The 144,179-nt window shown below is 32.9% G+C and overlaps 10 protein-coding genes and 3 long non-coding RNA genes across 33 annotated transcripts in view; 9 read left to right on the top strand and 4 right to left on the bottom strand.

Annotated features, from left to right (window-relative positions):
• The window catches only part of LOC145949546 (putative protein phosphatase 2C 12), a 3,814-nt gene extending 672 nt beyond the window's left edge, over window positions 1-3,142 (top strand). Inside the window, exons 2-5 of the mRNA XM_083059656.1 lie at window positions 150-408; window positions 732-828; window positions 1,321-1,492; window positions 2,786-3,142. Coding sequence (XP_082915782.1) covers window positions 802-828; window positions 1,321-1,492; window positions 2,786-2,814 — 228 coding nt within the window. The 5' untranslated portion in view covers window positions 150-408; window positions 732-801 and the 3' untranslated portion in view covers window positions 2,815-3,142. The remainder of the gene's footprint in view (window positions 1-149; window positions 409-731; window positions 829-1,320; window positions 1,493-2,785) is intronic.
• Window positions 3,143-16,899: 13,757 nt separating this feature from the next.
• Window positions 16,900-23,993, top strand: LOC109809370 (long chain acyl-CoA synthetase 1). 2 transcript variants are annotated; one of them, XM_020372655.3, is made up of 20 exons: window positions 16,900-17,039; window positions 17,761-17,924; window positions 18,086-18,149; window positions 18,229-18,318; window positions 18,412-18,468; window positions 18,562-18,610; window positions 18,871-18,947; window positions 19,073-19,112; window positions 19,208-19,302; window positions 19,655-19,822; window positions 19,914-20,024; window positions 20,905-20,992; window positions 21,583-21,649; window positions 21,920-21,995; window positions 22,166-22,283; window positions 22,575-22,820; window positions 22,911-23,050; window positions 23,158-23,340; window positions 23,562-23,681; window positions 23,787-23,993. In XM_020372655.3, the coding sequence occupies exons 2-20, from the start codon at window positions 17,779-17,781 to the stop codon at window positions 23,838-23,840; spliced, it is 1,989 nt and encodes a 662-aa protein (XP_020228244.1). In that variant the 5' UTR covers window positions 16,900-17,039; window positions 17,761-17,778; the 3' UTR covers window positions 23,841-23,993. The 2 variants fall into 2 exon arrangements, with proteins under 2 accessions (XP_020228244.1, XP_020228245.1); XM_020372656.3 differs by having other exon boundaries at window positions 16,952-17,039; window positions 17,608-17,924.
• Window positions 23,994-26,679: 2,686 nt separating this feature from the next.
• Window positions 26,680-30,271, bottom strand: LOC109809369 (putative pre-mRNA-splicing factor ATP-dependent RNA helicase DEAH2). Of its 4 annotated transcripts, XM_020372654.3 has the most exons (7): window positions 29,946-30,264; window positions 29,656-29,858; window positions 28,474-29,558; window positions 27,935-28,060; window positions 27,590-27,828; window positions 27,360-27,478; window positions 26,680-27,018 (listed from the first exon to the last, which is right to left on the bottom strand). In XM_020372654.3, the coding sequence occupies exons 1-7, from the start codon at window positions 30,213-30,215 to the stop codon at window positions 26,892-26,894; spliced, it is 2,169 nt and encodes a 722-aa protein (XP_020228243.2). In that variant the 5' UTR covers window positions 30,216-30,264; the 3' UTR covers window positions 26,680-26,891. The 4 variants fall into 4 exon arrangements, 3 of the variants coding, with proteins under 3 accessions (XP_020228243.2, XP_082915780.1, XP_082915781.1); XR_002240670.3 differs by lacking the exons at window positions 26,680-27,018; window positions 27,360-27,478 and having other exon boundaries at window positions 27,689-27,828; window positions 27,935-28,166; window positions 29,946-30,271; XM_083059654.1 differs by lacking the exons at window positions 26,680-27,018; window positions 27,360-27,478; window positions 27,590-27,828; window positions 27,935-28,060 and adding an exon at window positions 28,062-28,176 and having other exon boundaries at window positions 29,946-30,271.
• Window positions 30,272-55,337: 25,066 nt separating this feature from the next.
• Window positions 55,338-57,703, bottom strand: LOC109808308 (putative glycerol-3-phosphate acyltransferase 3). Its single transcript, XM_020371246.3, has 2 exons — window positions 56,805-57,703; window positions 55,338-56,584 (listed from the first exon to the last, which is right to left on the bottom strand). The coding sequence occupies exons 1-2, from the start codon at window positions 57,522-57,524 to the stop codon at window positions 55,688-55,690; spliced, it is 1,617 nt and encodes a 538-aa protein (XP_020226835.1). The 5' UTR covers window positions 57,525-57,703; the 3' UTR covers window positions 55,338-55,687.
• LOC145949545 (uncharacterized) lies at window positions 57,395-58,223 on the top strand. The gene is made up of 2 exons (XR_014427835.1): window positions 57,395-57,530; window positions 57,748-58,223. It is a non-coding gene; the product is annotated as an uncharacterized LOC145949545 (long non-coding RNA).
• An 11,387-nt stretch (window positions 58,224-69,610) lies between these two features.
• On the bottom strand, window positions 69,611-76,469 carry LOC109809975 (uncharacterized). The gene is made up of 4 exons (XM_020373405.3): window positions 76,350-76,469; window positions 75,594-76,155; window positions 69,932-70,075; window positions 69,611-69,801 (listed from the first exon to the last, which is right to left on the bottom strand). Exons 2-4 carry the CDS (start codon window positions 76,153-76,155, stop codon window positions 69,785-69,787), a joined length of 723 nt encoding a protein of 240 aa, XP_020228994.1. The 5' UTR covers window positions 76,350-76,469; the 3' UTR covers window positions 69,611-69,784.
• Window positions 76,470-80,365: 3,896 nt separating this feature from the next.
• Window positions 80,366-81,407, top strand: LOC109807126 (uncharacterized). The gene has a single exon (XM_020369652.2). It carries the CDS (start codon window positions 80,491-80,493, stop codon window positions 81,157-81,159), a length of 669 nt encoding a protein of 222 aa, XP_020225241.2. The 5' UTR covers window positions 80,366-80,490; the 3' UTR covers window positions 81,160-81,407.
• Window positions 81,408-86,079: 4,672 nt separating this feature from the next.
• On the top strand, window positions 86,080-88,599 carry LOC109807160 (uncharacterized). Its single transcript, XM_083061205.1, has one exon. The coding sequence runs from the start codon at window positions 87,542-87,544 to the stop codon at window positions 88,154-88,156; it is 615 nt and encodes a 204-aa protein (XP_082917331.1). The 5' UTR covers window positions 86,080-87,541; the 3' UTR covers window positions 88,157-88,599.
• A 1,324-nt stretch (window positions 88,600-89,923) lies between these two features.
• LOC109808304 (uncharacterized) lies at window positions 89,924-91,711 on the top strand. 16 transcript variants are annotated; one of them, XR_014427831.1, is made up of 5 exons: window positions 89,935-90,183; window positions 90,586-90,781; window positions 90,887-90,973; window positions 91,056-91,131; window positions 91,211-91,452. XR_014427831.1 is itself a non-coding variant. In XM_020371238.3 (4 exons), exons 1-4 carry the CDS (start codon window positions 90,170-90,172, stop codon window positions 91,527-91,529), a joined length of 312 nt encoding a protein of 103 aa, XP_020226827.1. In that variant the 5' UTR covers window positions 89,924-90,169; the 3' UTR covers window positions 91,530-91,711. The 16 variants fall into 16 exon arrangements, 4 of the variants coding, with proteins under 4 accessions (XP_020226827.1, XP_082915779.1, XP_029129235.2 ...); XR_014427830.1 differs by lacking the exon at window positions 91,211-91,452 and adding an exon at window positions 91,504-91,711 and having other exon boundaries at window positions 89,936-90,183; XR_014427829.1 differs by having other exon boundaries at window positions 89,939-90,183; window positions 91,053-91,131.
• Window positions 91,712-93,924: 2,213 nt separating this feature from the next.
• LOC109808303 (WRKY transcription factor 23) lies at window positions 93,925-95,977 on the bottom strand. The gene is made up of 3 exons (XM_083059652.1): window positions 95,380-95,977; window positions 94,705-94,848; window positions 93,925-94,571 (listed from the first exon to the last, which is right to left on the bottom strand). Exons 1-3 carry the CDS (start codon window positions 95,805-95,807, stop codon window positions 94,169-94,171), a joined length of 975 nt encoding a protein of 324 aa, XP_082915778.1. The 5' UTR covers window positions 95,808-95,977; the 3' UTR covers window positions 93,925-94,168.
• A 10,239-nt stretch (window positions 95,978-106,216) lies between these two features.
• LOC145950170 (uncharacterized) lies at window positions 106,217-108,238 on the top strand. Its single transcript, XR_014428274.1, has 3 exons — window positions 106,217-106,428; window positions 106,520-106,618; window positions 107,793-108,238. It is a non-coding gene; the product is annotated as an uncharacterized LOC145950170 (long non-coding RNA).
• Window positions 108,239-109,660: 1,422 nt separating this feature from the next.
• On the top strand, window positions 109,661-117,538 carry LOC109807608 (uncharacterized). 2 transcript variants are annotated; one of them, XR_014427827.1, is made up of 4 exons: window positions 109,661-110,004; window positions 111,573-111,710; window positions 112,892-116,261; window positions 117,345-117,538. It is a non-coding gene; the product is annotated as an uncharacterized LOC109807608 (long non-coding RNA). The 2 variants fall into 2 exon arrangements; XR_002240479.3 differs by lacking the exon at window positions 112,892-116,261 and having other exon boundaries at window positions 109,667-110,004.
• An 11,939-nt stretch (window positions 117,539-129,477) lies between these two features.
• LOC109807607 (heme binding protein) lies at window positions 129,478-139,348 on the top strand. The gene is made up of 8 exons (XM_020370163.3): window positions 129,478-129,960; window positions 130,037-130,104; window positions 130,546-130,612; window positions 130,740-130,894; window positions 131,007-131,083; window positions 136,329-136,397; window positions 137,970-138,070; window positions 138,849-139,348. The coding sequence occupies exons 1-8, from the start codon at window positions 129,706-129,708 to the stop codon at window positions 139,152-139,154; spliced, it is 1,098 nt and encodes a 365-aa protein (XP_020225752.2). The 5' UTR covers window positions 129,478-129,705; the 3' UTR covers window positions 139,155-139,348.
• Window positions 139,349-144,179: the final 4,831 nt, after the last annotated feature.

Below are 144,179 nucleotides of genomic sequence, written 5' to 3'. Positions count from 1 at the left end.
TAATTTGCATGAAAATGCTGGATTACTTGCAGAGAATATGGAAAGCACTCAAAGTAGTGTTTGATTTTGATTTATTTGCTTATTAATTAATGTGTTTTTTTTTTCCTTTTTCATTAATTAATGCATGTTTGTTTTGCTTCCTTGTTTAGGATTGGATTTAATTGCACGTAATGGAGGTTTAAAGCCGCGCAGAACTCGGTGTTGTTGGTGTTTTGGTGGTAGTGGTAGTGGTATTTGGAATTTGAGGATTGAGTGGGGGCTTGGAAAATGGCTGCCAAGAGTGAACACCACCAAACTGTTCCCCTTTTGTACTGTTATGTACTCAAAATTGGACCAGGATGTAAAAAGACAACTATCTGGATACTCAATTAACAGATATGTAGTCCATATCTTTTCTTAAAGAAACTGGTAATCTAAATCTAAATGTCTGTACAAAACTTCTAATACTAAATAAATATACATATTCTGCATGTTATAAATAAATTATGCTTATGACATTTTTCAAAATAACCCGATTCTGTTAACAGGGTTCATGCTAGTATGTTTTCCTTCTAAATCTACTAATAGAGTTTGTTTGGATACTGGTTTTTAAAGGATTTTGAGAACTTTTCTACTTGAAAATGCTCTTTATTTTTAGTAGAAAAACTCTCAAAAGTTCTTCTAAGCTTGTATCTCAACACACTCATAGTCTTATTGATTGCGTTGTACAATAAAGCACTTATTATTTTCAGGTAGCAAAGGTCCAAAGCCTGACCTTTTACTGGTTTATGGACCTGTGAGGAGCCATCTTGGTTTTCCTGCATGGAGAGTTCCTTACACAGAGATCATGTAAGTTCTTTCTACGAAAGTACTATTATTTATGATTAGATTAGCGCAGTAATCAAATGTTTGTTTATTGACATGAAGTGAAGCTATGCTTGTTTATAGAAGCTAAAAGCAGTAGCTTTGTTAATGGTCTTCCTGTTCTGTATTAGGTTTTCAACTTGGAAGAGCCTTGTTGGAAGAGCCTGTTACTTAGAATCCAATGTGTTGGTTTTATATTTGATGTTCTTAACTTCATGGCTGAGTTAGACTGGAAAAAGTTTATCAAGTTATATATTACTGACTTTATTGCTCTGTTCATGTGAACAAACTAATATATTGTCAAGGTGTTTTTGCCACAATTTTGGTTTTATTATGGTTTTGTTCTTATGCACCCATTTTAATTGGAGCAGAGGAAGGACTATAGCCATTTATGCACTGAATGCTTATTGCTCAATGCACTATTTTTCATTTCTTTTTTTTTTCCTGGTTGCAATTTCTGATTCAGAAGTTTTACAGCTATTTGATGGACACAATAGATCTGCTACTGCTATTTATGCCAAGGAGAATCTTCTAAATAATGTTTTAAGTGCAATTCCTTCAAATCTGAACAGAGATGAGTGGATAGCAGCATTGCCCAGGGCTTTGGTTGCTGGCTTTGTAAAAACTGATAAAGATTTTCAAGAGAAAGGTACTGATAGTTCATTCCTTGCAAAGTTTGATATGTTCTCTGTTAATTATTTGTTTATGAGAGAATTCATGTACATCACTTAAATCTTCATGTTAATATCACCAAAACTATTTGGACATTTTTCTAAGTTTTGTTGTCATCTATCACTCAAAGACTTCTCAAATCTGGGTATAATTTTAAGATTTCTAACCTTTATTAAAAGGTTTCCTATTGGGTTTGTCTGAAAAACAAAGTTATCATAATCTTGCCTCGTGTCATATTTATTCTGATTTTTAAAGATCTTGATTGTAAATGTTCATTGATGAGAAAATACATAGTGGGAAGGCCATTTTTATAATCATCACGTGTGCAACGCTCTTTGAGAGTGCATATAGGCATTGGTTAACTTAGTTGTGTGTGTTTTGCCTGTTGTAATCTCTGGACATGAATCTTCTTCCAGGCATCAACTCCAACTACCTTTAACAGTTTGACATTGCTTTAGCTTGAGTATCCAAATTTGTTAAGATAATCAAATTACCATACAGAAGTTAATTCTTTCTTAAAATATCCCTTGTGAATTGTGATAGGTTTGCTAAGCAATTTGTGCAGTTTCATACTTCATTGATTAACGCTAGTTAAGTTTGTAGGTTCATTTCTAAAAAATATTTATGTCAATACGTGATTTGCCCTTTTTGGAATTTTAATGAATTTTGCTTGGTTTCAGCCTGAGATTCTAGAAATGAGCATACCGGATTCATTTGGGGGGTGGGGGTTTATTGGCTATGCCAGTGAAAATTATTAGTACTAATTTTTCTCAAGCTTGACCAATAAGATTGTCTAATGTGTAATGCATGGTGACTCTTATTTTTTTTTTTCATCCATTGACATGATCCATGCAATGTCAAAGGTGAACTAAAGACTATTATTTGTTTATTTATATGGGCCATATATTTGGCTTAAGATTTATATTACAAATTGCATCGCATAATACAGCTGGCTACCTCTTGATTTATATCACTTAAATTCTGTTGAAATCGAAAATTTTGAAAGTTGAGAAGGATCCATATGCACTATATGAATTTTGAACAGGACTTTGAAATCCCAATTTTATTAGCATTATTACATGTCAGTGGAGGTTTTTGCTTAATATCCAAACTCCAAATTAAGCTAAGTAACAAGTTTTTGATTAAATATTGCTTCTCTTTTGCTCAAATTCCAGAAGCAAAGTCATTGGACTTCATAACAATATTTCAAGTAATTGTGCTTTCCTTTTGGTTATATTTTTTTTATTTTCTGTCATGATTTCATCCATAGGAGTTGGAAAGGTTATCACACAAATTTGATGAGAATGTTCTGGATGCAACGAAGAAGTTTGAAAAGCTAATCACGGATAAGAAGGAAATTGAAGGATTACCTGCTACTGCTCTTAGGTTGGCTACACAAAGTGCACTTGTGCTTATGCTTATATTTTGATATTGTTGCTTAGGTATAAAATAGGATCATGTATTTGAAGATAAATTTATAGAAACTGATCCAATGAACTGAGACAAACCCAAATTGCCTAAAAGGTGCCAGAGAGTTCATTCCAAAGGAAATAGAACTGAGCAATTAAAAAAAGCAATTTTGTGGAGGTTTAAAACCGTCAAAAATGTTAAATTAAGAAAAATTTATATGAATTTTGTGGCGGTTTTAAACTGTCAGAAACTGTAAAATAGTACCGTTAAAATGCATTTTATGGCGGTTTTCTATTGCATTTTGTGGCGATTTCGGACCGCTACAAAGTAATTGACTTTTCTAATATACGCCACAAACCGTTTGTGGCGACTGTGGATCCGGCGATTATTAATGACGCTGGTAATGCCATTTGTGGCGGTTTTTAACCGCCATAAACTGTCAAAATAACCGCCACAAATCACACATTTTTTTTGTAGTAACTACATGATGAAGCTGGTTTATAACATTCAAATTTAATTTATTCGGATATAAGGTGAAAAAAATATATTTTAGAAAATAAAGTACAATAATAATTATTAACTAAAAATTAATTATTAAAATTATAAATAATTTTAAATTTTATTTTATAAAAATTTGATTTAATCACACATCTTAATCGTTGATATTATAAACTATTGTGTGAGAACAATTTATCCTTTAAAATACTTTATTACTTTAGAATAGTGAAATCCAATTTATTCATATTTGAATCTTTCTTTTTTCTTATATTGCTTGTTAGTTCTTCTTTGTATCTATGTATGCATTTTTGGAAACCCAAGAGCTCCATAGATATCGTCATTTTCCAAATCAGCAAGTGATGGTGAACATTAAATTCACAAAATATCATAGACAGTAGCCACTAGCCAGGTTGTGCAACAATAACATTATCAGTTGATACATAGACCAGTTTGAAATAATAAAACAATATAGTAACTGTCAGCCATCAATCTCCATCATTTCATTTCATTTCCTTATTGTTCGATGGCAGAAAATTTAAGATTCATCGCGCATCCACCTATAATGCATGTAAGGCATTTATGCTAAGATCGAATTCGAAACTACCACGTTTTATTTATTTATTTGAAAAGAAATTAAAACTACTGTTTAATTTAATGAAAAACGAAGACTTCTTTTTAAAATCTTATCTATGTATTAGCTGCTGATTGTTGACAAACAATTTTTTTAAGGATAAAATATTATTCATGTTCTTAAAAGTGTATGTGACTCACACTTTTGTTCATGAAAGAATAATTTTTTTTATAAAAAAAAGTCCTTAAAATTTAAAACATTACTCATTTTAATCCAAAAAATTCACAAAAAAAATGTAACTTAAATAATACTAAATTATTACTTTTAGAGTGTTAATTAAATAGAATAATTAAAACTTAAAAAAAAATAAAATTTCTTTACTTTTAGGAATTAAATTGACAGCAACATATATTTTCAGGACTCAAAAAGTATTTTATTCATTTTTTTTTAAATAGGAGAGACACATTAATTATTATAAGTACAATCAATAAATTCAAACAAGTTATAGATCAATATGCACTAATTAGAAGGAAAAAAAAATATTTATCTTGATCTTAAACCATTCTTGAATACTGATAAAAAAAAATGTCTTGTTTAAAAATAAAATTTATATAAACTATTTAGTTTATATTAAAAATATAAAATTGATCTAATACTTTTTAAAATGATTAAAAAAATAGCATATTTAATCTTTCTTAACCTATGTACACATGTGTGAGCTAGTATGACAATATGAGATAGACATTTCCTTAAATTAAAAAAATACGTCTTGTTGGAGTGTAGATACTCTCCAATAGTAAAACTTTTGAGCAAGAGAAATACGCAAAGATGTTGAAAGGTTAATTTTTTCAACAGTTATCCTTACTTTTACTTTCTGTATATCTCTCTCCTACCCAAATTTTTTAGCACAAGAGATGATACTCACTCGTCCTGTTCAGGCACCAAAAATCTAAAAACTAAACCAAGTTCAGACTTTAGAGATCCATGCACCATGCATGCATGCATGCTTGAACTTATATTTGGTGTGATTTACATACTTAATTTTTATATTATTTTTTTTATCTATTTCTTTCGTCCCTTTTTATTTTTTCACCATTTCCATTTTACTAAACAAAACATTAGAAGAAAAAAAAACAGAAATATTGACAATATATTCTTTCTAACACATTTTTATTAATTAAAATCAATAAGAAAATTACAAAATCATAAGAATAACTTATTAAATAAAAAGTGAGATTCAAAAAATCTCATACTTTTCAATAAATTTCACCTGATAAATATTGTATTAAAAACTGTATCGTTAATTTTTCTGTAGTTTTTTTTAGTTTTTTTTTTTTGCAACGTAGATAATTGTTGTCAATATAATTATTCTATGAAAAATATTAACCAGATACTTTCAATTATACTCCATTAAACATATCATTGTTATTGATTAAAATATACTAAAAACTAAAAAGTTATAAACAAAACTTAATCTTACTACTTTATTTTATCTCAAAATTTTAGTCTTTTGAGATCAATGTACATGAATTAGCAAATATTTAATAGGTTTAAATATATACTACATGATCTCAAACTTTTTAATTACATGATTTTGGTAGAATATGAAACTATATTTATATATAGTCTTTACTATTCTATATAATTCTTTTTTAACTACTTATTTGTTCATTAGAAAATTAAGTGAATATCTTAGATGGTAGTACAGTAGCAATAAATATGAGTTAAGTTGAACTATATAACAACCCACTATAATTCCTACATTATACGACACAATAACCATCTTAAAATCATATATTGAAATAAGTACGACATGCATACATTAGTCATGCATATGTTAATATAAATATATACAACTAAGTTATTAGCCGAACAACGATAACTATCTATACAAAAATTCACCTCCAATAGGTAGTCAACAAAACATTCAGCTCCAAACGCCACTATGTGGCCTCCATTACGGCACTCCAGTCTTATTCCTATCCTGCTCTCATACCACGTATGATCATCGTAGTCCAAACCACATGAAAACATGCAAGGATAAGTTGAGAAAAAGAAACAACATATATATATATATATATATACAACATTGAAACATCACATTATCATCTCATCTTTGACAACACAGTAACAAAGCATCATAGTATACAACACAATTTAACATAATCCAATTCTGATTCATCACAACACACAATTCAACACAATATATAAACAATACAATCAATTCAACACAACAACTATATGCGTTGTCACACATTTTAACTTGCAGATCTCTTACAACACAGGATGAACCGTTTAAGTGGCTTGATCCTATCGAACCAACAACACAGAGTGATCTTTTACGCTTACTAAATCAATAGCAAATTGGATATAAATCCACAACACAATAACTCTATTTCTCAGATGTTGCCACTTAAACAATGAAATATAGTATTAATGCCATGATAAAATAGTTTGATACAGGTCTACCACAACATTAACTAGCTTAATTAAGCCTTCTATGGGATTAGCCCATCGGCTATCCTCCAAATACTACAACATTTTGATACTCGATTAGGAACTAAGTTCATGACTTCATACTCTACTTGATTAGTCACTTGTAATTAGTATAGCTCGACCTAACCCTTATACTTGGTCGCTTCATACACGTGTGCCTCGACCTTGCTCACATACGATATCAACAAAGTCTTAGAGGAGAAACAACACAATACCCACTTCAAGGGTTAACTTCCCAAGAAGGGTTTTTTTTTTTAACAAATTGGACTCTTGGAGCATCATAACACAATATCCACACAATGGGATTTGTAACTTTAAAAAATATCCCCTCTAGTCTTAAGTGGTCAACACAAATCAACATCACATATCAACAACACAACAACTCAGTATAATTTTTAATACAATAACTTAATCAACACACAAAATTTTAACTCATATCCCCCATCATCACAACTCATATACAACACTATGATCAATATGCCTCTCAAAAACACATCAATATTGTTCATATAAAATCCTAACACAGCTACACAACTTCACATCATGTCAACTTACACAACATAAGCATCATATATCTTTAAAACACTTACATCTAAAGAAAACAACAACATAAATCAACGTAAACAACTAAAACAACTTTCAACTTAACCAAATCACTTATTATGAAATGACAACCTTCACATAAAATAGCGTATAGAGAGTTTTACTACTCCTATCATGCTCATATCTCATATGAAAGACAAGAAGATTTTTCACAACTTTCATGAAGAACTCAGGTTCTAATTCTCTCATCTATCATATTAAAAATTGTAAAAATCGCAACAGTTTACCTAATTGCTAACAGCTTAGCCTTTACTCACTAAAAAGGTCATAACTGGAGTTCTAAACCAACTTTTTTAGGTGAATCCAATGTTATTGGAAAACTAATATCTAAGACTGTTAAGTCTCAATTTTACCTCTTTTTGGATGAGACTTATTAAACAAATTCCACTCATCCTCTGAACCATTGCAATATAATTGTTCTCTTTTTGATTCATTTTGTGTGCAGATATAACTAACCCAAATTCAGCTAACAATACCTTAATACACCTCATTTTTTGTGCAGGTATTGAGCTAGTGAATTGAGGATGGAAGACCTTAGGATTGGAAATCTAAGGAGCTAAGGAGCAGAGCAGAGTGGTTGCGCCGGGCGCAATATGAACCGCGCCGGGCTTGAGAAGAGCAAAACATTCAATCTCTACAAGTTACACATGCGTCAGGCGCGAAACTACCCGCGCCAGGCGCGAAACTACCCGCGCCAGGCGTGATCGAGACATAGAGGCTTGAAACTCTCTGAAAGACATTACGCCGGACGTAAAATGGAATTGCGCCGGGCTTACAATGAGGCAGAAAGTGTTCAAAAGACTACGCGCCGGACGTGAAGACTTACACGCCGGGCGCGAAACCCTAATCTGATCTCCCAGGCTCGTATTTGAAGCCATTTTCGAGGGAGAAACCCTCATTCACACATTGGGCGCCTCCAGGAGCTGCGGAAGGGATTCCCAGGGCTTGGGATCGTTCGTGTGCGGATCTTTCCTTCGGTTCTTCACTTCTCCTTTCATCTCTATTTTGTATTTACCCTCATTGTTGAGTGGTTCCACCCATTTTTGTGGGGTTAGATGTAACCAACGTACTCTATTGTAATCCTTACGTTTTTAATGATATATATATGTATTGTTTCATTCTTTGTTGTGTACGTTTCTACGCTTAATGCTTGCTTTGGATTGATCACCCTTTGCATGATTTAAGGTTCCATTGAGTATTGGGAAATACCCTTGAAACTAGTTCTGGAACATATGCCTAGTGGAGATTGTATCTAGGGATAGAGCTTGACCCATTAGTAGTCTTAAACCCTAGTCCGTAATGCGGGTGTAGATATTGGGTACTCAAGGGATTGATATTCAATGTCCGCACCTAGACTCTTTCTCTAAGGGATTAGGTTTGAGTAAACTTATGGATTGACTAAGCAATGTATGTAACAAGAGATTAAAGATACATTAGTGTTACGTTTGGTGAAATCTGACCCCCACAACCTCACAATACCACAATATCATTTCTAACCTTTTCCACTCTCAAACAAATATTTTTATAGCTTTCATTCCAGTAGTCATGATATTTAATTCACATTCACATGATAAACTACAAATTGGAATTATTCTTTAGTCACGAATAGTCAATAAATGCTTATTTTACCTTCTAATCCCTATGGATACGATATTTTTACTACTTGAACGGTCGGTATACTTGCCGTGTTTGAGACTGTTGATAGAATTAAACGAATTTACAAATATTAACAAAAGTGTTTCAACGGAAATCTCAACAAGTTTTTGGCGCCGTTGCCGGGGATTAGCAAGGCAATTTAGTATTTATAGCTATTTGTGATTTAATCCTTTATTGTTTTGTTATTTTTTTATGTTAGCAATGAATTGTTGGAGCTAACCTGTGTACTCTAGTCTTCAGCTTTCTCTTGTATGCAAGGTACTGTTCAAATTAGACTGACCAATCCTTCTGAGCCGTTGTTGAGCAATCATGTGGTTGCACACGGGGCAAAGGGGAACAAGAGCAACAGGAGGAGAAGGAGAATCAGAGCACTTCAAGTTGGTCACTGTCAGGCTCGGGACAGTAAACAAGCGCTTCTTGGGAGGCAACCCAAAGATCTGAACTCTAGTGCATATGTTTTTCAATTGCTTTAGTGTTTTAACTTTTATTGTGATTGTGTTATAATTGTATGCTATACTTGTTTTTGGGACTTGTTTTGTGATTTTTTATGTTCTGTGATATGTATGTTGTATTGTATTATATGTGTTTTGTGTTAGGTATTAATTGTGTAACTCTTGCTTGAGTGGGTTAATATAGATTAGAATATGTTAAGAGTATGAGGAGTGAAAAATCTAGGTGAAAGCTTCACAGAGTTAACCACGCCGGGCGCGATCTAGCCACGCCCAGCGCACCTAGAGTAAATGGGCCTCTGCCAAGACCCACGCCGGGTGCAATTTCTATTACACTCGGCCCAGCCTTCATTTGAGCCCCTGGAACGACCAAGCCCGGCGCATTTATTGGCGCGCCAGTCGCATTAACTACTGGAAGGTCTGAGCCTTAAATACGCCGGGCACGAATCTTCCCAAGCCGGGCGCATTGAATGCTTGCACGTTTGTAACCCTAACTACGCCCGGCGAGAAACGGCAGCGCCCGGCGCCACACCAGATGAGGGCAACTCTTGAGATTCTATTGATATCGCACCAGGCGCGGGAGAATTGCACGCCCGGCGTGACCCCTCAGATGCCCCATAACTCTTCGCGCCCACTCTTCCTCTCTTCACTCTCTCAACTTCCCACTCACTCTTTACGCTCCCATTCTCTCTCAATTCTCTCTTTCCCACTCTCTGCATCTTTCTCTCATTCTCCATCTCAAGGGCACGCATCTTCCTCTCCTCTCCTTCAACAACTCAAGTAGGCCTTCTCGTTTCCCTTTCTTTTTCCTTATTTTTTCAGTTATTTTTTATTTTTGGGTTCCTTGAGGGTTTCTTGTCACCCACATTGGGGTTTAGGGCTAATATGTCTTCACAAAAGGCAACCCCTGGGTGTAGTCACGCCAGGCGCGAAGAATCACGCTTGGCACAAACGTGACTTGAATTTTTTTGGTTGAATCTAAGCCCGGCGCGCCTTCTATCAAAGCCTCGAAACGACCCGTTCCAATTCCAGAACGGCCCGTTTCGGACTTTGGAACGGCTGTTCCAATTCCAGAACGGCCCGTTTCGAATTTAAGAACGACCCGTTCTGACTTTGGAACATCCCGTTTTGGGCCAATTTTCGAAAATGCTTACTTGCGCCCGACGCAATTCATTTTTACGCCCGGCTTAGTTGGTTCCAGAGAGTCCCCTTTACTCTCTGCGCCGGGCGCAATTATGTTTTGCACCCGGTGCATTTGTTTCCAGAGAGAGCTATATGCTCTCTGCGCCCGACGAAAGGCTTCAAGCCCGGCGCGAATCACCTCTGAACCCTTCTTTTTGTTGTGTTTTATTTTCTTTTTTAGGTTCCTGTTCAATCTAAGGCTAGTTTTCATTTTGAATTCCCTAAATTGGTCATCCTGGACTATCTTCTTGTGCTCATCTATCTGCCTGGTATTTCTTTGGTTAATTTTTGCAGATGGCCTCCTCCAGTAAGTGCCCCCGTGCCAGCAAATCGGGTCAGCCTCCGCGTAAGCCGAGTCGGCCCTATTCCAACCTCTTTCTGACCGAGCGCAATGAGAAGCATTTCGAGTCTATCAGTGGCCGAAAGTTCATTCTAGAGAGGCGGGTTGAGTTGGAGCCAAACGAGGCTCCAGAGTTTCAGGCTGAGTTGCGCAGACACCGGTGGGATACGCTTGGTTCCTACCCCCTCCCGGCCAACATCGTTGTGGTGAAGGAATTTTACACCAATGCCCTGAGACAGGAGGGCCTTGCACCATTCACAAGCTATGTTAGGGGTGTGCATGTCCCTTATGATGCCCGGACGATCAATCAGTTTCTGGGGACTGCACTGAGGGCCGATGAGGCGTCTGAGTATGACAACTACAATACTGAGACGATGGACCCTGCTTTAGTAGAGGCGGCTATCTGCGTACCTGGACGTGGGTTCCACAGGAATCGATCTCAGCTGCCTCTCCACGTGAAGCGTCGGGATCTTCTTCCAGTAGTCAGGATCTGGTCCGCCTTGGTGCATGCTAACATTCTCACGTGGTCCCATGTTTCTGACCTGCACTGGTCCAGGTCCATGCTTATGTACTGCACCATGACACAGAGGACCGTGGACTTGGGAGGCATCATTTGTATGGAGATATCTGGCTGTGCCAACTCGGCTCCTGGCTCCGCCCTTGGACATCCATCACTCATCATTCAGTTATGCCAGCTCGCAGGCGTGGATGTCCACTCCCCACCTTTTGAGGGTCCTGGCAGGGCCATTGACAGCAGATACATTTCTGCCTATTGCTAGGATCGCGCACCACCGGCAGCACCAGAGCCTATTCATGCCGCTACGCCTCAGGAGGACATACCCATGGAGGATGCTGCTGCTCCAGGCCCTCCACTCACTCTCCATCAGCGTTTTGACGCACTGGAGGGCCGCATGGAGACCTATATGCAGAGGCAGGAGGACCGGATGGAGTCTCTCCACCGCGGCCAGATGTTCATATTGGATACCTTCAGGAGTTTCTCCCTGCACGCCGCTCCTGCCTACCAGTTCCCCGCCACTGCTGACTATCATGCTTACACTAGGTGGCCTGGGGACCAGGCTCCTCATTTTGGGGGGGTGGAGCTGCTGATGCTGATGCTGATGCTGATGCTGATGCTGATGCTGGAGTTGGAGCTGGACATGATGATGATCAGGCCCCGTGATAGATGCATATGGAGCTTGCCTTAGGCCATTTTTATGTTTTTGTTGTAGTTTATTTTTAGTTTGTTTAATTGTTCTTATGTTTGAACTCTGTTACTATATATCTAGTTCTTTTTGGTGATTACTGTTGGTTCAATTTTTTGTGAATATTCTGCTTTAGCACGATTTTTAATCGCGTTGATATTTGCTTTGCTTGTGGTCGATTCTGGATTGTAGTTTGCTTGATGTTTATGGTGTGTGTACCTTAGACATTTTCAAGTCACGTTAGATCTTTAGTTCATGACTAGTTGCATACGGGTTTCAATGTTGATCATAGAACTGAGCTAAGTTTGATAGTTTGTGGATGCATAGCCGGGTGAGGTTTGAGCCTAAACACTGATGAGTGAACTACACTTAAGTTGCATGATAGACTTTGCTTGAGTTTCCCTGGTGGTTTGCTTATGTTGTGTACTTATGTGATCAAGGCATTCATATTTTCCCTTATTTTGTTAACCTTCTAAGTCAAAAAGCCATTTTCACTTTTCACTTGACTCATACCTTCCTAAGCCTAAACACCACACCTTCCACTTGTCCTAAACCATGAAAAATTAACCATAACCTTTGCTTTGGTTAAGAGAGCAAATTGATGACATCAAACAAGTTTGGGGGAGTTGAAGAATGGGAAATTTTGGGAAAAAGAAAGTATGTGGTCAGCCATTACAAAATAAATTCAAAAAACAAAAAAAAAAACAAAAAACAAAAAAAACAAAAAAAAACAAAAAAAAACAAAAAAAACAAAAAAAAACAAAAACAAAAACAAAAACAAAAACATTAAGATGCAAAAGTGTAAATATGCATCTCATAAAGGCTAATGGCTTGGATCCGGTTAAGGGCATGTGTTGAACTATTGTATTGGGGTATGGAGAGGGATATCATTGTAGAAATCTCAATTGCTCTTTTAAGCCATAGCACCTTTAATCCTTGAAAAAACCATGAAATTGCTACTGCTTAACCCAGATTTGCCCTAATAAAGACCTTGTGATGAGTGCTTGCATTTGTTTTACCACTGGTTTCATTTGGAAACGAAGAGCAAAGTTGAATTATGTGGCGTGAGTAGTAGACTAGAGAGAAACACTCACCCTGATACACTAGTGTGCATAGAGAGAAACACTTTCCTAGTGAGGATGTATACACAGATAGTCATTACTCTTCTCAGCTCTTTGATCTCTTTTGAAACCTTTGTTTGCACCTTGTCATGTTCCATTGCAATAATTGTGACTGAAAGTTCATCTTAGGTTCATGCTTGCGAAAGGAAAATATAAGTGAACTATGATATAGAATTGAACACACATGCATTGCTTGTTATCTGCTAGATTTATTACCTGTTGCTTGAAGACAAGCAAGGTTCTAAGTTTGGGGGAGTTGTTAAGTCTCAATTTTACCTCTTTTTGGATGAGACTTATTAAACAAATTCCACTCATCCTCTGAACCATTGCAATATAATTGTTCTCTTTTTGGTTCATTTTGTGTGCAGATATAACTAACCCAAATTCAGCTAACAATACCTTAATACACCTCATTTTTTGTGCAGGTATTGAGCTAGTGAATTGAGGATGGAAGACCTTAGGATTGGAAATCTAAGGAGCTAAGGAGCAGAGCAGAGTGGCTGCGCCGGGCGCAATATGAACCGCGCCGGGCTTGAGAAGAGCAGAACATTCAATCTCTACAAGTTACACATGCGCCAGGCGCGAAACTACCCGCGCCAGGCGTGATCGAGACATAGAGGCTTGAAACTCTCTGGAAGACATTACGCCGGGCGTAAAATGGAATTGCGTCGGGCTTACAATGAGGCAGAAAGTGTTCAAAAGAATACGCATCGGGCGTGAAGACTTACACGCCGGGCGCGAAACCCTAATCTGATCTCCCAGGCTCGTATTTGAAGCCATTTTCGAGGGAGAAACCCTCATTCACACATTGGGCGCCTTCAGGAGCTGCGGAAGGGATTCCCAGGGCTTGGGATCGTTCGTGTGCGGATCTTTCCTTCGGTTCTTCACTTCTCCTTTCATCTCTATTTTGTATTTACCCTCATTATTGAGTGGTTCCACCCATTTTTGTGGGGTTAGATGTAACCAATGTACTCTATTGTGATCCTTACGTTTTTAATGATATATATATATGTATTGTTTCATTCTTTGTTGTGTACGTTTCTACGCTTAATGCTTGCTTTGGATTGATCACCCTTTGCATGATTTAAGGTTCCATTGAGTATTGGGAAATACCCTTGAAACTAGTTCTGGAACATATGCCTAGTGGAGATTGTATCTAGGGATAGAGCTTGACCCATTAGTAGTCTTAAACCCTAGTCCGTAATGCGGGTGTAGATATTGGGTACTCAAGGGATTGATATTCAATGTCCGCACCTAGATTCTTTCTCTAAGGGATTAGGTTTGAGTAAACTTATGGGTTGACTAAGCAATGTATGTAACAAGAGATTAAGGATACATTAGTGTTACGTTTGGTGAAATCTGTCCCCCACAACCTCACAATACCACAATATCATTTCTAACCTTTTCCACTCTCAAACAAATATTTTTATAGCTTTCATTCCAGTAGTCATGATCTTTAATTCACATTCACATGACAAACTACAAATTGGAATTATTCTTTAGTCACGAATAGTCAATAAATGCTTATTTTACCTTCTAATCCCTGTGGATACGATATTTTTACTACTTGAACGGCCGGTATACTTGCCGTGTTTGAGACCGTTGATAGAATTAAACGAATTTACAAATATTAACAAAAGTGTTTCAACGGAAATCTCAACAAAGACTACAACTTTTATGAAGACAACAAAGGCTAATTCGGAAAACACCAAATTGCTCAGCATTTTCCAAAGCACTCAACGCTTTGCCTCCAATGATCCCTCTTGTCACATGGCCCCCAAAGGGCTTAGTCCTTTCAAACGGCTTAGCCCTTTGGTTCTAGAGATTCCCCCTATCATGCAGCCTTCAAAGGACCCAGTCCTTTCAAACGATTCAACCCTTTGCCTATAAAAGACATCCTTGTTCTTTATCATTTTTGGACTCTACACCTGAAACTCAGAAAAATTCAACATTCAATTGAAGAAATAACACTCATGCACTAAATAGCTCAATTCAAGTACCAGAAACAACATGTAAACATGAGTTTTCCCTAAGATCATCAATTCACCTCACATGCAACAAAACCTCAAAACCCCCAATATTCAACATGCAAGACCTTGAATCCATCCCCACATGACTGCGGATTTCATAGATTTTATCAACAATAAACTTTTAATTCATTAAATAGTTCAAAGATTCAACCAAAAATCTAATGTTCTAACTTCCCTTACCTTAATTCCGAGTTCCTCGAAATTAATGTGTCTTAACTTGTGTTTCCATGACGTGAATTTGACACAACTATACTATGATTATTAAAGTCCTATTTTGGTAAACATACCAATTCAAGAAGATCCTTTAGAGGGTCTTTGCTAGTCTTCAATTCAACAACTACAAATTGAACATTACTAAGTTTTAACTAATTAATCACTAAGTGGACAATAGTGTTTGATCTGAGAATTTCAAGCCAACATGCTATTAACTCTATGTTTGATAGTCATGACGACCTCACCCCCTATTTATCATTTTACTCATAAAATAAAATAAAAATAGTATGTTCACTACTAAAAAAGTGTCATTTTCTTGCAAATTTTCCTACAAAAAAATATTTGCAGAAATTTTTGTGAATTTTCTTTCAATAATAATTTCACAATTTGTTTTTACGAATTTACATATATTTCTTACAATTCTTTTATGAAAATAATCTACAAGAAATTATTGCAAATTTTGTTACAATTTTAATGATCATAGAAATTTTTTTCCATGGTAAAAATTTACAGAAAATATTGTAAGAATTTTATTTTGTTTCTTGGAGATTTTCTTGCAAAAATAAATTCGCAAATAATGTTTACTAAATGATAGAAAAATTTTGCAAGTAATTTTTCTTGTAGATTTTCCTGCCAATTTTTTAATCCACAAGAAAAATCAAAAAAATATTTAAATTTATAAGTTTAATATTTTAAAAAAACAAAGTCTCACATCGATTGAAAATAAAATAATTAAAGAGTATATAAGTTGGAACAACACTTACCTTACAAGTTGATTTCTATGATTTGAGTGTTAGGCTTATAATCTACAATCTAAGAGTTTAAAAGATTATGTATCACATGTTAGAGGCGTGGAAACAAATGTTTCAGATGAATTCATTGTGAGCATTTGAAAGTTGAAGAATTATTGATAGAATTTGCAATAAATTCTTTGATTTTTTTCGTAAAAAATTTTGCAAGAATTTTTTTTGCAAATTTAAAAATTCACAGAAACATATTATTTACGAAAGTATTACCTGCAGATAAAATTTTGCAGAAAATTTTGTAAAAAAAATGTTGTAAAGTTTAATACAAAATTCGCATGAAAAGTCGCATATAATAAGAAAAATTCTAGTAGTGGTTGTTAATGTATTAAGTTTCCAATGTAATATTAATTTTTGATAAAAGAATATAATATTAATATTTGTTTTTCATCTATATCCTTAACAATATTTTTAAAAAGTTATTATTGTATTACGTGGTTTCTAAAAAAAAAAAAAGAAGCAAGATAAAATTCATAAAATGATTATTATCTTTCATCTTTTTATTAAAATTTTTCTATTTGTGTAAAATAATTTAATGTGTACTTTATCATGTGACGTATGATTTTTTATTAGTGAATGACGCAATAATATTTAGAGCGATATCGGATAGAAATTAAAGTAAAAAAAAAAAGGTGGGATAAAATTACAGTACCTAACTTTTAAAAATTACTAAATGAATAGGTGAAAAGAATTAAGTGAAGACGATGGGAGAGGGCACGGTCACGTGGAAACAAATGAATTTACTGTACGAAAGGGCGTGTTGATCTTCAGTCTTCATTATGATTCGTTTCCAACTTTCAACAACCTCATTTACACTCCCAACTTGCAACTCCTCTCTTGCCTATAAAATTATCAACTTGGTTCTTATGCCCACCCTCACTAATCAAACTTTTCCGTATGCCATTTTTCAATCTTTGTTTCTATACCAACAAGTCCACAACAGCAGCCAGGTACCCATTTCACAACTATGTTCGTACACCCTCTCACGCCAACCTTTGAACCTATCACACTGCCATGTTTCTTATGCCCTTACATCCTCCAATTAACATTGCTTTTTTATTTTTATCTTAAACTCGCTATTAAGAACTTTAATATAATTAGTTGTTCAAACAACTCATATTTTGACTTTCCTATCCTTCTTCTCCCTTTTAGATTTTTTTTTTTAATGTTATAGTATGATTATTATGTTCGTCAAAATCACTATAATAACCTTCTCCTTGCGCTCCCGGGGACTGGGAACCATGCTTCCAAAGCGTTTGTCTATTTACATGACATGTAAAACTACAATGTTGCCTTATTCTATGCGAGTGGGCCACGTGTTCATAGCCTCATCCAAACTGCAGCGAATAGTTAATAAAAACTTAATTGAATTCACGTAAAGATTCGTTGAACCAATGAATAAGTGATGGTTTTGGGCCACGTAATGTGACAAGTCGTACTTTATTTGTGTCACTTTTATTTTGAGCAAAATAAAATGATGAAACTAAAGAAAAAACTTTGGTTGGACTTTCATTATAGACACGATAGTTGGATGGTTTAATTACACCACACCAAAGTGAAGTAAGTTGACGGAAATTGTTGGGAGTAATTAGTGCTCGTTTTCCTCGCAACTTGCAAGTACGTTTTTTCTTGGTGGCTGATGCTTGCGTTGAGTCTTGTAACTTTATTCAGGTTTCATAACTAAGGAGAATGAAGTCCTTTTCAGTTAAGGTTGAAGAAGGAAGGGAAGGTAAAAATGGCACCCTTTCTGTTGGCCCTGTATATCGTAACCTCCTTGCCAAAAATGGTTTTCCTCCGATGGATCCTGATTTCAGTACCCCTTGGGATATTTTCAGGTAATTCATTTCAGTTCAGCAGTAGCTTCTAGCTAGCACATTATAATGATATCATCTATGTTCTTTACCCATATAATACAAAGGTGGGGTTTGTTAAAAGTTAATATAGAAAAAGTTGAAAGTTCAGTGGTTGATCAACGAATGATATTTGATGATTGCAGTGTGTCTGTCAAAAATCATCCGAATAACCGGATGCTGGGAAGGCGTCCTATTGTCGATGGAAAGGTATGTTATGAAGGTAATTTATTTTGTTATAGGACATGATATGTGTTTTAAGTAATTAGTTTTTGGTTCATGTTCATAGATTGGACCCTACGTGTGGAAGACATATAAGGAAGTTTATGATGAAGTTCTGCATATGAGTTCTGCTTTACGAGCATCTGGTGCAGAACCTGTAAGGGATTCCCTCATAATTTATATGTAAATTAGTAGTTTTCAAAGGGAATTTTCTTGATGTCTAATTTGGTTACCGGTTATCCTATCACAGGGAACTAAAATTGGAATTTATGGAGCTAATTGCCCTCAATGGATTGTGGCAATGGAGGTTTCACACTTCTATAACCCTTGTGTTCTCAAGTTTTCTCTCTTCTATAATGCTACCATATCATAATTCATTATCATGTTTATGTTTCCGTAGGCTTGTTCTGCTCAAAGCTTTGTTTGTGTGCCTCTCTATGACACCCTTGGTAAGTTTTCTCTTAAATGAAAGTTTTAATTAAATAAATACACGGTATCCCGGCTTCTATCTCTCTCATCTTTATTGTTCTGCGATTAAGAGTCAGCCAAAATAATGATCCTAATTAATGACAATCTTCGGACATTGTTCATTTTACATCTCTAATTAAACAGCTATTGTGCTCATTAGTGTGAAAATATTTAATTAGTTTTCTCTCTGGTCTAAACAAAAAAAGCAACATTAAAAAATTTTCAAGTTTTTTTAATGCAGGGCCTGGTGCCGTAAATTTTATCATAGATCATGCAGAAGTAGATTTTGTTTTCGTCCAAGATAAGAAGGTTAAAGAGGTAAGAAACAAGGATAACATTTTTAGACAATTAATGTTGTGCTCTAGAAAATTTATATATGAGATATTTTCAGAGCCACAGTTTATAGGTTCTTACTGAGTGCATACACCTTTAACCGTTTGCAGGTTTTAAATCCTGATTGTAAATCCTCAAAGCGACTGAAAGGTAAATTTACGTGTCTCAGTTCCAATATCTTTGTGCTAGAGCTAGCAGAAGGATTAAAAGAACTAAAATTAAACTGAATTTGATTATGGTTACAGCCATGGTGTGCTTCACTACATTAACAGAGGAACAGAAAAATGGGGCTGACGCAATTGGAATTAAGCCATATTCGTGGGATGACTTCTTGCACTTGGTTAGTACGTAGTGAATTGGTTATTTAGTTGCTTGCACGTCTTTTATTTTTATGATGAAATTCTGGAATTTGGTTTGTTTTAAAGGTTGGATGCTCCACTTTTCTAAAAAGTTGTCCACAGAAAAAATGGGTTACTTTTTTTTTTTTTTTTTCCTTGTGTTATCCATGTGCACCTCTTTAAATGATTTTGGTCTTTTATGAAATAAACGTAACCCAAGATTGCAGAAACATTCCTAAGAATATAACATTTTATCAGAATTTCCGGGTATTGAGTTTTTGTTATGTCATGTGATTCCTCGTACTTATATTATATGCTGTGGTTAATTGATACCAACAAGTAATTATGTTTCAGGGAAAAGAAAACCCAAAAAGTATTTTTCCACCTCGTGCTAGTGACATGTGCACAATAATGTATACTAGTGGGACAAGTGGAGACCCTAAAGGTGTTGTTTTAACTCATGAGAACGTATCGGCTTTGGTAAGAGGAATGGATCTTTTCATGGAACAATTTGAAGACAAGGTAAATTTCATGCTGGCAAATTATTTATTATAATATAAGTTTTCTCATATCAAAGGACAAAGGTGACATTAACATTAATTTGCAAATATAGATGACTGTGGATGATGTGTATTTGTCATTCCTACCCTTGGCTCATATCCTAGACCGCACTATTGAGGAGTACTTTTTCCGTAAGGGTGCATCTGTTGGCTACTATCATGGGGTAGGTTTGTTCAACAATTTCTTGTTAATTTGGAGTGGTATGTTAATGGAAGTCCCTTAAAACAAGTACAAAACTAGAGATTCCACAATTAGGGATGGGCAAAACGAACTGAACTGAACTTATAAAAACTATATTGAACTTAAAAGTAGTTCATATATGAACTGAACTAAACTAAATATTAGTTCAGATTAACTGAACTGAACTATTCTTTTGTGTCATTAAACTGAACTGAACTATACTATAAAAACTTGAATTGAACTATAATTTAAACTGCACTAAACTGTTATAATATTTTGAATTGAACAATTTTGACTCATTGATCTATCAAAATAGGACACATTTACCAACTTTACTTTATTTTTCATTTTATTTAAAATTTTCAAAGGAAAAAAATATAAAATTAAGTCAAACAAACTCAGTAAATTTTAAGCCTAAAAATAAGTAGTTCAACATAGCTCAATTGATCCGTTAAGTTCGACAAAATTGATACAATTTTTTTTAGATCACTTTTTTTCTAAAGTTTTGGTTATTAGACTATCGAGCTAATCCATTAAGACATAACATGTTAAACACATTTAATTTTTATTCTTTTATAAAAATAGTTTAATTTTTATAATTCAGTTCAGTTTTTATAGTTCAGTACAGTTCAACTTTACAATAGTTCAGTTCAGTTTAGTTTTTTTTAAACAGTTCAATTCAATTTTTTTACAAACAGTTTAATTTTTTATAGTACAGTTCACCACTAGTTCAGTTCAGTTCAGTTTAGTTTTTTTTGCCCACCCCTATCCAGAATACATACCCTTGTTTTGTTTATTATTGGATGCTTCATTCTTCATGAATATTCTATTTGTTTTTTTTTTCCCGAATTATTTGCGTGAAGGATTTGAACGCGTTGAGGGATGACTTAATGGAATTAAAGCCGACACTGTTTGCTGGTGTCCCACGGGTTTTTGAAAAGGTCTACGATGGTAAGTATACTGTATACACCTCATCAAAAAAATTATTGCTAGTTGAATGAAAAATGTTATTATTCTTACCTAACACATTTTTGTAACATGTTTTTTTAGTCGAATAAGTTTATCAAAATTATAAATTTCCGACTCTAAATCTTATTTAATAATTTTCATTCTTAATTTTATAATTTCTAGTAAATTTTAACTAATATTTTCTCAGATTTGTTTTGAAGATCTAACCACCTAATTTATTAAGAATAAGAAAGTTGTTAAATTTAGTAGATAATGTTAAATTTGTTATAAATTCTCTTTTTTTCCTCAAACTATTCTTAACATTAACGAGATATTGAATCAAGAGAAATACATTAATTAAGAATAATTTTTGTCAACATAATAATTAATAAAGAAACGTAGATTGTTTCTAATACAAAAAGATCAAACTAACACTTCAAATTAAGGTCATATATAAAAAGAACAAGGAGGAGTAATAAAAATGTACGTTAGAAATGCAATTGTGTTACTAGAGTGTTGTCAACACTCGTGACTCGTGAGTCTCCTCATGTTTGATTTATTTCAGTATAACTGATTCAAAGAATATGTTTCAGGTATCAAGAAAGCAGTGGACGAACTCAATCCATTTAGGAGAACAGTTTTCGGCATGCTCTACAACTAGTAAGTTGGAATTCTGTAACTTACATTTATCTGTAATATTTTGGAATGAGTAGAAGTATTTTTTCTTTATTAAGATCACGGATTTTGGGCTGAGGTAGTTTTGCTAATGAGTAATGGTATATGTGCAGGCACTATTTTTTTTTTTTTTTTAATCTTTTTCTATATCATTACTAAATATTACAATGGAGATACACAAAATATGATGATGTATAAATTGTTGTATAAGTATCATTTTTTTTCTTTGCTAATTCACAATTTTTTTTAATACAGCAAACTTGGTTGGATGAAAAAAGGATATAAGCATAGAGAAGCATCACGTGTAGCCGATCTATTAGCCTTCAGAAAGGTAGTATGATATATCTCTTACTCAAAACTTGTATTTTTGTTTTCTCTTAAACGTCAATTTCTCAATTTTTTTATTTTATGTATTTTTCTTGAAATTAGACTTGTCTTACATATATGGGTAAAACCTTCTCCAAATTCCAACCTCCTCGTGTCCCTACCTCTCCATTTTAGGTCAAAGCTAGGCTTGGTGGTCGTGTTCGACTTATAATATCTGGAGGGGCAGCTTTGAGCCCTGAGATTGAAGAGTTCTTGCGTGTCACTACATGTGCCTTTGTGTGCCAAGGCTATGGTAAGGACATATCCTATTATACCATAAATATTAACAACACACTTATTAGACAAAATTCATGTGAATTTCAATAAATACAAGTCTCATTTTTAATTTAGCATCTCTTATTTTTAAACTAGTGAAGTTTATACAAATTTCAACCAATAAAGGGAATTTATTGGAAAAGTGAGTTACTAGTCTATTACTACTATTTATAGATAAGACTAAATAATTAGAAAATTTAACACTGTTCTGTTAGTATTGGAACATAACACAACATAATGTTACATGCATTGACACTGGATAATCCAGGTTTGACTGAAACATGTGGATCAACTACTCTTGGCTATCCTGATGAGATGTGCATGCTTGGTACTGTTGGAGCTGTATCTGTATATAATGAAATAATGCTGGAGGAGGTTCCTGAAATGGGCTACAATCCTCTTGAAAGTCCTCCATGTGGTGAAATATGTGTGAGAGGGAAAACTGTTTTCACTGGTTACTACAAAAATCCTGAGTTAACAAAGGAAGCTATTAGAGATGGATGGTTTCACACTGGTAATTAATTGAGTTCTCATTTCCTGCCACAAAATGAATATGGTTTTAGGAATATTTATATGATCTAATGTGATTGTCTGGTATCCTCAGGGGACATAGGAGAAATTCTTCCTAATGGTGTTATTAAGATAATTGACAGGAAGAAGAATCTTGTTAAACTTTCCCAAGGAGAGTATATAGCACTTGAGCATCTAGAAAATGTCTATGGAATCACTCCCATAGTTGAAGATGTAAGTATTTTCTAATGATCAGCACTGTTAATAGGTACACTTTTTAGTACATAGACAATGGAGTTTTGGTAAGTTTGTGATTCATTTTATGTTTGTTCTATTGCAAGATATGGGTTTATGGGAATAGCTTCAAGTCAATGCTGGTTGCAGTGGTAGTTCCTAATGAAGAAATTGCCAATAAGTGGGCATATGCAAATGGTCACATATCTTCTTTCTCCAAACTCTGCTCTCTTGACCAACTCAAGAAATACGTGCTATCTGAGCTCAAGTTGACAGCTGAGAGAAATAAGGTAATATCTACGGATAATGAAATGATAATTGCTTTAGGTATGGTAAAAGAAGCATAAAATTATTTAACTTTTTTTTTTTTGGAAAGATTCATAAACTATGAATGAATCATGGATGGTAACATAACAGCGAACTAAAAGATTTTAGAGTTGCAATCATATAAGATTCTGGTATATGATTCTCTAATTAATTGTCTCTTTCCTCTTCAATTTTTGTCCTTTAGCTAAGGGGCTTTGAACATATAAAGGGAGTGATATTAGACCCGCATCCATTTGACATGGAAAGAGACTTGGTGACAGCAACACTGAAGAAGAAAAGAAACAAACTGCTCAAGTATTTTCAGGTAATCACATGCGCATATCCTCTTACTTTTGTCCTTATTCTTATTGTGGTATATTTAAAAAGTCATGTACACTAGAAGCACTCAAAATTGTTGACATTGTCACAGGTGGAAATTGATGAAGTATACCAAAGTTTGAGTGGGGATAAGCATAAAATTTGAGGTTTCTAGACGCGGATGGATATGGCTATTTAGTAGCATAAAATTTAAGTGTGCAGCAAGTAGCAAGTGCTGAACTATAATATTACCTAATTTTCAAAGGGTGTACGGGAACAACCCATTTCGCGTGGAGAAAGTATATCTGTTATCAATCCACATACGCCCGGGCAACGCTACATGCATGTTTGAATGTTTATATACGTATAACATCATCATAAATACACGTAGTGTCAACCAGAGGATAGAGAGAATGAACCTTCTACCAAAAATCCAAAACTTGAATCAAATCAAATGAACAAATTAGATAATGGATTAGTTGTATAAAACTAAAAAAAATGTTTTCTAGAAAATAATTTTTTAAGAAATAAATAGGAAATAATTCATAAAAAAGTGAAAAACTATTTTTTTTTAAAAAATAATTTACAAACATAAAAAGAGTAGAAAATTGTCTATTTTATTAAAAAATAAACGTTTTTTTAAGAAAAATAATAAAACAAATAGATTCATTAATGAGACCAAATAATAATTTCGGGACTTAGGATAAATAGCCCAAAAGTTTGGTAAAATTAAAATGTTATGTTCTATTATTCGAATTGCTGTCATAATGTAGTGCTTATATTTTCTGAACACACTAGTTTCTGATTTTATATAAGAAATAATTAATTAATTCATTAATAATAATAAAATTAGTTAAATTAATTAATTTTAATATATAATATTAAATTTTAAAATTTTATTTTAAAAATACTCATAGAATTAAATAAAAATAATTTTGGTATAGTTATATTTAATGATATTATTCATCTTTTAAAGACTACTTTCTTAGCAAATGAGAATGCTTTATGTCGTTAATAATCCAATAAATAGATTTACATTTATTTAAAAAAGTAATATTTTATTAATAGACTAAACAATAAATTAAAAATATATAATAAAATTAACAATTAATATACGTGAAATATATTTCATGTAAATTAAGAAAATTAGTTAATATTATTCAGACTTCACTCTTCTAAAGCGAAGAGATGCACTCCAGTGAAAAAATTATAACAATGACAATGTAGATTGGATAGTTTTTACTTCAATTAAAAAAATTATTTAATATCATTTAATTACATTAATAGATTTAAAAATGACCTCCTTTTTCTAAATTATTCTTTCTTAAAATTTGATATTAAAATTATCCTATTTTCCTAAAAATGAGCTAATCATTTTTTCTTAATATGGAAATACACAATTAAACTTTGGGAAACATCCATTCATTTTTACACATTTTAGTGTATGTTTTGCATATAGAGATAAAAAAATGAAAACGAAAAAACTAAAATATAAATATTAATTTTCACCCTTTTTTAGACAAATTAGAAAAAATTTAAATAAAAAAATTCACTTAAGTTGGAGTGAAATGAGAAATTACGCTTGTTTTTAATTTTTTTGAGAACTAAATCTCATGGTATAAAAACTCTTAAAAAAAACTTGTTAAACAGATTAATAAGGTTTTAATTCTAAGGTTGGTGTACTGGCGCATGTTGCATGTTGCGGTTACCGCAGTCGGGGGTCACAAATTTGGATTCAAAATGTTATGTGATTGACGGGAAGATGGAAGGAGATGTCGCGTACCAGAAAGAGGCCAATGTCGCAGGGTAGCATTCATCTCTTTCTTACTTCCTTTTTTATTTCTTTCTCTTTATTTGCATTCTAATCCAAACAAAACATTAATATTTCATGCATTAGTTTACTTTGGCAAAAAAAAAAAGCTTAATTACAGTTTTGATCCCTCAAGTATTATAATTGTGTAATTTTGATCTTTAAGATTTTAATTGAGTAATTTTAGTCCTTAAAAAATTGAAATTGTGTAATTTTAGTCCCTCAAATATCATAATTGTGCAATTTTAATCTCTCCTATTAAAAATTTAATAATTTAAAATTTTTAATATATATATATATAATATTTTAAAATTATATAATTATTTACTTATTTAAGTTAACGCATACCATAATTTTTGTTAATGTAGCAAATAATATATATTTATTATTACTAAATAAATAAAATTTATATATATTAATATTTTAATATTGCTAATAAATTAATATCAATAATATTTTTAGTATATTTATAGAGATAAACTAATAATTTGATAAATATAATTTAGTATATATTAATATACTTTTACAAAAATATAAATATATTAGATAAGATATGTATATTTCTAATTAATATACTTATATTTTTGTAAAAGTATAGTAATATATAATAAGTTATATTTATCAAATTATTAGTTTATCTATAAATATATTAATAATATTATTGATATTAATTTATTAGTAATATTATAAAAATAATAATATATAAATTTTATTTATTTATAATAATAAATATATATCATTTGATACATTAATAAAAATTATAATATATATTAACTTGAATAGATAAATAATTGAATAATTTTAAAATATTATATTTATATATATTTATATATATATATATATATTAAAATTATTAAATTTTTAGTGAGAAACTAAAATCGTATAATTATAATATTTGAAAGACTAAAGTTATTCAATTAAAAATTGAAGGACTAAAATTGCACAATTGCAATTCTTTAAGAACTAAAATTATCCAATTAAAACTTTAAAGATCAAAATTGTATAATTGCAATACTTGAAGGATCAAAACTACAATTAAACAAAAAAAAAATAACAATGCTAGCTTTATTTAAGAGCTTTTAATACAAAGCATATATTTTTATTGAAAAAAATTATCCAAATGTATATCATTAAGAATGGGCAATGATGAGACCTCTAAACCCAGAAGAGAAAAAAACAAAGTAACTGCAGAGAGTCGACGAATATAAAACATGTTACTAATACACTAATAAATAGTACATGAAACACAGCCTATTTCTCAATAAAATTAACAATAGAGGTAACAAAACGGTAACATTCGGGAGCTTTCCCGTGATGAAATTATGATGTCAAACTGCAGGAGAGACTGAACATCCAAAATTCCAATCCAAAGGCAATTAAAAAATGGCGTGGATGAATGGTAGGACTTCATTTACGACTCCTTGCTTCCTCCTTTTCCTTCTCCCGCTTCTTGTAAAGCCTCTCAAGAACACGCTTGGCTTCACATTGTGGAAAATTCGACAAATCATAGTAATGTGGGGCTATATCCACTAACCTGTCCAATATTAATTTATCATAAAGTTAAGTACATCTCAACAACATCAACAAAAGAACCACACGGGTCCCCAAAGATAAATTTGACAGTTCGCCCAGCAACTATTCTCCCATCATTCAAAAGTTATTTATTGATGACAGGAATATCATTTCAATCACAACCAGATGTTTCTGTAATTTATAATAGAAAACTAACTATTTAATTTATTAGCTTCAGCGTTCTTTTTCTCAACGGGTTTCCCATTATATTGTAGATGAAATGCATTAGCGTGTCACCATTTCAAAGATGTCAATCTTTGCTATGAAAGCAATCCAGATGCTACTCAAAAATAAAAATCTTACCATTCCCCACGTATATCTGTCACAGTTCGAATAAAATTCCGACTGGTAAGAACATATTCATTATATATTACCCACTCCGGCTTATGGTCCAGGCAATTTGACGGATGCAAATGCACCACCTACTCAGAAAACAAACAAGAATCATTGATATAAATATTCCTCCAGCTCTTTCAGTATTGCAAAATGAAAAACAGAAAGATAAATGCAAACAGCAACTCTTCTTAAAAAACCTGGTTGTCTTTCACTGTCAAGTAATGTCCTGATCGCTCCAGGTGAGCCACCTGCATGAAATATCCTGCCAGCATTGCCTTTCTTATGTTGACATAGTACTCACGGCTATTGAAGTCAGTGCTGCATAACTTCAGGTTAAACCGAGCCATGATACGCACTAGTTGTTGTCTAACATTATCAGCTGATTTCAACGCCCTATGATTAACGAAGTTATCGTAGCACCAAGAAGAATCCTCATCTAAAAAGCCATTCATATACAGTTAATAAATTTAAACATCAGAAAATATAAATAGCAAGAATTTATTAATAAAATAAAAAAAGAGCCAGCAGAAATAAGTACTTACTATTTTGCTTGTAGGCATGGTATACATTCAAGAGTGTGAGATGATCTCCATCAATGTGTCCAAACCTAGCTTTTGCTTCATCCGCTGCTTTTTGTGCCTCCCTAGGCCGGACAAAGCAATTGGGTACTAAAGAAAGAAATGATTATCACAGAGGAGGCCCACGGAAGGTCAGCAGATGCATAGAGGCGAGACCACACCATTATCTTCATGAGATTGAGAGAATACTGAGAAACTGCAACTATCTGCATCAGCATTTACTTAGAATCCTATGGTGCATGCCAACCGGGGGCATGGAACCCAGAGAAGACAGTTGCTGATGACTACTACCTAACAGGACATGTTCCATTAACCGCATTCATGTGCAACCCAGCAACATGTGTAAGCAGTCAAACATCCCCATCACATGCACAATATTGCCTCTGTGCACATGTACAAATGCAGGGCATCCACTTCAAAATGAAGCCCAGCAAACCTAAATCCCTTAACTTTATGGTTGGACTCTAGACATACACAAACGCAATTATATAAAAGAAGAATACCTGATAGCATGGCAGAAATGGAAAGAATCTCATTTGAACAGTTGAATTCTGGACTGACAACAAGCATCTTTGACATCTGAGGGTCCAGCGGAAATTCACTCATAATCTCACCCAGCTTTGTTAAGTTACCATCATCATCCAGTGCACCCAAGTAATTCAACACTTCCAACGCACGCATTAAGGTCTCAGGGGCAGGAGGGTCCATGAAATCAAAATGGACTAAATCATCTATACCCAGTTTCTTTAAGATAAGAACTGTGTTGGCAAGATTAGATCTCAAAATTTCAGGATAGGTCTGCGGCTGCAGATCATTATTGAAACTTTTTTCAGTATAAAGTCTAAAACATTTCCCTGGTTGTGTTCTTCCAGCACGTCCAGATCTCTGGTGTGCACTAGCCTTTGATATTGGAGACACCAACAATGACTCAACACGGACTCGAGGGTTATAAACCTTCTGCTTAGCAAATCCAGGGTCAATAACATAGACTATACCATCAATTGTCAAGGAAGTTTCTGCTATGTTTGTTGATACCACAATCTTCCTTCCAGGAGGCCCTCCCTCCTTTAGTGGAGGTGGCGCTGGCTCAAAAATCTTCTGCTGCATAGCAGGAGGAAGAGTTGAATACAAAGGCACCACTTTCACAGGGCCCACCTGGTCTCCCATATTTGAGACTTCTTTGTTTATTTTGCGGCACGCATCCTCGATCTCTTCCTCTCCAGTGAGAAAAACAAGTATATCTCCAGAAGGTTCACACATATGTATCTGCACCACTGTCCTAATAGCAGCCTCCAAGTAATCTCTTTCTGGTTCCTGCGTATAGAAAATTTCCACCGGATGTAGTCTTCCAGGAACCTTCATAAGAGGAGCTCCATTAAAATAGCCCTGGAACTTCTCCGCTTCAAGTGTAGCACTCATAACAACCAACTTCAAGTCAGGTCTATTTCTAAGCACTTCCTTAAGAAGACCAAATAGCACATCTGTAGCCAAAGTCCTCTCATGCGCTTCATCAAGAACAATGACTTTATACCGTTCCAAAAGTGGATCCGTCATTGCTTCTCTCAAAAGCATACCATCCGTGAGATACCTGTTGGAGGGGAAGAAAAAAGATTCCATTAGAGACAAAGGAGAGCCAAAACATGACACATAGCAAGCTCTGAATTAATTAGTAAAATGTAACATACTTCAAAACAGTCCTTGCACTACTGCAATCCTCAAATCTGATGCTGTAACCAACCTCTTCTCCAATATTCACGTCCATCTCCTCAGCCACACGCCTAGAAACAGACATTGCAGCCACTCTACGAGGCTGAGTACACGCAACCATCATCTTCCTACGTTTATCAGGGGTTTCAATATCCACAGCTTCCAAAACAAATTGAGGAATCTGTTCCCCAAAATACAATTAGAAATGTACAGGCACAGAGATAAATAATTAATTAACATAGAGTTTGAAATAGAGAAAGAAAGTAACCTGAGTGGTTTTGCCACTACCGGTTTCGCCAACGAGAATGAGAGTTTGGTTATCCTTCAAAACCTGCAAGAACTCCTCCTTCTGGTGCCACACGGGGAGGGTCTTCCTCTTCTCCAAAATCTCGTGGTACCTCTGCGAATAAGGCTTCCCGTTCCACCGGTTAATGAGGTTGTTGGCGACGGCGCAGCCGCCGTTGGTTTTGGCCATCTTAGCGGCAGGGTCGTCCACCACGTCAAACAGGCTCACTTTCCTCTTCCTCTCCGTACCCATCAAAAAAAAAAAAAAAAACCCTAATCTTAATCCCCACACAAACGTTGAGTATGAAAGCTGAATATTCTTTCGTAAATTCCCTGATACTAATAAATTACCAACTCACTGGAAGCTCCTAGAAACGTGTTGAAACTTGAAACTTGAAATTGAAACCAGGGTTAAATTTAATATCACTTAATCACCGATATACGTTGGGTTAAATTTAATATGACTTAATCACAGTAAAAAAATTTTACCCTAATAATCAATTATATTTTTTAATAATGTCATCATGTTATTATTAAAAGTAAAGAGTTAATCATCTATAAACTGTCAATATAAAATTTTTTTATACTGGCAATCAATTATATCTCTTAATTATGTCATGTCATTGTTAAAAGTAAATGTATTTACAGTGATATGGCACAATTAAGAGATATAATTAGTTATTAGTGTAAAAAAAACTTTACACGGACAGTGTATAGGTGATTAACTCAAAAATAAATGTATTTATAATAACATGACATGATTAAAAGATATAATTTGTACTATCCGTGCTGCGTAACCGAGCTCCGAGCTCGGCGTCGCAACGCAAACCGACCTCGAACGCGCACCACGTGACGTCAGCTCGGTATTTATATGAATCATAACTAATCCCCAAAGATCTTGCCCCAGACGAGGTCCATTATCTAATCATATTACACCTCATCTCAGGCCCAAGGCCTAAAACAACCCTAATTCACACCAAGGTACGTGCATTACTTATACGAGACTATTACTCATACAAACACTAACTTTAGCATCGGAGTCTCTTTTGCAGGTACCACCCCCATCTTGGAACACCAGCGTACCCGTGAAGGAGGCTCACCGATCTTACCTGGCGAATCACCTCTACGGTAGATTTCCGGTAAGAACATTTGGCGCCCACCGTGAGGCCGATCGAGACAGCCCTTATCGGCCACCCGTATGGTATTCACCAGAAGCCACAACAGACGTGCAACAGACGACGCTGAACACTCTATCACCATGGACAGCGACACTGCAACCTTGAAAAGACTGATCGACCAAGACGAACAGATGCGACAGCAGCATGACACTGACCTGCGCAACATGCATGCCAAGCACGAAGCCGACTTGGCCGCAGTGCGGACAGCCAACGCAGCAAACCTCGCGGCATTATGCGAGGAAAACAAGCGCATTCGTGCCCAACTCCAGCAACGACACTCTGATCACCCCTCCGGCTTTCAACTCAACCCCAGCGGAGCAATGCGAGGCCAGGTAAACCAGGAAGCAAGATCAACTCCCCTACGGGAAGTGGTCTGCATGATCACGGGAGGTTTCGCAGGAGGAGGCGCCAGCAGCTCGGCCGGGAAAAGGCACCTGCGCAACGCCAACCACGTACACTTCACTACCCCCGCTTTGCACCAGAGCTCGCCGATGATCACTTTCACCGACGACGACTATGTCGGAGTCTACCCCAACCAGGACGACCCCATGGTTATAGCCGTAGCTTTAGCTAATTGGGAGGTCCACAAGACCCTGGTCGACCAAGGCAGCTCGGCCGACATCCTATTTTGGCCAACGTTCCTCAGGTTAGACGTCCCCCACTCTCTCATACAACCTCAAACAGAACCCCTAGTCGGTTTTGCAGGAAGGAGCGTCCACACCCGGGGGTATGTGGACCTACTAACAACTTTCGGGGCACCCCCGGACTCAAGGTGGATCATGGTTCGGTAACTCCTCGTGGAAGCCGACACCTCCTATAACATCATCATGCCAACCTTGAACCAGCTCAGAGCGGTGGTATCCACCCCACACCTCACCATGAAGTTCCCAGGACACGACGAGAAGATCATCTCCGTCAAAGCAAACCAGAAGGTGGCACAGCAATGCTATACCGAAAGCCTGAAAGTTGCCCCACTCGGTGAACAATGCAAGAGCAACCTCGACATCGTGGCTCGCACCGACCACGGAAAAGTCACCGACCTCAACCCAAGATCTGACACTCGCGACGAGCGGCCCAACTCCGTTGACGAGCTCGATGACCTCCAGATCGGGGAACTCCCCGGGCAGACCACGAAGATCAGTAAACAGTTGACCCTAGAGTTGCGACAACAGCTTGAAACAGAAATCCTCAAAAACGCCGACCTCTTCGCCTGGTCCAGCGCTGATATGCCAGGCATAGACGCCAATTTCATCTGCCATAGGCTAGCGATACACAGGGAGGCAAAACCAGTCGCCCAGAGGAAGAGGAAGGTCGGTGGCGAAAGACGGGAAGCCATCATCGCCGAAACACAGAAACTACTCAACGCTGGCTTCATCCGTGAAGTCAGATACACCACATGGCTGGAAAACGTGGTCCTGGTAAAGAAGAACTCGGGGAAGTGGCGTATGTGCGTCGACTATACCGACCTAAACAAAGCATGCCCAAGGACTCATACCCTTTGCCGAGCATTGACAGGTTAGTCGACGGAGCCTATGGACACGCCCTCCTCAGTTTCCTTGACGCCTACTCGGGTTACAACCAGATAATGATGTACCCACCTGATGAGGTACATACGTCCTTCATCACCGACCACGCCAACTACTGCTACCGGGTGATGCCCGTCGGCCTCAAAAACGCAGGGGCAACCTACCAGCGACTAATGGATAAGGTTTTCCATCAACAGATCGGGAGGAACATGGAAGTTTATGTCGACGACATGGTAGTCAAGACCACCTCGGCAATAGACCATGCTACCGACCTCGCCGAAGTGTTCGCCCAGGTCAGGAAGCATAACATGTGCCTCAATCTGGAGAAGTGCGTCTTCGGTGTCCAGGGAGGTAAGTTCCTCGGCTTCATGATTACGAGCAGAGGAATTGAGGCCAACCCCGAGAAGTGCAAAGCCATCATCGAGATGCAAAGCCCACAAACGGTGAAAGAGGTCCAACGCCTAGCTGGACGGTTAGTCTCACTGTCCCGCTTCATCCCCAAACTCGCGGAGAAGGCAAGACCAATCTTCACCCTATTAAAGAAGCCAAAGGGTTTCCTGTGGACAGATCAGTGCGAAGAAGCGTTCCAAAACTTCAAATCTTTCCTCACAACCCCACCGATCTTACAGAGGCCGGATCACAACACCAACCTCCTCTATTTGGCAGTAGCCGAAAACGCCATCAGCGCAGTCATCGTACAAGAGCACCAAAAGGTACAGACACGTATCTACTTCATCAGCTGAGTCCTCCAAGACGCAGAGAGAAGATACCAAATGATTGAAAAGCTGGCATTGGCGCTCGTCACCGCAGCCCGGCGGCTACGACCCTATTTCCAGAGCCACAAAGTGGTAGTCAAAACCAACTATCCCATCAAACAAATCCTGAGAAAGCCCGAGCTCGCCGGACGTATGATCGCCTGGTCAGTTGAACTATCCGAGTTCGGCATCCAATATGAAGGTCGCGGACCCCTGAAGGCCCAATGCTTAGCCGACTTCGTGGCCGAACTCACGCCAACTACTGCCGAGGAACCCCAGGTATGGACCTTGCATGTTGACGGGTCCTCCAACTCTAAAGGCGGTGGTGCAGGTATCATCCTGGAAGGGCCAAACCAAGTCGCCTTGGACCAATCCCTCAAGTTCAGCTTCAAGGTGACCAATAACCAGGCGGAATACGAGGCACTCCTCGCAGGCCTAAGGCTGGCTCGCGACCTCGGAGCTCGGAGAGTGAGCTGCAACAGCGACTCAAAACTCATGGTGGAGCAGCTTAGTGGGACATACCAGGCAAAAGACACTATGCTGCAGCGGTACTTTCACACTACGTCCCACCAGATCTCATCCTTCGACGAATTCACCATAAAACATGTGCCGCGAGAACAAAACGCCCAAGCTGACCTCCTATCGAAGCTCGCCAACACCAAAAGGCCCAGGCAGCACCGGACCATCATCCAGGAAACCTTGCACTCGCCCAGCCTAGACGACAAAATCATCAGTGTCAGTGACAATGAAGACCTGGGATGGATGGCAGGCATCTGGAGTTACTTGAAAGAAGGAGTCCTTCTCGAGGATAAGAACGAAGCTCGAAAGATAAGGATGAGATCGGCCAAGTTCATCATCATTGGGGATGAGTTATTCAAGCGTGGTATTTCCTCTCCACTGCTCAAATGCCTGACGGCGCCCCAGGCAGCCTATGTCATCAGGGAAATTCACCAGGAGATATGCCGCATGCACTCTGGCGCGCGCTCAATGGCAACCAGAGTACTCCGAGCTGGGTACTACTGGCCCACTCTGAAGTCAGATTGCCAAAGCCACATCCAAAAATGCAAAGAATGCCAGCAGTTCGGCAACGCGCATCGACAACCGCCCGAAACTCTCTACCACATGATGTCGGCATGGCCTTTTTCCCAATGGGGAATGGACATCCTCGGGCCATTCCCCCCCGCGAAGGGACAACTAAAGTTCCTCCTGGTAGCAATCGACTACTTCACCAAATGGATCGAAGCATGCCCACTCGCCAAAATCACCACCGAGAATGTGCGGAAGTTCACCTGGAAAAATATCATTTGCAGGTTCGGAATTCCTCACGTCTTCGTCACCGACAATGGTAGGCAGTTCATCGCACAGGAATTCGAGGACTTCCTCCACGAACTCGGAATCAAACACCTTGCGACCTCGGTGGAACACCCACAGACCAACGGCCAAGCCGAAGCTGCCAACAAAGTCATCCTCCGGGAACTCAAAACGCGACTAGGAAACACCAAAGGGCAGTGGCCCGAGGAACTCCCCAGCATCCTCTGGGCGTATCATTGCACCCCTCAGTCAACCACGTAAGAGACGCCCTACAGACTGCCTACGGAGCCGACGCAATGATCCCAGTAGAAGTCAGCGAAACCTCCCACAGACGCCAAATCTTCAACGGCGAACAGAACGCCCAAGAACTGGCGGCCGACCTCGATCTAGTGGACGAGCTTAGAGACGAAGCCCGAATCCACGAAGAGGCTTGCAAGCTCCAAGCATCCCGAAGATATAACACCCGAGTAAAACCTCGATCTTTCCGAGCGGGCGACTTGGTGTGGCGGTTGTTAGGCGAAGCACGGAAGGACATGTTAGATGGGAAGCTCGCACCCACCTGGGGTGGCCCATTCCAAGTTACAGAAGACTTGGAGAACGGAGCCTACCGACTAGAGGAGCTCAGCGGAAAACCTATACCGCGAACTTGGAATGCTACGCATCTCAAGTTTTATTTTAGTTGAAACCTGTACGAATGAGTTGTGCACTTTTTTCCCGCCTCAGTCTTTAGTCCCAAAAAACAGAAAGATGGGTTTTGGCTGAGAGGGTTTTTAACGAGGCACATTTACACAATCAATGAAACAACTCATTCCGTTCTACTTATATCTCTCTAACTTCACATTATTTTATGTTTTACTCAAACTTGGGGTCGAATACGAACCCTAAAACGTCTATCCATGGTCGAGTACGAACCCTAACGAAAAACCCGAGGTCAAATCCGAACCTCGACATGAGTAAGGTCGAGTCCGAACCCTCACAAAGGTTACCTAACGAAAAACCCGAGGTCGAATTCGAACCTCGGTATACCCGAGGTCGAATTCGAACCTCGGTATACCCCAGGTCGAATCCGAACCTCGACATGAGTAAGGCCAAGTTTGAACCTTCACGCAAATTTAAGGTCGAATTCGAACCTCAATTCATCAAGGTCAAGTTTGAACCTTCACAAAAATTTTAAGGTCAAGTTTGAACCTCCACGTAAACTCAATCTACGGTCCAGTCTGAACCATCACGAAAAGCTAAAAGTCGAGTTCGAACCTCGGTTTTATCACGGCAAAATTTAAACCTTCATGTAAAAAAATATATACATATATATATATACAAGCAAAGTTCTCAGGATTCAACACTTGAATCCAAAACAAAAATAAATTACGATTACAAAATCGGCCTGCACAGAGGCATTATCGCTGGAGCTATCCTCAACATCGTCCTCTTTGACCAACTTCCCAAAGCGAATGACCTTCTCCACATGCATACCGGAGAAGTCAAACCCTGGCGCAAGAAGCCTGGCTTGACGAGCAGCCTTGAGGAAGCCCCTCTTATGCTCCACCACGATGGAGCGCTCAACATCCTCAAGTCCCCTCTACAACGCCGCCTTCTCGGCCTCCAGCGACGAAAGGTCTACTCTCTGGGCAGCAATCTCCTGCTCTTTGCTACCAATAATGACCTCATCGCGGAGACGCTCCTCGGTCACAGAAACCAGCTCGCCCTTCAAAAATGCGACTTCATCTTCTAGAGAGCGAACCTGTTCCCGAGAAGACATCACCTCGCCCCGGGTCGAGGTAACTAGCCCCTGTAACTCGCCCACCCGAGCAGCATACTCTTCATTGGAGCGAAGGGCGATCCCCAAGGACTTTTGGGCCCTGGCGAGCCCCCCCCCCCCCCCGCCGTTTGGAGCTCGGCCCCCTGCATCCTCGCTTCACCAAGGGCGGCGGTTAGAACCCCGTTCTCCTTCTTCAGGACCTTATTCTCATCCTTCAGAGGCTGAATAAGGCTCCTCAACTTCGCCATGTCCTCCTGCTGCCTCGACCACCTGTGTTTCCAGTAATCCACAATGGCCGCTCCTCGCTGAAGGAAGATCTGGGCGGCATCAAAACTTCCCATTGGCCCAGCCGACTCGATCATCGCTTGATCAGCCGTGCTCAACGACCCCTTCGGAAAAAACTTCTCCAGAGTCACCGCGGCACTCCACAGGGAGTCGACCTCCTTCGACGCACTCAAATGCTCCAGCCGCATGGGCGCGCCCTCTTGCGCATAGCGATACGCAAGGTACGGCCGCTTCGACTTTGGCACCGGACCAAGGGTAGGGGGTCTGGAGCTCGACCCCTCCCTACGGACCTCGACAAAAGTAGACGCAGATACCCTGGCACCGTTCCCCGCCTGCAAAAAGAAAGGACACTCTCCTAAGAACAAAAGTCACCACAAAGGTAAAACGCCAAATGCCACAGAAGGGCCAACGACTCACCCCACCGGCCGAAGAAGCAGGTACGGCACCTCCCCAGCAAGATCCACTTCCCCAGCAACCTGCTCAACAGCTTGAGCCGGCGCCTTGCTGGGTTGGACGACTGGCTCAGCAGCCAACGCCACCTCCCCAGCAAGATCCACTTCCCCAGTTCCAATAACCTCGGAGGCCACCTCCCCTATCGCGTAAGGGGAAGAGGTCCCCCCGACCTCTCTCCCACCCCTCTTTCGTTTTCGGTTGATCTTCAAGGGGGAAACCTCCTCCTCTGGAGGCTCGGAAACCCCGAGCTCGGTCACGTTGAAGCAGGGCTTCAACTCGAGCCACAGGTCTTTCCCTACAAGGCCTACAAACAGAAGATAAGACACGTCAGCAAAAGAAAGTTTACACAAACCTCAATAAAATACCAAGATACAAAACACTCACCCTCTAGGACCCTCTCCCGGTGTGCCGAGTTCGCAAGCGACAAGATCGACTTGCAGTCCAACAGGCGGGGTAAAGCCGAGAGACTCTCAACGACGACAGCCTCCGAAGCCGTCAACTCCAAAGGGTTCACCCCGTGAAACCTCGATGGTTTAGGGCACCAGTAAAAGGGGAACTTTGGCACTCCACCAAAATAGAAATCCCCATCCTCCAAAGGGTAGACATCCACAAGGACTACCCGGAAAAACTCAGACTTGAAATTCTTATAAGATTGGGAGTAAAGAGTGAATAAACCCCATTCTTTACACCCGTTTAAAGAAAGAATGCCATACGGCGAAACACCCAGCTTCAGCTGGTAGAAATGACGGAAAACGCGAAGGGACAACTCCAGCCCTAAGACCGCGCACAAGACTTGAAAAGCCCTCAAAAAGCCCCAACTATTGGGGTGCAGCTGACAAGGGGCCGCGCTGATATAGTTCAAGAAGTCACACTCAAACTGAGTGAAAGGAAGACAAACGCCCAGGTCCCTAAAGAAACTCTGATAAACATAAAAGTGGGGGGGGATCGATCGACTTCCCCATGAACACACCCTCACCAGCCGGGCAGGGCTCGAGCCGAATCATCCGGGAAATGGTGGGGTCGCAAATCCGGTGCGTCTTCCAAACCGCATCAACCTCCAGGCGTGACCTGAACACACTTTGGACGACCCCCACCTCGCGCTTGTCCCAGTCGTAACCAGGAATACCCGGCTTCAGGTCCTTAGGCAGGGATAACTCTTTCCTCTCGGCGACACCCCTCCCGGTAGCCACCGCCTTGCCGCGCGCCTTGCCCCTGGCAGGCGCAGAAGAACCAACGCCACGACCACCAGCCATCAAGAAAACTCGAAGAAGGGCGGTAAAAATGAAGACGAAAGGAAAACAAGAAAGCACAGAAAACTATCGTATTTAAGAAGCTAAAGAGTAGAAGAGAGTGAAGCGAATGGGAAGAGACGCGGGAGAGAAAAAGAGAAGGGTCGTTTCCCACACTTCAAAACCGCCACGCCTGACAACACAATTAATTGCAAATCCATCATTGCATAACCGTCATTTCTCATAACGCGCCACCTGCACGTTTCCAGGAAATGAACAGTCATGACACATGGCACCACAACAAGCAAACGTACGCGAAAGGTCACCTCCCCCCAGCAAGCTCGGTCTTAACTCCTCGACCTACGGTCTTCGGAGCTCGGGGGGCTAGTGTACTATCTGTACTGCGTAACCGAGCTCCGAGCTCGGTGCCGCAACGCAAACCGACCTCGAACGCGCACCACGTGACGTCAGCTCGGTATTTATATGAATCATAACTGATCCCCGAAGATGTCGCCCCAGACGAGGTCCATTATCTAATCATATTACACCTCATCTCAGGCCCAAGGCCCAAAACAACCCTAATTCACACCAAGGTACGTGCATTACTTATACGAGACTATTACTCATACAAACACTAACTTTAGCATCGGAGTCTCTTTTGCAGGTACCACCCCCATCTTGGAACACCAGCGTACTCGTGAAGGAGACTCACCGATCTTACCTGGCGAATCACCTCTATGGCAGATTTTCGGTAAGAACATAATTGATTGCCAAAAAAAAAACTTTATACTGATAGTATATAGATGATTAACTTATTTAATATTAGAGTTAATTACATATACATTATCAATGTAAAATTTTTTTTACACTGACAATTAATTTATTTTTTAATTATGTCATGTCACTATAAACACATTTATTTTTAACAATGACATGATACAATTAAAATATATAATTAATTATCAGTATAAATCTTTTTTATACTAAACGTGTATAGGTTATTAACTCTTAATATTATTATATTATATAAGTAAAATACAAAGGAGAGGACAGTGGTGTGTGGTCTGGGCGTCTAGCATAACCGACAACCTTTTACGAGTATGGTACAGGGCTTCCTTTTGCTGTAGGGTTGTCGGGTTCGGGTTTGGTTTTATTTGGGCCTCCATTTCGACCCAAATTGGAACTTAAATTTTCGTATTTTGGATCTTATGGACTTATGTTGTTTAACGATTCTATTCATTGCTCAGCCCGTTCCGGAATCGTTATCATTATCATGGTCTAAATTCATAATTACTATCATTGTCCGATTGAAGTTTTTGTTTGAAATAAGAAGAGAAGTTATTCTCTTGTTACTAATAAGAAAATAATTTTCTCTAATTTGGCCTGAAATAACTGGAAAGTTATCTTCTTTTTTATTTTTAGTTTTTAATTTTATAAAAAAATTATTAAATTAAATATTTTTATAAATTTAATTAAGAATTTTATGTTCAGAAAAAAATTAAGTAATTTTTAAAATCAATATCTAAATATTTTATATAATTCATTTATTTATGTTCACTCTCTGTTCTACTCATCCAAACAAATAGAGAGAAATTTTTTTCCTTAATTTCCTTATTATTTATATTCATCCAAATAATACATATTTTCTAATTTATTTATTCTATTTCTATTTTTTATTTCCTTATTTTCTTTTTCAATCCTAATATGTTTGAGTTGGTGTGAGCACTGTAGCCGGCTCCAACGGATATAAAAGTCCTATTTGTGTCAAAGTTTTCAAAAATGAAAATGAATAGGTGAAGTGAGACAGAGTTGTGTGTTGTCAATTGATTTGGAGATGGTATAACATGCACAATTATTTGAAGTGGATGGCTCTCGGTTCTATATGTTGCCCATGTATTGATAATTTTGTATGACATTCCAACTTTGTATTAATGCATTATACTGTGTTGAATTGAATAACAACATTGAAGGTTATGTCAATTTGAAAGCACCCACAAAATGTTTAAAGCAGGGTTTTCAGAAAAAGAAAAAAAAATCTACAAGTTTTATAACTATTTCATCATTATGGGTCCGTTTATTTAAATTTTAAAAAGTGGTGTTTTTAAACAAGTTTTTTTTTTTAATTAAAAAGCTGATAAGAGTTACAATTGTTGAGATAGATACAGGTATTTTTTCGATTTCATTTCTATCATTTGGTGGACATCAAATGCATCTACGAGGGAGGCCACTGGTCTTTTGAAAACAATATGTTGCTACTTGGACGGATTAAAGAAGGGGATGTGCTGAACCAAATACCATTATTTCATGTAGATTTTTGGGTACAGGTACATAAGTTGCCTGCAGAATTTATATATGTCGCTTATAGTTGGGAGACATCTGAGGAAATATCTTGGAGAGTTCTTAGATTATGATGAAAAAAATAACTCTAGCTTCTGGAAAGGCTATACATGTATATGGGTAAGGATCGACGTTAGGAATCCTCTAAAGAGAGGAAAGAAAATAAAGAAACCAAGAGGGGAATGGAAAAGCGTTGACTTCAAGTACGAGCATTTAGGAGTTTTCTATTACGTATGTGGTAGCTTTAATATTCATGCAAAACAAGAGGGCAAGAATTGGGAGACCATGCAAAAATACAAGTCTACCACAGATGCTTCGCCAACACAAGAACCTATAGGGTTATTAGATAGCGTGGTGGAAAAAGGAGGGGTGCCAGAAAATATAAACAGTGCCATGCAGGTGGAAATAGAACGAAGAGATGGAGGAAGTCTTTCTGGGTGTTAAGGAAAGAAGACGTGACAGCCCCATATTAATTAGAGATTTCATGGATAGCGAGAATGGAAGATCTCTTTCACTTAAAGTTGGAGATAAAGGGATGTCAGGGATCATGAGCCAACTTAGTTGAAACTGTCACAGAGTTGGTCACATTCGTGCAGTTGTTGTTCTTCGTGACCTAATTTCAGGCTCATAATCTGGATATACTGTTCTTATGTGAAACCTTGGCAAAATTCAGAAGGATTGAGAGACGTAAGAGTCTTGTTTGGATACCAATATGCATTTACAGTTAATTGTTTAGGTTGAAGTTGTGGGTTGGCGATGATGTGGAATGAATCTTTAAATGTTACAATCACTGTATACGAAACAAACTTTATCAATGCAGAGATTAATCAGGAAATTGTTGGTAAACGGCACATGTTTAACAAGGTAGTATGACTTTCCAAAACGGTTTAGAAGAAAAGAGGCTTGGGATTAACTGTAGACTGTCTACCATGTCAACCTTACAATAGTGTGTGGTAGGTGATTTTTATGATTTGTTAGCAGCGGAGGAAAAAAAAAATGGGCGTAATGTTGTATATGTGCACTAGTAGAAAATAAACCCCTTTTACGTCGGAAATACGAAAATTCGACGTAAAAAAAACGCGGTGGCATTTTTGTAATTTTTACGAACTTTTTTACGTCGCACCTGGTAGGATCTGACGTAAAAAGTCCAATCTACGTCGGAGGTATGTTTGTCCGACGTAGATTTGACATTTTATGTCGGACCCTACCAGGTCCGACGTAAAAAAGACGCAAATTTGAATAAGAGAGTGCGAGACACACCGCGCGCATTCACTTTTCATCACTTTTCGTTTTTTTCTCTATAAACCCTCTCCCTCTCCTTTGTTACTGAATCGTTTTTTTATTTTTTGTAGAGGGATGAACTCTTTGTTACTCATTTGCACATTGTTGCTGCTCCTCAGGTATGAAACAAGGTTTCGTTAGCACTTTTCTACTTAGCATTGTTACTCTGGCTACCAGTTTTATTCGATTTTTTGGTTGTTCTATTTGTATAGGTAGTGAGCGTTTTTTTTTTTGTTGTTCTACGAAGCAGAATGGCTTGTTCTGCAAGCAGAACCGTTCTCCAAGCAGAACGGGCCGTTCTGTCTACGTTCTTATGTTTTTTTTTTGTTTTTTTACTACTTTTTTACGTCAGATTTCGTAATGTCCGACGTAAATTTACGTCGGGTTTGTAGGTCCGACGTAAAATTTACGTCTCCCGCTTCTACGTCAGTACGTTTTCTGTTGTAAAAAGCCTAAAATATCCGACGTAGTACACCTCTTTTGTACTAGTGGTGTGTCATATGTGTACCTATTTTAAAAGAAAGTTTTAGGCCCATGTAAAACTTAAACATTTATATATTTTAGTATTTCTTACACTTCCAAAGAGATAAACAATGGATGTTTGAGATTGGGTCCATGAGAATGGATCTGTGTGTCTGTCATATATATACTAATTAATAATCCCTAACCTCACTTATTAATGGGTTAAAGCAAGCCACTATGGATTGCAATCTAAAGGATATTCCCCTTGAACAGTGCCAATTTACTTGCTCAAGGGGTTGTAATCAAGAAGATCTCATCAATGAATGGTTAGATAAGATTATGGTAACTTAAATTGGAGATGGAAGTGGAAGACAAAATTATTTGAAGCTTCAATATTGGCTTAGAATTCTCCTCCAACAAGAAGAATTGTACTTGAAGCAAAGAGCCAAACAATGTTGGCTAAGAGACAGGGACACCATTACCAAATCTTTCTATGCAATTATTAACACAAAAAAGAAACGCAACCAAATTAAGGTATTTCATGATACGAAAGGTAGTAGAGACACTAATAGAGAAGAAATGAGATCCATTGCATAACAAATGATATGAAGGTGGCTCGGTAGAGACCTTTTTGGCTATTAAGTCTCTATAAAGGATTATAATAGATGAAGATAACCATAAATTGGTGGCACTTTAGGGATGACAAGTAAAGTTGTACCCGTGCATAATGTCTGAATCTGCCTCGACTTTGATAGAAAGTACCTAATTTGATTAGATACAAATACAGATAATACTTGATTAATTAAATTGGATATCGGGATGAGGATAATTATATACATATTCGTTTCGTACTCGTACTTGTTTAAAGTTTATAAATATTTATTTTTTTAGAATTCACTTAAAATTTATATAATTTCTTACTCTATTTTTAATTTAATTAATTTTTGGACGGATATATATATATTCAATACCTAACGAGTATAGGGATGGGAATACAAATTTTATACCATTCGAGTATGAGGACGAAAACGGGGATGAGGACGAGTATAGTGAAACTCGCACCTACTCTACCCCAATGTCATCCCTAGTGGCATCTTTTAGTAACGAGGAATTAAAAACTATTTTATATCAAATGCACAATGATAAAGCATTGGATCTTACTAATAGACTCAACCCGAGTTTTACAAATATTTTTTTGAATGTGTGTAGGGGACATGTGTTTTCTTTTTGCATAAGTTGGTTGGAGAAAGGTGTGTTTCCAACTAAATTGAATGATACCAATATTACACTCATTCCAAAAAAAATAGTTAACCCAAAAAGCATGAAAGATCTACATCCTATTGCATTATGTAATGTTGTTTATAAAGTGCTCTACAAGGTATTAATTGGCAAATAGATTGGAACCTTTGATGCAAAAATGTATATCACTTGAGCAAGTGGCATTTGTGGAAGGGAGGCTTATAACAAACAATGTATTGGTAGCTGCAATGGTTATACACTATTTACATTGTCAAAATATAGGGGCTCGTAGTGAAATGACAATAAAAATTTATGTGAGTAAGCATATGATAGAATGGTGTGGGTCTATATCAAAGATGTTCAAAAGAAGATGGGGTTTTGCAATAAATGGACACAATGGACTCAACTATGCATTGAGTCAGTATAGTATAAGTGATAGTCAACCACGACCAAGTTGGGCCTATTTTACTAGAAGGGGTCTTCATCAAGGGAACCCCCCTTTCTCCCTATCTTTTTGGGCTTGGGATGGAAGGTTTAATTGGGCTTATCAAACGTGCAGAGAAACAAAGGTGATGTGCATGGCATACAAGTGTGTAGGAATGCCTTGAAAGTTAGTCATCTTATATGTTTGCAGATGATTGCCTTTTATTCTTTTGTGCAAAGTGTAAAGAACATACTACAAGTATACGAGCTAGCATCAAGTCAAGGAATAAACTTGACAAAATTAGAAGTAGTTTTTAGCAGGAATACTTCTCAAGGCCTCGAAATGGCTATATCTAAGATGATTGGTGTTCGTGAAGGTATGGGACTTGTTAGATATTTGAGTTTACCATCAATGATTGGCTGGAATAAGAAGGAAATATTCAAATTTTACAAAGATTGTATATGGAGTAAAATTCAATCGTGGGCTTGTTGTTCTTTATCCATGGCTGGGAAGGAGATTATGATAAAATATTTTCTTCAGGCCATAACATCACATGTTATGAGTGTGTTTTTGTCCCCAAGAGATGAGATAAGCACATGATGAATTCATATTGGTGTGGATCTAGTCTTAGACAAGGAAGATGCATTAACTGATTAAGATGGGATAAAATGATCGTCAAGTAGGAGCATGGGGAAATGAGGTTCAGAAATATTCATGCTTTCAACCTTACTGTACGTGGTAAGCAGGTTTAGGAAATAATTAATTACGAAGCTTAAATCCTTGATCAATAGGATTTTTAAATCCAAATACTATCCAAATGGTAACTATGTAGGAGCTTAACTTGGACATAACCCAAGCTACACCTGGCACAACATTTGGAGCACCCAACAGCTCATTAAGGAAGGTATTAGATGGAGGGTGGGTAATGGGAAAAGCATTCAAGTATAGGAGGACTCGTGGCTGAAAAATAATAATGGAAGCTACCTGTTATAAACACAAAGGATGGATGGTATTTAGGATATGAGAGTATGTGATCTTATTGATGTGGAGAATAAGGATTGGAATTCCATTGTTGGACATTTTGATGGGGAGGGTCAATGCATAGTTCGATTGATATACATGGATATGTAAACCAAGTGACTGGAATCGTTTCTGGAAGCTTAATAATTTGACAAAGCTCAACTCATTTATATGGCGCATTTGTTGGAGTGTATTACCTACAAGGTCAAGGTTGCAAAATAGGGGTGTTCATTGTCTAGCTATCTGCCCCCTTTGTGATAACCATATATTGAAAACTCTTGGCATTTATTTGTGGGTTGTTTCCATGCTCAACAATGTTGGATTGAAAGTGAAATGTTTCTATTCCTTGGCCCTTTGTTGGAAGAAGGGGAAAGTCTGCAATAACTGGTTTTCAAAATACTAGATAGCTGGGAGATCATACGGGCTATAGAGTTTGCAATGTTACTGTGGAGTTCTTGGATCAGCAGAAATGGACTAGTTTGGGAAGGAACTGCAGGAATATCACAACAACCATTTTTAGAGAAAAGGAGAAATTCGTAGAATGGATACAGACACAAAAATCAAGAAACCAACTAGCTAGACATAAGCATAGAGTACCTCACCAAATTAGTTGATAGCCATCGTTGACAAGTGGTGTAAAGTGCAATGTAGACGGAGTGATTTTCTCTTACATGAGATCATGTTGGCATGTGCCTTAGTGACTATTTAGGCAATTTCATAAGTGCTAAAACCCACAGATTCACATTTAGTCTTGAATCGGACGAATGTGGGACGTTGGCACTTCTAGAGGCGATACAATGGGTGCATGCACAAGAACTTCATAATGTAGTATTTGGGACCGATATCATAGCGTGGTCAATAGTTTCAATAGTTTAAAAAGATGGCTTAATTGAGTACGGAACTACAATGTGGAAATGTAAGATTTTATCTCGTAAATTACCCAGTTATAAGGTTAGCTTTGTTCCTAGACAAGTGAATTTGATTACTCACAAATTAGTAAAGACATCTGAAATATACACTAGTCTTCATGATTTTAGATATATTTCTTCATATATTGGTGATCAGATTATGAATAAGATGAATTAATTGGTTTGTTTAAAAAAAATTTAGACAAACATATTAGAAAAGCAGAAAATTATTTATATTATTAAAAAAAATTAATAAAAAAAAGTTTAAACTAGCAAATCGAATATCCTTTCAAAAATAAAATCCAACTTTTCACGAAATATGACGCTGCAAGACATTAAAATCAAAAGGTACAGATTTTGAAATGCCACCAACCATCTCATTGATTTTTATTGATTTCTTTTGATGTCATAAGCAAAGAAAATAGAACGAATACATTATGAAAGCGCGTAAATTCTAAACATATCGAATTCGTTTCCTTTGAACCACCGTTGGAACCTATAAAGCATTGAAAATTCAATTTATTTCACTTATCCATTTCCGATATAATATTCTTGAATATTTCACCAATATGTATCGGTAAAGTATCCTAACCTTTAAAAATATTATGAAAATTTTATTTAATTTTGATACTCTCAGTACTTCATTGATACTTATTGGTGATATGTATCGATAAAATATCCAAATTTTTAAAAGTTATGAAATATCTATTACAACTAAATATATAAATATGTTTAATATAGAAATATAGAGATATTGATCATTGATGAAATATAAATAAAAATTATTTTCTATATATAGATAATTTTAAGAAAGAAATAAAATTGGTAATATTATTTCTATTTGTAAATAATAAAAAGTAATTTATGATGAAATGATTTATAATTTATTTATTTTTAGTAATGTACAATAAATATGTTTTTAATTTGGATTTACAAAATAGCAATTATATATTTAATATTTAGAAATTTTGATCAAAATTATAAATACGCATTTATTATATTGTATGAATATTGATATATATGATGACACGTATCTTACACATATCATATCTTATATATTTTAAAATAAACGTATCATTGTATCATATATATATATCGTGTCCAATACGCGTATCGGTACATCATAGTTGGAACAGTTTAGCTGTGTGTGGTTGGTTTGGTTGTATTTTGACTATTTTCATTGATAATTCTGACGTGGATGAAGGTAGCCAATAATATTTTGAAACATCTACTATGGATAAGGCCATAATGGTAAGTTGGAGGTTGGACGATGTTACAAGGTTTGGCAAGCTATTTATTTTATTAAAAAAAAAAATTAAGAGTTTTCAAAATATCTTGTTGTTGTTTATGGCGTTAAAAGCCATGAATTTGTTTTCGGTTATAGTTTCCCGTAAATGGAAATGCCATTAGATGTTCATGTGACATTTCTGGGAAGTTACGACTTACGTGAAACCTCGAGCAACTGCATATATGAAAATTAAATAACGATAACTACAATGGAGCATTAAAAACCATAGAATATAGATGAGATATCAACGTGTAATACAAGTTTAGGTTATACGTACGAATTATTGTTTTGTTTTCGGTTAGACAGATTATAAGTTCTGTAGTTTGCCTGTCCTTTTGCCTTGTATCAATTCAAGTTTAAAAGCACCTTAACGCAACTATGCAAGGCTGATTCTTAATTTTAAGAATTAGATTTTAAAAGAGTTTTTCATTGAAACATGGTGAGGCAACAATCTTAGTTGTTTAAAAATAATAACTGATTGAATCTGGGAGGAGTACGAAGAGACTGCACGGAGTACGTCATACAATGTTCAACCGTAATAAATATTTAACAACATGCGTTCTGTTTTGTTTTTTCAAGTGTAATAGACACAAAAATGGAAAAAGATAACAATTTTGGCTAATCATTTATGTTTAGTTATCAACAAACTCATGAATTAACTCTAACTTATTGTATAATAAAATTAGTAATCTTAAATTTGAGTCTTATATAATTACATTAAATATTACAACTAAAGATTTTACTATCTTAATAATAATCTTATTCAACTAAAATAAAATTTTGCAAGTGATTTACATAAAACAAAATCATTTATTTTTAGCTGGAATGGAATAGAAGAAAAAGAACAGAACGGAAAGAAAGTATTTTCCTTTATTTGGGTGTCAAATAAATAAGAAATGAGAGAAAACTTTAGTTGGCCTATACCCAAATTTATTTCTTTTAAATCTAGAAATAAATCGAGAAAGCGTGAATTTGAATGAATATATATATATATATATATATATATATATATATATATATATATATATATATATATATATATATATATATATATATATATATATATATATATATATATATATATATATATTCATTGATTTAACACTTATCGCAAACTTTCTTACTTTTCCATCGTAAAGTCAGCTCTACTGGTTCTTCAGCTAAGTTATAGTGCTATAATTTTGTTTTATTTTATTTTAAATGGTAAACTATTTTTAAATTTATTATTATTAGTTTAATTTATTTTGTATCTTGACTAGTTTTGCTTTGCCTTGTTGAGAGTATTTTTTTTTAATTATATTTCATTTTTATTTTAAAGTTATTTATATTACATATATATATATATATAATATCATTTTTTCTCTTATCTTTTTCCTCAATCAACTAAAGAAGAAAAATTATACCAAGTATTTTCTTTCTTTTTATGTAAAAAACTATAAATAAATAAATAAATAAAAGTAAACTACTTTCTAGTTTCTGCTTTCACATGGTCAGAATTGCAACACATTTTGTACAATGAGTCTATTTAGAAATATTTTTGAGTGTTTTTTTTCTTCTGAAAATAAAAAGTATTTTTCAGTAAATTTATTTTTAAAAATACTTCTATTAACTTGTGTTTAAACAGGTTAAAGTGCAATTTAGTTGTGGTGCTTCCCTAGGTTGCTACCTTGGCATATTTGAAAATTTGAAAGAAAAAATGGATAAAAGGACATACATACATATATTATCTTTTATTTCAATCATTAATAAGTTTCATGTTAATTTTATAAAGGCCAATAACACAAAGTATGATAAGTATTATTCCTGATAAATATAAATCCAAACAAAAAAGAGTAAAGTTGATATTTGTAATTTGTTTGGCATGTATTTGGAAATTCCTAACCAGAAGCACTGGTGATTGTCTTAGTCTAAAATAAATCAAATGAATAGGAGTGAGAGGAATGTGATACCCATTGGCGAAGTCTTGTATAGTTGGCGGTTGACGCAAAAACAAGTGACTATATATGTATATATTCATTTCCGAAAACGATTCTCCACTGTACAGCGATAGTTAAGTCGTTATGTATCGTTTCTTAGCCTAGCTGCCTTTACGTCATACCACAACTGTATTTTCTTCAAATAAATTTCTGAATTTTATGATAATTATATGGGACCCAATTCAGTGTTTTTTTGTCCAAAGTCAAATTAGTCACATGATGACTCAGTTCATCCCAAGTTATATATGGATCTTTGTTTCGTTTGAGTTTCCTATATTACAATCATATAAGTGCAGTCACATTCGAAACCGTTGCCAGCAGCTAGGGTTTTTTTTAGACTGGCACAAACTCTTTTACTAGATCACCGATTCTAAATACTTGCAACTTGGTCTCATACACTCATCATCTCAGCAGCAACTACATCACGTTTCACATCAAGGTATAGTTGCAACTTGCAACACAGAGAACATGTGCAATTCTAAATTCTATAGCTTAGAACTCGATGTTACAAGAGATAATATAAACAACAAAATCAAAATGAGCAACGTACCTAAGTAAGAAGTAAGAACCTGTGAGATTCGAAACTTCCTTGTTAATTGTTATGTGTTTCCTTTTACCACAATAGCTACAATATTTTATTAACCCTTAGTCTTTAAGTATTTTCTGAAGCCAATCTCTGGCCAATAGAAGCACTCAAAATCAATAGTGAAAAAAAAACTTTTAAAATCGGTTATTTTTAACTTTTAAAATCGGTTCTCTAACCGATTTTAAAAGAGTTGATTTTAAAAGTTAAACTTTTAAAAATGGTTATTTAACCTATTTTAAAAGTTAACTTTTAAGATTGATTGTTTTATAACTGATCTAAAAAGTCTTGGCTTTGTAAAAATTAAAATTCGAACGAGCAGTTCTAAAACTGGAACGGGACATACCAGATTGTTAAAATAGCCTAAAAATATCGTTTGGAATGGGTCGTTCCAGAATAGTTTGTCATAAGTTCAAATCAATCCAGAACGACTCCGTTCTCCTTGCAGAACGGCCTGTTCTCCTTGCAAAACGGCCCGTCCTTCCTTCAGAACGGCTCGTTCTCCTTGCAGAATAAACCAACAACGAAACTAGAGACATGAGAAAAGCATGAGAATGTTACCTTGAGAATGAGAAGCTGGAGACTTTAGATGAGAGCGCGAGAGAGTAAAAAAAGGAATGGAGGGAAAGATCAAAGAGAATAAGAATGAAGGAAAAGATAAAAGGTTTCTGACGATACTTTTAAAATCGGTTATTTAAGAATCGATTTTGTTTACTACATGCAAAATCGGTTCTTAAATAACCGATTTTAAAAGTAGCACCTTTAAAATCGGTCATAAAATAACCTATCTTAACTTTTAAGATTAGTTAAAATTTAACCAATCTTAAAAGTGTTCACATTATTTACAAAATTGTCACCATGCCACTTTTAAAATCGATCACCTTGTAACCGATCTTAAAATTTCGATTTTAAATCTAATTTTTGTACAAGTGAATGGAAGTTAAATAGAGCGCAGCATTTATGGGACTTTCAGCAATCAAGTTGCTACTATGGACGACCGAAGCAGATCGCAAATTTAAATATATATAATTGTAGGCTATATTTTTTATATAAAAAATTGTAATCATATTTTATTAATTATATTTTTATTAAATAAATAAAATATTAAATATTTTATGTTTTTAAGATGTATTTAGATTTTGTGTAATTAATAATACTCAAAAGAATATATCGTATAAGAGAACAAATATTTTATAATTTTATTTCTTTTATCACTTTTTCTCACCAATAAATAAATAAATAAATAAATATAAATATATATATATATATATCACTGTTCATAAAGTCTTCTCCATATATATGTACGGTCGAGAAATTGAACCACTATCAATATATTTAAGTAGCTCAGTTATATATCAATTATGAACTTTTTTATATATAATAAAAAAACTATAAAATTGTATAGGTTGGATTCCTTATTTTAAAAAGTACTCTCCTTCATTTTTATTTTTATTTTAATTTTCAATAAGTTTTTATTAATTATAAAAAAAACATATTAAAAGAAGTAGGTTGACAACCGTAATAATAAAGATAGTTTAACACATAAATTTTAATTTGTAAAACAATATCCTTGCGAAAAAAATTATTATATTTTTTTCTTTCGATTACGCTAATAAAAATTAAATTAAAATAAAGCAAGTTGGAATGAAAAAATATATAATATAAAGAAAGACAATTCAATATCAAATTTAACTTAAATGAAAGCTAGAAGACTTACATCGTACATATTATTACATACTTTTCTCTCTCTCTTATTCATCTCTCCTTTAACATAAAATGCTGGACATAGATAAATTACAATTTCTCTGCATATATACTAGCACCAGCGGCCTTGTTAATTATTTTTCTAATCTTAGAGTAATTTTATTGCATTAATAATACTTTTTTATATTAAAAATACAATCATAATAATACTCTTTATGGTCCAAAACTATTGACGTGTTTAATAAGGTTAATGCACTCATCTTAAAAAATATTAATATTATCCATAAACTTGTACTATATTTAGTCTAATATGCATTCAATTAATTATTAATAATATTTATTATAAGAGTGGTCCTGACTCGTAGAATAAGGCATGATGATATAAATATAAATAATTAATGACACTTTAATTTTATAAAACGTCAATTATTTTTTTAGAAAAAAAAAAAAAGAAAGACATAATCAATAGTTTTAAAATGGATGGAGTATTAGTAATACAGTAATATTAAATGAGAGTTTAATTTTGATATGTTATAATAAATTTTTGAGACTATGAAGTATCAACTAATTAAAAATTACTTTATGTCTTTTAATATAATTGAATTTAAATATTCATTTAATTCTTTTTTTACAAATCTTATTTTTTAGTTTTTATAATTAAAAAATATTATATTTTATTTTTTATATTAGGGTTGAAAATGAATTGAGTTAAGTCAAACTCAATTCAGTTCATCTTAACTCAATAACATTTAGTTTGATTTGAAACTCAATTTAACTTAAAAATGATTTTTTTTAATTTAAACTTGACTCGATTTAAGATTGTTAACAATTTTGTTCACCTCAAGTCGTTAGCTTGAATTACATGAATCAAGAGTTATTTCTTTTTTATTTTACACATTTCAAAATTTAATTTATTAATAGTTTTTTAGATAAAATGATTTATTTAAGATAAAACATAATTTATTTTATTAGCTTTGCATTGTTGCACGAGGTAGATAACTCCAAAGAAACATAATTACAACTAAGATTTATATAAATAAAAACTACTTCATTCTTACATGAATTAATAGAAAACTCATTTCATAATCATGAAACCTTAAGATATTCACATCTTTTATTATTATTGATTTATATATAACTCAGTTTTGAATTTTTCTAATTTTAATAAGTTAGATTTAAATAAAAAATTAATTTATAAATAATTATATATTTATATGTCAAGTCAATTCATAAATTAAACAAACTTAATTATATAGAACTCAAGTTCATTTATTTATTTATCAAACTTAAATTTTTAAATGAAACTCAGATCATTTAGTACATAAAGGTCAAATTTAAAGAGATAATTATTGAATCAAGTTTTGAATTATTTTTTAGTTGATTAATAATCACCCACTACTTTATGTATATGATTTTTATTTTTATTTTTTATTTTTTATAGTTTGAGTTTAACCTTTTAGTCCTATAATAAATAGATGGTGAAAACTAAAAGAAATTTTTTAGCATATATATATATATATATATATATATATATATAATAAAAACATTTGTAATTATAATAATTAAAATATAAATTTTATAAAATTATAAGAATTAAATAAATATTTAAACTAAATAATTATTATTACCAAAATTAGTAATCCTATTGTACATGATAACTCGTGATGATATAATAATGTAGAATAATTTCACATAGATAGTATACAGTCTAATTAAATTTATTAAACGATGCACCTTACGATAAAAATATTCACTTTTTAATTATTTAAGCTAGCAAAACAGTATTACGTAACATAGATATAGATACATGTGAATCGGTGCATCGGGGTCACTATACTTGATCAATCTTTTTCTTTTTCTTCCTGTTTTTACATTAGAGGGTTTTTTTTGGTACATCTTAATCAATCCTTAAAAAGGTTAAGCAAAAGACAAAAAATATATTTACCAAGAAAATGACGTGTTATCTTAGATTGATTTTTTGCCCAAGTGTTGATTGATGACTGCTGTCACTGCACCAGTTTTCTTGCGTTAAATGGTGGAAAATTAAGGAGTTAGTTGCATTAAAGGTAAATTAAAGAGCAGCGTAGATGTTAAATCACGTCATGGGAAAAATCACAATTTCATATTTATATTCACAAAAAAAAAAATTACATTCCATATTTGTACATTCCGCATCCATCCATCGAAAATAATATGCAGTACGTAATTAACTTTTTATATATTGAATGTAATTATTGATACAGTACGTGGAAAAGAACAACTAAATGTAATTGAATGCAATTATTGATAGATGATTAATTAAAACTCCCTCTTGAAACATATGTATAAATAAAAATAATTAAAATGATTAAGAAAAATAGTTAAATATATTTAATTTTTATAATTTTATATAAAATATATATATTATTATATTTACTAAAATATTATCAATTTTTATTTATTGTTTTGACTGCATTTTTAAATTAAGAATATTAAATAAAATTTACTTAGTTAATTTTTTTTATAGTTAAATCTAAAAAATTTAAGTATATTTTTGTTTATATGTAGATCAAGAGGGAGTAATATATATAAGAGTTATTGAAATGTAAAAAAAAAAAATTGCTAGAAACACACTCTTTTTATCTATCAATAAGTGAATATGATTTATATATAAATAAAAATTTTAAATTGTTTTGGCTAAACTATTTAAAATAATTGTGATTAAAATATTTTAAGAAATATAGTCTATATTATATATGAAATAATGAAAATTAAATACATATAACTAACTTTGTTAATATATATGAAATTAAATTATTTTAATTATTATAAATTCATAGGGAGTACTAGTCAATAAATATATATATATATATATATATATATATATATATATATATATATATATATATATATATATGATTGTATAAAAATATTAAGATATGATTAATTGTGACATGAGATTATTAAAATATGTGATAGTAATTAGTTTTATCTCACAAGTGAGTAATAATATCATGAGATTATTAAAATATCTAATAGTAGTTAACTTTATCTTATGAATGACACATGATAAGTAATTTGATATTATACAACAAATTTATTAAAAGAGTTATGAATATTATTATGATTACATATCTAACTATTTTATTATGCAATAAATTTGATATTTGTTGTGTAACAAATCAAATAAATTGTAATTTAATATTTATTTTATTATTTAGGTACATTAATTTATGTAAATTATTTAAATATTAAAAAAATATTGAAAGAACAACTCAAAATCAATATATATTTTATTTTTTTCTTTTATTTATTTATTTATTATTATGTAGGTTAGTCTATCAACTTGTTCTTGAACATGACAAATCAAGATGTCTAATCCTTTTTTATTTTATAAACCTTAAACTCTAAATCTGAATCCTAAATTTTAAATCCGAAATCTAATTCAAATTATTTTTGTGAGACAACGATGAATCGAGCTTAAAAGTGTTGAAGTTAGCTGTACTGCCATACCTAATTTTACATTTCGAACCTAGAGCAGGATTTTAGGGAAATTTTGTCCCCTAATTTGAATCTTGTTGATATATGATTGATAGCAAAAGGTAATGTAGAATAAATGACTAAAGAAAAAAGATTAAATGAATAGGATCGGAGCTGTGAAGAGTTGTATGAAAAGTCTTGTTGGAGGTAAACGATAATGTACTTGTTTGCTCACATGACATGACATGATACAAAAACTCCGTGTTTAGGCGGTAGCTCCATCCATTAATTGCATAATAAAGACATAAGCAACGTGTATAGATGAGAATTAATATTGCTTTGTGCGGCAAAGAGGAAAAAATAGGAGCAGTAAATTTTGGCTAGGTTCCCGAATATTGGTCCAATGCTTGATGTTTTTGATCCTATATATAGTACTGTAGTATACATAATTGGTGATTTAATTTTGGTGACAGCAAAGCAAAGCGGTTGTTGGCACAAGACATTACTTACAAATTAAGGTAGCTAACTGGCTAGGTCGATCCGTTCCGCTACGAAGATTTGGCATTGGAAACAATGCCTTCGTTACCGGCCAACATCAAGTACTTGTCTTTCCTCGTGAGTTTAGTGCACTCAAAACCCAAAGCCTGCCCAATTTGTGTTTGGACAGCGTTAGCCACCTCAAACCTGGTGTTCTCTTGGTGGGTTGGCGAAGGGTAGAAACGGTCCAGCAACCGGACCGTGTAAACCGGGGAGGGGTTCATGAGAAAGAAAAGCGGGTCCAAGCACTTAAACCCCCCCGCAGTGGTTCCGTGGAACATGGTGACGTGGCTGTCCACCGCAACGGGTGCAATTTCGTCGCACATTTCTGAGAACAAAGGGCTGAACCTCAATAAATAGGGTTCTCTGCACGTGGTCCCCTCTGGGCACACCACCAAGTCCCCTTGCCCCAATAACTCCTTCATCATTTTCGCGTCCTCCTCGCGCTTTCTCGTTAACCGCACCGTTTTGATTGGGGCCAGAATCTCTGACATCCTGCTTAGGCTGTATGTCACCGCGGTTAACTTCTTTTGCAGCGAGTATGAGATGTAGAGCGGGTCCAGCAAGGTTCTGTGGTTGCACACGTACAGAATCCCCTCACCGCTATCCTTAACACGCTGCTCTTGCTCCCACCGTGCGCCTCTAGGTGTGCCTGCAGATACCGTCAGACGCAACCCACTCATTATCAGTAACGGGGTTGAGATTTTAAACGGAAGTGAGAGCGCAAGCGCAATCCTAATAACAGCCAGGATTATCCCGTACGGAACCCACATCAACATTGCTATGGACTCCAATGGTGTCAGCCGTAGAGCTAATCTCCCATCGTGAAAGATAACCGCTTTCGGGTATCTCTCCCTTGCTAGCTTTTCCCACCTTCTCTTTTCTGCTCCTGTCACCACGTACACTTCCTATTTATTGTTCACACACACAAATAACGTAACGTTAGTTTCCGTGTGATACTTTCACATAAAATAAAATAAAAAGTTGGACAAATTTAATATTATTTTATGTATTATGTGAACAATAGTGCTTTTCATCAAAAAAGGTGAACAGTGACACAGGGTGTGGTCAATAAATAAGAATTAAGAATATTGAAACTCAATAAAGAAGATTAAATTTACGACAAACCTTGCATTGAGAGAAGATTTGATGGTCGCGAATGTTATGGAATCTTGTGATTCCGATCATATCATCAGAACATCCTTTCCCTTCTTTAACTTGCTCCAAGGCATGCATGGTTTTTGTGTCATCCATCAACCCCACGTAGTATCCGTTCAACATTTTTAGCTCCCTTCCCACAACGAAGTCAATCTCCAAATACTCTCTCAAGAAGCTTTCCACCATCACTTGAGGTAGATTGGTGACACCAACTTTCTTCCCTCCTCTGTTCAGCACCTCGAAAATCTCTGCACCAACGTCCTCCAAGAAGAATTTTGGCAGAACGGACCTTCCGACTCTGAAGTTGGATGCTTTGATACCAAAGAAGCATGCCATGACCATTATCTTCAACCCCATATCCTCTCCTGCTACACAAACAAAAGGGTATAGCAGAACCAGAACTATGGCCCTTAGGAGCCCCCCTGCCTCGAAGGCCACAAGCATGAAGTAAGGGAACAAAGAAGAGGATTTCAACAACGTGTTTTCCACGTCAAAGATCAACGTGTGATCATGGAGGTCTGATCGGTGAAGGAGAGAGGGGAATTTCTGGTATTTATTCTGTGTTGCTTTTGAAAAAGAATTGCTTATGGTTCGGTGGAAGCGGATTAGGTTCCTGAGTTGCCTCAAGAGAAAACGGTACCAAAAGAAGAAAAGAGACTTGAAGAAAAACGCTCTGAACAATTTGGCCATCTCAATGTAAGACTCAACTCGGTTTTTAGATACTGAATGCTACCGTTTTAAGGAGGGGAAGCCCTCTTATTTATAGAACTAGAGATACGTTAACGCCCATATTTTGTCACTATAATTACACGAGTAGCATGCCAGCTTTCACATGGATTAATTGCCAACTACTATTTCTTTATATTGTTTTTTGTTGACCAAATTCCAAAGTATTCATGTGGGACTTTGTCAGTGTCTTCCCTTCATCAGGTAAAAACTACACAAAAGGTTAAACTCTCGTTGACTTGAATCGGTATCACCGTAGCATAGAAAGATATTTCATGCATGTGCTGTAACAATAAATACCTTTGTCGGCATAGCTCTCTGATCTCAAGTGGCTTTGGAGAAATGACCGAGTTCCAAAGGGAAATTAAAGATGATGAATATATGGCTGCAATTGGAAGAAAGTGGTTAGCTAAAGTCACGTAACGGTATTCATCGCTGAACGCAACGTCTTGACCAATGCATCGCGTTAGCCAAGTTAACGCATAGTAGTACTTCTTGGCTAACGCATAGTACTAGTAGTACTTCTTATTTTATTTTATTTTTTGACAGAACAACATAGTATTACACTATATTCCGTACATTCTACTTTTTTCTGATGACAGAACAACATTGTACTTTCTTAAGAAGGAAGTTCAAGAACAATACAGTGCATTCTTAAGCTTTCGTCTTTCTTTTTAATCATATACCCCCATGTTATAGGTAATTTTTCAACTTACTCGAAGAAAAGAATCCAACTGTTATTTATCAAAGAATTCGAAGAAAAGATATCCAGAAACTTGGAAGAATAAGTTAATTTTCTAAAAAAAATTGTCATCAGGTGACGTATATCCTACATCCATATACAATATTTATTACTAAAATTTAATTTTTATTTAAATTATAAACATAATATATGTTAATATATTATTAAAAAAATATAAATATAAATTATAATAATATATAATATATATTATTAAATCTTATTTAAAATTAACTGAAATTGTGTATAATTATATGTCAAATAAATTTATATTTATAATAATATTTTTTTAAGTCATATTATATATATATATATATATATATATATATAATTTCTTGTAGTAATTTTAGAAAAATATATTTTTTATTATATAAAAAATATATAAAGTATTTATTGTCAATTATTAATTATTAGTCGTAAGTGGACACTTGTACATGTATATGGTTCATATTTACTGTCATTATATTTTCTTTAAATACTCAAATAGGGGGTCATTGTTAGAGATCAAACACATTTACATAAACTCTATATATACCAACATGTCTACTCTTAACATCTGGTTTCGAAAAATCTGTATATGTTTTAAGTATCATCTTTTCTTTCTTTTTAATATATAGAGAGTTGCACTTTTTTTTTCTTCAATTTTGGTTATATATGAAATGATATACTTGATTGAAATATGTATTAATCATCTTATCATTATCGAGGTTAATATTACTAAATAAATTCATACAACAGTGATAGATTCCTTTATAAAGATCATAGTTCATCAATAAAACAAAGTTTTCTAGAAAACATAATTTTTTGTTAGTTTAATTAAAAAGGATCTGCTTAATTAACGAATTGCATTGAAAACGCGATTAATAATCAAAAAGTAAAAGTTATTAAAGGAAATTTGTTTTTCAGCAAACTTTTTCTATACACGTGGTAAGAAAATCAAACACACGTGCTTAATTCAACTTTCTTGTCGATAATTTATTTATTGTTAGATGAATTTTATGTAAGTTTCTTTATTAAAAAATATTTATATTCGTTCCTATAAAAATTTATTGTTTTATTTTTTGATCTCTACTGTTAGGTTTCTCCATTAAATTCAATAAAAAAATTATAGAGATCAAAATAAACAAATAAATAAAAATTGTAGAACCAAAAGTTGAGGGAATGAAAACAATCAAAATTAAAAAGGACTATAATTAAAAAAAACACTTTATTTTACATGACTAAACATCTATTTAAGTTAAATTTATAAAAATAAAACTTTAAATATTGAAAATAAGACTTATGAAAAGTAAAAAAAAAGTTAAATTTACAACAAATGCATTAGTGACTAAAACAATATTATAAAAATTAATTCCACACAATGACACAATATTTTCACCTTACAATGTACAAAGCAATTAAACAAATGAGTATTTAAAATTAAACAAAGCATGAGACGGTGATAAAAAATGAATAATAGCACACAAACATTAATTAAATAATAAAGAAAGAAGAGAAAGAATGCACAATATTATACTAATACTCTTTATACATTACACTAATATATACACTTCTTATGCATTACATGAACACTTGTGTTGCTTAGGAAACATATTGTAATACCGTAAGTTATAGAGTGATAATTATTTTAAGTTGTTTTCGTGTTGATAAGTTGAGTTGTTATTTAGTGTTGAGAGATTCTAGGATTTGAGTATACTTTAGGAAATTTCAGTGATATTGGAAATTTCTTTGAGCAAAGAGTCAATTTGGTCCTAAGAGGAAGAGTATATAAAGTTTATATTTTGAAGAGTCTCATAAACTCTTTTCCTCAGAAGTATAGTGAGAGGAATTCTATAAAGAAGGACTTTGGTATGTGAGCTTCTCTTTTATCTTAATCTTCTTTTCATCATTCTCTAATTCTCACCGTGTTGTCTTGTTGTTGGATTTAGGTCAGTTGTTGTTGAGATTAGTTGGGTGACTTGTGGAGTTGAGAGTTCTCTTCTTCTTCCTCAATTAACTTTGGTTTCAAGGTAAAGGAAGTTGGATTTATGGTTTCTTTGTTGTATGTTGAATTTTTTGGATGATTATGGTGTTGAAAGTCATTTGGATTTTGTACCACTATGGCTAAGTTGAATTAAAATGGTGAAGATTTGTGTGAAGGTTAAGGTTTGAGGTTCATGAGGAAAACTATGACGATTTGCTATGTATTGTTGTTGCATGTTGGTTTTTGAGTTGGATTTGACTTGCTTGTATTGAGAAAAATCATTATCTTGTGTTGCATGTGTGGTTGTGACTGAGTTTCAGGTGGATTTAGTAGAAATCGTGGCATAAGTGTAGATTACTCATCACACTTGGTGTGTCTTCGTGGTGTCAAGCGTCATTCCAACTTGAGATTCTATGTCTCGATCACGTTGGACTCAGAATCGGTGACGCCAAAAGTGAGGAGAGAGACTTGTCTTGAGTTGACATGGTGTTGGACATCATTTGAATAGCGTCGAGTGTGAGAGTAATGGGAGGTCTCTAACTTGGTGATGTTGTGTCCAAGGTTGAGTGACATCCAATGTGGTCAAGTCAAAGCTCTCTTTATGATTTTACCTTACGTGTATCAACACTCACTCTTAGTAATTTGTGGAAGTATACTACTTAAACTTTTAAACTTTTATATTTTAAAGAAATGAAATCCTGTGTGCTCATTTTTTGTTTACTTTGTGTTTAGGGTTTAGGGCTATAGACACATACACAAAGTAAATAAAAAATGAGCACGAATGTGTGTGTGTAACAAACACTTAAGTTAGAGGACAAGAATTTGTCTCGTCCATTGTTTGGTTTATCTTGTGCATTATTTGGTGAAAAATGATAAATATAAATAAAATAATATTAAAATTTACTATAATACTTTTTAATATTAATTACTCTTTTCAGTCTTTTATTATAAGATCCAGAATTTTAAATTAATTTGGTCTTTTTATAAGACCAAATCTATTATATCTTAAACATTAATATTTATTTTACAAAAATATCTTTATTTTCTATGCTTATGCTATAAAGAATTGGGAGAAGAACCAAAGATCGTAGGATATCACCTTGGAGATTCGTGCCTTTCAACTAGTGTTCACCAAGGTAAAAAAAGGAATGAGTAATATTGCTTTAGGCATGGGATAACTGTTTTGAGGAAAGAGATTGACCCATAATCTCTTCTCTGGTGTATGCATTGTATGAAGTGAAAAATCCTAATTTGTGACTTGTGATGCATTTTTGTCTTCCAAATGATTTTTTTATGCTTTATTGAATGTCTTGAATGTATATGTATGGCTAATTTTACACATTAAACTAATCCTGTGAATCTTGGATTACATGTGGGTTTTTGTTAAAATCATAAAAGAATGCATTTTTGGTAATGTACAAGGAGATGATTTGAGTATGTAAATATGTGTAATTTGCGCTTACTAGAAGTGTATTCTTGATATTTTGAAGTTTTTTACCAATTGGATTTGTGAATTGGTATCTTGTACATGTGTTGTGAAATTCACATTTCTTATAGATTGTTAGTTTTTGATACGACACCAGATGCCACCTTGGGCTCCTCAGGTACCATTATGGCTAAGAGCAAAGGTGTTATTCAAGTCATTCACGCTGAGCATGGGTTGATCCTTTTTGGGCTCCAGAGCTCTTGGGAGCTCTCTATGGTAATCTTGTTGGGTGTGAAGTGAATCACATTGAATGCAAGTCATTTAGAGAGCTCATGTGTTCGTTGGGTGTGTCTCACCGAGTGCAAGATGACTGCCACCAGGTGTCGTTCTGAATTTGATATTTCTCCATTTTATAAGCTAATGCTATTAACTTGAAAGATTGTTGTATTAGTGATGGAATATAACTTGGTATAATGATTAAAGTATGAAATTATGATGTTGTGGTGGATGAGTGTGACAAATGGATTGATGTTGGCACATCGTTTTGAGTGTATAATGACAATATGATATTGCATTGAGTCTTATGTGACACGCATCATATGCATGCAAATCTTTTGAATACATTTTACTAATTGTGATTTTGAAGATTATATCATACATTGTATATGTTAGTCACTTTTATTGTGATTAATATTGTTATTATACATGAATTATCAATTTCAGTGTTATTAATTATATATATATATATATATATATATATATATATATATATATTATTTATGACTATTAAGTATGTTAAAATATAAATTAACATAAAAATCAAGAAACTTGAATACACTTAGTGACAAATATAGATAAAAAGAATAAAAATATTAGTGACCAAAATTCAAGTGCAAAAATAAAATAGATGGAATACATTAGCAATATCTAGCGATGAAATATAACTTGAAAAATAGCCACCTAGCATAGTGATCAAAAAATAATATGATTTAATTATATTATTAAATTTTTTAAAATAATAATCAAAATAAATAACCACTAGGGTTAGCCTAGTGGTTGGGCGGGGAGGGATTGGGGTAGTTAGAAGCATAGAGACATAGGTTCAATCCTCGTTGCGACCATCTTTGTAATCTTTCCTATCTTTACCAAAAACAAATCAAAATAAATACATCATTATGTTTGATCAACTAGTAATCTAAATAGCGAAAAAAGATAAAAGTAGATTTAATTTATTTAAAATTAATATTAAAATACAATGACCAATTTGGCAATAGCTTATTTAATCATAATTAGTTCTATAATCTATTTAATCTTTTGGAAATTGACTTTTTTGTCGCAATCTAGCAATATAGTGTATTTTTTTTATCACTAAATTGCTTTGCGACCAAGTTTTTGCAATCACCTTAAATTGGTTGTTGAGGTAAATAGCAACTACAATTTAGCTATCGAATATATGGTGGTAGTTAATTCTTTTTTATAATTATTTTCATTTAGCTTAGATAATTATGAAAAAAATATCAACAATTTATTTAGAGATGTTCAATGTTTGATTCATTAAACTAAAATTTCAAATTATTAAAACTCCCAACAAGTAATAAATAACTAAGCAAATATTAGAGAAATTCATATATAAAATGTTTGAGATAGGATTTCACTTCTTATATCTCTAAGTAACCTTGAAACTATATATATGTTGATCACTTTTTCACTATTTTGATTATGATGAAATTCACTCGATACTAATTCCTTGACAAAGAGATTCAAAGGTTTCTCCTTAAAATACCAATTTCTTGCATATTCAAGAGAGAAATATCAAGAAAAATCTTTTTAAAAGTACGGATCTAAGCACTATTTCTAACAACTTGGATCAATAGATAGTTCATTTTAAGTCTTGATTTATAAAATATTTTCAAAACAAAGTTCAAATTTAAAATCAATTTACAAATGATCAAAATGTAAAAGCTTTAAAAATAAAAATGAAACCACAATATCATGAAGAAATCATAACATATATAGGGATCACGAGTTGCATGAAGTACAATGAGTCTCGTCTAATCCCAAAAAGAAAAAGAAAAGTCAATCACTAATTTCCATGAGAGTCAACTGATAAAAGAAGAGGAAAAAGAAAAATCTAGTGTAAATTCCTTTGTTTCACCCACAAACATTGAAATTGCCTCTAAAATCTTCAATTTTAATGATCGTGTTTTTCCCCCTTCAATATGTTTTGTTTTCTAAATATGAGATTTTTTGTTGTCACAAATTGATTTAAGTCCTTTTTAATACTTCACCATAATAAAGAAAAAAAATTAGCTCCAATCCTTCTAAAATGACCTAAGCGAACTTACTTCAAAGAATTTTTTCTTATTGATGCTAAAGGACTTAAGCACTTTTGATATGGCTTAAGCATTTTTTAGTGGGATGTAAACTTTCATTATTTTTAAATAACTTCAACTATTCTGATTTGGCTTAAACCTTTTTGAGTTGATAAAGAAAATATATTTTCTTTTTATGATTATTTTTTAATTACAATTCTTTTTTCTTCAATTTTTGTTGTGATTTCTTTCCTCTTAACATACAAAACAAAACTACTATAATTAACTAAAAATTTCTATACATTGAATGAATTGAATTTCTGTTATAATAATATCACTATATATAATAATTACATTCTTGGCACAATTTGAAAAGACAAAGGGATGAAAACATGTATTTTATACAAAAATATTCGTGTAATTCAAGTTAAGAGAACAATTATCAGCGAGGTAGGGTGACAATTGTGCTCTTGATCGTGTGTATTTTTCTGTTTTAGTATTTTGTACTTTGAAAAAAAAGTTTGTCAAATGATTTATTAAAACAAACCTTTTTTTTATCATATTCTTTTGTATCTGATTGTCTTGTTCCATAAAAGTTTAAAACAATTACATTTGTGTTGGTTAGTATAATGAATTTTGACAAATCAATTGGACTCTAAAATGTTAATTTATTTATATTTGTTTATCTAAACAACATATTTCATCATGTTAAATTCACTAAAATGAATTAGTTTCCAAAAAATTCTCATCTAAATATAAGATAAAAGGAATTATTCCAATATTGATTTTTGATTAAAAATAACTTATAGTCAATATATGATAATTGAACTTAGTTTAGCCTTGAAATCTAATATTTGGGAGAAAAAGTTCCAAATCATCATCTGCATCTTATTACGATGTTTTATTTTTATTTTTAATACAGAGTCGTGACGATGTTGATTAATAATTATAGTTTAATTAACCTTTTGATGTTTGGCCTTTTTTTCGTTTAATTTAAAAGTCACTATAAAATTAAAATTTAAATATATAAAATATTTTTATATATAAAATTAGAATTATTTGATAATTTTAAATTTATTAAAATTAAACGTAAAATATATGATTCCAATAAAACGTAGTATACAAATATTTTTCAAAAATATTTATAACCTATCAAATAATTTTTTTTTATTTCTATAAATTATGATATCAAAATATATGATTGTCAAATTCATGATTTTTAAATATAAAAAAAAAATTCCACCAAACACATTCTATCGAATGAATAAAGATACTGTGAAATCTTTATTATAGTAAAGCAGTTTTCCCTACTTGAAAGTTTCGTTCTCACTTCTCATGAAAATAATTTTGTTAAAAGTATATGTAAAAATATAATAGAAAAAATGTTTAATTGTGTTTTTGATCCCTTAAATATTGTAATTGTGTAATTTTGATCCTCAAGATTTTAATTGAGTAATTTTAATCTTTAAAAGATTGTAATTGTGTGATTTTAGTCCCTTAATTTTTAATTGAACAGTTTTAGTTCCTCAACTATTATAATTGTACGATTTTAGTCTTTTTCATTAAAAATTTGGTAATTTAAAAAAAATATATATATATAATGTTTTAAAATTATACAATTGCTTACTTGTTTAAGTTAACATATATTATAAATTTTGTTAATATATCAAATGATATATATTTATTATTACTAAATAAATAAAATTTATATATTATTAATATTTTAATATTACTGATAAATTAATATTAATAATATTTTTAGCATATTTATAGATAAACTAATAATTTGATAAATATGACTTAGTATATATTAATATAATTTTACAAAAATATAAATATATAACAAAAGATATATATATATTTCTAATTAATATACTTATATTTTTGTAAAAGTATATTAATATATAATAAATTATATTTATCAAATTATTGATTTATCTATAAATATACTAATAATATTATTGATATTAATTTATCAGTAATATTATAAAAATAATAATATATAAATTTTATTTATTTATTAATAATAAATATATATCATTTGATGCATTGAAGAAAATTATAATATGTGTTAACTTGAATAGACTAATAATTGTATAATTTTAAAATATTGTATATATATATATATATATATATTAAAATTATTAAATTTTTAATGAGAGAGACTACTTGAAGGACTAAAATTGTTCAATTAAAAATTGAAAGATCAAAATCGCACAATTATAAATTTTTAAAGACTAAAATTACCTAATTAAAATTTTGAAAATTAAAATTGTCCAATTACAATACTTGAAAGATTAAAAATGTAATTAAGCCTAAAAAAAATATACTTTTAAAATAAAATAAAGATTTCCAACTGCACATATACGTAAACTAAAAAAATTTCCGGTAGCATTAATGTAAATAAGTAAATAAATGGGTGTCATAAAGAGTAAACGAAGAAAAGTGAAGGATGTTTCCTACTCTGATAACAGTGCATGTCAGCCCAACAAAAAACGATAGGCTGTTTGTGCCGACCACGGTTTCATCCAAATCCTCCTTCAAACAATGCATGTTGTGGGCGTTCATTTATATCATACTGTAGGCCATGCAGATGGAGACTTCAAATCTCTCACCTTCAATTCTAAAATATATCATAAATTTGCATTAAATCACTTTTTTGTTCTTTAAAGTTATAAAAAAAAACAAAAAGGAATCGCAAGAAGAATATGCGATGTGGTTGAATATTTCAAATTTTATTATTAATTAAATCAATTTTTTAATTATTATAATTCAGAAAAATCTTATTTTAATTTTTCAATTCAAATGACATTAATAAATATTTTAAACAAAATTTACTTATAATTAAATTTGTTAAGTAACATCCACTTATTATTATTGCTATGAAAATATCATATTAAATTTAATTTGATATTATAAGTTGACTTAATGTCAATTATTTGATGATATGGAGAGATTAAAATAGTTTTTTTTTTAAATTATATAAACTAAAAATATTAACTTTAAAATTGAGGGGAAGATAAATTTAAAGATTAAAAATATATTTGCTCCATTATTATATTAGTTAGCATCACAATTGTACTATAGTCCGTAAATGCTGATTGCTAGGAGAGAAGTGGCTAACATGGATAAAGGATCCATATGGAGTTGTGTGCCTTTAATGTGGGTGGTATGGTATGGCCATGCTCAATGGACCATATACCATAATGTCAAAGGTCGACCAAAACCAATTCAAATGAAGGATTAAGGAATGGACTTCCAATTTTTTTTTGAGTGTTCATGTTCCGTGAATTGTACAAGGGTCATGTACCATAATTAATTAAATCACGTACTCAAAAAGTGGTGTGAATCTATTCCATTTATCACCACATCTTCTTTCTACAGTAGTTTCTACATCATTCGTGCATAAATTATGGATCCTTGAATATAGAGTTGGCCAATTCCCGATATGCTCAAACTGGGACAGCATTTATCCAGATAGGCAGAAGAGTGAGCCAGATACACACATATTAAGGAAATTGAATTCATGCAATCATGTGCTTACCACCATTCTGTCTCTGGGGAGGTGTGGTTCACCCCTCATCATAATCATTGCTACATGTATTAATTTGAACGGAGAAAAAAAAATTATATTTGAAAAAGAAAAGTTTTAATTTGAATGAAGAAAAAAAATAAGTATATTCAATATAGCTGACCTTATGTAATAAAAAAAATCATATGGTTGACCTTAGGTGAATTTTTTATAACCTCTTAATAAACTATTTTTATAAGTTATCTTGGAGAACTTGTGAAAATAAATTAAAAATATCTTATGATCAATATTTTGAGAAGTCCTCTCAATTTTCTTCATAAGCACTAATAAAATGTAAAATAAGTTAAAATAAATTATTTATGTATAAAAAATTTTAAATACTCATTCTTGACTATAAAAATTTAAGATGTTTGTTAAATACACACCCATTTATTAATCATACATCTCTTTATTTTTTTTTATTTGTCTTGTAGGTACTTTTTTTTTTGAAAAATATTTTTTGAAAGAGTAAAGTATTTTTTTAAAAGGTACTTTTTAGAAGTATATTTTTTGTCTTTTGAAAAGTACTTTTCAAGAGTATAACTTTGTCTTTTGGAAAGTTATTTTTGGAAGAGAGATATTTTTATTTTTTTTAGAGAATACTTTGTATAAGTATATTATTAAAATCATGAAACACAATTTCAGAACGATAATAATAAAATATATATTTTTTCTGATAATAATTCATCGTAAAATTAATTAGTCATACCTTTGAAAATAACATTTTCAAAAATTTTATAACCTTGGATCCAATGTATGCAATATTAAAGATGTGAAAAATTAGAGTTTAAAAGATGTAGAAGTTAAGAGTGCAAAAAAAAAAAAAAAGTCAATAAATGCCTTGATTATTGGAGAGAAAAAATAAAAAAATAAAAAATAAAAAAAGGAAAAAAAAAGAAAGAAAACATATGAAGAGTGATCAAAGAGAAATAACATAGCATAAGAAAAAGAGTGAAAGAAGATGGGTGAATGAAAAACATAATTTTTAGAAATAAAATTTATTTTTAAAAGAAAATTAATTAAAAAAATATTTAAGAAGATTTTTATAAAAAAAATAATAGAGAATGGAGACATATATCTATTAAAAAGGGGAACTATATATAGCATTTGTCAAATTTAACCTCATCCTAATTCCCACACTGAGGCACTATTCCAACTTCATTTTAATTGGGCCACCCAATAAGTTGTTATTAATTGGACCATTGGGCCTCATAGCATTTCAGTTGGACTTCTTGGCTAGAAAACGAGTAAAGACTAGAGACTCATGACATGTTAACCTGAGGGGATTATTTGCGCCCCATTTTTGCACTTCACATGTTTGAAAATTTATGTAAATATCTAAGCTACCCTTACTTTATCACCTTCACTCCTCCATGTGAGTTCTCGCATTTATTTCCTTTCCCTTAGTCATTCTTTCTATACACGCCTTCTTCACAATACTCGTAGATGAAGAATACATTCCAACCAAAGGATACAAAAGCACAAACTAGAAGCGTTTTGCTTGTTATAAACTCGATGTTGAATAATTTTTTACCGTTCTACTCCTAAACCTAATCTCAATCCTAATATTATTGAAGAACTTAAAATTTATAGTATAAATTTGGGATGAAGAGTAAGTTAAAGATGTACTCTGTGGCCATTTGGCTCCTCTTGATTCACCTTAAAAGGTCAAAGTGAAATAATAGCCAATGAAGTATAAATCAAGAGTCGAGATTTTCATAGAATATAAAAATATGGTTTAGCAAATATAAAAACTCGATGTTAAGGTTTTCAACAAATTAATGGCCACAAAACACACACACAACTTGTGTATTGTGGCATTCTACAAAAAAATCCAAGTATCTTAATGTTACTTGCATTAGCTAATTATTTCCAATCAAAATCTTATGGATAAAATTATAAGAAAAATGCCATTTCCTCCAAAAATCTAATAAAATCTAAACTAGGAGTAATTACTAGTCTCAAAGTGTCATATTACCAAGGAGGACAAAAAAACTCAACAAGACATACTACAAGCCAAGTCAACAGAGACAAAAGAATCACTGAAGTGAAGTCTTTTTTATTAACATTACCAATGAAGTCACTGTACAAGCAAACTTGACAAATGGCTAAGATTCCTAATGGCTGTACAACAAAATGACACATACATAATCCACAGTAGTAAAGAAAAGCCTAAACTCACATTGAAAACGAAAGAACCCTCAATTTCCACATCACATTTCCTGTAAAGCTGCATTAATACAAGACAGAAGGAAAACAATTAGAATGCTACATTTTTTTTTATATATAATCCCATTACCACATAGCTCATTAAATTTTCCTTAAAAATATGCAATTGTGGAAGAAAAAAAAAGACGCACATGGATAGCGAGAGCCAGGAGCATCTCCTTCATTTGTGATGAAGTTCGTAGGATACTGAATTGAAATCAAACCTTCATCTGCTGCAGATGTTGCCTCAGAGGAATCCATTACCCCAACAGCAGTACTACTTACAGATCTGATTCCTGCATGCAAATCTAATTAGCATGAATATTTCCTAAATACCAAACTTCCAAATGAGATGCATCCAAAACTTTAGAATTTGATGTTGCATTAGACGACATATACCACTTAGAGTTTGAAGAACTGCAAACTTTTTGCTTAAGGCATGATGAAACCAAGAAAGCAAGATAAATTTTACAATGGTAAACACCATTTAGTGAATGCCAATTATAGAATTCCATTTATCCTAATAGATGCACATGAATACAGTTGAATAAGCTCAACTTAATATTCTTTAGTATTTATGCAAAAATATTTGGCACTTCCAAGGTAGAAAGACAGGAACCACATCAAAAGCTAATAAAAGGATCATTGAAAAACTATTTACCAATCCTTAGCACCAAAAGTCAACTTACAATGTATGAAGATGTCTAATCAATAATCAAGACGTTAGGTCAAGGCTCAATTTAACTCTTCATTAATCATAAATACTTACACTTTAGGTTGGGATTTAGTTTCCTTATAATATAATGCATATTCAATAGCACTAAATCCATCATGTATAACGAGATTGTGAAATGATAATTTAGTATCACAATACATCCTCAGAGCTGTAGATTTATAATAATATCATTGGCTAGCCAAAGTAGAAGGAAGCCAATAAATACATAAATTGAATCTGAGATCAGATTGACATGGAAAATACACACTTTGAGCAAAATACCACTCATAAAATTTGTCAGTTCAGAATAAGTATTTGATTACAAAATAGAGCTTGTTATTTGTTACTATAATGAAGGAGAGGTCAAAGTAAAAAAGACAGGGAAACAACAAAATTAATTAAACCCTGATGATATGCCCTACATCTTGGTGATGATGAAATTACACAGTAAACTTCTGATTTAAGACAAAGCATAGCTGTAAGAGTCAGAAAAAAAGGTCATATTTTTTTTAGTAGTAGATAAATAAAAGAAAAGTGCATGAAAAAAGGAAGGCATACAGTAAACTAATTTCAAGTTTTCTGCCATCAATATAAACATTACAAGAACCATAGTTGCAATGCAAATGAACTCAAGCCAGTGTATCAATGCAGGCAGCTCTATGCTTCAAATTTATGTGCAGAACAAATGCTTATCTCTATTATTGTATATTAATCAACAATTTAGTATTTGTAGGGAGACAATTTAATCTACGTTTGGAAACTGATAGAGCCCAATTAGTAAGGCAAGATAGCAGGCCCAAGGTTTGGAGAGTCTACACTAGGAGGAATAAGATTTAACAGTTTATTATCTGTTTGTTATCTATTTAGGAAGTTGATAATTATTTCTGTTTTATCTTTTTAAATTAAAATAAGGATTATCTAGGAAGTTAATAATAGATAAGATTATATAGGAAGTTAGTTAGGAGGGATATAATAAAGGGGTCAGGGGAAGTCTGGGAAAACAGGGAGAGAAAAGTTATTCTTTAAGAAATTGTTTGGAGCCTTTGCTATGGGGAAAAAGAGAAAGTAGATCACTACCTGTAATTCTTTTTTTATTCAATAAAGTATTCTTATATTTCTAGGATCTTATCATTGGTCTAACCTGTCGGATACCTCAACATGGTCTCTAAGGTCGATGCATTGGAATCCAAAGTCACAACTTTGGTCACCCAACTTCAGGAATTACAATCCTTAGTTGCTGATCTCCAGCAATATGTCATCAAGGAAGCACATGCGAATGAGACTAAATGTCGTGAAAATGCTGAGTTTCAATCCATGATCACTAGTGGTTAAAACGGAATGGAGATAATTAGTCCCACAAGGCTAATGACCCTCCTAAGATTCCTCCTCCCCCCTTAGTCCTCTCTGATGACTATCGGCTCGCAGCTAGGTAGGTTGAATTGCCCTCCTTTGATGGTATGGACCCACGTGGTTGGATTGTTCAGGCAGAAATGTATTTCTGTGGGCATGGTACCCCACCAGAAACAAAAATTCCTCTTGCCCAATTGTCAATGGAAGGGCATGTCATCCATTGGTTTTCCTTGCTATGGGAGGGTGACCCAGGGCTTTCGTGGGAAAAGTTAAAGGAGGCATTGCTCGATCTCTTCGGAGACATAAATACCTGAAATTCTTATGAACAATTGGCTGCACTTACACATGAGCATTCTGTGGCAGAATTTATTGAAGAGCTTGAGTTTTTGTCCTCCCAAGTCCCTTGCCTAACTGTACGACAAGCCATCGGATATTTTATGCATGGGTTAAAACCCGAAATTAGACGTTGGGTGCGTATTCACCAACCAAAAACAATTAATAGGGCTATCTCTCTAGCTTGAGATGTGGAGTGTGCAATATATGGGGAGTCTGATAGCAAGGGAAAAATTTCAAATCGAAAATCTATGGTCAACAATGGATCGAATTCACAAAAATCTGGTGTTGTATTTTCAAATCAAAAAAGTGCCCTTAATCAGCAAGATAACTCCCAGAATTGGAAACATGAACCCAAGTCACATGGATCTGAGTTTGTTACTAGTCACCCGTGAGATACGAGGAGTAGAGGGATCAGCCACTTAGCTGCCCAAGAATTGTTTGATAGAAAGAAAAAAGGGCTGTGTTTTAGGTGTGGTCAGCAATACCATCCTATGCATCAATGCCCAGAAAAACAGGTCAGACTTACATTGCTTGCAGAGGACGAGATTTTCAACGAAGAGGGTGAGATCGAATCTGCTAAAGGTGACAATGACGAGACTCTTGAGGAAGTGAAATGCACTGCTATGAGCTTATTCCATTCCACTAAAGAAGCAGTTTCTAGTCCTAAAGTCATGAAATTAAAGAGACAATTGAATGGATTACCAATTTTAATTTTAGTGGACAGCGGTGCCAGCCATAATTTTGTATCAAGACATGTTGTGAAGGCTTTGAATCTGCCTGTGCAAGACACTTCAAGTGCATACGGCTGGGTGATGGTCATCGTGTATTGACAAAGGGAACTTGCAACTTGAAGGTAGATTGCCCAATGGAAGCCTCTGTGACTGCCTATGTTTTTGACATAGGCGGCTTAGATTTAATCTTGGGGATTATATAGCTGGAACCATTAGGATTGGTGCAAACAGATTGGGGGCAAATGACAATGACTTTCTACAACAAGAATGAATTGATCACCTTGTGTGGCATTAAACCGGAGGTGGCAACAGCCACTTCTTCCTTGCATAACTTAATCGCCGGCAAAGGGCTGTCCTTTGACAAGTTATTTTGGAATATACATGTTCAAGATCAAGAAGTAGTCCAATATGGAGATTTATCGCAAGAACAACATGAGAAGATCCAACAATTAATAGCTCAATTTCCAATTGTATTCACCGAAGCTCAAGGCTTACCACCACATAGAGACAATGATCATGCAATTGTTCTTCAAACAGGAAAGGGACCTAAAAGCGACAGGCCCTATAGGTACCCTCATCACCACAAGGATGAAATTGAACGACAGGTTTTAGTGCTACTGTAGAAAGGGTTAATTCGAGCCAATAATAGTTCTTTCTCTAGCCCAGTCATCTTGGTAAAGAAAAACGACAACTCATGGAGGATGTGTGTGGATTACAGGGCTCTAAATAATGTTACAATTCCTGACAAATCCAGCTCCTAGCTGAATTCCATGCCACACCACATGGAGGACATTCGGGGTTTTTGCGAACATACCGAAGGTTGGCAGCAAATCTATATTGGGTAGGTATGAAGAAGCATGTTCAAGACTATGTCCAATCTTGTGATGTTTGTCAACGACAGAAATATGCAGCTCTCTCTCCAGGGGGTCTTTTGCAACCACTAGACATCCCTAATCAAATATGGGAGGACCTCTCCATGGACTTCATCACAGGTCTTCCCAAATCCAGAGGACTTGAAGCCATTCTTGTCGTGGTTGATCGATTATCAAAGTACGCTCATTTTCTCTCTCTGAAACACCCTTATACAGCTAAGGGAATTGCAGAACTTTTTGCAAGAGAAATTGTTAGACTACATGGAATCCCTAATTCTATTGTTAGTGATCAAGACTCCCTATTTGTTAGCCATTTTTGGCGAGAACTCTTTCGACTTCAAGGTACAACCCTTAGAATGAGCTCTACATATCACCCCGAGACTGATGGTCAAACTGAAGTTGTTAATCGTTGCCTAGAGACATATTTAAGATGTTTTATTTCAGAGCAACCAAGGGCCTGGTCTCAATGGGTATCTTGGGCAGAGTTGTAGTACAACACCACCTTTCATATTTCCACAAAATCTACTCCTTTTGAAGTGGTGTATGGTAGAAACCCTCCTAGCCTGACTCGCTACCTTCCAAGAGAATCCAGAGTAGAAGCAGTAGCAAGGGAGTTGCTAGATAGGGATGAGATTCTTAGACAATTAAAATATCCCTTGCATCGTACACAGCAACAAATGAAGAAATATGTTGACCAAAAGCGAAGAGATTTGTCCTTCAAAACAGGTGAGTGGATATTTTTGAAATTAAGGCCCCACCGTCAGCAATCAGTAGTCAAGAGAGTAAATCAGCAGCTTGCTGCCCGCTTCTATGGCCCTTTCCAAGTTCTAGAACGTTGTGGACCAGTTGCATATAAGCTAAAGTTGCCTCCTTCCTCCAGGTACACCCTGTCTTTCACGTATCTCAATTAAAGAAGGCAATTGGAAATTATTCTGTAGAGCCAGACCTTCCACAAGGGCTAGAATTGGAGATACTGGAGTCTGTAGAACCAGAGAGCATTATTGATGCAAGAAAGTCATCCAAACAGGGTGAGACAAGACAACTCAACAACTTCTTGTGAAATGGAAGAACAAGCCTATGGAGGATGCTACATGGGAAGATGAGTTCGTCATACGCAGTCAATTTCCTTCCTTCAACCTTGAGGACAAGGCTGATTTCATAGGAGAGGGCAATGATAGAGCCCAACTAGTAATGCAAGATAGCAGGCCCAAGGTTTGGAGAGTCTACACTAGGAGGAATAAGATTTAACAGTTTATTATTTGTTTGTTATCTAGGAAGTTAGCTAGGAAGGATATAAAAAAGGGGTCAGGGGAATTATGGGAAAACAGGGAGAGAAAAGTTATTCTTTAAGAAGAGAAGGCAGATCACTACCTGTAATTCTTTTTTTTATTCAATAAAGTATTCTTATATTTCTAGGATCTTATCAGAAACCAATTGGAAACATTGCCAGCTTAAAAACACACATATTCCAAAGCACCAAACTAGTAAATAACTACCAAATAAACACCAAATAGAACGTGATTTTGTAGGTTTTTAACTACCAAATAGAAATCAAACATACTATTAGCTATTCTGTTCAAGTCTGAAATTGGCTACATACATGACACAACACCAATTTGAGATTTAAGCAGGTGGTGTACTAATAAACATTAAGTGTGTATGACTTATCTTATTTTACATTCAAAACAACTTATTTTCAAAATTTTTATTGACAGATCCTTAAAGTATTTCCTAAAAGTTAATCATAATCAAATGTGCACAAATTATAGCACTTGGAAGACAAAACCAACAAAAAGAATTGCTTATTTACCATGGAGTATTATGACAAGGAAGAAGAAAATAGTGATGACCATGGCAGAAAGATTGGTATATGTTGATGATGAAGATGACTTGCTTGCTTTCATCTTTCTCACTGCTTTCATTTTCTTAACCCTTGCGCGCTTCCTCAATGCAAGCTCAGCAAGTTCCTTCACAAACTCCTGATCACCAGCATCCAGTAAAGGACCTCTAGGAGGTAGGGGTGGCTTTGGAGGCTTTCTGGGGTTATAGGGCTTAGTCTTTTGTTTTGCTTGATTAACATTTACATGTAACAATTGTTTTTGAACAAAACCCTTTTCCACAAACAATTCTAATTTTTTTTCATCCTTAACTGCAGCAACACCAGATTTTGATGAATAACTACACGACTGAATCCCATTTTTAGTCTTATCTAACCCATCAAAATTCAAAACCCCATTCCATGCCCGATCAAAAGCACCCTTTGATTCTATCTCACCAAGATAAAGATCGTTTCCTACATCCTCTTCGCTAGTGTTCCCACCACTTTCAAGGTCAAATTCAACGTCTTTCTCTCTTGGAATGGTATGGCCCATCTGGTGTGAATCAATTTCATTAACAAGGAGTTTTAATTTAAAAAACCCAACTCTCATTCACGCTAAAGATTATTTTTTCAATGGTTAAAAGTATGAACATAATATTCGAAAACAATGGATACAAAAATTAAGATGAAATAAAAAACCAAAAGGAAAGGAAATTGAAATTGTATCAAAGACAAAGGGGAAGGTACCTTAAGTCAAATGGTAGAACCCTAGAAACATTCCTAACTAGGAATCTGTCGATGCCCGCAGGCGCGCTCATACACAGACATGACATTTTTTTTAAAACAAATTAAAAAAACCAAAATTTAAGGTTTTTCACTTTTAATAATGACCAATGATTTTTATTTTATTTTTATTTTTTATTTAAAAAATAAATGAAGCCGAACATTAATGATTGAAAGGTGTTTGTTTGGAATAGTCAAAAGATACGGTCGCTCGATCCTCCCAATTCCAAAGTTTCACAAGCAGACACAACGACTATTTTCATATTACTTCCATTATCCATTACTAGCAGAAAAAAAAAACACTTTGTGCCTGCATTATATTAAAAAAAAACAAAAAATAAATAAATAATTATTCATAGAAAAGTAGTTATTAAAAATAAATAAAGAATAAAATAGTTTATATATTTAAATAAAAATAAAAATTAAATAATAAAAGTATATTAATCTAATTGGTATTATGATTAATTTATTAGTTTTAAGTTCTTAAATTTGATATAAAAAAATATTTTTTCTAATTTTTTTAAAACAGAAGGGTATAATAGTCCAAAAATTATGGAGACCAAGGTGGTTAGTAAAAAAGGTATCCCTTTACGTATTAGTATAGATAGAAGTATATTAATCTAATTGGTATTATGATTAATCTATTAGTTTTAAGTTCTTAAATTTGATAGAAAAAAATATTTTTTCTAATTTTTTTAAAACAGAAGGGTATAATGGTCCAAAAATTGTGGAAACCAAGGTGGTTACTAAAAAGGGTATCCCCTTTATATATTAGTATAAAAAAGGTATCTTCTTTATATATTAGTATAGATAGAAATATATTAATCTAATTGGTATTATGATTAATCTATTAGTTTTAAGTTCTTAAATTTGATAGAAAAAAATATTTTTTCTAATTTGTTTAAAACAGAGAGGTATAATGGTCCAAAAATTGTGGAGACCAAGGTGGTTACTAAAAAGGGTATTCCCTTTATATATTAGTAAGTATAGATGTGTCCATCGCTAAAAAAAATCTTATCTATACTAATATATAAAGGAGATATCCTTCTTAATAACTATCTTAGTCTCTACTTTTTATTATTATTATACTCTTATATTTTAAAAAAATTAAAAAAAATATTTTTAAATTAAATTTAAGAACTTAAAATTAATGAATTAGTATAATATTAATTAGATTAATGTATTTTATTATTTAATACAAGCACAAAATATCTCGACTCCATTAGTTATTTTAAAAGTAATCCATTATTACTATTTGTAAAAGAATTAAAAGTAACACTATTATGATTAAAAAAATCATTTAAACACATAAGACAAAAACACCTAAACAACTTCCTTAAATAAAATTTGAGCATAAAGAAACCATGAAATTAAATATTTTAAAAATATATGTTATATTTTAGTATGTGCATTTTAAAAGCTAAATGTTTATCGATATTTATATTAATATATAAAGGAAATACTTCTTTTAGCAATTACCTTAATTTTCACATTTTGTTCACCATTATACTTATACCCTTTTATTTTTAAAATTAAAATTAGAAAAATATTTTTTTAATCAAATTCAAAATCTTGAAACTAATGAATTAATCATAATACTAATTAGTTTAACATAGTTTAATTTTTATTTTTATTTTATCTTTAATCGAGACATGAAATATCTTGATCCTATTATTTATATATAACCAAAATTTATCATAAATTATATATATAAATAAATAATAAATTTGAATACATAAATTATATCAAAATTTTAATAAATAAATATTTTTAAACATATAAATTATATTTTATATTTATAATAAATAATTTATATTATACCACAAGATTATTTTTAATTATTGATATTTTATTTTAAAAACATTTAAATTTAATTTATAGATAAATATAATAAATAAAATTAAATCAGATAAGAATTTAACAAAATTCCTACAAATACTTTTATCAAAGAAAATTTCTTAAAATATTATTGCATATAAAATAATGATTCATGCTTCGTATATAAAATTAAATTTAAAATGATATGACTATTTCGGTGGAAATAATTTCTTATTATTGGTAAATATTTGATTGAGACTTATTAATCGATAGATTACATAAATAAATAAAAAAATAAAAAAAAAACGGAATCGATATTGCAAAAATATTTACAACTAAAAAAGTAATTAAAAATATTAAATTATTTTGAATTTTTTTAAAACTAAAAGAGTATATTAGATTGAGATTTTATTTTTTTTTAACTTAAAAAATCTTGTTGATTTTAAAATATTATGTGGAAAATATATGACACAATATTTTTTTAAAGGACTTTATAATTATTAATGGGATTGAGACTAAACATTTTATTTAAATAAAATATAAAATATAAAAAATAATGAATTAAGACTCCTTCTTGAAATCATGATATTGATACGATGTATTTGTTATAAAAAATTATGATTAATCTCTACCAAAGAATGTAAGCACTCATAAGATAAATATGTTTATCTTAATATAATTTATTCCATAGAAGAGAAAATAATTATAGACGTTAAATAATAAAGAGTGAAATAATTATAGGAAATATAATGTTTTCAAACAAGTGAAGGCTAAAAAAATTATACAATTAGTATCGAAGAGTGAAAGAAGCACTTTGTTTTTCTTCATATCAACTCCTATAAATTGAATACAAATATATTGAACACAAATGATTCTATTAGCTAAAGTGTTTCTAAGAAGTTTTTTTTTAAATAAAAAAAAACTAACTTCTTATCTAATTTAATATTTATTTATTAATTAAATTTTAATATTTTTTAAAATAAATCAATAAATTCGTATATATTAAATACGAAATATTATCTTATTTGAGAGTGTTTTTACATATTATTCTATGACGAGAGAATTTATAGATATTTATTTAATTTTTTTTAATTTAATTTTTATTTATTATAATTATTTATGAATTAAATTTTAATAAATAAATTATTCATAAATAAAAACAATTTTATGATATAATATAAGTTATTTATCATAAAACCAAAATATAATTTGTACGTTAAAAAAACCTATTATATAAATTTTAAATATAATTTATATATTCAAACGTAAAATATTATATATAATTTATTGTAAATTTTAATTATTTATATTAAACATTTAACAAGTATATTGTACATGTTAGAATAATAATTTATTTAATAAATAAAAATAAAAATAACAAAAGTTATTAAAAAAATAATGATGATTTTAATTAGTGGAAGAAGAGAATTATTCAATTGTCAATTATTAGAGAATATAATGTGTTGTTACTAAAAGAGATTCTATACTTTAAATGACAAATAAAACTAAAAATAAAAATAATTTAAATAAATATAGATAAATAAGTTAAAGGGTAAATGAGTCCTAAAAAAAATTCATAAATGATATCTCTTTACATATGATATAGATAGGTAGTTTTTGTAGTTTGAATTATAAGTAATTTATATCATAAAATTTATAAAAATTTGGAAAGACTTTATAAACTTTTAGAATTTTTTTAAACAATATATATATATATATATATATATATATATATATATATATCAATATAATTTTTTTTGTTGATAATATATGATCCTAAATAAAATAAAAATAAAAATTAAATTAATGTGATAATATATATATATATATATATATATATATATATATTAAAAAAATTTATATACATTTTGATGTCTTTTAATCATTATTTTTTTTCTAAATTTGTAAAATATATAAAAAAAAATTGAATGTATATTAATTCTAAACAAATATTTTATTTTCTATATTAATATGGATCATAGAGAAGAAAAAAATACATTAGTATAAGATAATTATTATATTTTTGGCTATATAGGTAAGAGAGAAGTAAAAACTTGTGAAAAAAAAAAAAACAAGAAGGAAACAAACCAGCGAAAGAATGGTAACAGATATATAAATCCATCCTATATTATCTTAAATTAAATAAATTCTAAATATTCGGATCATGAATTTTTTTTTAGAAAAACTGATTTTTTTTATTTAAATTAAAGATATTTTAGCGTGTGTATTTTATCATTATATATAGGCTTCATGAGCATTATCTTGAATCAGTTAAAATCAGATTACCATGGAATTATACAATATGGCTGAGCTGCTTAAGAATATAGAGGAAAAGGAGGAGTTTTTTTATTTGAGTGGAGAGTGTGTTCGGACCTATGTGACAAAGAGGCATGAGAAAATTGATGTGGTTTTGAAATCTTTTTTGCATCCATCGTATAGTGGTGAAATGAAGGTTATAGGGTTAGATGTTGAGTGGCATATGTCAAAAGAGGATACGATGAATGAAGTGGTTCCCATAACCAAATGCGCCACTTTGAATCTTTGCAATGGATATTCATGTATTATTATTCAACTGCTACATTTCGAATCTATTCCCGCGTCACTGCTTAATTTTCTTCGCATGCCGGATTATATTTTCGTGGGTGTTGGTATTAAAGATAATTTGGATAAGTTGGAGAAACAGTGTGGGATTAGATGCAAAAATGCAGTGGAATTGGCACCCTTGGCTGCTACTGTCATGAAGAGGCCTCGTTTGAGAGATTGCGGCGTTGAGGAACTTGCTTTTGCGGTTGCTGACCTTAAACTTCGAAAGTTTAGACCTCCAGACGAGATCTTCGAGGATTGGGGTAAATCTTTTATTAGCAGTAATCAAGCTAAACTTGCTGCTATTAATACTTTTTCTTATTACAAAATTGGGATCAGATTGCTTGCTGAATCTGATGATTATCGTTATTAATGATGGATTATTAGTTTTTTCTTTTTGGATTTATTTATATATATTGTGAATATGCTTTGGGATATAAAATAAACCTTGAAAGAACATTTTATCTATTCAGTAATTTTCCAGTATTGTGGGCAAATGATTTAATATATCTGATATTGTCACCTGCTGTAGATGATGATAGTAAAGTATTTAGTTTTGAAGCAATTTTGAGTTTAGATAGAATTTGTTTGAGCTTTTTTTAACAAAAGGGAGCAATATAAGAATGCAGTTCGAAAACATGAAGGCGGAGTGGTTATGTACGAGAGACGAGTTTCAGTTTAGTCTATACATCTTTTATGGTTGAGATAGTCAACAAGTATATCTCTTTGTTGAGAAAAAAAATATTTTTTTATGCACAATAATAATGATAACAAACGTATTAAAATAATATCATAAAATAAATAATAAAAAATTAAATAAATTTATTTAATGTTGTTCAACTCCCTGTGTCTACGTCTATAAGGATGTTCATTATTTATTTCAAAATGTATCACATATATCATCAAAATCCTCCTTTCAAGTTTTGTGAGTTAAACTTGAAAGCACCTTCCTCACAAGCTTTATGGATGAAACTTGGAAACTCCTTCCCTCACAAGTTTTATGGATAAAACTTGAAAACCCTTCCCTCACAAGTTTTTTGCCGAAACTTGAAAACCCTCATTCACAAGTTTTCTAGTGAAATTTGAAAATCCTCTTTCATGTAACTTTCTCTCTCATTTAAGGCAGTGACCCCCTCTACAGGTTGAGTGATTCTTCTTTTCTTAAGAATCTCTATTTATTGACTTTACATCACAATTTTAAAAGAGAAAATAAATCTCTAAAATAAATATAATATATTTCAATTCTAAACAATATTCTAAAAGAATCAATATCTTTTAAAATCTAAATAATATCTCAGAGATTTGAATTTGAAAATTTGAATTATTTTCCCAACACTTCTCAATCTTTTATCGATAAGGTATTGTTAAGACAGTTTGGTTAGTTGAGTATTTCATCACTCATATTCCTACCTGTAAAATAACTTGGTATTTATTTGATTCAAAATTTATATTTGATACAAAATCTTATCATTAATGATTATGATCAACTATCGGGTAAATTTTTGCAAAATCTTAAGATTATCGGAGCTCATAAAGACACAATAATTAGGTATAAAATCCCCATCTCGGACAAAGATAAATATAATACACATTTTGAATATTATATATTTGAATAACTACTAGATTATCTCTAGTACATTTTTTAGGCAAGAACAAATTTGAATTACAATTTTCATTTTTAATTATTGAAAGAAAATTGAAAATGACATGCAAGATGCCAATCTAACATGTCATTTTTTGGTTATCCAAAATACACTTCACAATTATTAAAACTCCCTATGTTCCATAATAAGGGTCATCCTAAATTATTTTACATAGAAAAATTAACATCATAGTTATTTTAGAACTTAATTTTTCTTCAAATATGATGCTTATTATGTGATGAAGGAAACATAAAGGACATAACTCAATCTCATTCAAGATTCTTGGAATTCAATCACTAAGAATTCACAATATTGATTATAGTCAATAAGAGTTTATAAAGGGGTTTTAGGGTTCATATTAATGTGTTACTCCTTTTGAATGTTTTAAATCTAGACAATAATTATGTTCTTAAAGCCCTCTATTACGAAATAGACATGATGATACGAAATATATTAACATTGCGAAATATAAATAAAAATCAATTAAAAATAATTGAATTGGCTATCTTCTTCTTTGCTTTGTTTCAGTTACTCTTGACCTTGTCAATTTCAAACATTTCTTGGATAATATGCATCCCTTTAACATTAATTTTCTCATTGTATTGCCCAACTCAAATAGATTGAGTTGGATTTCTCCTACTCGTCTACACAAAGCTTCCATACCACCAATGTAAAACAAAAGCTTAAGCAGTTAACTCCTAATTGCTAGTAGGAATATCTTTGCATGCATATCTCTCAAAGATCTTAGATTATCGTAATTTGGAACACATTATATATCTTATAATTCAACTAACCAGATCTCCCTTTAAAATATCTTCTAATTCAACATCTAAGGTACACCATGTATCATTTTAACCTTAATCACATTTTTAACCTAAACCCCCTTTAAATTGAGTGTTAGAGTGACTTTATAGGTGCTCCTACTATAATATTAGTGTGTGAAGGACGTCATCTCTTTTGTTGAAGCACACACAAATTCATGTAACACTCATTATACATTATGGAACTGCGTTTGGACATAAGAAATCCATGTGTGCCTTCTTGGCTCTCTAACAACTGTGTAAAACCAACCAAAACAGATTGACCGAAAGAAGCCACTTTGCACAATGTGCTCAAACTTTAGGGGTTGTGTGCATTGCTAGCTCCCAAATGACCGCATGGAACAAACTGAGAAAGATTAACATTTGGAAGCCTCTTCCCACATCAATGCTCGAGCCTTGGGTGAAAGATCTTGTATTCACCTAGCTCTTACCAACTATTTGGAATCTTGACTAAGGAATACTAACTGGTACAAGACTGATTGGTCCAGAATGAGTATCTTTGTAAGGTGCCAATCAATTAGTCATGCCATTTTTTGGCTATCCCAAAACACACTTTGTTATGGGCATAACTCAATCTCGTTGGAATTTATGGGACTCATCACCAAAGAATTTGTACCGGATAGGCCTTTCGGCCACATCATCCATTTGGTAAACGACCAATCGACCATATCTTAAGGCCTTGTCCAAGAAGCCTAATAGTTCGGCACCCTTGGCACCCGAGGAACGAATGACTATTAGAACAGATCATACATCGTCACCCCATACCATTGTTCGGCTAATCGATCCAATCGTCCAGGTTGACTAGACCGAAAATCCATACCCCGACCTCAAGAAACCTAATAGTTCGGCACCTTTAGTGGTCGAGGACCGATCGACAGAGACTAGTATACCTTCAATCAAAAGGGAATGATCTAATAAACATGTTAATTAGCCTCAATCATTGATTAATAGCTAATCATGGGCATAAAGTAAATTACAAGCGTATTACCTAATTTAGTACCCCTAGCACAGGGCCCATTAATGTCAATATAAATAGTTCATATTTTGAGGTAAAGTCACTGTTCATTAATTATTATTGATATTCACGTTTGTCCTGACTTGAGCATCAGAGTGCCTTTTTTGCAGGTACCTCCCCCCACTGGAATATTCGTTTGGAGCTCTCGTTCAGCTTTCAGATTACGAAAAGATTACTAATGTGTCCCTGAAACAGGTACATAATACATAGTATTGATTATGCTCAACATGAACCTATAAGAGATTTTTAGAGTTAACAATAGAAGGTCACTCTTTTTAATGTTTTGAACCTAAACAATTGTTATATTTTTTATAGAGGAGGTTCCTCCATACCAGAACACATAGATTATTAAAAATTTGAAGTTAAATTTTAGTTTTCAATATAATAAATAATTGTTAATAAAAAAATAAATTTCTAGACACTTTCCAATTAATATTAGAAAATTTATAAAATATAAATTAAAAATTAAATTACATTTTTGTTCCCTTTTATTATTCAATATTTGGTTATGGTCCTATAATTATTTTTAATTTATGATTTTTCTTTCCTATTTTTTTAATTATGCGACTTTAATCTCTCAAAATTTGTATAATTCATAATTTTTGTCTAAGTTGATCATTGAAATTGTGACATTGAATATATGAACAACCAAACTTAAGTTATTTGATATGTCAATTAATATTTAATAATATTTAGATAAAATTACACTTTTGATACTCATTTTTATTTCATTTTCATCTTTTATTATAATGGGATAAAAATGTGGAATAAAATTATAATTTAACATAAAAATGTAATATTAATTATCAAGTCATATACTTAATGTCAATATTAAATTATAATCAATGTTATAATTTTAATGATCAGTTATTAATTGGACTAAAATTATGAATTTTACATTGTGAGACTAAAATTATAAAATTAAAAATTGAAGAATTAAGACTATGAATTAGTTATTATAAGAGACCAAAAGAACATAAGGTGCATCTATTCTATAAAATAATAGTTTATGTACATATCATATTTTTTCATTAAAAATAACTAAGAAACACTCACCTCCGATTAACAATTTTTTCACTCTAACTTTGATCTTTAACATTTTATATTCTATACTTTTTTTTGAACTATGATATTGATACGAAATATTTATCACTAAAAGTGGTAACTAATATTCATTGACAACCTTGAATATACAGAAGGTGATTGTTTTTCTATCAATATAGTTTATTTCATATTCAATACTATGAATGACAATATGACTTTATGAGGGCAGTTAGTAGGCTCCTCGTCCTCGTTCCATTGCATAAAAATTTATCTTTTATACCCACTTCATTTCTAGATGAGTATTTTTTAAGGAGGTACTCACAGGATTTTATGGATATTTATCTATACATATTTGTGAATTATTTTAATAAATTAAAAATTAAAAGAAAATATTAAAATTAATTTTAAGTTTGTATTTAATGTTAATTTTATTGAAATATTTTGAACTTGAATTTAGTGTTAATTTAGTTGAAACATTAAAAAGTACAAGATAAATCTTAACTTAAAAAGCATTAATCTATAAATCTAAATGAAAGTGCAATTTACAAAGCTAAAATAATAGAGAAAATATGATAGATTAAGTGATTTTGTTTTTACCCGACGAAATTACAATGATATTAACAAAGTTTGAACCTAAAATTTTATACATATTACTCCAACCCCCACCACTAGGCCAATCTAGTTAATTCATAAATTAAGTGATTTAAGGTTATTTACTTTTAAATATATAAAAATATTTAAATAATACTACCCAATGGGTAACCAAATATTTAAATATTTAAACTTGATTTTTATACAATTTAACATATTTATTTTTATGTTTTTATTAGTATTAAATTATTATAAAGTATATTTTTAGGATTGTAGTTCTAATCAAATATTTAAAAAAATATTTATAATAGATAAATAAGTTATATTTAAGACATGTATTTAAAAAAAAGTTATATTCAAACCTACTAAATTATAATATAATATAGTCTAACTTAACTTATTTTCATTCTTAATCGTAATCATAGATATAAAAGCTTGTAAAAAATAATTATGATTATACTTTTAAAAGTTATATGTAAAATCTTTAATACTATAAATATATAAATAATTATTGCTCTCACTATCTAAAATTTCTAGATCCGTCACTAGTAATGAATATGAATATTTTTTATACCCACATGCTATCGGGAAGTGCATAGATATCATAGTATCTATACTTGTGGATACTCGTACCCATTAATATTCAATTTATTTAAACTTGTATAAATTTAATTTTATTTGGACTGATAATAGTTAAATATTGTACTTTATTATCTTTTATTTTGATTTATGTGTAATCAAAATATTTATTTTAACAATTATTGTTTGAACTTTAAACTTACATGATTGAACATTTAAAATTTAATTTTTAAATCCACTTATTGTTATTAATATAGTTGTGAAGAATATTTGAATTTTTTCTATAATCTTCAAACTTTTTTATGTAGATTTTATTTAAATTTTAGTTATAACCTTCAAACATTTTTTATGCAGATTTTTATAACTTTTAAAAAGAGAAAAACTGTTATAAATAACTAAAATGTATGATTAAAGTATTTTATTGAATATTTTTAAAATATTTATTTTAGTAAATATTCACGTATACTTGTGAATATTTGCAAATATTGAAAAATATGCAGGTATCTACTCAACCAATGCCTGGTTATAAAGACAGATATAAGATAGATATTTATTCGATAGAGAGGATAACAAGGAGATATTAACTGTATCCGTCCTACTCCATAGATATTTCTAAATACAGTCAAAATATTTAAAATTGAAACTATGATATTTTTATTTTAATTGTTTGAAATAAATAAATAAATAAATTATTTTTTCAAACAAAATAATCTTAAAAATAATTTTTATTTCAATATTTGATATTAATCTTTAACTGTTAAGCGTTTACATTTTCTATTCTATTTATTTACGGTGTACCTTTAAGTTATAACGATCGCATTAATTTCATATTTACAATTTGAAAACGCAATCTACTTGGGGACCCTTTGGGCTACCTCTAATTAAATTACATCCACACATCGTATTTAATTTTGCATATTTTCCTGATGGAATTTATATGGGCTAATCCGTCGAGCTTCCCATCCATGATATTGTATCTATCGACTAACTATATATATTCCTCAACCCTCATCTTTTTTCTTCAATGGCCAGGTTGATATCTACTTGCTCTTAAAAGTAACAATGTATTATAATGAGTTGTTTAATTTGAATGGAGTGCAGATCACGACCCATGTCACAAAGAAGCATAAGAACATTGATGATGTTCTACAATCTCTCGTGTATCCAGCAGATAGTGAGGAAATGAAGGTTATTGGGTTCGATACCGAGTGGTGTTTGTCAAATGAAGATGATGATTCCGAAGTTAATTCCACGATCAAATGTGCCACTTTGCATCTTTGTGATGAAAATACGTGTCTTATTATTCAGCTGCTACATTTGAAGTCTATTCCGGTGTCTTTGCTTAATTTTCTTCGTTTACCGGATTATACTTTCGTGGGTGTTGGTATTAAAGAAAATTTGGATAAGTTGGAGAAACATTATGGGATTAGATGCAGAAATGCAGTGGAGCTAGGACCATTGGCTGCTAGTGTCCTGAAGATGCCTCGTTTGAGTGCTTGTGGCATTGATGAATTGGCTCTTGTGGTTAATAAACTTAATATTCGAAAGGATAGACCTTTAAGTGTGGTTTTTAAGGATTGGGGTCAATATAAACTTAGCAAGAAACATGCTAAATTGGCTACTGTTAATGTTTACTCTTATTTCAATGTTGGTTGCAAATTGCTTGCTGCTGATTAAGCTCACCAATTACTTGTTTTGGTTTATTTTGTTGTTTGGTTTGATTTATAATTACTGATGTGTAAGCCTTTGGGTACCCAGTATCTAACTTTTATTAGCTATGGAAAGTTTTCTGATGTCATGTTATTAGTATTTGGTTTTAGTTGATGTTGTCGTTAGTAAAATTGTTATTCTGGATATGCTGTATCATCATCCTTGGCCTTTTACTAACGTCTTTGTTGGATTATGTTTTCTTTATCTGGAATCGTTTCTGATTATTCTTATAAAACATAGAATTGAAATTGAAGTTGTGCAAGTTCAATTAAGAAGAGTTACTTATTTCTTCTCTACACAGTCTAATTGTCTTTTTTTTTATTTCTATTTAACCGCTAAAAACCATCAGCGAGACAATTTTCCAATTTTCTTATTAAAATGGCACATTCACATTGAATGTAATTGGCTAGATGTAGGTTTTAAGAATTCTAAGTTAGTTTTGTAACTCTTTCCCCGAATGTTCTAACTGGATCGAAAAGAATAGAAAGCGTCACATCTTTTTACATTACTTGTTTTAGGGCCGTTTAAAAAATTATTTCGAATTAAACTATTTTGAAAACTAAGAAAAGTTGATTAATAAATAAACGAGTTATTTTTATAAAAAATAATTGTTTTAAAAAAATTAAATTATTATGAAAAGCAGTTTAATGCACTTAGAGTTATAAAAATAAGTTGCTATAATGGCTTTTGCTCAAGTCTTTGTATCCAATCTTCATATGTAGTAGTTTTTATTATAAATAATATTTCAAATTTATTATCAAATTATATATGAACATAAATAATTAAAATATTAACTTTCAATAATTAATTGATAAATTGTATTTAAATTAATTTTTAAATTATCTGATCGTGCAAGCATATTTTTAAAAAAAAAATACACCGATTATAGATCAAATTATTAAACGTAGTTTTTATGGTAAATTTATAATGTTTTTTTTTTGTTTTAATTTGTTTACTTATGTACTACTTATTTTTACTATTTTTAATTAAGTGTAAAGGGCCAGTTTTTTTTTCCTCCAAATATATAATAGAACTACGATCTAGATCTCACAAGTCACAAGTCACAATCGAGATCATTAATTTAATTAAATAGATTTCTTAGTTTATAGGACTATTAAAAATAAAGTGATAAACAAAATCTATGGCCCAACAGGATTGAAGCCCAAACTGGTAAGGTACAACTCTTCTCAACTGGTAAATGAGAAATTATTTATTTTTAATTAAAACTCAAACACTATTGTGATAAACTTACGCACTTGATCAATTTCTAATTTTAGTTTTTACTTTTCTTTTAAATTATAGACTAATGTAATTGAGACTTGTTTAAATTTTTTCATAATTTCAAATACTGATTTGACAGCATTACACTTTCCAAAATTAAAAAGATAATTTACATAGTAGTTGGTTGAAGAGATTTTAAGCTTCCCTTCAATGTCATCAGAGGAATTCGAAAAAGGGGAAAATTTTATAATATATTATTAAAGTGTTTAAAATATTCTTAAGCCAAACAAAAGAAAATTACTCGTTTTTCTTTTCTTATCGATCAAACAAAATTTTCACCTCCTTACTCTTTTCGGAGGAAATTGTTCGTGGAAGACAATGGGTGTGTTTGGAAAAACGTTCAGTTGAACGCAACCACGTTTTTTCCAATTCATTAATATAGTTGCTATGGCGTTTTCTGCATTGGAATGAGTAAATGTTTGTTTAACTCTTTCCAAATGATAAACCAAACACACACAATAAACGTCGCCGTCTTAGAGCGTGTTTGGATTATCATTTAAAATAACGTAAACGGGAATTCTCACATTTCAAAGCAGAAAAATGAGAAGTAACATTTTGTTGCTTTCACGTCCGTTTGAGACTTTTTCACGACAAAACAAACACACTGTTAGGAGTTAGGAACAGAGAGACTCAGGGTTGTTTGGTTGGATAGGAATAGCGTTGTTTTTAATATTCTGATATAGTTTTTGAAGAGGCGGAATGACGTCGTTTAGGTTATACTTTTACAGTTCTACTTATTGAACTATTACATGTATTTTCAATATCACTTGACAATCATAACATCCTAAATTTCTGTAAATTATTTTTCTTTGTTACTCCTAAATATTATTACAATGTTTGCTTTCTTAAAATTAGAGACTTTGAGCATTCGTTAAGCTTTGAATTAACACTTCAAATTTGGACTTATTTTTTTTTAATTATTTGATGGCGTTACTGTTGTCATGATTGAGGACCAGTTCCCAAACTTCCATTGTTAAAAACGTTTGAAGTGAATTATCTAATTTGTTAAGAAACTAGTTGAGTTCTTAGCCTGAAAGCAATTCTTATAAGTACTGACACATCTGTGTGTCACTTATGAAAGCAGAGTAATGTTTTAACCCTTTTTGTTTGAGCAGGGTTTCTGCAACTTTGGTTTGTGATGGACTGATGATTAATCTTAAAGTTGGTGAAGTGGGAGAAGAAGCATGGGGAGCAGCCTTGTGTGATGTAGAGGAAAGAGTCACCGAAATAGCATCAATAACACAAGGGCATAGCTGGTCTCACTCTAATTTCTCATCTTCTTGCTCTCAACAAAATTCCCAAAGACAGCAGGTACATTCACAAATGTATTTTCAGTGAAATATTAAAAAAAATAGTAATATTCTTACCGTCTCTGGTCTTCATTTCTTTCTAATTGGTTGATTATTGTTTCAAAAGTATAGTGTAGTCTCATTGAATTTTGTCAGGCTTGAACTCTGATTTATCATACATGGAGAAACATATTTGTCTTGCAATAATATATTGGTATGTTATCATTTCTATATTTTGCATAAATGTGACAGTCTTCCTGTGCATTCTGATGACATATTCCCATTTATTTCAGTAGTTCTACTTTAGGGATCTTCTGCAAGAGTCTGCAAGAGGAACCAAAACAGGGTTTATTCTGTCGACTTTGTGTACTGGTATAGTCCTTGATATTTTAGTATTGTACATTCAAAACCATTAGTGATTCCCCTCCTTACTTTTGTTTTGTCCTCCCAGAGCCAGAGTAGAAATTAATTTCTGGCTTCTTCCGCTGTATTCTTTTGGTCACTGTGTACTTGTTGTCATTTGGGCATTGAGGATGGTTAGGCTCTTGCCATATTTTTACACATGCTAATTTTTTGCATTGTGAAATTTGTTTAAAATATAAACATGATCATACTGTGACACCTAATTTTTTGAAGTAGAAACTAGTTTAGTCGTGTATTTATTTAATAGAGTGGCCTGTGTTTGTTTCTAAAGTTTATTTGGTCAGGGTCTGCTACATCATTTAACATGCTGAAATTATGCAGGAAATATCATGTTCATTGGCAGTTAGAAACGAGTTCTATTATTTGGAATGTTTAACCATATTGTTATTCTACTTGATCACCTGAAATGCTGTTAAATGATAACAATTGTTATCATTAAAAGGCTTTTTAATTTGCTTCAGAATTTATGTTGTACTGTTTCTTGTTGTTCCTTTTGTTTGATATCAATTGTGCACTTCACTTTTTTTTATTCTACTGTTTCTTGTGGTTCCTTTTGTTTGTTATCAATTGTGCGCTCCCGAGTGAGAGAAAAACTCTTGAAATATTGTTCACTTTCAACTATGATGTTGTTGTGCTATTATTTTTTCTAACCAATTCAAGCTAATGCGTAACAATATGTAACTAACATAAATAACTTGATATACTAGTGTGTTATACAAATGCACCCTTTTATCATAAACTACTATTCTTTGTTTAATTCGGATTTAACACCTCTCAAGCAATTAAGGAGAGATGTAGAGTAAGAAAGTGAAAGTCTAACCATTGTTGATTTAAATTAAAAGTACCTTATAATTGTAAACCACTCTAAATCAATGGTGGATAAAATCTCACTTTCTCAATTTACAGCAGTCAAATCTTGCTATTGGGGAAAATTTGTTGCGTTTCTATTTTCATATATACCAGGAAGTGCACTTGGGAAGGATATATTCTGGGTAATATATTGCACTCTGATAGCTAGATATCCAAATAATGCGCTAAATTGTTCTCAACTAAAAGTATTTAAACATGTGGAAGTAGGATAATTCATGTGATTGTAAAACAACCCATCCCCTACACATCAGGGAAAAAAAAAAAATGGACCATTTTTTGTTCTGAATAAGGCGTGCTGTGCTATTTGCATTTCATGATGCCGTGCCAGGCTTTTCCATTTTTTTGGTGGGGGCAGGTTATTGCTGCTGTTGATTCACGTTTTCACGAATGATAGCATTTCATACTCGGCTTGTCAATCAAAGAAATCTTTGGATTTTTATTCGTACTTGGATCACTTGTAGGTGAGAGAGGAATAAGAAACTAAATTAAGCCTACAAGGCAAGATAAGAAATGTGGCTCCACTACTACTGTAGGCACCACACAATTTAGATTCGCTGTCTGCTCGGTGTATTACTAAAAAATTAACACGAAAAGTTATTGTCTATACTGGAATTTGACATAAATGGCGTCTTATGTTTAAGTAATGTCATGTGATAAACGGTGCAAAAATACCCGTTTCATACATTCGTGTTGCTTTTGATGTTAAAATTGTAATTGATTGTTGAGGTTTCTGTGTTCTTTTCGACTATCTAGAAACTGGATCCTAAAAGGATCATGGATTTGTATTCCCTTTTTATACAAAGTTTAACATATGGTTTGTTTAATCAAGTCAACAAGGTCGTAATGCGCGGCATTTATTTGTCTATTGGCCGAAATAATAGAAGAAATAGGGAAATCAAGAGACAATTTTGGCTTTAGAAGAAGAGAGCAGTGTTGCTAATTATTCCCTGCTTTATGGTGAAGAAAGTGAAGGATTTCAATTCGATGCAATGTATTTGGCATTTGCCGTTAAAGAGAAAGAAAACGAAAGCGTACAAGAGAAAAGAGAGGTGGCCCCAGTGGTTCTTTGACGGTGGCGTGTCGTATATAACATCTCACAATATGTTAGCCTATGCCTATCCGTGAACGGCTATATATCAAAAACTTGAATTATTCTTCACGATGAGAGCCTCGCCTGCTCAATAAAACAAAACTTGTAAACAAGCACGACCTGTCTTGATACCTTCTTAAATAAAAGCTAACATGTGTCGTTATCAAGATCTATTCCATCATAGTGACCATATCACACTCGATATGCTTAGCTTTGTATAAATGTTTCTCCTTTTGTTTGTGTTCTTCTTAAATTCCCCTCCTCTCCACCACTCTTCAATCCATCAATGGATTGCATCGCGTGCAGGATACAGAGAGGCATTTACTCATCCAACTCTAAATGGATCGGGGAGTGGTTGAATTACTCTTCCTATTAATAACCTCGTACCCATATTGGGATAAGACTTTTAGCACCATATCCTCCTAATTTGAAAAAACATTTATCTATAATTAGTTTGCGGTCGAATTCCGGGAACAAAACAAAGCAAGGAAACTTTCCTCACCAATTGTTCCCGTTTAAAAACCTTAACCTAACAATCTTCACTGCTGTGCATCTGTGAAATCAATGCACATTCCTTCAACAAAAAGAAACAAAAATACAAGACAAACGAGGAGTCAGAATCAGAATATTAAAAAGAAGACAGAAGCCTATTTACCTATTTCTTTTTTCTTCTTTTTTTTATCATTTTCACACACAGCCCAACCCACCAACGAATGCTTTTTTCTCTTTTCTTTTTTTTCTTGGGTGTTATTCTATATAAGAAGATTAATATCGAAGCAAAATAACTAGAAGTAGTCCCTGCATTAGATCATAATCCCAACATGTTACAGCCATAATCACGATGGGCTATATGCAAAAAGATAAAACGGGTTTTACAAGTATATATGATGATGATCACTAATATTACCACCGGTCAGGAAGAAAAATTACATGTACCAGCACTGAAGTTCTCAGCTAAGTCCCATAGGAAAAAAGTCAGCAAAAAATAAATCACATAGAAGCAGGAGTAATGAGGTTATATCAGCTCTACTCTTCTTTCAACATGTGTGAAGGAACAACATCTTGAAGAAGCCCATGGTCCCTTAGAAATGCATTCGTCCCAGGATTACAAAGTCGTCTCTCTTGGGTAAAACCAGCGTTCTTTGCAGAAGAATCATTATAAGGGAAACTCAAAGAGGACAATGTGTTGAAAAGTTGTTGTTGTTGATGGTTGTGGTGCTGGTGTTGATACTGCGATAAGTAGTTTCCTGGTGGGAAAACCGAACCAAAGTTGGTAGCGTATCCAGCGGAGACACCTGAGCGTGGCATAACTGGGCTTGGATGTGTGTGTTGGCCTTCATAGGTTGTCACCACAACGCTTGGATCAGTGAAAGATCGTTCCACGCGCTTCTTCACATTACATGAAACACTGGTGCAACGATAGTAGCTCCTACATGTTAAGACTATTTATTAGTTTATTTTGTTTGGGTGCAGGTGAATTAAAGCAATTAAGAGAAGTAAGTAGGTGTTGAGAGTTAAGATTAGAGTTTAGAGTTTATTGGTAGAATTAAAGCATGTGTTACCTGGGAAAGGGGCTGTTTTTCACGGCCTTTTGACCGTACTTTCTCCATCTGTACCCATCTTCCAGATGATCGACCTCGCTTTTCGTCATGAACGCGAATCTTGGTTCTCTCTGTCTCTTCTGATTTGTCTTCTTCGGCTTCAACCTAAACCCAATAAGAACCAGATCCCAGAAACCATCAAATCTTAGAACCTTCCTCACATCAACCGCATCATATGTATTCTTATTTTATCTCAAAATGAAAGGTCAACAAAGAAAACAAAAAGCACTCCCATGATCTCATTTATTTATCGAATTGGAACGGATGGTGATATATATATATGTTCTCTTGCTGCATATTAAAGCAAAATTAAATATAAAACACGTACTGACCATCACAAATTGTGTGTTTTTCACATCCTAAAAACCATTGAAAAATTAACTTTTGAAAAATGAAGCTTCACCCCACCACCACCACCGCATAAAAAGGGGGAAAAAATGAAACATAATCCCAGGCTTAAATACTAGAGTATGATTGTGTTAAGTAGGGAAAAAAAAAACACTAAATACTTGCACAAAATTAAAAACAACCCACCGGCCACCATATCCTTATCCTTTCATCAGAAAAAGAAATAAAGGTTTTCAAGTAATCCCTCAGAAAACAAAAAAAGTGACGAGGTAGGTAAAAGAAACCCACTGTTTCTTAGTCTTTTGCTGTCCTTCTTCTTCTTCTTCATCTTCTTCTGCTTGGTCTAGAGTCTTATTCTGTTCATCATTGACTGCATCACTGGATGCAGATGAAATGGAAGAAGAGTTTGGAGTGGCAGGTAGTTGGTTCAACACCTCGGAACACTCTTTCACGTTATCAGATGCAAGCTTAACTGTGGAGTGATGAGGCACAGACAAAGTTGAAAGTTGAGGTAACTCAAGCAGAGGACTGTAGTCCTGCACACCCAGTAACTCCATAAACCCTAAAGAGTTCTTTTCGACCTCAGGGAAATCAAAGGCACTAGAAAATGGATACACGTTTGAATTATAACAAGGGAAAGAAGAGGACCCAACCGCATCCTCAGTCTTCACAGCCATCTCCTTCTTCTCCATATACCTAACAAGTTGATCTCTCATATGCTCAAATCCTTCATTTCTCAAACACCACAACTCAAACTTCACGGTACTCTTGAGGTAGGGTTGATCTGGTTTATAGCTTGGTTTGTGTGTGTGAAAAAGAAAGAGAGAGAGAGAGAGAGTGGTTTTGGGTTTAGAAGAAAGTGAAAACTGTGTGGAAGGAACAAAGATAGAAATGAAGGCGAGAGTTGACCGGCAATTGTAGGTCATGGAGTGGTACGGGCAACGTTGAGCCGGTGGCAATCAATGCATGCCAATGCCATGGTCGACGCTTTCATACGTAGCCTTTGACCGCTTGACTGGTTTAGGGTGTGAACGGGGTTCCGCCAGCTGCTGGATTCTAACGGCGTTAAATGAATATTTTTCGTTTCTTTTTTCTCCGTCTTTTGTAAAATGCCAAATTGTAATAATAGTGTTCACTCGTGTGCATGTGATCTACGAAATCTGATCAAAGCTTATCGTCGCTTTCTTAATTATTTACTTTTCTTTCTTTTTTTCTTTTCACACTTCCCGTTTCTATTTTAAATTTTTAAATTTTTTGGTTTCGCCATGCGAAGCTTTTGCAGCAGATATTAATCCTTTGGACCATCGGTATTCGCTCAAGTTGTCTTACAAACGAACGAAACACACGGAGAATTTATGACTAAGTTACGAAAAAAGTTTGTACCGATAAAAAATTAAAAAAAATGAATGGCGTGACATGAAAAAAAAAAACATACATATATTATATGTTAATTAAATCGGTGAGGCTAATTCCACCCTCTTGCCTCTTGAGAAATCGCCATTTGAAAATCCCAAAAAAGCCAGTTCTCGTAAAAAAGAAGGGGCAACCTAATTTACATATTATATTTTTCGTACAATAGTAAAACAGACCAATTAATGCGGCAGCAAATTATTATTCATTCATTTATAAAGTATGATTCGTTTATGTTGGAATTATACTATAGCATAGTGAGGGTTGAAATGAGAATATACCCCATTACTAATGGAAGGAAAATTAAGAAAATATAAATTGGAAGGGTTTGGGTGATGTATGAATTGGAAAGAAGTGATCCAGTTTTAGTTGAGTATAAGAGAATACTCATAGACTTTTATTGGTAAGCCGACCACATCATATCCAACCATATCCCAGGGAGGCAGTCATGGTCATGCAGCAAGGATTCGGAAGCACAAACCTTAAGTAGTGTGAACGCATATATGTAAGATCCCATCACTAAGATAATTGGATTGTCGGTGGATGAAATGTTTTTTTACTACCAAGTGAAAGCATAGTTTCACTTCCATTAGGGTCATCGCTGATTTTTATGTAAGGATTAAAGCTAAAAGATGGAGCAGAGAAACCACAGAAGAAAAAAAGGCGTAAAACTAAAATATAAGAAACCAAAAAAGTTGCTCGATATGGGGCTCTGTATCTTTTGTGAGATGGGAAAAGCTCATGCACGTGTGGTTTTAAGTGAGCCACGACCACGACAAGTATGCTGACATAGTTTCCGTGTGCAAGTACTTGACTGCTATCCACCATGCGCCTCAATAATTCCGTCTCTTGCTAATCACCTCCATTTTTCATTTTTCCAACTTCCTCAATATTTACTTCATTAATAATATATACGTGTAATTATCAATTTATTTAGATATAAATTAGAAATATTTTAAAGATTTTTTCTGTTAAAAATAAAGAATTTATATCACTAAAAAAATTAAGTTCTTAAAAATACTTTTAAATTTATATTCAAACCAATCTATGTAATGTCATTGAAGCATAGTAATCTATTTGTACATCCTCATTTGAATATGTTGATTTAATTATGTACATACACATCATCACTTCGAGATTTTTCTTGGCCATGTATGCGTGTTTACAAATGAAGGAAGATCATAAAAAGAGGGGAGTAGACTATAGTTATTATGTATAACAAAGCAATATATCATCATAAGTTTTGTATAGGATATCATGATAGAGCGATTAGGCACAGAGGAGATTTGTTACTTTTCTCTTCAATTTCTAGTTGTTTTGTAAGAATAAATAAGGTCTTGCAGTTATGGATCTCCGATGCTGGAGATTTGTTACTGTTAGGGGTGTACCTTGTAGTACGTCACCTATTCTTCCTAATGGTATGGCCGCAAAAGAAGCAACGCTCTTTCGTCCCCTTCTAAAGTTTTTAAACTTGCAATGGTCCCTACTCCATTCCTTAATCCCTATGCATATTATAATTTCGTATTAGTTGAAAATGTCAGTGAGTGTGACAGTAGAAAAGAGGACATGGGGTGGGGAAGGAGCTAGCCATACATACATGTTAGTTTAGTGGAAATGAACCAATCTTTCATTGGAGATAATCGTGGATGGAAATCCCAACGGAGTTCGATAATTAGTATATAGATTAATATAGTTGAATATTTTTAATTAGTATGCTAATCAGGATTCAAGAAACCTGATATGGACAATATAGAAATGTTTTATTAAGAATTGTAGAACTTAATTTGATTATTTCTTTGTCAAAATTAAGGAACTATTCTTTCACTGTTGAATAATTAGATATCACTCATTTGTTTCGCAAGGGTAAATGTAAGGAAAATATGAATTTTATATAATATATATATATATATATATATATATTATAAATAATTATGAAGGGAAGGAAAAGTAGAGAAAAATGATAAAAATATATTTTAAGTTCTTAATTTTCAGTTAAAATTTAATTTAATTTTCATACGCTCCAATTTTTTCTTTCTCATTTGTAAATTGTGTACCAGACAAATTGTCTTTTTCAAGTAATTAAGTTGAATACTCTCTCGTCCAAACCCTTCCTCCATTGGTGGGAGGAGAGAAGGAAAGCATCGGAAACGGACAACTTTTAAAGAAAGAAATTAATACATTTTATTAAATAAAAAAAAAATGCTTGAGAGGAGAAAGGAGAGAAAACAGAAATTTGATTTTTTTAAAATAAAATTACCAAAGTATCCTTACATTACAAGAAATTTTATATGTTGTAACATAAAAAAATGTTAATATAAATATAATATATGCATATATAAATTAATTTGATATATATATACAAAATTTTAGTATTAATTTTGCATGAGATTCAACAACATATATTATATATTACTATAAGTTATACATATACTTTTTAACAATATATCAATATATATTGTATCTATAGCGTAAATAAAAATAATTTTTAATAATAAATAATATATTACTATAAGTTATGTACATTACTATATTACAATTTTTTTAAGCATCATTAATTATTATTTAACTTTTTTTTCTTTCTAAATACCTTGGTGCATGTTATTAATATAAGTAGAATAAATTTAAAATTGAGTAATGGTAGTAAATTCACACTCACGGACTCGCAACATAGGTGGGGAATTACTTTTTGTTATACAAAATTTATGTTTATATATGAAAGTGATTATACTTTTTCCTATTCATAATTGTTAGATTGTTTTATCTTTATAAATTATAATCACTTCTAATTCACTTATTTTTATTTTCTTTATCTAAATCATTTTCACTTCTTTATAAATTATATACGATTTTGATGTGATTTTTATTAATTATTAAATCACTTAATAGCTTTTAATTAAATATGAATTTTGTTAATTCAACCGTTGAATTATAATTTTATATCACCTTGTATGTTTATATTAAATTTTATTAAAATTAAACAACAATTTAAAGATAATTAAAGTGTTTATATTTTAATATATTTTGAAATTTATATATTACATCAATTGTATTCTATAAAAATAAGATATAAAGTCATTTTGGATTTATATAAAACTGTGTATATATAATCTACAAGTTTTAATCTAACGATAAGTTTTGAAAAATTCACATTTAAATGAAAGTTAATGAGTGATGTAATAGTTGTTAAAAAATACACTAATATCATTTGAATTCTCCTTTTAATAGAAATAACAAAAAAAAAAAGTTAAAAACCTTATATAATATAAAAGTAATTTTTTTCATCCAATAAAGTTTGAACCTCATGCATCAAAGAAAAGAAATTTCTCAATTATCCTAACACTAAATTAACTAAAATTGAAAAGTTATATTAATATTAATACTAAGTATTTTTTTTAAAAGACTTAAAATAAAGATTTTTACCGCTTTATATTTATAACACTGTTATTAAATATTAGTTTCTCTTAAGACCTTAATTGAATTAAAGTTATCTCTCTTAACGCTATTTTTTTTTTATGACTTTTAGCAAGATATAAAACAACTTAATTTTGAACATATATAAATATACCACCCACGTGTATAATGTAAGTACGTAGGACACAAAATTTGACTACCTAAAAATACATTTAAAATATATGATTAAAGCTCAAATCCATAAACCCATGCACAATATTAAAAATAAAAGCGTAAGTTGGAGGATTAAGTGAGATTCCATTAATTATATATTGTTTTAGAAATAAGTACTCAAAATTTGAAAAGTTAAGAAAATTGAAGGGGCAAGAATTGAATAAGAGAAAAAGGGGTTTACGTAGAAAATTCAAAGATTGGCATGATCCATGGTAGCTCCCTCCCTTGGCGAAAGCAACACAAGGCAGGATACACGGTGGCCGGCCTTTAAGGACTGATGGGTCCCCTCGCATCTCCACGCGCGAACATTTTTATTATTATTCTCGATAAGTTTTTATATTTTCTATTTTCTTGGTCGAACAAACGATGTCTATTGCTCATTAGTAAAAGATTAATTTCAAATTTAGACTTCTATAACATTCTTAAAGAACAGATTATCTACTTGTTATGAGATGTATTTTAAATTAAAATCAAAAGGCTTTTCTCAAAATATTGCGAAGAGGTGAGTGAAGCCTTCACTAGAGATAAACAAAAAAAAATTATATTTGGAAATGACTCATATTTCAAGGTGATCGAAAAGTTTAGGTAGTTAGGGTCGGTTGTTATAATTTGTTATGGGATATTCGCTTACACGTATGTGATTCATGTCATTAATTCTGACATTATGTATAATTTTTCAATAAATACTTGAATATTGTTTATTTGTTGGCGTCATAAACACTTTACAAATACTTTTGTATACCAAATCGCAAACAACCGATCATGGCTAACGATTTCGAGAATTCGAGAATTCTGTGTGTGTATTCTGGATTGTTTCTTTTCAATAAAATTGTAGTTGTTTCTTCTTTTTATTAGTTGTTATTTGTTTTTTTTTTCTTTTCTTTTACGTTTGGCATAGTTTACTCGATTGAAATAATTGTTGAATACAAAGTCACTATTCAAGTTAATGTTTTCAACATATTTGTAAGATAGTGGTGAAATTGAGCATTGATGTTATGCTTTGTATTGATATGTTATTCTTTAAGAAAGAAAATATATTTAAGTTTAAAACCTTTATTGGTGTATAATTTGAATAAAAAGAATCATATAAATGAATTTCATTGAGAGTATTATTATTATTATTATTATAAGAAAATTGCCTATGGTAATATATATTTTATAGTAATAAAATATTTATCATTAAAAAAAATTTATCTACACAATAAATATAATATATGTTGATATATTATTAAAAAATGTAAATATAAATTATAGTAGTACACAGAATATATTATTAAATTTCATTCAAAATCAATACTAAAATTATATATAACTATATGTTAAATATAATGACATTTTTTATATAACATTTATATCTAGATTTTGTTGGTATATTTTTATATACTTTTTAGTATAGTATTTTCAATTCTTCAGATTTAGTTTAAACTTTGTTAAATAATAATTATAAATAGAAGTATTATTATAGATCAAAATAATGAAATGTTTATCTATGTCTATATTATATATAAAAGAGGAGTTATCTAGATATAGTCTTTATTTGACGTTGTCGATATTATAATACTCATGCACAAATGTGAGGTCAGCCCAAGTTTAGTTGACCAAAATCAACACAGTAAAAAAATAATAAAATAAAATAAAAACCTAATAGAGTAATAGGGCATTCTATAGGTTGATTTATGAAAGAGAGGTTTTTGAGAGTAAAAGAATTGTTGCACTACATACTTCAGTTGGTCAGTGAAGAAATCTCAAGACTTGTGATTAAATGTTTAATCATAATAATTTTAACTTGATCTATAACTACGATTTATTCATTCAAATTAATTTGGAAACCCTTTTATTCATCTCCCTTTAACTAAATAATCTTTAAAAAAAAAGTTTAGTGAAAAAGGTTTTGAATATAACTAACTCAATTCACCCCGTTTTAAATTATTATTAAATTATTGAAGTCACTTGGTTAATAATCAAGTTTGTCTCTAATACATATATAACATAAACATTCTTATGACAAATACACATTTAATAAGTTAGAAACTTCTAAAATAAGTTCATATGCTGGATAAATTTATTTTAGTTAAATTAACTAATAAATTAATCAAATTAACTTATAAACTCTCCTAATAATTTCCTAAACTCACTCTTAATAAAATTAGATGTGAATTGCATGATTAAAAGTAAATTAAGATTGAACTGAATTATATTAGAGAATAATTGGAAGGATTTCGAACCTACTCTTTTTCTTCTTCTTTTGATCTTAATTAAAATATAAAGCAAAAATGTTTATCATTTGTTGCTCAAATTTCTATTATTATTTCTTCGATCAAAGGCGTTATTGGTTTTATTTCATTAATTTTTTTTTCTCTGAACAGCATGATTTCATTAATTGTTTAACAGCAATCTTTTTGTAAACAATCCTTTACTCATTGCTTTAATAATTGATGACAGATATAGTTATCGTGTCATCCAATAAAAGCCATATCTATTATAAATTTCAATTAGTTAGTGCTATAAAAATTGAATAACATATAAAAAAGGAAATGACATATAAAACAGAGGGAAAAAATAAAAACAGAAAAATAAGTTGTATGACTTCTGAATGGCACACGTGGGGGGATTCCTTATACCCCTCACTCAATCACTTCTCATGCATTCCCCACCCACCCTACACTCGGTACCCCATCCCTATAAATGTACCCAACCTTATTTCTACTTTTTGTATCCCACGTCATAACCATGTTATGTTATGTACCCTTATTAATGTGAGAATAGCTTCTTCACGTCTCTACTTTTCTTTTCTCTTTTCATTATATTTCATTTTCCCCGTAATCATTGTGTCACATCAATAAAAATTCATCACCCAAAAAACATTAAAAATAAAAATAAAAAGTCACAAAATTAATGTTGTTATGCGGGTTTAGTCTTATTTACCCCTCCATAGGTAAAGAGTTGTCTTATATGTTCAAGTTTTCAAATGTTAAATTACTGTGTAGAGTTTTATCTTAGTAGAGTTACCTGATCAGAAGGCTTATCTGGAGCAGAAATGTGAAACAATAATTTTTTAGTTCTAATTTAACACCATTTTCTAAAAAATATAAGACAGTGTACATGTTTAAAATTACGATGATTAGTTTGGAATTTGATAAAGGTTGCTTTGGGGCGAGGGCTTTACATTTAAAAATTTTTTTGTTACGGTGATTGAGGGATGTTTAGATAAAATAATTGGTAAATCATTGCTTTTATATAAAAACATGAGTATCAATCTGGGACTGTGTTTGCTTCTAGGATACGTTTGGGGAGCTCAATGTAGGGACAAAAATAAAATAAGAAAATAAAAATTAATTTTGTCTTGTCGCGATACGTCACCTTCTTCTCTTACAAGCCCAGTCTATAAATTGACCACTGTCACCGGTCCACGCTACTTATCTCATATTTATGCCAGGTCAATTTCTAATTTTCTATAAATTAATATTTCCCACTTTTTATTTATTTATTTTTATTCCCGTCGTTGCCTTCTAATTCATTTGTTTATTCTCTTTGCAATGCAGTTGCATGCCACATCCACCCTGCATCGTAAAACCTAATCTTTCTTTTTTAAGGTGGGTCTTTTTTAGTGTTTATTTCCTTTCTTGTTCCCAATTGCATGTGAATATGCACTAAAACCACCCATTATATTATTCAACAATAATTTCCCTAAGGATGTTGTGTATCAACAGTCACTATATCCTTTTTTTCTTGATTGTTGGTTTAAATCGTAATGTTAGTTACATACTTGATCATTGAATTTGAAACTAAACCCTGCTTACCAAGGGGATTTAACTTAGTTGATTGTGAGTAGAGTGTTTATTTAACTTAGTTTGAAAGAAAAACTAATTTTAGAATAAGTTTACATACCCCCGTTTTTTTTTTTTTTTTTTTTTCTTGGTGTTGTTGGTACGTGGTACTACCCTATATCAGTTTTATTTTTCTTGTATTTAAAAGATACGAAAACAAATAGAATATTACAAAAAATGGGGCTGGTTGGCGTACATCTGGGTTCGTGTTATCGGTGACAAGTAACAGCACCTCCATTATTGGCGGGTCATAAGCTGAAAAATAAATGGTTAATTGGTGGCATTAGTGGTTGCTCAAACCCTCATGATTCATGTATATTTGATACAAGATTTCTTACCCCACCTAACCGTTACTTTTCATTACAAATGACCCACTTGGAGTGACCAACTTATCCTTTTTCATGACACAATTTTAAAAATAATGGAACCAAATCTTTATCATCATTTTTTCCCTCTCAATCTGTGGGAAGACTTTCTAGAAGATTGACATAATTTAAGGCAACACAAGCTCCGGCATTTAGCTAAATCCAACTCGTGAGTGTCCATGAAGCTTCGCATTGGATTTTTTTTTAACAACGCATTACACATCATCATTTTAAATTAATTTGGCGTTTCGGGTCAGTTTTCAAAGCCTAACATAAAGTTAAAATGAATGTGCTCGTTGCACATGGATCAGTCAAGTCAAAAATAAAAAACATTTAAGTTAGATTGGCTTTGCTCTGAGTATTCAAATTCAACCCCCTCTCTTAGGAGAAGATATGATATTATAAATATTTTTCTTGCAAAAGAGTAACTCCTTGGTGGGAGTCAAGTATATAAAGAGACAAAGATTCATAATTTTTAATACTATTAGTTACTATCTTCTTTTCTTCATTATATCTGGAATCCAATAAACACATTCACACCCTTCACTATCTTCTTTCGGCTAGAGTGAGGGAATTTTTTGTAGTTAACAAATTTGACAATTACAATAAAATAAAATAAATTGGCGCAATTGATCAAATATTGGCGTGCTTAATTTTGTGATACATCTTAATCGAATATTTTTTAGCATTCAGATTTTGCGTATAATGTATAACATTGAAAAAAGCAGGACATTGCATAAATGGTGAAAGAAAAGGAACAACCCATGATCGACTTGATGTTGGTGTAGTTTTAATTTATTAATGACCGAGTAGAAGTTTTCCTCTGAACTTTCGTGGGCTATTATTCTGTGTTGTATTATTTTGTATTTGCATCTGAGCAAACGCTGACATTGGTCTACTTTTCGTTGGTCAATGGTGCCTACCGACACCTTTATTTAACTGGGAATGTTTTGCAGAAGAAATTTCTAATCCAAAACGTTATCTTCCCATTCATACGCTAGCTCAGATTCATAATTTAAAAGATAGGGAAAATAATGTACAAGTACCACTTCTTCATCATCAACATCAATTAATGAACTGGCATGTCATTTCGTTTTCTGTTAGTTCTATAATCAGTCTCATTTGGAAGTATTTTTTCGTCTTTTTGTTGGTAAAACTAAAAGATAATATTAACACTAAGATAAACAAACATACATAGTAATATTAATATAAGTATAAATCATATGGGTGTGGGGGATATTTTCCCTTTTTACCTTGCTTATGAAATGACAGAGTTATTTGATTGGTTTGACATACTATTATAATTATGTAATGGGCATTAAAGGTATCATCATCATAATGGTTATGTGAGTCCCACTTGAAATGCAGAATGGCGTTGGAAATGTTCCAAATCCATGGCTTTTAGTGATAAAGATTAGATAAAACAAACACCGATGATGAGAAAGAGTGATCATGTGATCTTGTCACTACCTAAATTTGTTAAGCCTACACTAATTCAGTTTTATTCTCCTCACCAGCCAACAGTTCTCGCTTAAAATAATAATAATTAATTAATATTTGATTATTTTTTACATTTCTGTTTTGGAAAAATCACTTTTAGGTGGAACTATGGACCTACCAATACTTACCAGAAAAGCCCGATGCTTTGAAAATCCAAATCTTAACATGCATAATGTAACATTGTAAAAAAAAAAAAAAAAAAAAAAAAAAAAAAAAAAAAGGCTGATTCAGTAGCCCAGAACGGGCCGTTCCCAAACTGGAACGGGCCGTTCCACACTACTGAATTGAACTACATATTGTAGTTGAGAACGGGCCGTTCCGGCAAGGAGAACGGGCCGTTCTAGGAAGGAGAACGAGCCGTTCCGGAGGGAGAACGGGCTGTTCCTGAGGGAGAACGGGCCGTTTTGGATGAGTCCCGGAACGGGCCGTTCTGTTTTCAGAACGGGCCGTTCTGGGCGTGGATTTTGTGCGTGATCTGGGAGTTCAGAACGGGCCGTTCCGGTATCGGTACGGGCCGTTCTGGCCACTCCGGATTGCCTATAAATAGGGGTGAAGGGGGGGCCGTGAGGAGTTATGGTTCTAGAGAGAAGTTTTAGAGAGAAGGTCTCTGGGTCAGTGAGCTCCTTTCTCTCCCAAATTTCTCTGTTTAACTCCTTTTCTCCTCTAGATCAATAACTCCTTCTGTCTTTTCTTGAATTTCAGATTAGAAAGCTTGTTTTGGGAGGACTGAAGTTTCGAGTTGAGCCTCGAGGGGAAATTATACTTTTGATTCAGTCTTTGGCTATCTGAGCCAATTTTCAGGTAAGGGAAGCTAGATTGTTTGCATGTGGCTGAATTTGTTAGTTTGGATGAGAATTTTGAACTCTCTGAATAGTTTTAGGCCGGGCGCAGGTTGAGCGTATCAGGCGTGGAAGAGCTTAGAGCTCTTGGGTTGGTGTTAGGCCAGGCGCGAGTTGACGGCACTGTGCTTGAATATATTTATGAATGAATTGATGCTTATGCATGTTTAAAGTTGAAGTTTTAGATCATGTATGTATGATATATGATGTATGGTGAGGTGTGATTCATATGTATGCTTTGTGATGTCTTATGACATGTGTATGGTTGTTGATCATGATGGTGGGCAGACCATTATGATGTATGATGCATGATTGCATGTGATGCCTATGGCATGAGTCTAGCCTAGGACTTGAGGAGAGGAAAAATATTTCGAACTGGAAGAGCTCACATAGAGTCTCTTGAGAGTGGTGCTTGGATAGGCCACTAATATATGAGAGTGGTGCTCTGGGAGGCCACTGAATTTGGGAGAGTGGTGCTCAGATAGGCCACTGGGTTGGGTGAGTCTCCTCTAAGTCCTTAGCTAGTGTTGGAGCGGGGTATGAGGTCGAGGGTTTTTCCCTTAACCAAGTACTCGGGAAGGTGCGTGGATCCTTGCGGATAGTCGGTGGGCGAACTCCACAATTGACTTGGTTAATGCATGCCAAGGTCGTGGTAAGCCCGTACCCAGCTGTGCTATACCTGATGGTGGATCTGGACTTCCAAGTGTGTAAGTGACATCATCCGAGTAAACCCGAGGGAGGATTATATCCTGTTTAGCTGTGACCGAGCGGGCGCTTTGGGCGTGAAAACGGTTGGGGTGGTTTCGGTAAGATGGAATGTCACTTATACAACTCTATTGTTATGGAGATCTCCTAGGTGTATGCGTGACGATGCATTAGATGATTGATATGTATGCATATCTGTCATGAGTTGCATTCATTGCATGATTATTAATATGATGAAGTGTGGTGTTTGACTTCATGTTTGGTGAATGAATGATTGATTGAGATGAAAGGTTCCTTAGGGACAGGATTTGGGATGCATGTGTAGTATAGAATTTTTATTCTGTACTTGTATTATTGATCTTTGAATTCTAGCTTACCCTTCTGTTTTCCATGTGGTGGAACTGCGATGATCATACTTGGTATGGGAGCAGGTCAGGGATAGCTTGGGAGTAGAGATGATCGTTGTGAGACGAGGAGCTGAGTCTCGTGTTTTGAGTTACCATTCTGGGTAACACTTTTTTTGTCAGTGCTTGACCGGCACTAAGGAATATTTTGGGATGACTGTACATATATGGTGCTATATTTTATATACAGAAACTTAATTATTTCGATCTTTATATTTATGCCTGTATGTATGTGTTATCCAGTTTAATATTCTCTTAGTTAACTAGTTGTAGTACGATTCCACTAAGTGTAGAGACTGTGGCGGGTCGTTACACATAATCTAATCTTAATCACAAATCACAACTACAAGCTACCTATAATATAGATCCTAGCTGCTAAATCAAAACTTTTTGCTCCACTACCATTTGTTAAACCTTTCTCGCTCTTTAAACATCATTTTTTTCCTTTGAATAACAAACAATCATCCTTTTTATGAGGTCTACAATGTCTTGGTTTTTTTTTTTTTTTTTTTTTGTAAACTGGCCTTTTGTTTTTATGAAGATTTTATATGGTCCAAGGAAAAGCACCAGGACACCTTGTCCAAATTTAGGATGGATTCGATCGAATAATACCATTTTCTTAAATATATCATTCATAAAGGATCCATAGGCCAAAATTGAGACTCAAAAGAAAAAAAATACTACGCGGAACAAGACTGGAAAATGGCCCCAAACAAGTAATTCAGATTAATTTTGGATTTCCTTTGTATAAGGCCAACCAAATAACCGGCCCGAGTTCATACTCAGAGAATCGTATCATGCAGGGCCTAAGCCCAAATGTTACTTAAACAGTATTAGGACCATTATTTTTTTATTATTATTATAATTATTAATACAATGAGTCGAGTTGGTCTCTAATCCAGTAAACTAAAAGATATTCATAATAAAATAAAATATATTTTTAATTATTACTAATTTTTTTAAAAAAATATTGAAAATAAAAATAAAATATAAGAATTTTTGTTAAATATTCTTATTGAAAAAAATTATAATTCATGTAAAGATTCGACTGTAACCCATCAATAGTAACAAACGAAGAGGAGATGCAATAGTCCCACATATGTATAGCTGCACTGTTAAGCACGATATTTAAAAGTTTGTTTTATTTATTTATGAAAGAAAGTGAGAAAAAATAAATAAATAAATGAGATGATGAATTAAATTTTGGTTGGAAAATAAGAAGTGAGAGAAAAAAAAGCGTATTTATAAATGACATATATAGTACCCTTACTAAATATGAGATAGAGTATAATAGTAATTTTGATTTTCTATTTTTTTTTTTAACTTTCTTTATCGGAGACAGTCAAATTTGGAATGGAGTCTACAATCATTTTTCTTTCTTCTCTTGTGTTGTTTTGCACCAAAAGAGATATATATATTCCTCTCCTCTCTTTTTCTCCTCCGAAACAGGGCCTAAATGCAAGGAAAAATGAGATCCAATCAATAATCACAAATCCTTTGCATATATTATCTATGCTAAATTACTGATATATATTTTTGAAGGAAAAGTATGTGGTCTAAAATTTTCCATAAGAGATATTTGCTTGAGTATTTTAAAACAAAAATTAATAATAATTAAAATTATTAACACATGATTGGTAATGTTGCAGCATGGCATGACTGTCCTGTCCTTTACCGTAAGGTACAACTTTAACTTACCGTCAAAGGACACATGAAAAATTTTACCCGAAATGTTTTAACTACAAATTATTTTACATTTTTTCATTTTTTGTGCATCTCAGTTCCCTATAAACGGAATAAAATGATGACGTCATTGATGACCCTATCATACAGATCCAACGACCAGAATTAACTATTTGTGGTATGGAACTCACCAGAAGCTTTCATGCGTAACGTTCCTATTCCTAACTCCTATTGCATTCAAATACTCAAGAGAAAGGGTAGCAGTAACATATGTAACATTTATTTTAGTCGTAGATTTGAGAGAGAGGGGTTCAGAAGAGGAGAGGCAAATTGCAGGTTTGTGCGTGAATCTAACGAAAGTTCAGCCTTTCATTATCTTGGTACTATTTCTGCGTTAGATTCTAACACAAACTTGTGATTCGCTTTTCTTAACAATTTTTTTTTTAATTTACACAATGTTTGTTGCATTCGATTTCGATTTCAATTTCAATGTCGGATTCAGATTTCTGTTTTGTGCGCGCACAGAGAGTCGACGTGACACCTCACGCTACCTATGGTATGGCATCTTCCGTATTGCACCTAATTTGTTTGTTTTTTTCCCCAAATTTTCCATATTTAGATATGTAATTCCGCATGCATGTAGACGAGTGCATGGTTTTGTTTTTGATTCCATTTCCATTTAACCTAACTGAATACCGGATTCGGATTTGGATTCATACTTTTTCTATTTTGATTTGAAGTTGAGAGCTTCTGAATGCAATTTGCGTGCTGTTTGTAATGGTGATTTGATGTCAGAAGGCACAAGCTCCTCCTTCTGACAAATAGTTGGTCCTTTCAATCTTTATTATGTAAATGCAACAAAATATGCGCAAAACTCGTTTCACAGTGACTTACAAAATCACTAGCAGATCGCAAGATCCCGTATTTAGTATTTACTATTTAGTACCCTCTTTTCCGCAATACTCTTTGCAACTCTGTTGCTCAAAAAACGCTGCTAGAAATGGCCCAGAAGGTGGATTTGGTATTGAGTTTTTCAGCCTTTTTTCTCTTTTCTTCCTGTTAACAACCAATAATCAATAATTTTTGTACTTTTCATGTTTTTGGTAGTTTTTCATACAAAATTGGATTGTTAAGTTTGTTTAATCTTTTATTTTGAAAGAAGTGTAATTTTTAACATTCAATTATAGTTTTTTTCCAATATAAAATATATATCGCTAATTTTTATTTATGTAGTATTGGTATATCATTGATGTGGCACTAATGTTTTAAATTTTACATTTCGATTTATATATTTGTACAAACCTTTATCTTTTAGTCTATTGCACTAGTAAATTACTTGTTTTAATTATTATATACGTATTTTTTTTATATATATATATTTGTTTTTATTAACACTTTCTTACTTTTTTTTCTCCCTCCTTCTTTCATCTCTTATTTGTGTTTCCTTCTTTTATTCATCCTCATAAACAACTATTTACTCCTTTTATTTGTAGATTATGTTTCTTTTAAATCTTCTTACATATGCTAATTTCTATTAACTCTAAATCAAATAATTTTGAAGTTAATTATGAAGTTTGAATGTGTTTATCAATCAAGATGAGGTAACCTGCAAATAATACTTTATGTTTGTACTCCTTGTAAGGGCGTTTGGTTACAACATTTTAATCTTACTACAACACTTAGAAACATGAAAGTGTATTTAAAAGTTTTTATATCACAAAGTTTTTTCCACGCATATTGACACAAAAAATAATTGCCTAATGTAGCAATGCATGGCAAAAAAAGAATTTGTTTTCAAATTTCTAGTGTTTTAGCAACCATCAATTTGTATGACAATTGTAACACTATGTTTTAGTTAATTATATGAAATTTATATGATTAATTGTTATTTTGTTTTAATTACTCTTATTTTAAGAACTTTAGGGATTAAGGAATCTTTGAAAGTTAAGTTGTTTTTGAAATAGTTTGAACCAGAGTTAAATTGGTTTAGTTTAAAAAATGGTATATAAGATTTTTCTTAAGATGTAATTTTCATCAATTCTTAACCGAAGTTACAAAGAAGTTAGTAAGAAGTTTTGGAACTGAAGAAGATTCTCACTTTCTTTTCTTCTTTCGAAATTTCAGAAACTCCTTCCTTAGCTAGGCAACAACAATATGATGTTGGATTCAAAGCTTAGATGTCAAGAAATTCGAAGTTGGGGATTGTATGGATCAAGTTTCACTTCCTTCTACCTCAATTCTTCTCTTTTGGATCAACTAGAGGTAAGAGAAGTATGTGAGTTGAATTATTGTTGATGAATATTTGTTGTTTTGTTGTTTTGGATTCTTCATGACATGATTGAGTTAGTGAAAAGTGGAATTTAAAATGTTGTAGAACAGTGCTCTTAAAATGGTGTTCTTGAGTGACTTGGGGGATTTAGTTTTTTAGTAGTTGCATGTGATATATGGTGCTGGATTTAGGTTGTATGAATAGTGTATGTGTTAAAATCAATATTGCATGTTGTTGAGCTAGTTTAAATGTAAGTTTTGAGCCAAAGTGAGATTTTGCCAAGTGTGGAAATTCTCATCACACTAGGTGTGATGTGCAAAAATAAAATGTGATAGTCTAAGTTGTATAATTGTTGAAGTATGATGGTTCACTTATATGAATGATGATATATGATGGTGTTTCAAGTTACTAAAGCTGTAAGTTGATAGTTGATTGAATGTTGATTAAGTTGTTAAGTTATTAGGCATGTGATAAAAATACATGTCTTAGTTGAGATACATAAAAAAATAACAAAATGTTAAGTTATTTTGAAAATTAAAATATCTCATTATGCAAATATAGGTTGTAGTGCTTCGGGAGCCCAAATTGAGAATCCTTTAATAAGTAAGTTGACTTCTAAATGGGTAGTTATTTTAAGTTATCTCTTCTAAGTTTTATATGAAATTCATATGTGTATAAAGTGACCATCTGAGTAAATACGAAGTTAATAGGTAAAATCTTTAATTGATTGCTGAAAATGTGCATAGTATCTAAAGGGTAGTTGATGGACTAATCCCATATGAGACTTACATATGCTTGTTAAGATCATGGTAGGCTCATACAAAGTTGTTCTACCCTCGTAGTAGTACTAAATTTTCCTAGTTTAAGTGGAAAAATTTGAGAAATCAATTTAAGTTGTTTAACTAACACTCTCAGAGACTTAACATTATTTATACTTGACTTGGTTGTGATAAGTCAAACGTAGTTCAATAGGATCTAACCACATAGACTACTTACATTTGTTATAAGAGATCTTCATGATTGATATGCGTGATGATGCATTAGTTGTTTAAAGATGTTTATGTTGATAACGTTGGTTGTGTTGAAAGTTGTTAAGTCATGTTGCATTGAATGTCAATTGCGTTGTCTATGGTTGTTGAGATTTCCGTTGAAGTACTTTTTATTATAATTATAGATTAGGTTACTTCCCTCAACGGACTCAAACACGGCAAGTGTACCGGCCGTACAAGTAGTAAAAATATCGTATCCACAGGGATTAGAAGGTAAACTAAGCATTCATTGGCTACTTGTGACTTGAGAACAATCCCAATAAATATGAATATGAATTTAAGAACAAAACTACTGGAATTGTTAAAACACAAATAAATGAATTAGAAATGAAATGGGGTGAGAAATGGTAAAATGGACACTTGAAGTTGTGGGGGTTTGATTCCACCAAACAAACACTAGTGAATCCTATGTCTCTTGTTACATTCATTGTTCAGTCAACCATAAATTTACTCAGACCTAATTCCTTAGAGAAAGAGCCTAGGTGCAAAATATTGAATATCAATCCCTTGAGTACTCAATACCTCCACCCGCATTACCGGTTAGGGTTTTAAGACTACTAATGGGTCAAGCCCTATCCCTAGGTACAATTCCCACTAGGCATAAGTTCAGAACTAGTTTCAAGGATATTTTCCAATACTCAATGAAACCTTAAATCATGCAAAGGGTGATCAAGCCAAAGCAAGCATTAAGCATGGAATCATACACAACAAAAAATGAAACAAAACATATATATATCATTAACACACAAGGATTACAATAAAGTTTGTTGGTTACATCAAAACCCCAATACAAAGGATAGAACCTCTCAAAACAAAGAGGGGAAAAATAAAATAGAGATGGAAGAGGAAAGGAAGAACCGAAGGAATGATCCACCATGGCCGTTCCCAAGCTCTGGGAATCCCTTCCACAGCTCCTGGAGGCGCCCCTGAGTGAATGGGGGAGAAAACCCTCGAAATTTGCCTTTTATACGCATTTGGGGAGACAGATTAGGTTTTACGCGCTCAGCGCGTTAAGCTTCGCGCTCAGCGCGGGTGCTTTCCCTGATGCTCCAATTGCTCTCGGCCTCGAGCGCGCTCAGCGCGTTTTACTTGCGCGCTCAGCGTGAAGCTCCAAAGGCTGAGAGTTCTCTCTGTTTTGTGCCCGCTCGGCGCGTGTTCTGGCGCGCTCAGCGCGGTAGCCTTCTCTGCTCCTTAATTCTTTGAGTTTCCACTCCAATGGCCTTTTTATCCTCAATTCTCTACTTGAATACCTGCATATACAAAAGAAACCAAAATGAGAACAATTAAAATGCAATGATACAAAGAATGGAAGAATTTGATCATTAAATCTTGTATAAAAACAAGTATAATTTAGGCTCATCAAATTCCCCCAAACTTAGAACCTTGCTTGTCCTCAAGCAAAAGGTAATTAATCAAGCAGATAACAAGCAATGCATGTGTGTCAAATTCCTTATTCTTGGTTCACTTACAATTTCATTTCACAAGCATGAACCTTAAACGAATTTTCAGCCACAATTATTGCAATGGAACATGACAATGTGCAAACAAAAGTTTCAAAAGAGATCAAAGAACTGAGAAAAGCTAATGACTATCTATGAATGCATCCTCACTAGGAAAGTGTTTCTCTCTATGCACACTAGTGTATAGGGGTGAGTGTTTCTCTCATATCTACTACTCACGCCACAGGATTCAACTTTGCTCTTCGTTTCCAAATGAAACCAATGGTAATACACATGCAGGCACTTATCACAAGGGCTTTATTAGGGCAATTTAAGGTAATTAGGGTCAAGCATAGCAGTTTCATGGTTTTTCAAGGAATAAGGGTGCTATAGCTTAAGAGAGTACTTGAAATTTCTTCAATAATTTCTTTCTCCATACCCCAATGTATCATTTTAGCACAGGCCCTCAACCAATTCCAGCCATTAGCCTTTATATGATGCATCTGTACACTTTTGCATCTTATTTCATTTTTTTATTATTATTTTTTTTTTTCTGACCACATACTTCTTCTTTCTCAAATTTCTTCATTCTTCAACTCCCCCAAACTTATTTGATGTCATCAATATACTCTCTTAACCAAAACAAGGGTTTATGGTTAATTTTTCAAAAGTTGGGATAAGTGGAAAGTTGAGTGTTTAAGCTTAGGAAGATATGGGTCAAAAGAAAAATAAATATGGCTTTTTGGCTTAGATGGTTATCAAAATATAGAAATGCCTTGATCATGTAATTGCACTACACTAGCAAACCACCCGGGAAACTCAAGCAAAGTCTATCATGCAACATAAGTGTAGTTTCTCTCATCAGTATTTAGGCTCAGACCTCACTCGGTTGGCATCCACAGATTATCACACTCAGCTCAGTCTATGATCAACATTGAAACCCGTATGCAACTAATCATGAACTAAAGCTCTAATATGACTTGAAAATGTCTAAAGTACACACACCATAAACATTAAGCAAACCTCAATCCAAAATTGATCACATACAAAACAAGTATTCAACAAGATTAAAAACCATGCTCTAGCAGGATATTCAAAAAGATGTACCAACCAGAGTAATCCAAAAACAATTAAAATACTGAAAATAACAACAGAAAAATAAATTGCAAACAGAGGTGAACTAAGGTGAGCTTCATCTATTTCCATCAAATTTGGTCATCTTCCTCAGTAAGTGCTCAACCGCATCTGCATCAGCAGCTCCACTCCCCCACATTTAGAAGCCTGGTCCCCAGGCCAACCAGTATATGCCTGCAAGTCCTAGTAACCAGAAGTGGTGAAAGAGTATAATCATGAAGAACATGGTGAGCATAGAATACAATGATGACCATACAATTATATCAAAAATGAAGAACAACCTTAGACCAAAATTAAACACAACAACAAACACAAAGAAGCATGATTGAAATAGAAAAATATGGGGATTCAGGAGGGTGCGCGCTCAGCGCGTTACAGGCGTGCTGGGCGCTATCAGTAAAAATCAGAGAGGTTCACATCTGATATGGCGCGCTGAGCGTGAATGATGTCGCGCTGAGCGCAGCGTCAAGCGCGATGGTTCCAGAGACCAAAATCTGAGAATTGCGCTGAGCGCGGAAATGTGCGCCCAGCGCGAAGCCACTGACTTGGTCAATTTTGCCTGAATTTTACTTTGAAAGAAGGCCTTATAACCACCCATAAACAGAATTACCTCATTTCTCACACTCCAAACAAAATATACCCTATATTCAGCCATTCAAGCATGATTCACACACTTAACAATTAACACAAACAACACATAACACAAAACATATATACATATAAACAAACAAGTCACAAACAGCTATAAATACTCAATTTGCCATTCTAATCCTCGGCAACGGCGCCAAAAACTTGTTGAGATTTCCGTTGAAGTACTTTTTATTATAATTATAGATTAGGTTACTTCCCTCAACGGACTCAAACACGGCAAGTGTACCGGCCGTACAAGTAGTAAAAATATCGTATCCACAGGGATTAGAAGGTAAACTAAGCATTCATTGGCTACTTGTGACTTGAGAACAATCCCAATAAATTTACTCAGACCTAATTCCTTAGAGAAAGAGCCTAGGTGCAAAATATTGAATATCAATCCCTTGAGTACTCAATACCTCCACCCGCATTACCGGTTAGGGTTTTAAGACTACTAATGGGTCAAGCCCTATCCCTAGGTACAATTCCCACTAGGCATAAGTTCATAACTAGTTTCAAGGATATTTCTCAATACTCAATGAAACCTTAAATCATGCAAAGGGTGATCAAGCCAAAGCAAGCATTAAGCATGGAATCATACACAACAAAGAATGAAACAAAACATATATATATCATTAACACACAAGGATTACAATAAAGTTTGTTGGTTACATCAAAACCCCAATACAAAGGATAGAACCTCTCAAAACAAAGAGGGGAAAAATAAAATAGAGATGGAAGAGGAAAGGAAGAACCGAAGGAATGATCCACCATGGTCGTTCCCAAGCTCTGGGAATCCCTTCCACAGCTCCTGGAGGCGCCCCTGAGTGAATGGGGGAGAAAACCCTCGAAATTTGCCTTTTATACGCATTTGGGGAGACAGATTAGGTTTTACGCGCTCAGCGCGTTAAGCTTCGCGCTCAGCGCGGGTGCTTTCCCTGATGCTCCAATTGCTCTCGGCCTCGAGCGCGCTCAGCGCGTTTTACTTGCGCGCTCAGCGTGAAGCTCCAAAGGCTGAGAGTTCTCTCTGTTTTGTGCCCGCTCGGCGCGTGTTCTGGCGCGCTCAGCGCGGTAGCCTTCTCTGCTCCTTAATTCTTTGAGTTTCCACTCCAATGGCCTTTTTATCCTCAATTCTCTACTTGAATACCTGCATATACAAAAGAAACCAAAATGAGAACAATTAAAATGCAATGATACAAAGAATGGAAGAATTTGATCATTAAATCTTGTATAAAAACAAGTATAATTTAGGCTCATCAATGGTGTATTGTTGTAATCTTATGTTATTGATTCTTTCACAAACTTATACTTTCTTTACTTTGTGGTTGAAACTACAATAATCATACTAAGTATGGGATTAAGACATGATTAACAGGATGACTTGGTTAGCTGGCGAAGGGTCATGCTGGTGGTGGCCAAGTGTTGGTGATGCTACTCTAATGTAGCATGATTGTTGTATAAATGTTTGACTAACAATTGAGGATATTTTGTATGTAGTTTTATAGTTTATGTAGATTGTATATATGTACAAGACATATATGTAATCACATAAGGGAATTTTTCTTTTAAGTCATATGTGTAGGAACTATTTTATGTTTTCTACCATACTGTTAGTCACTTAGCCTCAATTAACTTAAGAGGGGGGGGGGGGGGTGAATTAAGTCAACCAAATTTCCTCTTGTAAAAACTTTCCGAATTATTTTCTTACAAATTTAATTCCTTATATAAATTTATATGTAAAGAATGAATAATGATGCAAACTACACAATTACAATTAATAACATGAAATTAAAAGAGTAGGGAAAGAAGAATTGCAAACTCAATTTTATACTGGTTCGATCCTACCTACGTCCAGTCCTCAAGTCTCCCACTTGAGATTTCTACTATTCTTGTAAACCTTACAAGACTTTAATCCTCCAACACCTCGGAACTCTCTTTCCTTGTGTTGAGATTCAAAAACCAACAAGGAGAAAAACCTTTTTCTCCTTCACAGATCAACAGATCAATTGGGTATTACAGAATGACTTTGAAGAGTAGATATTACACTTTCTAAGAACTTGATGAACTCTTTAGAGATTTTTGCAAATGATTTTGGCCAAGTAGTTTTTGTAAATAGATTTTCACATTAGAGTTCATAACCTTTCTCTAAAAAATTATAGGTATTTATAGACAATTGTTTCTTAGGTTATGTCTTTTCATGAAGAGTTGTAACTCTCTATAATTTTTCAGAAAATAGGCTCTGGTAATCGATTACAAGACTTGGTAATTGATTACAATGGTTTAAGTTCAAAATGTTTGAAACGTTGTATCATTTAAATTCAAATTTTGAAGTTTCATCTTCTGGTTTACGATTACAAGGTTTGGTAATCGATTACCAGAACACATTTTGTATTCAGAATTTGAACTTTGAAGTTTTCTGTTCTGGTAATGGATTACAAGGTCTGGTAATGGATTACCATAACATATTTTTGCATTGTTTCAAAAACTTTTATATAGAAAACTTCATATCAATAATTTCTTTCACAAATCTCTTTTAAGAAATGATTTAATCTATTCTTTAAAGCTTTTGTTAAGTCTTTTAAAAACATTTTTACTTACTTTCAAAAGATTTAAAACTTGCTTAAATTTAAAGAGATTAATTTGAGATTTTTGAAAACTTATTCTCAAGGCCAAGCATACTTGCAATTCTAAAAGATTCTTTTATATTATTAACTAAGTTGACAAGACTTATCTATGTAACTCTTGAGATCTTGTTCTTGCATCAACTTATTTTAGCTCAACCTTGATTCTTCTTCAATACTTTTATAATCACTTTGGCATCATCAAAACATTTGTGCATATTTTCTTCCACACATATATTATTGAATTGCATGAATGACCAAGAATTGTTGCATGATAATCCTAAGGTAGTTGAATACATTTAATATTTTCGTTGCATAGTAATTGTGTTATACTAATTATAGTGACATGTAGTGTTGTTACAAATATTATACACTTTCATTCTCAATTTTGTGGTAGTATTCTAAAACTTATAGATAACAAAGTTATATGACTGCTAACAACAAAGATTAAAGCATAAAAAAAATAGCTCATACAGTAGTGCTACAAATATTCAAGTATTTGAATAATATTTTTTGCTAAATACCCAAGTATTTGATGAAACAAAATTAAAATAATTAAATATAATGAAGCAGCAAGAGTTTGATGCATCATACATCCAATAGTTTTGTTTAACAATATTAAAAATATGCAAAACTTTATGTCATTATAAGAAGTATCGACACAGATGGTAACATGCATCTTACATAGTTTTATCCTAAGTTTGGTTGCATAAGGACTAAAATTACGCATGACAATCTAATTTGCCCTCATGGGTACCCGCCCGAACCCGTCCTAATTAAGACGGGAAAAACCTGTGTTTATCGGGTTCGGGTTCGAGTTCGAATTTTCTCCAATTGATAAAATCGGGAGCGGGGGCAGGGACGAGGATGTTAATACCCTCCCTGTCCCTGCTCCCGCCCCCGTCCCCGTCCCGCTTAATAATATAATTAAAAAATTATTTATATATATATAAACCAAAATTATAAATATTTATATGTAAAAATTTGTACTATTTTACTTTTCTTTTACTTTTTTTAAAATTTGTTCATATTTATTTTTAAAAAAAAGGTAGGAGCGGGGGCGGGACAGGAAAACCCGAACCCCGCTGGGAATTGGAATGCATACCCAAATTTTAACCCAACAGGTATGGGGGCGGGCACGGGGACAGTTTAAATCTGGGGGCGGGGAACGTAAAACTCGCCCCTACCCCGCCTCATTGTCATGCCTAACTAAAATGAATAATTTGTAATTGTAGAAACTAAAAAAGTAAATATTATGCAAGTATAGAGATCAAAATGTAAAAGTGATAAAAGTATAAAAACTAAAATATAAAACACATGTTAGTATAATGTTACATCATCCACCATTAACGACATTAATTTTTTTAATAGCATAGATTAAAAGAAAATTGAAAGTGCTTGTGTAATGTTTAAAATAAATTATTTTAAGTGTACAGAATAAGTGTAAATGATAATATTTACGCAATCAAATAAATAACTAAACCTCTCTTATATAGAAGGTTGAGAATTAATTTCATCAGGTAAAATACTATTTGAGTTCCTAAAAGTATATGTTGCTAGTGCTTTAGTTCTTGAAAGTAAGGAAATTATAAATAAGTCTTTTAAGAGTTCTAATTGTTTTACTTAAGTTCTTAAAAATAACCATTTATTGACACTTTAATTCTTAAATATACATTAATATTATCATTTAAGTTATATTTTTCTTTTAACTATAGACTACAGCAAGTAACATTTTACACTTTCAGAGACTCTTAAATTTCATGCTTTCAGGGACTACGTCGCTTGATGACATTTTGCCATTTTATTTACATATATTATGAAGCTTTGTTGGGTTCAATAAGACACCACCAAAAGAGAGTTAATTTTTTGCGAGAATTATAAGAAAAAACTTAATTTACATATTGATCAGAGATAAAGTCATAACAGTATATATAAATAGGTAATAATTTTTAAATTAATTTAAAAAAATTAAATTAAACTCAAACTCACTCGATATTTAAAAAAGGTAACCAACCATTTATACATATATCAAATTAATAATGTTGGATATGAAAATTTACATACGAAACTTAATAGTATTGGACACAAAAAATTGTATTTAAAAAAACTTTAATTTTACATTAATTATAAATAAGACTTTAATAATGTAAATAAGGGATAATTCTCACATTATAAAGGAATATTTTTTTTTTTAAGGAATGTGTTAATTATAACATGGACATCTAAACTCCACCACACGAGTCTGCTGACGTCCAACTGAACCATTCTTGAAGAACAATATCCAATTGTCGCAATTGGAACGAGCACCAATCCATAATAATTAATTAAGATGATACACCTTCATTATTTTACCACGAGCCAATAATCAAGGAAGTGCAATTGACATGATGAATATAATTTAATTCTGTTTACACGATTATAATTTTTTTAATCACTGTAAGAAACGGAGGTTTAGTTAACGAGATAAAAACAGAGGAAATGGAGCTTTCACAAAATGTGTTGCGCACTTTCAAACAGGTTGGGCAAATAAAAACATTCTAAAGTGCTATAACAAAACAACGTATAAAACTAAATAAATACTATAATCAAAACTCAAACGAAGAAAAACATTTCAATTTACGACAATCCGAATTATTGCACTTAAAAATACACACATGCATGATGCTTGTTCTCATTTCAACGATCTAAGACCACGTCGTAATAAAGATGAGTGCACGTTCACGTAACTTTACTTTGGCATCAATGATCTCATATAAGTTTTATTTTTTATTTTTATTTTTATTTTTATTTTTATTTATGCAAACTTAACATAAAAAGGAAGACAGTCTCTAAACATAATTATGCCATCTTTATTCTTATTCAAATTTAACCCTTCCAAATTTTAACCCTTGCAGTAAAATAAAAGTCATAATCTATAAATGCATATTAATTTTTAATTATTCATTTTAAAATAATATAAGAAATATGTTTATAGAAAAAAAATTAACACTTACAATTTACATGTATTATTTCATAACTGTCGATCTTAAATAGTGTCTATTTTGTTTCACTAATTTTCAAAAAACAATTATTTATTTGTATTATTTTTGTAAGTGCCTTTTCAAAGAAGAAACAATTTTTGTATCAAAATTTAATCATTTCCATGAATCCCAACAACTCAACAAGCAAGTAGCCTTCAAACTTCAAGTGTGAGTTGTTTTGGTTTATTAGACAAAGAGGATCAACAATACACTTCTCTCAACACTTTTTACATTTTTTTATTAGTTAAAATTTATTTTAAAAAATTATTAAATAGGATACATTTACCAAATTTTATGATTTTTAATAAATTTCAAACAATAAAAAATGTGATAAAAAGAGTGTGTCAAATAATATACCTTTAACATTTCTCCTATAAGAATTTACTTTTTGGAAGTTGGGTTATATCAATTCAAATGCACCATTAAGTATGTGATCAATTAATACAGTGTTATTTTAACTTAGCCAGTAATTTTGATTAATCGTTGACTATAAAATTACATTAAATATTTATAAAAAAAAATTGTCGATCATAATGATTTTACTTAATTTAAATAATTAATATCGTCTTTAATTAAATATACATGTCATATAAATTCGGGGGAAAAAATCAATTCAAGTATAATTTGGATTATTAAATTAGAATAAACTTCATCTTGATAATTTGTGTAATAAAAATATTTACATTAAAAGGTAATATTATTTATAGAGGTGAAACTTAATTTTAATTAAAAAAAACTCTAAAATAACTTGATAAATTATATTTTTTTATTCATTAAATTACATTGACAACATCCAAATTCAAATTTAAAACTTTTTACATAGTATCCTGATCCAAACTACCATGTGTATTTAAGTTTTATATGGGACCAATTAAATTATTGATCTAACATATCCTTATATACGTTGCTAAAACTAGTCCATTAGCTAGTATATTTTTTCCACTTGTTCATATTTTAAGCGTGAAAATATTAAATTACAAAATCTAATTAATTATTTTATATTAAAGGTTTAAATTTAATTATTACATGAACTAAATGAATATTTACTAAAAATAAAATCAAGGAGAACTTTAAAATGAGAAATTTAATAACTAGTATTTCATTATGATAATTTGGGTTTGGAGAATTAGCTCAAGAAAAAATAGGTTGAGTACACAGATGATGTAAAATCAGTTTACACTTTCATCCCAATTACAAATTAACATAACATATATGGTAAGTAATTTTTTTTTAAAGTTTTATAATAATTATTTTAAAAGTTCTAACAATAATTATGTTTTTATTGATTGACAATGTAAAAATTTTACATTATCATTACAAAATCATTAAACTCTTAACTTGTAATCAATAGTTGGATCAAATTTCATAAAGTTTTTCCTTTTATTTAATTTATTAGCCTACTTTATACATTTTTATTAAATTATTTAAGTAAAATTTAAATAACTAGTTATACATTACTCAAATTTAAATATATTTAAATAACTCAAATTCATAATTCATTTAACAATGAGTTTAAGTTTCATTTTTGCAATTGTCTCTCTTTTTTAGTAAATTGCATGTGTTGTAATTATAATGATATTATTTAAATATACTTTTATCTTTAAAATTACCTTTTTATATTTTAATCATTATAGTTTTATAAATTTAGGATTTAATTTGTATAATTTTGTTCTATTTTGATTTCAGTCTTTATAGTTCTATTATATACAATTTTTAATGTTTCTAATATTTATCAAATATTAGTTCAAACGGTTGTACCTTGCATAACTATTTAATATATTTTATTCTTTATACTTTGATGGATTATCTTTGTACATGATATTGTCAATTTATTTTATCAAGCAATATGAATAACTTAACTTTTTAATATTAGTATTTACATAAATTCATTATTATTTCGTTGGTTAGGATAAGTGGACATTAACACATTTTAATGATAGTGCAAAGTACAAATTACAAAGGGGAATGAGTACACTAAAGTGTTAAAAAAAAAAAAAGTGAGTACAATAATGCGGGTAGTACTTTAAGATAGTACAACAATATATTACTTTTTATATGGGTGTGATGGTTGCACACGCAAAGTGCATAATATAAAAGTTAATCATAGTAAATAGGATTAGCACGAACGATTAGTGTTCGTTTGTAAACACGTTAAAACTCTGTTCAGCACGAATTTTCAAATTTTAGCTCTCACATTTGTTTCTTAAAAAAGATTGCAACGGAACTTTAAATAGTTTTTCTTAGAGACCTTTAAATAGTTATACAAACACACATTTAACGTTTGAAATGAACTATTTTACTGCCATTAAAATCTTATAATTTAATTTGATAGACATTTTTTATGGGAGAAATTTTTGATTTTTTTATCAGCAAGAAATATTATAATTGTAATAATAAAGATTGAATTTTAATTCTCATACATTTACCTTATCTTCATTATACTAATATGTTCTTAATGAAAAAGCTAACCCACAAAATAAATGAAAAAGCTAACTCATAAAATAAGATACTAAGAGAACCTTTGATATGCACAATGATTTTATATTTATGAAAATATTAAATTGAGAATCATAGTTTCTCATATTTAATACTTATTAAAAAAAAGAGATTTTTAAGAATATAGTTTTTAAGGAAGCATTTTTGTCCCATTTTTCATTAAAATATTCTCATAGAAAGAGTGAAAATCCAACTTTTCTGAGTTAAGAATAAAGTTTTATGTCTATAAAAATGACCATAATATTCTTTTTAAAACAAAAAAGAAAATCTCTCTCTTTCTTTTTTTTTTTTCTTTCTTTCTCCCTCTCACTCTCACTCCCTCTCTCTTTTCTTCTCTCTCTCTCCCTCTCCCTCTTGATATCTCTGTCCCTCTCTTTCTATTTCTCTTTCTCCCCTTTTTTCTTGCTCTCTGTCTCTCTCACTCTCACTCCTCCTTTCTTCTTCTCTCTCTCCCTCTCCCCCTCTCATATCTCTATTTTTTTTTCTCTTGTATCTAATTATTTTTTCATCTTATCAATTTTAATAATATTATTAAAATTTATTTTATTTCGACATTTTAATGGTATTTGTTAACACTTTCTTTTATATATTTTTTTATTTGAATAAAATAAAATAAATATATATAATACGTTTATTTTAATAAAGGATATTTTTATTAAAAAATATTTATAAAACCAATAATTTACTATTGTAATCAAACATGAAAATTTTTAATTCCCAATAATCATGTATGAATATTTCCAAGAACTTCTATGAATAACCAAACATATTTTAGTTATTTCTAAGAGTCATAATTCCCGAAATTTGTAATTCTAGGCAACATAATTCCTGTGTATGAAAAAATTTCCCCTACTAAACATCCCCTAAAAATACTCACCTATTTATTAAACCATTAATATTAGCTATATTAATAGTTAATGTGAAATTTTTAATTCACCTCCAAATAAAAAATTACATATCTTTGAATATAAAATTTACAACATCAAACATTTTTAAATGATTCAATAATAACTTAATATGAATAATTTGATAGATTTAACAACAATCAGTAAGATATATATCATGTGAATTATAATTTAAATTTTAACTTAATTCAAGTCCAAAAATTATCGCAGCAAAATTGTTATCTATTTATATATTAGTTTGGTCATTTATAAGCCAAAATGGATCTTTAACACGTTATGATGATGACGATTGTATGCTATCATACTAAGGTGTTTTTGTTGTGCTTAATATTTACTAAGGTGTTAAAGCAAATATTTATTTTAAAACTAATATTTTAATATGTAATTGAATAAGACAAATAATATTATTATTTTGATTAAAATATATAAAATAGTGGAAGTTTCATTCTCTAAGTTGTGTATCATTTTTCTCTTAAAAAAATTTGTCTATTGTAATATTATACCTAAGTTAGGTTAGGTGAGTTGTGAGAGTCTCTGATTAAAGGTTTAATTAACTTTTTGTTTTGAGTAGAGTTAATAATTTATTGTTCTTCAAAACCTTAAAGAGAGAATTCTAGAGAGAGAAACTCTAACCCGTTTCTTATAAACTTCATCCTAGATCTTCTTGGTGTACGATATTCAAAGCTAGAGGTGTTGGATTCAATGTAAAGGCTAAGAGTCCCAAATCAAAAGTGGTGCAAAGTTTAGAAGCTCAAAATTATCCTTTATTCTTCTTCTCCAACCAGAGATATCTGTTTCGATCATGTCGTGTGCAGTGGCACCAGGCGTGAGAAGATTGTTAGGATGCAAGCAAAGTCCCACATCGTTTAAACAAGAGGATGCACATGGGTTAATATACACACAATTGTCTTCATTGGTTGAGAGGTCTTTTGAGTGATGTCCAAATAGGGATGGCAAATATGCCTGTACCCCCACGTAATACCCGAACTCGTCCTGACTTTGACGGGAAATAGCCGGTTTGACCGGGTACAGGTACAAGTACGAGTATGTACTTACCCGCCCCGTACCCGTCCTCGTTCCCATTTTTAATTTAATACCCACTTTTAATTTAATTATATTAAATAATTTTAATATTTTTTTATGTGTGATTATTTATTATAGTATGAGACATATAAATAATTTAATTATAATTATAATATAATAAAAAATAATTTAAAAATATCATTTTTTTTTACAAAAAAAAAATAAAATTGACGGGTACGAGTATACCCGATACCCGACGGGGACGAGGATGAGGATGAAAATCACATACCCGACGGATACGGGAACGGGGACGGGGATGGGTTTGACTTTCGGGGACGGGGACAGGTATCATGAAACCTGTACCTGCCCTGTCCCGTTGCCATCCCTATGTCCAAAAGCAAATCTGTGAGGGCTTGGGCCCAAAGCAGATAATATCTCACCAATGTGGAGACATGTGTATATGTGTGGTAACCCCCCCTCGGTGCACAAAAAGTGGTATCAAAGCTTATGGTCTAAGGTGACCGGCTCGACGAGTATGATGACTGGCAGGTGGATCCAAGTTTGGGATCCCTTGTGTCGAAAGTCTTCCTAACGGTGGGTCCATGTGAAAGAAAGGTTTCCTAGTAACATAGAGGGTTAGGAGGCGTGTCCCGCTGTCATGAGGGAGGTCATGATGGAGCGACGATGCAAGTACTCTGAGCGTGAGTGAGCTTTGTAGGGCCACCATCGGATAATACTCGTAGTTTTCGCTGCAGAGGAGGGTAAACTATGGTCCTTTGTTTGAGGGGAGGATTGTTGGGATGCAAGCAAAGTCCCACATCATTCAAACAAGAGGATGCACATGGGTTTATATACACACAATTGTCTTCATTGGTTGAGAGGTCTTTTGGGTGATGTCCAAAAGCAAATCCACGAGGGCTTGGGCCCAAAGCGGACAATATCTCACTAATGTGGAGACATGTGTATATGTGTGGTAACCCCCCCTCAGTGCACAACAAAAAGAGACTCATCTTGGGTTGGGATGGTGCCGAGCATGAAAGGGTGAGAAGTCTTTGACTTGTTAAATGTGGGTTTTGTCATGCCAGGAATGAGGTCTTCGGGGATTTTCACCTCGGTCACGTCGGGTGCAATTTAGATGGCGTCGGGTGTGAGTGAGTAGAGAGCTCCTTGCCTTGATAGTGTCAATTGCAAGATATGTTGCGTCGGGTGTAGGATGCTTGAATGATTGGTGTGGTTTTGGAATGTTGTATGATGAACATGAGTATATTATTTTATTTTATTGCATGTAGTATGATGTATGAGGCGTATAGTTCTATGTATATTGATCTGAGATGATATATACAAATGATTGTATGATGTATAATTTTAGAGATGATATGCCATGTATGGATGATGTTGTTGTTGATCTTTGTATGCATTGATTGAATGTGATGTATATAGATGATGTATGATGAGGTGTGGATGCTAAGAATGCAGTACGACATTAAGACATTAGGACTTGAGGAGAGGAAATTGGTTTTTTGAAAATTGAAGATCCCATATAGAGAATCTTAAAGTAGTGCTCGGGTAGGCCACTATTGGGAAACCCTCCTTGAGTGAATGTGTCTCTTGGAGTGGGATTTGAGGCATATCGAGTTTCCTTTAAATCCTTAGTTAGTGGTTAAGTAAGGTGGGAAGTCAAGGGCTACAACTCTTAACCAAGTACCTGGAAAGGTTGCATAGTTCCTTGAGAACAATTAGTGAACAAATTCTATATATACTTGGTAATGCATGTCAGGGTCGTGGGAAGCCTATATCTAATTGTACTATTCCTAATGGGAGAATTGGACTTCCCTAGTATAAGTGATAAGACCAAAGAAACTGAGGAGGGATTGATATCCCATTTTGCTATGATTGAATTGATCCTCTAAGTGCAAAAATGATTGAATTGGTTCGATAGGGTAGAGTCATTTAGACTACTCATATTGTTAGGATATCTCTATAAGTGAATATGTGATAATGCATTGGTTGAAATTAGAGCTGTCAAAACGGGCCAGTCCGACTCATGTGGGCCGCCCCACCTTGACCCACTTTAAAAACGAGCCAACCCAACCCGACCCACTTTTGATTTTCTCAAAAAAAATTTGGCCCGGCCCGGCCCACCACGGGTTGGTGGGTTATACGGGCCAGCCCACTAGCCCACCAAAAATTAAAAAAAAATTATCAACAAAATTCAAAATTTTAAATTAATTATAAATTAACATAATAGTCATAAAATTAGCATCATTAATAGTCATAAGTCATAATCATCATACAAAATTAAATACAAATCATGATAAAAGTCTAAAATAAAAATTTTCAATATCCTATCATACAAAATTAACTATAAATCATACTTAAATTTTTATTGTAAAAAAAAATGGTGGGTTGGTGGGCTACCCGGCCCACCACGGGTTTAGCCTGGGTGGGCTGGGTTGAGATATACCCACCTACTATAAAATTTCAATTTTTTTAGCCCGGCCCGGCCCATTTTCAAGGTGGACCGGGTTGGCCCACGGGTCTCGGCCCATTTTGACGGTTCTAGTTGAAATGTTTGCATATGATATATGATGTGGTGTGATTAAGTGCATTGTTGAATGTCTTGCTAACATGGTGTGGACGAGATATATGTTTTCCTTGTGATGTTTGACTTTCATGTATGTTTTGTTATGATGTTGTAGGTTATGAAATTATTTTCTATACTTACATATTTTTGAATTCTAGCTTACTCATTTTTTTTTCCAGTATAGTTTGGATTGGGATGATCATATGTTGTATATGAACAAATTAGGCTATGTTGGAGGAGCAATGGTGATGAGTTAGCAAACTCTTTTGGTTGTTGGCGATGCTCTTTGGTTGGTGTTGACGCTATTGCGATAGTTTGTATAATTGTTCTTGAACGACATTAAGACATAAGATTATTTTGAGATTACTGTATACATGTATAAACTTGTCTATATTAGTATATGTGTTTTATTTTTATATTTATGTTCTTTCTTTCTCTCTCTCGATTCTCTCTCTCGATTCTCTCATTTAATCATGAATGTTTCTAGTAGATTAGTTTTCGTAATTAGTAGTAGTAATTTTGTTTAGTATCATGATTAGAATGAGTTGTTACATTTATCAATGATATGAAAGATTTTTGTACATAGTGGAAATAAAACTCATAAAATATATTGAAACAAGAAAATAAAATATTCTGTCAAAAAACAATTTAAAATTAAACAATTTTTTAATCATAATTTAAATGTGAAATACTCGTTATCAAAACTAGTAACTAATTTTCGACAAAATCTCCCCCCAAGACACAAATTATTTTTATCCTAATCTACTTTAATGAAGAAGACACAAATAATAGAATAGATGCATAAAAAACAAATTAAAGTAAGATGAAATGATGCAATTATTTATCGAGTCGAGTCGAGCGAAGGCAGAATGAAAGTGCTGGTGAAAGGCAAGGCCCAAGTGCTGTGCGTCACGTCTAATATAAATTTTGAAGCCAACAGAGGAAAAGTCAAGCGCGGCGCGAATCGCGATCCTTCCTTCGCAATTTCTACCGGCCGCCACGCCACTCAGAGGAAAACTCCTTTATTTCTAACTCCTAACTCCTAACTCCTAACTCCCAAGTCCTAAGGCTACCATTTCCTTCCACAATGCTTCGTCACCTCTTGCTGATATTATTCTTGTTGGGCTTGGGGGCCCGGGTGAAGTCGCACGAGGAGTCGGGCCACTGGAGCTGCGACTCCGGGTCGGAGATCCGAGTCGAAGCTGAGTTCAAACCCGGCGTTATTACACTTGATGGCCACGCCGACGATTGGAAGGACATTGATGGCTCCTACTTTTCCCTCCTCCCCGCCCTCGACCCCGACGCTGAAAATGAATTCAAAGGCGGAAAGATGACCGTTAAGGTATCCAACCGCATTCAACTTCCTTCTCTTCAGTTTTATCACCAATTTTATTTTATTGGATTATCGTTTTTTGTAGAGTGTGCACGATGGCCGCGATATCTTCTTTCTGCTTCAAGTTGACGGTGATTATGCCTACACTAAAGGGTAAGTATACCGTGCCATGCGGAAAAAGCTTCATCTACTCCCTCTCTGCGATTTATTATGCTGCCTGCTAGTGTAGTTTAGCTTGTTTGAATGCTAATTGAGCTTGTGTTGTTTCTGTTGAATATTGATAACGTGTTATTGAGGGTGTAACGTTTTGAAAGAAGAGAAGATAAGTTCATAAAGTATGAATTGAATTATATGCCACACAGGTTATCCTATTCATCAATATGATGCTTGAGTTCCTGTTAGATGCCTGTTATAGAATTTACACTTTTTTGTGGTGACTGCCGATACACAGAGCAAAAGAAAAGTAGGAATTAAATTAAATTCTACATTGCATTTATTTGTAAACTAAATTTTAAAAGTAGTACTCTATCATCTTTTTCATGTTAATTTATGAAGAGCTTTTGTTTGGTTGGTGTATTATTTTTTGCATTGCAGTGATAGCAGTAAATGTCCATCTGTTGCTCTCATGTTTCAAATTGGGGATGGTGCCTCTTATCATAATGTAAGTTGATGAACCGAATAGTTCTTTTTAAATTTTGCAGTCTTTGTTGCTTTCGGTTATAATCCTGACATTTCTAGAAGGTTTTTATGAAAATTTATTTAATAAAGATTGTGTTGAATTTTTTAAGATGGGTGGCTGTGAGGAGCATTCAACATCGTGCACAAATAAGACATGCAAAGGTCATGAAGTTGACATCATGCACTTTTCAATTGGAAGTGCAATTCCCGGACGGCTTTATGGTGGCAATCCCCTAGATAATAGGGATGGAAATGGTGGCGACAGGTGATGATCTGAAAAAATCCATAACGTCTACTGTATTGGTTGACAGTTCATGGCAGTAGGACTACCTTTCCTCTGGATGTATTCATTCAGTTCCCTATATTCGTTGGTACAGGTTTGGTCACTTGGTTGATCTATATGCATGGAATCCACATTGTAGATACTTGGATGGAACTGGTCCTTCAGGTTCTGGTATGTACAACTCCAACTCCATAAATGGGAATTATGTGCTTCTATAAATGAAAAAAAGAAAAAAGAAAAAAGCAGAATCAATGAATTGAAACACCAAGTGGAAGTAGCATAGATGATTCCTAAAATTTTGAAACTACTATTCTGTAGTTACAGTCAATTACTTATGTGGAAAATGTTTAATTCTTCTATATACATTTTCTATTATCATATTGTTTGTCTTCTTCCCCTTCCAATGTTGTCTTCCTCAAAGTTACTTTTTTAATGTGCATTATTTAGTTTGCTTACTTATTGATATCCTTCACAATTTACTCACTTTGGCCATATAAAAAATAATGATATCTTCTTTTGAACCATGCATGAGGTGATCCCATTAATTTATTCCTTTAGCTTAGCCATGAAAAATCTAGGTTCACGTTTGAAATTAATCTCTTTTAACTTTGTTCCCTATTTTTTTCTCATCAGTTTTTGTAAAATAATTTCTGTCCCATGATTCGCAATTTAAAATTGATGTCACTTTACAACATGAAAGTGGATCCCAAAATGATTAAGCAATGATTGGATTTTAGCATGTATATGGTGTCTTAAATTATTTTAAGATGGCTTCATTCCATTGGAAGAAAGGGATGTGTCAAAATTAATTAAGGCATATCTGTATAGCAGAGGACAAGAAGATGGAGAGGTTAAGTGTTTTTTTAAGCTAAGATTACATAGGCAACTTTAAGTTCCTAACTCAGGAAAAGGTGATAATTAAGTTTTAAAATGGCATGACACAAGATTGATGTGTCGCTGTCTGCATCAGTTTCTTTATACTCGACGGGAGTTTCACAACCACCAACATATCATAATATTTTCTTTTTGCAGCTAAAATAATGTGTGCTGCATAACATATGTAGTCTCATAATGCCAAACCAGATTTTATTATTTTCTTTTAATGTAGAAAAAAAATTCTTATAGTGTGGGTTTGAGCCAAACTCAACTCTACAGAATCAACTTGTAGGGTAAAAATTGTCCCCCCACTTATATACTCTTTTGTTTTTTTTAAGAAGTAGATTACGAGTCTAACTCAACCGTACAAAACTGATTTGTAAGATGAGAATTGCTCCTCACTTATATACATTATTATGGCTATACCACTTGTTGATGTGGAATTGCTATTACACTTTCATCATGCTGAGGATTGAACATTTCGAGCATGAAGTTTATAGGACAAGACATCTGCAGGTGATTCGATAGTGGGTGACCTGAAAAGTTCAGCAACAATCAATAATTGTTAGAATAGGCTTTGATGCCATCTTAAGAAAGTGAAATTCAATGTAACTCAGCTTTATAAAGCTGAATTAAAAGGTGAAAATTGCTCCCTACTTTTATACATTATTACAGCTGTACCACTAGTCAATATGGGATATTCAACAAATTTTGCCTTATCTTTAACCAATATGGGACTTAGGCTTGGTATGCAGATAAATAATAGGTGACCCTTTTTAATGGATTTAGAATAGACTGATACTATTATAGAAATATGAGTTTTAACTTAATTCAACCCCATAAAATCGACTTATAGGATGAAGATTGCTTTTCACTTATATATATTCTTCTAGTTATAACTCTAGTTGATGTGGAATCTCCAACACATGCATCACGTTGAGGATTGGACATCTTGATCGTGAAATTTGCTAAACTAAACATTTGCGTGTAATTCAATAATGGTCTGATAGTGAGTGACTTAATAGACCTAACAATAATCGCTAGGATATGACTAAATAAAGTATTTAAGTAGAGACAATCCTCACCTTACAAGTCAGTTATGTAAGGTTGAGTTAAGTTTAAACTCACATTTTAAGATAAGTACAACAACAACAAAAGTTTTATCTTACTAGGTGAGGTAAGCTTAATGGATTACAATCATTACATGCTGTTATTCGATTGGATTAAAGGCCAAACTTTCAAAAATATTATTAATCATCTTATCTTACTTAACAATTTCTTCCAATGTCTTTCTTGTTCTCTTTTCATTTTTTCATAAGACTAAACCATGCAATCTACTTTTCTCATTGGTAATTCTAGTAATCTTTCCACCTTAATTGATTACTTGTAATCTTTTTATCTTCATATATACAATCATTTTGTATCTTATCTTTCTTTTGTCTTATTTATTTTATTTTTTATTTTTTTCTTTTTTCCGAGACCACTTTTCCGTCTTAATATTCTCATTTATGCTACTCCCATTTGTATCCTCTGAATGAAATCCTCATTAAATTCTCTATCATTTTGTAGTAATAATCCTAGATATATAAATTTAGAAGCTTGTGGTATGACATTTTCCAATTTTACGTCTAAGTCATATTACTTGTCTCTTACTAAAATTGCAATTCATTACTCTTAGGTGTAAAGCCACTGTTTCCAAAGTTTGTATCTCTTACAGTGTCAGTTTTGAGCCTAAACTTTACAAAACTAGCTTATATGATAAGGATTGCCCCCGTTTATATACTTTATTTTGATTATATTACTAGTTGATATGAGATCCCTGACACACCTCTTCGTACCAAGAATTGGACCTCTCAAATGTAAAATTTGTATGATTGAATATTTGCAAATGAATGATTTGATACCTTGAGGTTGCAATTAAGGTAACCCCAAAAGGCTGCAACTAAGGTAGGTAGGGGTGATCGCAATGAAGGCGAATTGTGTTCTTAGTTGCTATGCCTCAATACCAACATGTCCATTTAAATCCCCCCCTCCTAAGCAATGTTGTCAAATATCCGTTATAACCCCGTTATAACGGAAAAAACGTCGCGGTTTGAACCTAAACCGCCATTTGCCATCCGTTATATGAAGGTTTATGGCGGTTTCCGCCATTTCCGATATGGCGCCCGCCATGGTCATGGCGCCGTGAAGGTTTATGACGAGCATGGCGGTCATGACGGTTTTTTTTTTATAAAAAAAACTATTTTTGGGCTTTGAAACATGCCCAAATGGAGTGAGCCCTAAGTTTTTGGCTTGTCTCCGCGTCTCGTCTCTCTTCTCCCTCACAGTCGCGACTTTCTGCCCTCGAAGAGGAGTGAACCCTAAACATCTCCGGTCACCTTTATTCAACTCCAATCACTGCACTTCGGTCACCTTTGCCATCGACCACCTGAACCGCGGCAGCCCAACACTCCGGCCAGCAACCACGAAGTGCCAACAACACTTACGGAAGTTGAAACCGCCCCTAATCACCTTCATTCACCACCCCTTTGTCCCCTTTCTGGCCGACGACCTGAACCGTGGTGGCCCAGTACTCTGGCGAGCTACTCCGGCGAGCAACTCTAGCGAAACTAGGTTTTTTTTTTTCAGTTTTAATCCTACTTTTTTTTTCAGTTTTTATCTTCCTCCTACTTTTATTTTTTCAATTTTAATCCTCCTCCTCCTTTTATTTTTTCAGTTTTAATCCTCCTATTTTTTTCTTTTTTTTTTCAGTTATAATCCTCCTTTTAATTTTTCCTACTCCTTTGAGTCCTTTGTTAATGAATTCATTGTTGCATCTGCAGCAAGCAACAATTTTTTTAATCCCAATTCTTCTACCAATTGGGTCAATTTAAATTCCTATTTTCTTCTAAATTCTAAACTAACATTGAGTGCCTATTTTATTATTCTTTTTCTTATTTTTAGGACAATGTCTAGCAATCCAATTCCAAGCCAAAGTCAAACATCCTCAAACTTTGTTAGATAGGATGGAAACATTGTCATCCTACCAAAGAGAATGATACCAATGAAACTATATGCAATTATTGTAAAAAAATCATGAAAGGGGGAATTACAAGAGCAAAGCAACATTTAATCAATTATGTTATGAGACTTGATGAATTATGGTATTGTTGTTATGATATTTAAGTATTTAAGTTGATATTATGTTGGTTTTAATTTAGTTTTGTTGCTTGTTATTTATTATTTTGCTGTTTTCTTTGTATATAGTATATATAAATATTTTTTTTATTTTTATTTTTTTGTCCGCCATGACGTCCGTCATAGGCCGCCATGGCATCCGCCATAGAGTTATAAAGGATTTTTGGCTTCGCCGCCATAGACCGTTATCCGCCATCGATAACCTTGCTCCTAAGGGAATCTTCCCAACACCCTTGAGGTTGCAATTAAGGTAGCCACAAAGAGACCATAACTAAATCAGGTAGGAGAGAACACAATTAAGGCAACTTTCTAACTCTCCCCTTACACCCAAGGCTACTGGTCTAGGGTGTGGCAAATGCAAGTGACAGAACAATATAGCGTTACTCGATCACCCAAAATCGATTTGTAAGGTAATAATTATTCAAGTTTTATAAATTCTATTTAAGTCATATCTCTAATCAATGTGGGATTAAATTACCATCTTTGAGGCTACTATTAAGGCAACCCCAAAGAAGTTGCAACTAAAGTAGGCTAGGAGTGACTGCAATTAAGTTGGCTTTCCATCATGGTGCATAAGCATTAATAGTATTAATGATCTACTGTGCAACCAGTAACTTTAAGGCTAAAATTTTATCCCCAATTATTTTATATCTACCACACTTTCTTTACATTCCTTGTGCATAATAATACCCACACCATTGTTTCCTCTAACTTTGATGGTGTATCAAAGTTTAAATCTTGTAGTATCTAACCCTTAATATTTCTCCAATCCTTAATGTAAATCCTTCTCTAAATCATGGTATTCACCGTCTTTATACTTAGTTGTCAAAGTACCAGTATTCTAAGTAACAAGCATAATCAAGAACTTTTGAACTAGCTTCTTTACCTACATCCATTTGGGAAAAATGTGAGGACTCTTACTCATTTTAGACTACATCTGGACGCCAATAAGGTGACTCTAGCCCGTTTGACACTGTACGACATTCATACAATGTGTTAATTCAACGAATTACTTCTGAATTTAATCTCTACGAGAATCATGAATTTATATTGGTAGACTATGTAGAGAATTGTCGGACATTTTGTTGGTCCATTAATGTTCATGATTTAATAGTTAAAACAAATTTTCTGTAGCGTCGTAAGTTTTGAGTATAATGATAATGCATCTCTTTTCAAAGAGTTAAAAATCTGAAAGGAAAGACACTTCTTCCGGGCAATTAAATTTATCTTTATGTATTATGACTTGTAATGTTGTGTGTTAACTCTTGTTTTCAACGCCATCATTTATTGATACTTGATAGTTGATAATCTTCCTTTTTATCATTTTAAGGTATATTAAAGTCTGACCCTTTTCTATTGTCAGCTAATGATTCTAGTGCGCAGAATGACTGGAAGGGTGCTTGGTGGCACAGCAGCTTCACAGTTCACTCAGGTGACTGATTCATTTATAGATCATGAAACAAGTACAATGTCCTATCAATTAAATGTAGTTGGAAGCTGAGTTCATACTGAAATTTTGGTTGGTAGTGACAGGAATCTTAAAACAATATTTTCTGAGCAATAGTGACAGGAATCTCAAAACAATATATATGCTACTTATGAAAATGAAATGAATGGATCGCATATAATAAAGCATGCCTAGTTACTATGCTTCATTTATGAATTTTGTTTTAAGATATGTCAACAGCAATTTAAAATTTTCATACATGTTGGTGCCAGCTGCTTTCAATAATATATAATTGGTACCATCTACTTAGGTTAATCTCCCACTAAGTGCCAAAAGTTCACTAATCCATTAAAAAAGGCCAATCAGCCTTGTTTCTTGCCAGGCAAAAATTACTTCTTTTTTATTTTTATTTTTTTTTACGCTTAAAGGTCTGTTTGGATAAATTTATTGAAAAATATTTGTAAGTAGAAAAATAAGACAGAAAAATAAAATAAATTTTATAAGCTAAACATAAGTTAAAAATAAATTTTTGGAGAAGCATATGAAAGAGTTTTTATAAATTAGTTTATGCATAAATTAATTTTAGTTTACAAAAAAACCCTATTTTATTTTTTCTCCTAAAATTGTTTTTTTAGAATTTTATCCAAACAGATCCTAAACTCGTATTTTTGTCCTCCAATTTTACAAGTCTTGTCACTTTTGTCTTTCAATTATTCAAGGTATCATCAAACTGGTCCTCCTATGATGACATTTTGCTTGATCGAGAGACTAAATTGATGAAATATTGCATTATTTAGGGACTAAATTGATGTTAAAAATACTTGGAGCTAAAAGTGATTACTCTTTGCACTGTTGAGGGATTAATTTGATGATAAAATCTTGAGGACCAAAATGATGATACCTATTTGCTTGGAGGACAAAAGCAGGGATTTACTCTATACCTATTTGCTTGGATTCTATTTTTCTATTGCATTAGTGTTTTCAAACTTGGCCGTGTCAGTGACTCAATTGGGGTGCTGGGTCACTGGTTCAAAGAGTAAGTGTTTTACTGGTTGAACTATGTATGTGTGCGTTATAAATATAATAGTCGGGACATCATAACTATCATAGGTTTAAATTATGAAAACAGATTCAAATTATTAGGTTATAGGTTCGTATCTGGTGTAATGACTAATGGTTGATGTTAAATGACTGTTAATTATTAGGTCATAGGTTCAAATTATTAACTCATCCAAACTTTACCCATGGAAATTCACACTAAACATTTTACAAAACCAGTATTAATCGTTAACCTCATACCATTTCACGTTGGTTCAAACCAGTTTAATTGCAAATCCAGTAGCCTACTCAGATCGGTTACTTGAGTTGTTCACTAGTTGAATTGGTTGGTTCAAGCTGGTTTTCATAATACTGGTTGCAATCTTGTGTCTGAATGTCTGCCTCAAACACAGTACCTTAAAGGCTTAAATTTGATCTCTCTACTTTGTTTTACTCCATCATTAGTTAGTTTGCATCTTTTTTCCTCCATATTGCTACTCACATGCTTGTCTTTAACAGGTTTCGTAGAGGATGAAAGTCCATATTCAGAAAATGGAAAAAAGGGCACGTACTTTTTTGAATTCTCTAGGCCTTTGAGGACTATGGATCATCTTCAACAGGTTAGAACTTAGAAAGTAACATGACATTCAGAAGTTTTTATTCATCAAGAGCTTGCATTGATTTATTCAGATTTTTTTTTCCTTCCAATCAGCTGAATTCTTGGCTCACAAGTTCTTTCTCAATTGATCTTTTGTGCCCTTAATAAATATTATAGATTGTTGATGGGAAACATATCAACTTCATTATTTATCATTTTTAATCAATGCTGACATAGAGTACCCCAAGTCATGTGATAAAAGATGCTTTTAATTATGTGTCTACGTTATTTTGTTGTTGAAACAATTTTGGCTATGGATAAGATAACTTATACTAGATTATTGGTTTTACCTTCTTCCCAATGCAAACTTGCCTTCTGAATAAATATTGGTTGACTATGGCCAAAAGCTAAAACGAACAGATTTTTTATTTTTTAGCCATAGGAATTACCATGACAACGATATGGTTCAAACCTAAAATCATGTATATGTTATTCTAACCTTCCACCACTGTCTTTTTTTTTTTTTTTTCTTCTTTGTATGCATAGATGAAAATATCTTTTCAAATCTAGATGTGATTGCAGAGGGTCTTCTAAATCATGTGGTTTTTGTTTTTAACATATTGCGGGTATTGTGTTTATCTTAGTTTCTTCCTATTCAAAGGCGCATCTTGTAGTGTAATTAGAGAGAACTTGAAACCAAATATTTTTTTTCTTAGGAGTGTATGGATTAGTATTTATAATCTTAAACTTCATTTATAAGATAACAAGCAAATATAATGATGCAAAATAATACCTTGCAGGACGTGCAATTTACCATTGGTGGATCCAGTAAGATGTCTGTTGCATTATGGTATCCAGTAGATGGTCAGCCATGGCATGGTTCTGGGCACTATTCTGTTAACTGTGACTGGGTTCCCATTGACATATCTGTTGGCAGTTCTTTGACTGGCAAGGCATTAAATGCAGCAGCATCAAGTAGCTCGTGGAATGTTGCAAGTGCCTTTTCTGTTGTACTATCAGTAGCAGCACTTTGTGTTTCTGTGTTTGTGAGCTATCGGGTGTTCAACCCCAAGAGTGTCCACTTTACACCCATGGAGAACCTTTAAATATTGAACCAACAGCTTAAGTTTGGGATTGTACTATTCATTACGCTTGTACTAGATAGGTTTGTACTGTTTAGTGGTTTCTCTTTGCTCTAATTTTTTTATTGTAATTGAAGCATTACTTTAGTTATTTTAAGCGGTGTCAGAAAAGAAATAATTCATTATCAGCATTATGGAATTCCATCCTCTTCGGCTTAGTTGTTACAATTGCAGTACTGTTTGCTTTTCAGTTTTTAGCATTCATTCAATTCAAAATGGAACTTAAGTTGGAATCCGGCCTAAGTTAAGAGAAAGAGTTTGAGTATAAATATAATAAATTGAGACAAATTAAAAGCTTGGTTCTTTATATTTTGGTACATGATCAAATATCTTGATAGACATAACTGTGAGGCCGACCCTTGAGTTGAAAGTGATGGTTGGGTAAAATTCTTCTTTAGGTAAAAACGTCAGAATTTGAATTTCCAACATTACCTGGAGATATAGTCTATTTTCACTTCAACAAAACACAGTTAGTGATTAATTGTTCAATACAAAATACGCACAAAAGGGCAGCCAAATTGAGATGACCACGTTGATATGAGGTTGCCAGTGCATAGGGGATATAATTGAATTGAACGGTCCTTGTTTTATTAAGGTTGCCAATACATAATTTAAGTTAGAAATTATGTCTATCAAGGAAACAGCCAAAAGTAATAGTCATATACATATGATACAATACTTATCGATTGCTCACATAGTGTTAGCGTCGGTAAATGCTAATAATATAGGCGGGTTAGATCTTTTATTTCTTTATTTTTGTAAAATTTGATATTTTAGTAATGCTTACTCTTCGAGTTTAGAAGATGTCTAGGATTTTTTAGATAAGTTACCAGAGCTAGATCATTCAAAAAGTGTAATTTGTCCTTTGTCTAGGATTTTTTAGATAAAGTCACCAGAGCTAGATGATTTAAAAAGTGTAATTTGTCCTCTTTGACCTAAGATTAGAGTTTTTATAGTTACTTGCCCATGAGTCTATGGGCCCTGAAAATCTTGAGATTTTATAAGCTGACTATTTAATATTATGATTTTTGCCTATTAAAGATGAGATTTTATATCTAGTACAACACTCAGCTCAACCTTTGGAGTCTTCGACCAAAGATCTCGGCCAAGACTGCTTGACAGGCCCACCTCAAAATTTATCCAGGATGGTATACTTGTCCTCCAACCCTAAGCCTAGAAGGTGAATGGGTTAGAGGGGAAGCCTACACATCAATACTTTAAAGAAAGTATAAGTGCTAACACTCAAATCGACAATTTCCTCTCGGTAATGCACTCTTGATATAACCATATTGGATCATATTCGAGAAAGTACAGTTGTCCATCAGCCCTAAGCCTAGAAGACGTAGGGGCTAAAGTGCTTAAAAATGTTTAGGTCGGCTATTCATCGGGCTCTTTAGTGGGTGTCTTTTTGTATTTTAATGCAAAATGACACATTTAGTGTCGCGCTGCTTTATTACAAAAGGAATTGACCTTTGTGACATGTGGCATAAAGTCTTCCTATAAATGAAAAGTGGGCCCCCCAAAAATGTCAATTGGCGCATAGTTTCACACACGACTTTCCCCTTACTGTTGCTAACCCCTCAGTATGTCTCTTGATTTCTATAAATACCAAAAATTGGGCATTTTGTGTAGGTGCTCTTTCTCTTACACTTTCGTGTGTCTTCTTCTCTGGTGAGCATTATCGTTCTTCTTCACCCTTTGTTGTAGTAGTTCTGTAATGGTTTTGCAGTGAGTTTGAGTAGAGAAAAATGTATTTACTTTGAGGTTCCTCTTAGGTATGCCCCTTTAACCTTCTGTATCTTGCCATCTTTCATTCCCCTTTGGTCATTAGGGTGCTTAGGTTTTCTTTAAAAATGGTTTCCTTAAGTTACGGAGAAATATATAAATGGGTGAAAGACGATGTTTTGAAATGTGATTTTACCCTAAGCTCTTGGCTTGCCATAGAGAGCTTTAGTAGAGAACATGTTGTTTCCTATGATGGATATGTGCTCTGGTCTGCAAGATATCTAGGGTTTTCTAGATGAATCACCATATTTAGAGCATTCAAAAGGTGTAATCTATCTTATTTTAACTAAGGTTAGAGTTTTTATAATTACTTGCCCATGGGTTTATGGGCCTCAAAAATCTTGGGATTCTATAAGGTGACTATTTAATATTATGATCTTTGGCTATCAAAGATAGGATTTTATCCTTGGTGTGACGCTCATATCAGATTTATTTCAATAACCTTTGGGGAGGTGGTATACATTGAGAGGTCAGCCATCACCCCTCGAATACCCCTTCTCGGCTCAACCTTTGGGATCCTCGGCCAAAGATCTTGGCCAAGGCCACTCAATAGGCCCATCTTAAAATTTTATCCGGGATGATATACTTGTCCATCAGTCCTAAGCCTAGAAGGTGAAGGGGCTAAAGGGGAAGCCTACACATCAATACTTTAAGGAAAGTATAAGTGCTAACACTCAAATTGACAATTTCCTCTCGATAATGTACTCTCGACATAACCATATCGAATCATGTCCAAGAAGGTACACTTACATTATTTTTTTTTGTAGAATTATAATGGTTCCTATGTTGAAGAAAAAAAAAATCAAATAGGAAAGGAGAAGATTTACTATCAAAAGAACATGATAAGAAGGGATAATATTAGCTCTTGGTCTTGTGATTTGAATGGTTATAGATCATCTTAAAATGTGGAAAAACCACCTCATAGGCACTCTTAAGTTAAATACTCTTTCAATATTATGAAGCAAACATGAAAATATAAAATGTGATAAGTTTCTAGATATAAAAATGAAAGTTTTCAATGTCATTTGTTAAGTTACAATTTGCGCAAAGTACATAACAATGCATTATAAATAGAATTTGTTAATAAATGAGTTTTTTAACAACTAATCCCACTTGTGATTTTTTTTTCTTTCATAAATTGAATCATGACGACAAGGAAGGCCACATCATTTTCAAAATTGACTTTGAAAAGGCATACAATAAAATTAATTGGGACTTCTTCCAATTAACCCTATCAGATTCTGGTTTCCCTAATTCCATTATTCGTCTGATCATGAATAGCACAAAAGTCGTAACTCTCTCCTTGAAGTGGCATAATGAAGTGTTGGATCCTTTTTTCCCAACCATAGGATTACGTCAAGGTGACCCTTTATCATCATATTTATTTGTATTATGCATGGAGAAACTTGCAATTCTAATCCATCAGAGAGTCTAATATAATAGCTGAAAACCTATTCGCATTTCTATAAGAGGTCCATTTATTTCACGCATGTTTTTCTTGATGATTGCTCACTCTTCACCAAAGCAAAAGTTGCACGAGTTAGACTGGTAACACAAATTTTAATGATTTTGGCCATGCCTCAAGCTTACAAGTCAACCTCCAAAAGGAAAAATTCTAAACATCTAGAAATATCCATTCTAACAAGATTAACAAGTTTAGAGACATCTTTGGCTTCTCCCTACTAAAGATATCGATTAATATCTTGACTTCCCAATTTTAGTCGGAAGAGTAAAAAAAGTTGACTTCAAATTCATTTTTGATAAACTGAACTCTTGGTTGGCAAGATGGAAACTAAGCCTCCTTAGTAGAGTAGACAAAGTTATTCTTGCATCCTCAATTATGAACACCATACCAAATACCAAATTATATCATGCACAACCTCTAGCTCCCACAAGGTGTTTGTGATGATATTGACAAATGCATAAGAACCTTTATATGGGGTGGTCATCACAAACATTGGGCCAACTGGGAAGTGGTGACAAAAACAAAGAAAAATGGAGGCCTTAGCACCCAACCAACCAGGGATGTGAATACAACTTTTTTAGGGAAACATTTATGGGACCTTATTGGAGAGACACATAAGCTTTGGACTAAACTATTGGATCCCAAATACCTTAAGACAAATCTATACTTCGAATGAAAGACTACCAAGGGAGATATCACACTTGGCAATCCATTATTAAAGCCATCAAGATTTTGGAATCAGGCTTCAAATTTCAGGTTGGAGAAGGGAACTTATCCATTTGGTTTGATATGTGAGCTACACAATGACCACTTTGAAACCTTGTGGACTATGTCCATATCTAAGACTCCCAATAGAAGTTACATGATATTTATAATGAGGGAATATATAACTGGAATACTCCAGTTACCTCATTGAATCAAGAAGTCAAGGACATCCTTTATAGCACCTTCCTTTGTGAAAACACCAGGGATAAAATAAACTAGAGTGCCTGTCCCATCAAGGATTACACTGCTTATACTACATACAAATGGATCTATAGAAACAACAATGGTTAAAGTATGACCAACAACAACACGTCCTAGATTTGATCTCTCAAGATTCATGATAATATAAAGCACTTCATATGGCATATTATCATAAATTGCCTTCCTACCACGTTACTTCTCTTCCAATGTCACATGACACCCAACTCAAGTTGTCCACGATGAATAAATCATAATAAACATTAGCTCCACCTTCTTAAAGGTTGTGATTGTTGGGATGCAAGCAAAGTCCCACATCATTCAAACAAGAGGATGGACATGGATTTATATACACACACTTGTCTCTATTGGTTAAGAGGCCTTTTGGGTGATGTCCAAAAAGTAAAACCGTAAGGGCTTGAGCCCAAAGTGGACAATATTTCACCAATGTGGAGACATGTGTGTATGTGTGATAACCCCCTCGGTGCTCAACAAGTGGAGACATGTGTGTATGTGTGGTAAATCCTAAACCCTAAACCATTGGATAATACTCGTAGTTTTCGCTGCAAGAGAAGCGGTTTAGCGTGAGTGAGCTCTGTGGGGCCACCATCGGATAATACTCGTAGTTTCCGCTGCAGGAGAAGGGGTAAACCGTGGTCCTTTGTTTGAGGGGAGGATTGTTGGGATGCAACCAAAGTCCCAATCTTCTTCAGACATAGAATCTGGCTTTTGAGTAGTAAAGACAGGAAGATGCATTTTCTTCACAAATAGCAAGT

The sequence above is a fragment of the Cajanus cajan genome, chromosome 7, assembly GCF_000230855.2.
Source record: "Cajanus cajan strain Asha chromosome 7, NIPB_CcT2T_4, whole genome shotgun sequence".
Classification (NCBI taxonomy): Eukaryota; Viridiplantae; Streptophyta; class Magnoliopsida; order Fabales; family Fabaceae; genus Cajanus; species Cajanus cajan.
The sequence above is the reverse complement of the archived record's forward strand: the minus strand, read 5'-3'. Positions and strand labels throughout refer to the sequence as shown.

What these genes read in the sequence shown, in the direction of transcription:
- LOC109809369 (XM_020372654.3), bottom strand. Translation starts at nt 30,215, where the DNA reads ATGGGTACGGAGAGGAAGAGGAAAGTGAGCCTGTTTGACGTGGTGGAC. An exon ending in CATTTCTGCCATGCTATCAG is followed by an intron (nt 28,061 to 28,473) that starts GTATTCTTCTTT and finishes TTCTTTCTTTAG; the next exon opens with TACCCAATTGCTTTGTCCGG. An exon ending in TGACAGTGAAAGACAACCAG is followed by an intron (nt 27,479 to 27,589) that starts GTTTTTTAAGAA and finishes TTTTCTGAGTAG; the next exon opens with GTGGTGCATTTGCATCCGTC.
- LOC109808308 (XM_020371246.3), bottom strand. Translation starts at nt 57,524, where the DNA reads ATGGCCAAATTGTTCAGAGCGTTTTTCTTCAAGTCTCTTTTCTTCTTT. An exon ending in AAATCTTCTCTCAATGCAAG is followed by an intron (nt 56,585 to 56,804) that starts GTTTGTCGTAAA and finishes AACAATAAATAG; the next exon opens with GAAGTGTACGTGGTGACAGG.
- LOC109807607 (XM_020370163.3), top strand. Translation starts at nt 129,706, where the DNA reads ATGCTTCGTCACCTCTTGCTGATATTATTCTTGTTGGGCTTGGGGGCC. An exon ending in GATGGAAATGGTGGCGACAG is followed by an intron (nt 130,895 to 131,006) that starts GTGATGATCTGA and finishes TCGTTGGTACAG; the next exon opens with GTTTGGTCACTTGGTTGATC. An exon ending in CAGCTTCACAGTTCACTCAG is followed by an intron (nt 136,398 to 137,969) that starts GTGACTGATTCA and finishes TGTCTTTAACAG; the next exon opens with GTTTCGTAGAGGATGAAAGT.
- LOC109807160 (XM_083061205.1), top strand. Translation starts at nt 87,542, where the DNA reads ATGTATTATAATGAGTTGTTTAATTTGAATGGAGTGCAGATCACGACC.
- LOC109809975 (XM_020373405.3), bottom strand. Translation starts at nt 76,155, where the DNA reads ATGGGCCATACCATTCCAAGAGAGAAAGACGTTGAATTTGACCTTGAA. An exon ending in CCTTGTCATAATACTCCATG is followed by an intron (nt 70,076 to 75,593) that starts GTAAATAAGCAA and finishes ATTTGCATGCAG; the next exon opens with GAATCAGATCTGTAAGTAGT.
- LOC109808304 (XM_020371237.3), top strand. An exon ending in AAAATTCCCAAAGACAGCAG is followed by an intron (nt 90,782 to 91,055) that starts GTACATTCACAA and finishes TTATTTCAGTAG; the next exon opens with TTCTACTTTAGGGATCTTCT.
- LOC109807126 (XM_020369652.2), top strand. Translation starts at nt 80,491, where the DNA reads ATGGAATTATACAATATGGCTGAGCTGCTTAAGAATATAGAGGAAAAG.
- LOC109809370 (XM_020372655.3), top strand. Translation starts at nt 17,779, where the DNA reads ATGAAGTCCTTTTCAGTTAAGGTTGAAGAAGGAAGGGAAGGTAAAAAT. An exon ending in CTGTTGGCTACTATCATGGG is followed by an intron (nt 20,025 to 20,904) that starts GTAGGTTTGTTC and finishes ATTTGCGTGAAG; the next exon opens with GATTTGAACGCGTTGAGGGA. An exon ending in AACTGCTCAAGTATTTTCAG is followed by an intron (nt 23,682 to 23,786) that starts GTAATCACATGC and finishes ACATTGTCACAG; the next exon opens with GTGGAAATTGATGAAGTATA.
- LOC109808303 (XM_083059652.1), bottom strand. Translation starts at nt 95,807, where the DNA reads ATGAGAGATCAACTTGTTAGGTATATGGAGAAGAAGGAGATGGCTGTG. An exon ending in CAGCAAAAGACTAAGAAACA is followed by an intron (nt 94,849 to 95,379) that starts GTGGGTTTCTTT and finishes TATTGGGTTTAG; the next exon opens with GTTGAAGCCGAAGAAGACAA. An exon ending in AAAAACAGCCCCTTTCCCAG is followed by an intron (nt 94,572 to 94,704) that starts GTAACACATGCT and finishes CTTAACATGTAG; the next exon opens with GAGCTACTATCGTTGCACCA.